Source organism: Entelurus aequoreus, linkage group LG13 (assembly GCF_033978785.1).
Source record: "Entelurus aequoreus isolate RoL-2023_Sb linkage group LG13, RoL_Eaeq_v1.1, whole genome shotgun sequence".
NCBI lineage: Eukaryota > Metazoa > Chordata > Actinopteri > Syngnathiformes > Syngnathidae > Entelurus > Entelurus aequoreus.
Genome location: NC_084743.1, coordinates 48,576,072 through 48,720,250, shown reverse-complemented (window position 1 = coordinate 48,720,250; position 144,179 = coordinate 48,576,072). Strand labels below are relative to the sequence as shown.

Genomic DNA, 144,179 nt, shown 5'->3' with positions numbered 1-144,179 from the left:
AGCATTTTTTAGTGTGTAATATAGGGATATCCATTTTTTATAACCATTTGTTGCAATGTCACAGTCAATTTTGATTATGGTATTTTTACTGTGAATATCCTGGTAATTGTTTACAGTGTAGCATTGGCCACTTGCCTATCAGCATGGTGGCCACTGATTGGTTCAGCCTCAGGCAGCATTACTATTGGATTAAAATAGTGAGTTATTTCATGTCTGAGGACTCTCCTAATGTTAAAAACAGTATTTGGAACAGTTTTTTTCTATATGAATTGTGAAATTAATTTCTCACGGTCAGGCTCGCAACCACTTAACAGCAATAAGCAAGGGATTCCTGTATACCATTTGCAAAAAAAAATGAAAAAAGGAGTTGAGATGATATCAGAGTGCATCATCGTGGGCGGTAAAAGTAGAATATGCATATCAGTCATGGTATAAATCCCAGCTTCAATCGGGCCGATACCATAAATCAGGGGTGTCAAACGTACGAGTTTGAGGGATGAGTTTACTAAGTATAAAAATTAACCTGGAATATTTGAATGAAATTTGTTCTAAATGTGTGCACTAGATGTCGCAATAGCAATTCTTTGTAGATGATGCTACATATACACACAATAAACCACATGATGTTCATACTACATCAGGTAAATGATCAAACTACATAAATAACATAGTGTAATTTGATTTTGACATAATTTTAGGTAACACTTTAGTATGGGGAACACATTCACTATTAATTAGTTGCTTATTAACATGCAAATTAGTAACATACTGGTTCTTAATTAGTCATTATTAAGTACTTATTAATGCCTTACTCTGCATGGCCTTATTATACAACCAGTAAGCCATTAACTAAGAGTCTTCTCTCGATAATCTCAGAATTATTGCTTATTAGTAACCCTAACCCTTATATGTTCTCCTATATAGTGTCCAAATAACTCTAAATTAAGTATTTGTTACTTAGAGCAGTGGTCCCCAACAAGACAAGAAATAAGAAATAAAAAAATTATATAATTTTTTTTTTTTAATTAAATCAACATGAAAAACACAAGATACACTTACAATTAGTGCACCGACCCAAAAAAACTCCCTCATTCGCAGAAAAGGGTTGTTTCTTTCTGTTATTAATATTTCTGGTTCCTACATTATATATCAGTATAGATCAATACAGTCTGCAGGGATACAGTCCGTAAGCACACACGTTTGTATTTTTTTTTATGACCGGTCCGCAGTTACAAAAAGGTTGGGGACCACTGACTTAAGAGTATGTTCCCCATACTAATGTTTGTATATTGATAGATTGAAAATTAACACCAATGGGTTGACTGATGAACATTATCACATAATTTATTCAGAAAATATAAATAACGACAAATAAAAAGAGAATACTACTAACCGCAACATGTAAGTGTGAAAAAGCCCCAACGACATTATGATTTTTTACAATTTCAGATTGAGCTTGTTCTATTTTTAAACAAAGAACCCAATCTGAAGTTGTCTTTATTTTTAAGTTATCGTGCCGTGATTTTACCAGTCCGGCCCACTTGGGAGTAGATTTTTCTCCATTTAAAATGAGTTTGACACCCCTGCTATAAGTTAAAGTATAATGATAGTCACACACACACTAATTTGACCCATCCCCTTGTTCCACCCTCTGGGAGGTGAGGGCAGCAGTGAGCAGCAGCGGTGGCCGCGCCCGGGAATCATTTTGGTGATTTAACCCCCCAATTCCGCCCCCTTGATGCTGAGTATAAGTGCATATTTTGCGGAGAAAATGAGAGAAAGGTTGACCTCAAAGGCCTTTGGGTGTTTGCTATCAGCTAAAGGCCATTTAGGATGATTTCATTATAGAAAAAAAGGGGACAAGTCCCAGCAGCTCAGGCGTTCCTCCGGGAGTTTCCGGTGGTGGACGAGCGGCCCGTCTCGTGGTCCGGGCGGTATTTGAGCCAGCAGATGAGCCAAGTGACCACCACCGAGAACATGGCCAGGATGCTGGCCACCGACAAGCAGATGGGTCCCGCCGGGGACGGAGGGATGCTGTGGCTGTGCACGAAGATCAGGCCCATGAAGAGCAACACCAGCATGGACAGGAAGGAGAAGATCACGCACACGCATCCGGTGGTCAGAGCCACCCGCTTGCAGCTCTGACAGCTGTCGTAGCGCGCCGAGTCCTGCGAGAGGGTGGTGGCCGTGGACACGGTGGTGGACGGCGTGGCTTGGCCGCCGCCGCCGCCGCCGCCGGACGCTCCCGACGCCTCCTCCCGGCGGAGCGCCACCAGAGCCGGGTGCAGCGGCGGAGGGTAGGGCGGCAAGGCGTCCTGCGGGAGCGGGTCGGAGTCGATGTAGAGCGGGAAGTCCTCCGTCACCTTGGTGTTGTTGGGCAGGTTCTGTATCCGGTAGTCCGGCACCGGCGTCCGGTGTCGACACACCGGGCAGCTGATGCGCCACGGCCGCTCTTCGCGGAGGTGCAGCGTGTTGAGGCACTCCTCGCAGAAGGTGTGCAAGCACTCCAGGATCTTCGGCGCCCGGCGGTCGAGGTCGAAGTAATTGTAGCAGATTTTGCATTCGTACTCCTCGTACGTCAACGCCGAGGGGGGGTCGGCGGCGGCGGCGGCGGCGGAACCCGCTCCGCCGCGCGGCGCCGCGTCTACTTCTGCCATGTCATCTTTCGCCATCCGCGTTGAACACAAAGGAAGCGGAGATGCTGACGTCTCTCGGCGCTCGCCCCCTCCTCCCAGCTCAGGGAGACGCCATCATCCTCCCCGCAGAACGACGACGACGACGATGATGATGATGATCCGCTCGTGAATATTCAAAAGCTCTCATTTCCGCCTCGCTGGTGAGGGAGCGGGTGACGTCACTCGCCAACAATCACATCCTGTTGACCGTCCTTATAAGGGCGGGCAATACGGCATGTTTTGGTATCGATCCGATACCACATAATTGTGACTAGGGGTGTGGGGAAAAAATCGATTGGAATTCAAATCGCGATTCTCACGTTGTACGATTGATTCAGTATCAATTCTCATGTTTCAAAAATCGATTTTTATTTTAATTTTTTTTATTATTTTTTAATCAATCCAACAAAATAATACACAGCAATACCATAACAATGCAACCCAATTCCAAAACCAAACCCGACCCAGCAACACTCAGAACAGCAATAACCGGAGCAATTGAGAGGAGACACAAACACGACACAGAACAAACCAAAAGTAGTGAAACAAAAATGATTATCAACAACAGTATCCATATTAGTAACAATTTCAACATAGCAGTGATTAAAAATCCCTCATTGACATTATCATTAGACATTTGTAAAAAAATCAAAAAAAAAAAAGAACAATAGTGTCACAGTGGCTAACACTTGCATCGCATCTCATAAGCTTGACAACACACTGTGTCCAATATTTTCACAAAGATAAAATAAGTCATATTTTTGGTTCATTCAATAGTTAAAACTAATTTACATTATTGCAATCAGTTGATAAAACATGGTCCTTTACAATTATAAAAGCTTTTTACAAATGTCTACTACTCTGCTTGCATGTCAGCAGACTGGGGTAGATCCTGCTGAAATCTTATGTATTGAATGAATAGAGAATTGTTTTGAATCGGAAAAATATCGTTTTTGAATCGAGAATCGTGTTGAATCGAAAAAAATCGATTTATAATCGAATCGTGACCCCAAGAATCGATATTGAATCGAAACGTAGGACACCCAAAGATTTGCAGCCCTAATCACATCCATCCTGTTGACGGTCCTTATTAAGGGCGGGCGATACGGCATATACCACATAATGGTGAACACGAGGCACGTGCACGGGGATTTTAGCTTGGGCAAAAAAAGGGGCACCCATCACAGCCGTAGTTAAAGTTAAAGTACCAATGATTGTCACACACACACTAGGTGTGGTGAGATTATCCTCTGCATTTGACCCATCCCCCTCACCCCCTGGGAGGTGAGGGGAGCAGTGAGCAGCAGCAGTGAGCAGCAGCAGTGGCTGCGCCCGGGAATCATTTTGGTGATTTAACCCCCATTAGTGTAGTAGTGTTGTCCCGATACCAATATTTTGGTACCGGTACCAAAAGTATTTCGGTACTTTTCTAAATAAAGGGCACCACCAAAAATGTCATTATTGGCTTTATTTTAACAAAAACAATCTTAAGGTACATTAAACATGTTTCTTATTACAAGTTTGTCCTTAAATAAAATAGTGAACATACAAGACAACTTGTCTTTTAGTAGTAAGTAAACAAACAAAGGCTCCTAATTAGTCTGCTGACTTATGTAGTAACATATTGTGTCATTTTCCATTCTATTATTTTGTCAACATTATTCAGGACAAGTGGTAGAAAATGAATTATTAATCTACTTGTTTATTTACTGTTAATATCAGCTTATTTTCTGTTTCGACATGTTCTATCTACACTTGTGTTAAAATTTAATAATCACTTATTATTCTGTTGTTTGGATGCTTTACATTAGTTTTGGATGATACCACAAATTTGGGTATCAATCCGATACCAAGTCGTTACAGTATCATACATTGGTCATATTCAAAGTCCTCATGTGTCCAGGGACATATTTCCTGAGTTTATAAACATAATATGAATTTGAAAAAAACGAAAGAAGATTTTGTGATGTTAAAAAATATAGATGTAATCATAGTAGTATCGACTAGATACGCTATTGTACGTGGTATCATTACAGTGGACGTTAGGTGTAGATCCACTAATGGCGTTTGTTTATATTGTAGCATCCCGGAAGAGTTGTTGCTGCAGGGAATTCTAGGGAATTTGTTCTGTAGTGTTTATGTTGTGTTGCGGTGCAAATATTCTTCCAAAATGTGTTTGTCGTTATTGTTTAGTGTGGTTTCACTATATGGCACATATTTATGACAGTGTTGGCATTGTTCATACTGCCACCCTTAGTGTGGCATGTATGGCTGTTGAGTAAGTATGCCCTCCATTCGTTCGTGGGCAGTGTTCAAAGCAAAAAAAACTAAGTCATTAATTCACATGGTAGAAGCATTGTGTACATTTGATATTTATAGACTCTTTGAATATCAACTCAAAGGTTCTGTGAAACGGACAACACACGCCACTTGGGTGCTCGACCCATAAGCACCCACGGTATCGGCGCCTATGATAACAGCAGAATATTTGGTTCCATGATAAAAACATATATACCTGCAACAGTGCAACTTAAGGGGGGATTACACTTTTTTGGAATTTTGCTCATCATTCACAATCCTTATGTGAGGAAAACACACATTTATTTTTTTTAATTTGTATGCACTCTAACTCATAAATAAACACAAGCCAAAGTCAGTTAACAATGGAGCCAATGTGATTTGTTTTATTCTGCCTATAAAATGCTCTAAAAAACAACCAAAAGCCTCCATTATCATTTTATATACATGTTGTAAGTATACAGTGGGTACGGAAAGTATTCAGACTCCTTTAAATTTTTCACTCTTTGTTTCATTGCAGCCATTTGCTGAAATCAAAAACGTTCATTTCATTTTTCAATAATGTACATTCAGCAGTCAGAATCCCATCTTGACTAAACAAAACAGAAAAGTAGACATTTTTGCAAATTTATTTAAAAAGAAAAACTGAAATATCACATGGTCATATAGGGATGTATGTCGTAAGAATTTCATCGGTACGATACACTTACCGATATTGGTACTCTTATCAGTTCTATATGGAATTGGTGTAAACAAAGATGTTAAAAAAATGCATTTTCATTACAATTACAATATTGAAAACAATATTTATATAGACACAGCACATACCTTTTACATGGTACTGTACATCACATCATAATTTGTATCATATCAAATATATAATATAGATCAATACAACCAGTTAGCATATTAGGTGGGTGTGCAGTTGAGCAAGGTGTATTTTGATGCCACGCAAACACAGCGACTGTCAGCAAATGCTATCTTGCCTTTGAGCAACTTTCTCAATGATTGTATTTCTTAAATTTTTCACTCTTTTGAGTGTATTAATATTGGCCTGTCGATTACTGGATCGCTTGACACTGGACTTTGAGGGTCTTTCGAGGCAGAAATATTGTTGTGCTACAAACCTTTGTGTGGTATTGCTTCCTTATTTGTGATTATTGCAAGCTGATTATCACATCTTTATGGGGCTGGGCAATATGGCAAACAAATTAAAAATTAAATCATTTGATTCCAAACATAATCACAATTTAAAAAAAAATGTTTTAACCTGACAGTTTTATAGAATCTGTACTAAAAAACAAATACACTAGGGATTAGTTGAATGTTTTATTAACATTCTAAGTAAACAAAAAAAGGAAATTAAATAAAGAAAAGCACAATAACATATTGATAAATTTGAGTTCACATGTTTTCAAGTGAAAGAAAGATGCATCAGTTATTATTTCATCACTAGTGTTCCAATTAATGTATTAGAAGCTGTCAAGTTAACATCAACTTACCAATGAAGATTGGTCACAGTTGTGACCACCAATTAAATTGCAGTAGTAGCAGGTGTTTTTCACACAGTTTTATGGCGACAAGTAGTCATCATATTTTCAAAAGAAACATATCACCTGACACGAAAAAGTCATTTGGGAAATGTTCGGCTCTGTATTTTAATGTTACTTTAGTAGCTCGTGTGTCCCGTAGGCAGGCACAGAAATGGCCCCAGAAGGGTGCACCGTGCAGGGCTGAGTGCTGGCCCCTGGCTGGCAAAGCTCAATGGAGGTAAGTGTTTCTCGAGTGCCCGGTGAAAATGATTTCCCCTTTTCTTCTCAATGACGGCATTAGTAGTAGTAGTACATTACACCAATTTCTGTGACTTTTCGCATTTAGATTCTGTTTTTAGCGAACATTGATTGCATCCGCGATTCCGATGACACGCAAATCTATGATTCTGTTTACTTCCGCGTACCCAGAAGTGGGGCAATTAAAGGTCGATTCCGATTGGCTGTTCTGCCATGCCTTTTTTTGTGCTTTAAAGCAGCGCCTGAATGAATGTGACAGCGCACGGGTGTCATAATTACAACAGTCACCTGAATAAAAAAATACAGATGGCAGTATCATTAGTCCAGAAGTTTCACGGTCTGCTTGGATCGACCCAATTAGGAACTGCTACCTAAATATACCAGTACTCGGTGTACATCCCTAGTCATATGTATTCAGACCCTCTGCTCAATATTGAGAAGAAGCAAATTTTTGAGTTAGTACAATCGTAAGTCTTCTTGGGAATGATACAAGTTTTTCACACCTGGATTTGGGGATCCTCTGCAATTGTTTCTTGGAGATCCTCTCCAGTTCAGGTTGGATGGTGAACGCTGGTGGACAGCCATTTTCAGGTCTCTAGAAATGTTTAATTGGGTTTAGGTCAGGACTCTGCTTGGGCCAGTCAAAAATGGTCACAGAGTTGTTCCGATGCCACTCCTTTGTTATTTTAGCTGTGTGCTTAGAGTCATTGTGTTGTTGGAAGGTGGACATGTGGCCCAGTCTGAGGTCCTGAGCATTCTTGAACATGTTTTCTTACAGGATATCTCTGTACTTGGCCGCATTCATCTTTCCTTCACTTGCAACCAGTCGTCCTGTCCTGTCCCTGCAGCTGAAAAACACCCCCATAGCATGATGCTGCCACCACCATGTTTCACTATTGGGATTGTATTGGGCAGGTGATGAGCAGTGCCTGGTTTTCTCCACACATACCGCTTAGAATTAACACCAAAACAGTTCGATCTTGGTCTCATCAGACCAGAGAATCATATTTCTCATAGTCTGGGAGGTCTTTGTTTTTTGGCAATCTATGCAGACTTTCATGTCTTGCACTGAGGAGAGGCTTCCGTTGGGACACTCTGTTACAAAGCCCCCACTGGTGGAGGGCTGCACTGATAGTTGACTTTGTGGAACTTTCTCCCATCTCCCTTCTGCATCTCTGCAGCTCAGCCATCGTGGTATTTGGTTTATTTTTTGCCTCTCTCACCAAGGCTCTTCTCCCACGATTGCTCAGTTTGGCTGGACGGCCAGGCCTAGGAAGAGTTGTGGTCATCCCAAACTTCTTCCATTTCAGGATTATGGAGGCCACTGTGCTCTTAGAAACCTTGAGTGCTGCAGAAATAGTTTTGCAACCTTGGCCAGATCTGTGCCTTGTCACAATTCTGTCTCTGAGCTCCTTGGGCAGTTCCTTTGACCTCATGATTCTAATTCACTCTGACATGCACTGTGAGCTGTAAGGTCTTATATTGACACATGTCTGCCTTTCCTAATCAAGCGCAATCAGTTTGATTAAACACAGCCAGACTCCAATGAAGGAGAAGGACCTTCTCAAAGAGGTACAGAAGAATTGGACATAATGTGACAGCAAATGATTGTAATACTTATGACCAAAGTGATATTTCAGTTTTTCTTTTAATACATTTGCAGAAATGTCTACATTTGTTTTCTTCTGTCAAGATGTGGTGTTAAGTTGGTATGTTTATCAATAAGATTTTATCAATAAGATACCCTTATCAATATTCCGTTATTTATCAGTACTATACTGAACAAAAATATAAATGCAACAACACCTGTGTTTTTGCTCCCATTTCTCACGAGTTAAACTCAAAGATCTAAAACTTTTGCTATGTACACAAAAGTCATATTCCTCTCAAATAGTGTTCATAAATCTGTCTAAATCTGTGTTAGTGAGCACTTCTTTGCCAAGATCATCCACCCACCCTCACAGGTGTGGCACATCAAGATGCTGATTAAACAGCATGATTATTGCAAAGGTGTGCCTTAGGCTGCCCACAATAAAAGGGCACTCTGAAATGTGCAGTTTTGCTTTATTAGGGGTCTGGGCATCCCAAACATGCTCAATGCCTGACATGTCCGGTGAATATGCTGGCTAAATAAGAACTGGGATGTTTTCAGCTTCCAGGAATTGTGTACACATCCTTGCAACATGGGGCCATGCATTGTCATGCTGCAACATGAGGTGGTGGTCTCTGGTGAATGGCACAACAATGGGCCTCATGTGCATTCAAAACGCCATCAATAAAATGCACTTACGTTCGTCACTAGAGAAAAGCGCTATATAAAACATAAATCACTTTATAAATGACTACAAATGTGCAAACTGCTTTACGGCATACGTCACTCGCCCTTTCCCCATTCGTTGCAAAGACGGAAGTCCATGCGAACGCCTTCGTGCAATTACTGCTATCATGGCAGAAGCTGCAAAACAAAAAAACAAAAAAAAGCTTCATAAGTTTTGTCTGAGGAAAAAAAAAAGGAGGACTACCCAGATAAAAGGACAGTGAAGGATCAACATTGGCCCGCTGGCGTGAGCTCAAAGACGAGGAGGGATTTCAGACCGATGCTGCCTTGGCTCTGTTCATGCTTCAGTAGTAAGTGACTTTCGATGCTCAGATCAAAATGATAATGTTAGCTATCGGAAATTAGTGTGGTAGCAATAAATAGCCCCCAGCTTGATATTTCACAGTTCCACACGGACACGACCAGCCACACAACACCGCAAAGCGCAAATATAAAGTTTGAGTAAAATATGTAGGTTTCTACTGTGGAAAGATCAGTCATACTGAATCACTGTGGGATTATCCATCTATCCATTTTCTATCGCTTATTCCCTTTGGGGTTGCGGGGGGGCGCTGGAGCCTATCTCAGCTACAATCGCGTGTCAGTTTGTATGTATGTGACGTATGTAGTTTCTGACGATTTTACGACGCTATGCGCTGGTCCTCATGGGAAATGTGGTCTTCCTTCAGGCAAAACACTACCGCTTTGGTCCACAGCCGTGGCTAAAATCAACCAAAACTGAAAGTTCTTCATAGGGAAACTGCATAATCATTATAAGAGACATGACGATAGATGTTTATTTTTTGCATTATAAATATTAAATAAACGTGATCAAAACTTTGCTTACGATGGAGCCAATGCGAGCCGCGCAATCCCATTTCTAAAGCTCTTAAAACAACATCCAAATACCTCCAATAAGGGTTTTATATACTTGATTTAAGTAAATATGTAACGTAACGGGCATATTTACAATAAAATCTAATATTTACCTTTTTTGATCATTTTAAGCATACGCGGCGCCTTGATTAAAAAAACGCATTGCTTTTCTTTTTCTTTAGCACTGATTAATACTCACTGCAGACTTCATGAAAGCCAACAAACATAATAAAACATCACTTACTGTTCAACGTCTGCTGTCATTAGGATGCAGACTGCGAGGGTGCTCATATATTCCCATTTAGATGAAGAATGACTCATAATCCTCAAAACGAAAAGGGGTGGAGGGCGGGGAAGGCATACTTGCCAACCTTGAGACCTCCGAATTCGGGAGATAGGGGATTGGGGGGGTTTGGCGGGTTTGAGGTGGTGGGGGGGCATGGTTCTGGGGTTAGCCGGGGTGTATATTGTAGCGTCCCGGAAGAGTTAGTGCTGCAAGGGGTTCTGGGTATTTGTTCTGTTGTATTTATGTTGTGTTACGGTGCGGATGTTCTCCCGAAATGTGTTTGTCATTCTTGTTTGGTGTGGGTTCACAGTGTGGCGCATATTGGTAACTAGGGTTGGGTATCGTTTGAATTCGAACGATTCCGATTCCGATTCTTTGTTTCGATTCCGATTCCTGACTATTCTCTATTCCGATTCTTTCAAGAGGCAGGGTCAAAAAAAAGTTTAGGATATTTTAAATGAGCTAGCTAACCTACAGTCTTCCTGAATGAAATAGTCTGACATTCTCCATCAATTTTAATTCTATTAACTTTTTATGAACTTTACTATAAATTCCTCACAGGGCTGTTTTCAACTAGAATATAAATATCAAATCTATGAACTTGAATATAAATATTATAAATTATGAATACATTTTCCCAGGGGTACACTTTCCTCAAGAGAGCTTTATTTTTGAAAACCTCATGAAAACACATTTACACACACAAGTGTATGATGCTGCAGGAAACCTCATGAAAACACATTTACACACACAAGTGTATGATGCTGCAGGTACTTAAAAATGTTACCGTGCTCCCACTGATGGGCTAACCTGGTGCAGAAAAGCAAATAAACAATAAGAAACAACTTGCAAAACCCAGTCCAGATTAGCAGCAGGTACAGTATAAAATCAGAGACAGTTCTTGTTTAGGAAAATGACCATATCCTCCTTCTCAGGCAGGATGCGTGAGCGTTCTGGACAGATAGTGTCTCCTGCTGTGGAAAATACACGTTCGCTGGGTGTGGAAGAAGTTTGAACGCATAAATAGGAGAAAGCGCGATCTGACAGCAAAGGATAAGTCTTTTGTTGGTTCCACCGGACCATCACCATGCAGCAGGGTCGTCAGACATAAGTATCGGTGGAACGTCCTGGTACATCTGCAGCTCTCTCTCCACTCGTTTCTTGATGGACATGGAGCTCTGTTATTTCGCGGTTATTTCATTTTTTTTTTGTAAAGTAAAGCCACACTTTCGACCGCCGACACCCGCTATCCATGCTTGAGCTTGACTGACTCGCTCGGCTATGCTAACACTTCCGGCGGTGGGCGCTTCTTCGTTGGTGCTCAGCGGCTTCTTCTTCTGACTTTTTTTTTTTTTTTTTCCGGTCGGCGGACTGGGTATCGAAAATAGGAATCGAAATTTAAACTTTTGAACGATACCGGGAGAATCGGAAAGTTAGTGCCGGTTCCAATCGATACTCGATACCCAACCCTATTGGTAACAGTGTTAAAGTTGTTTATACGCCACCCTCAGTGTGACCCGTATGGCTGTTGACCAAGTATGTCTTGCATTCACTGATGTGTGTGCTAAAGCTGCATTTATTATGTGAATGAGCCTGCTCGCTGTTTGCATGGGGTAAAAGCGGAGAATGGAGGATGCTAAAGGTAGTGCCTTTAAGGCACGCCCCCAATATTGTTGTCCGGGTGGAAATCGGGAAAAATTCAGGAGAAAGGTTGCCCTGGGAGATTTTCGGGAGGGGCACTGAAATTTGGGAGTCTCCCGGGAAAATCGGGAGGGTTGGCATGTATGGGGGAAGGACCTGTTGTCCTCGCCAGTTTCGGTTCCTATAAGGCTGTCAAAGTGTACCTACTCAGACGTCTTCTGTCCAGGTGAGATGCATGATTTATGATCTACAATAAACTCCCAGGCAGCAAGGAAGCTTGGAAGCAATGTTTACATTATCGAGTGGATAATGTGAACATAGAGACACACGGTAGTGATCACGGCACCGCTATAAATAGTAGGCCTGCGTTAGCGCTTATAATAACAATATCACAAATACTTGGTTAATATTCAAGTCACGAAACGTAAATGGAGTATTGCTGCCGCTTTTTGAATGGTTATTTATCGGATTTTACGGGCGAAATAGATGAGCTACCATCGGCTCCGCTGTAAGCAGAGTTTTATTTACTTTTATTCAGTATTTAGAATGCATTAAAAAAAATGTAATCCATCAGTCGTCATGTCTTTCATAATGATTGTGAACGATAGGCAAAAAAATAAAAAATGCAGTTCCCCTTTAAGTGGCGCTTTAAATAGTAAATTTAAAAATGAGATTTTATTCATAAACATGCATCCATCCATCCATTTTCAACGGTTTGTCTCTTTCTGGGTCGCAATTAACATTTATTAACACACACAAAACAGAGTATAGACTGAAGGCTAAGCTCGTGACTTCAATTCCATTTGTTCTATCAATCATCTTTCGTTATCATTCATTATGGGTGACCTACTGTACCATGTACATAGTGAATATGCTCTGTATAATGCTCTGTTTATTAAATTAAAAACATTAAAACTGCACGATCTTGTTGACCTCAACACTGCTCTTGTGACGTACAAAGCTCATAACCACATGCTGCCTCGGTGTCTACAGGAGAGGTTCAAACCTAGGGAGAGTCCCTATGACCTCAGAGGTTCAGCTGTCTTTCAGAAAGCAAACATAAGAACGAGCTTAAAAAGTAGATGTGTTTCTGTCAGAGGGGTTCAACTGTGGAACAGCTTGGATGATTCCTTAAAATGTTCCAGTTCCATTCACACATTTAAAAAAAACTTTAAGACCAATGTCTTGGAAAAATATATCACTCTTGAATTAACACAGTAGTTATTACTATGATCAATGTTAATTAAAAACTAAATGTGGGATATAAATATAATGGAAGTATAATTGTTTGTATATAGTATATAATTGGTGCAAAGGTTTAACATGTGTACAAGGATATTTCACATGCCTTTACTGTGTATATAATTGAACAGTATTTATGTTGTATACAATGTGTATTTATAATAGTTGTGAAAAGGAAATGTCATATTTTTTTTGGAAGCTCATCTCGTACTTGACTTTGTTTATAGGGTTATGCGCATTAAGTGTTCAACTTCAGCCTAAACTCTTTCGGTCTGCAACATTTTTTATTTTTTTTAATGAATGTACAACTGTTTGTTTATGTAAAACTGTTTGTTTATTTTGTTGACCATTGACCGAAGAAATAATAAACTAAACTAAACTAAACTATATACTCCCGCCCCATTTTTTGTGTATATTGTTTTTCAAATCACCTGACATGTATACTGTGTATATGTACATAATTTATCCATTTTTTTAACGTCATTTTTATATACATGTGACAGGTTATATATCTTTTATTATTGAATGCATCAAATGTGATGAATATAAGTTGTGGTGAAGAAGGAGCTGAGCCGGAAGGCAAAGCTCTCAATTTACCGGTCGATCTACATTCCCATCCTCACCTATGGTCATGAGCTTTGGGTTATGACCGAAAGGACAAGATCACGGGTACAAGCGGCCGAAATGAGTTTCCTCCGCCGGGTGGCGGGGCTCTCCCTTAGAGATAGGGTGAGAAGCTCTGCCATCTGGGTGGAGCTCAAAGTAAAGCCGCTGCTCCTCCACATCGAGAGGAGCCAGATGAGGTGGTTCGGGCATCTGGTCAGGATGCCACCCGAATGCCTCCCTAGGGATTTGTTTAGGGCACGTCCGACCGGTAGGAGGCCGCGGGGAAGACCCAGGACACGTTGGGAAGACTATGTCTCCCGGCTGGCCTGGGAACGCCTCGGGATCCCCCGGGAGGAGCTGGACGAAGTGGCTGGGGAGAGGGAAGTCTGGGTTTCCCTGCTTAGGCTGCTGCCCCCGCGACCCGACCTCGGATAAGCGGAAGAAGATGGATGGATGGGATGGATGGGTGATGAATATTTAATGGACCACAATGGAAACAAGCCTTTTGGCTTTTTGTGCCATCCATTTGCCTTTTTAAAGCATTACATGGATTCAATTCTTTAAGATGTCAATAAACTTTTCAATCAATCAATCAATGTTTAATAAGCGTATGAGGATTTTAAGTGTCAAAAAAAAGACCTTTTTACGGATGTCTCCATTAGTCGCGTTTTTCCACTGGAAACAGACCCACTCTGCTTTGCCCTAATACCTCGTCCTCATGGCGGTGCTATGTCTGTATGATTACCATAATCATTTGTAAAGCATAGAAAGCGCTGCGTCTCTATAGCTTCAGAAACCACTGGAATAATCTGGATAGTTTAAGGTTTACTATCATTTGAAAATAGCATTGCAAATCCTCTTACCAGCTACAGCTTCCATGTTAAAGGTTTAAGAAAATAATTTGGAAGCATTTAGCCGGCCGGATTAAAAAGCTTAACAGTATGTACAGTATGTACACTGTAGTCCACGGGCCGTACTTTGCCCATGTCTGCTGTAGACCCTATCATGTGCCTCTCAGTTATTCAATTCCGTTTTACACAATAAGAAACAAATACATACAGTATTGTACTTACAAAATGTAATCAGGTCATGTCTCAGCTTTTTTGCTGGACAACGTTGAGCGAATTGACTTGTTAGAAAGCATCCTCTGCTGGATTCATAGCTGCAGCACGCTGTATACAGTTCACATTCGGTTTATAGACTCGTGCGGCCAGTATATGTACAAAATAAAATGTGTCCAAAGATTAGGCTGGTGCGCCTCTTTAACCCGCATATTACAGTATATGTATGGAAGTCAAACATTTCTGCCTAGTATTTATTTGGGATGCACAATAATGGAAATTTGAACCAAGACCCATAACTGATCATTTCGTAAATAAAACCAGAAAACAATGATTTGCAAATCCTTTTCAACCTATATTCAATTGAATAGACCGCAAAGACAAGATATTTAAAGTTCGAACTGGTAAAATGTTATTTTTTGGAAATATTAGCTCATTTGGAATTTGATGCTTTGATGTTTCAAAAAAGATGGCACAAGTGGCAAAAAAGACTGAGAAAGTTGAGGACTGCTCATCAAACATTTTTTTGGAACATCCCACAGGTGAACAGGCTAATTGGGAACCGGTGGGTGCCATGATTGGGTATGCAAGCAGCTTCCATGAAATGCTCAGTCATTCACAAACAAGGATGGGGCGAGGGTCACCATTTTGTGAACAAATTGTCTAACAGTATTTCTCAATGAGCTATTGCAAGGAATTTAGGGATTTCACCATCTACGGTCTGTAATATCATCAAAAGGTTCAGAGAATCTGGAGAAATCACTGCACGTAAGCGGCAAGCCTGAAAACCAACATTGAATGCCCGTGACCTTTGATCCCTCAGGCGGTACGGCATCAAAAAGCGACATCGGTGTGTAAAGGATATCACCACATGGGCTCTGGAACACTTCAGAAAACCACTGTCAGTAACTACAGTTTGTCGCTACATCTGTAAGTGTGAGTTAAAACTCTACTATGCAAAGCCAAAGCCATTTATCAACAACACCCAGAACGCCGCCAGCTTTGCTGGGCCCGAGCTCATCTAAGATGGACTAATGCAAAGTGGAAAAGTGTTCTGTGGTCTGACGAGCCCACATTTCAAAATTGTTTTTTGAAACTGTGGACCAAAGAGGAAAAGAACCATACGGACTGTTATTGACGCAAAGTTGAAAAGTCAGCATCTGTGATGGTATGGGGGTGTATTAGTGCCCAAGGCATGGGTAACTTACACATCTGTGAGGGCACCATTAATGCTGAAAAGTACATACAGGTTTTGGAGCAACATATGTTGCCATCCAAGCAACATATTTTTCATGGACGCCCCTGCTTATTTCAGCAAGACAATGCCAAGCCACATTCTGCACGTGTTACAACAGCGTGGCTTCATAATAAAAGAGTGCGGGTGCTAGACTGGCCTGCCTGTAGTCCAGACCTGTCTCCCATTGAAAATGTGTGGCGCATTATGAAGCGTCAAATATGACAACGGAGACCCCGGACTGTTGAACAACTTAAGCTGTACATCAAGCAAGAATGGGAAATAATTCCACCTGAAAAGCTTCAAAAAATTGGTCTCCTCAGTTCCCAAACTTTTACTGAGTGTTGTTAAAAGGAAAGGCCATGTAACACAGTGGTAAAAATGCCCCTGTGCCAACTTTTTTGCAATGTGTTACTGCCAATAAATTCTAAGTTAACGATTATTTGCAACAAAAAAAAAAAAGTTTGTCAGTTCGAACATTACATATCTTGTCTTTGCAGTCTATTTAATTGGAATATAAGTTAAAAAAACATTTGCAAATCATTGTATTCTTTTTTTTATTTACTATTTACACAATGTGCCAACTTTACTGGTTTTGTACATTTACACAAGATTTGGTGGAAGAAATGTAATTTAACCATTTATAAATAGTTGATTTATATAGGCTAGTAAGGTAAAGTTTTGTACCTGACAAGTTTCGGCTATCTTGCTTCTGCAGCCTTCCTCAGAGGTGTCACGTGATGTTAGTGTGACGTCATCTGTGACGTGTTATATGGATTGTTCCATCCCACCTGAGGTGGTGGGATGGCGGTGTCCCCTGGTGTGCGTCGGGGGTAGGGCGGGGCGCCCCCTGTCGTCCGGATGTCCACCAAACGGCCGGGGGCGGCCCTGCAGGACTGTGTCCCAGGTGTGGGATAGTTGGTAGGCTCCCTCGTCCCTGTTGACAGTCTTTGGTCACACTAACATCACGTGACACCTCTGAGGAAGGCTGCAGAAGCAAGATAGCCGAAACTTGTCAGGTACAAAACTTTACCTTACTAGCCTATATAAATCAACTATTTATAAATACACATTAGTAGGCTAAATGAACCTCTTTAACATATGTAATTTAACCATTCACACTTTTGCCCAAATTGTAGACACAACAACGAATATGCACATATATTGAAGGTAAAGTGGTACCTCAACTTAAGAGTCCCCCAGCTAAAGAGTGTTTTGCTCGAATGATTGTTATGCTTTATGTTACAAGCAAACATTTGAGATACAAGCATCGCCGCAAATGCCACAGCGAACCCCGTAAGATCCGCCCAAAACATCTGGTCTTACTCGCCATCATTAGCGTCATTGAATGTAAAAAGGAATCATCAAAAACATGACATAGTGTGTAACTAGCTAACTATGAAAATACATTTGAGTATAGCACTGCTAGTCTGCACCATACTGAAGCAAAATGCCAGCCAAAAAATTTACAATAATATTTAAACAGTAAACATTGATCCATGAAAATATGGAACAGCTGCTAATGGTGTGTTTGACAGAGAAGCAGCTGGAAGGAGATACCGTGGAAGTCCACTCTCCAATGCTGTACCCTATTATTAACATACTTAATGAAACTACTGTAGTTATTAGCAGTGCATTCAATTGTATTGTTTTTGTACAATAGTCCTTATCTAAAAGTTATTTTTTTCTTCTTAAAAAGCAATTGTGCTGTTTTGGGTGGGAAAGCACCAATTTCAATTAATTAGATTTCAATTAATTTCAATGGGCGACGTTGATTTGAGATGCAAGTGTTATGAGTAAAGAGCTCTGTCACGGAACCAAGCTTCTAAGTTGAGGTACTACTGTCTAAGGATAACGTCAACTAAAATTTTTCTACCTAATTAACTATAATTTGAGTTCAAATATACTTTTCTACTATAATTCTGACCCACGCTAACGTCATTCCATAGTTCTTTAGCTATGTGGGACGGCGTGGCGAAGTTGGTAGAGTGGCTGTGCCAGCAATCGGAGTGTTGCTGGTTACTGGGTTTCAATTCCCACCTTCTACCTTCCTAGTCACGTCCGTTGTGTCCTTGGGCAAGACACTCTGATGGCTGCTGGTTAGCGCCTTGCATGGCAGCTCCCGCCATCAGTGTGTGAATGTGTGTGTGAATGGGTAAATGTGGAAATACTGTCAAAGCGCTTTGAGTACCTTGAAGGTAGAAAAGCGCTATACAAGTATAACCCATTTATCATTTATTTATTTATCTACGTCTAAATCACTAATGCTCGCCTCCATTGCGACAAATAAAATACATTTCTTACAAGTATCATCCCTCCAGGACGAAGAATAGCTAAACGTGCTTCACTATATGCAATAGCTAACAGCAAGCTAGCGCTTCTGAACACAAACAAAAGAATGGGCTTACACAGATATCGATTGTAACGATATCAAGTACAAGACACGTATCTAGTCAATACTACAATAATTACATTGAGATTTTTTTTTATCACCACAAAGTCTTTTTTCCATTTTTAATTTGTATTATGTTTATAAACTCAGGAAAAAAGTCACTGGACACATGAGGACTTTTTATATGACCTATGTATGACCCTGTAGCTACTTGGTATCGGATCGATACCCAAATTTGTGGTATCACCCAAAACTTATGTAAATCGAACAACAGAAGAAGTGCTTCTTACATTTGAACAGAAGAGAAGATGGATCATGTTAAAACAGAAAATAACCAGCTATTAGTGTTGTCCCGATACCAATATTTTGGTACCGGTACCAAATTTATTTAGATACTTTTTGCTACTTCGATACTTTTCTAAATAAAGTGGACCACAAAAAAATTGCGTTTTTGGCTTTATTTTAACAAAAAAATCTTACAATACATTAAACATATGTTTCTTATTGCAAGTTTGTCCTTAAATAAAATAGTGAACATACAAGACAACTTGTCTTTTAGTAGTAAGTAAACAAACAAAGGCTCCTAATTAGTCTGCTGATGTATGCAGTAACATATTGTGTAATTTATCATTCTACTATTTTGTCAACATTATCAAGGACAAGTGGTAGAAAATGAATTATTAATCTACTTGTTCATTTACTGTTAATATCTGTTTTGTTTTTTTTCCCCCAAGATGGCGGCGCGCACAGACGCAGCGGCTCACGGCTCTCCTTTTCAGTGCTCTTTCCTCCTTCTTTTCTTCTTGTTTTTTTTCCTTTTGTGCACCACCTGTACTGCAAACACCCGGTACACCCGCCAGTCACTCTTGGATATCGGGAACTCGCACCAGACATCTGCTTCAAGCGACTTTCACCACGAGCACAACATCCCAGACGACATAGCAAGAGCACCGGGCTCTCCGTGGTTTGTTGTCGGGTCTGGGAGACGGCGCAGACGGAGGATGGAGAGGAAGCAGAAGCGTGGCCGCAGGTCCGGCGTCTTGCTCAGGCTTAGGAAACAACCCCACAAGCCACCTCTACCGAGCCTGTTCCTCTCCAATGCCAGATCCTTCGTACAGAAGATGGACGACCTGGAGTTAGAACTCGCTGGAAACCGCTATGTTCGGGACTGTTGTGCTATGATTATCACCGAAACCTGGCTTCACCCGGAAATACCAGATGCTAGCATGGAGCTAGCCGGCCGCACTCTGCTCCGCCGGGACAGAACTAAGGACTCTGGTAAGAGCAGAGTAGGGGGGCTCTGTATTTACGTGCATGAGAACTGGTGCAACAACGGGACAATCATTGAACAGCACTGTTGCCCGGACGTGGAGTACATGTCTGTTAGATGTCGGCCTTTTTTTCTCCCGAGAGAGCTGTCTGTCGTTATCATCACGGCTGTGTATATTCCACCGGACGCCAAAGTAAACACAGCGCTCTCTCTTCTGCTGAACACCGTCAACGAACAGCAGCGGGCCCACCCCGACGGTGTTCATATCATAGCAGGGGATTTTAATAAGGCCAATCTAAAGACTGTACTCCCTAAGTTCTACCAGCACGTGAAGTGTTCTACAAGGGGCAAGAACACCCTTGACCACGTGTATACCAACGTGAAGCACGCGTACAGAGCTACACCCCTCCCCCAGCTTGGACAGTCAGACCATCTTTCCCTCCTGCACTCTCCTACCTACACCCCCATCAGACACCAGGCCAGGCCCATCACAAAGATTGTTATGACCTGGCCTGACGATGCACTCCCCAAACTTCAGGACTGCTTCCAACACACAAATTGGGAAATCTTCCAACAACAGGAGCTGGAGACAGCCACAGGAACGGTGCTGGACTACATACAGTTCTGCATCGGGAATGTGACTGTGGAAAAAAACATCCGGGTTTACCCCAACAAGAAACCCTGGATGACCAGCCAAGTCCGCACACTCCTCAGGGCCCGCGACGCAGCCTTCAGGTCAGGGGACAGGGCACTGTACAGTGCTGCTAGAGCCGACCTGAAGAGAGGGATTAAAAAAGCAAAGGCGGACCACAGGAGGTGCATAGAGTCCCATCTGTCCAGCAATAACTCACGGGAGGTGTGGCGGGGCATTCATGACATCACGAACTACAGAGGCTGCAATGTGACAACTGCGGATCAGAGTGCGACACTGGCAGAGGAGCTTAACTGTTTCTTTGCCCGTTTCGATACCCCCCAGCGACACTCATCTGCTCCAGCCCTGCCCCCGCCCCCACCGGGCTCCGGCACCACTCCACTCACTGTACAGGAGCACAGTGTCAGACGAGTGCTCCTGGCTGTGAACCCCAGGAAGGCTGCCGGACCAGACGGAGTACCTGGAAAGGTGCTCAGGGCGTGCGCCCACCAGCTCGCTCCCCCCCTCACCAGGATCTTCAACCTCTCCCTGGCTCAGGCAGTCATCCCATCCTGCCTGAAGTCATCTACAATAATCCCGGTGCCGAAGAAGTCTCCCATCACCAGCCTGAATGATTACCGACCAGTGGCCCTCACTCCGGTAATCATGAAGTGCTTCGAGAGACTGGTTCTCCAGCACATCAAGGACCATATCCCTCCAGACTTTAACCCCCACCAGTTCGCATACCGGGCGAACAGATCCACAGAGGACGCCATCGCTGTTGCTCTCCACTCTGCTCTGAACCACCTGGAGCAGCAGCAGAGCTACGTCCGGATTATAGTTCTGCCTTCAATACAATAATCCCGGACAGACTCTGCAATAAACTGGACACTCTTGGCCTCCCCCCTCTCACAAACGCCTGGATAAGGGACTTCCTAACGGACCGACCCCAGAATGTGAGACTTGGCCCCCACCTCTCATCCACCCACACGCTGAGCATCGGCTCCCCACAGGGCTGTGTGCTGAGCAACCTCCTCTACTGCCTCTACACCCATGACTGCAGTCCAGCCCACAGTGACAACCTTATCGTCAAGTTTGCTGACGATACCACAGTGGTCGGGCTCATCTCCAGGGGTGACGAGGCTGCCTACAGGGAGGAGGTCCTGAAGCTGACGGCCTAGTCTTCGGAGAACAACCTCGCTCTCAACACCAGCAAGACCAGAGAGATCATCGTCGACTTAAGGAGGAGCAGCACCGACCCTGCCCCCCTCTACATCAACGGCGAGCGTGTGGAGGGGGTCCACACCTTCAGGTACCTTGGAGTCCACATCTCTAACGACTTTTCCTGGACAGTCAACACCACAGCAATCATCAAGAAGGCTCAGCAGCGGCTACACTTCCTGAGAGTCCTCGGGAAGTACAACCTGAAGCCTGACCTGCTGCTGACCTTCTACCGCTCGCCCATCGAGAGCCTGCTGACCTACTGTATTACAGTATGGTACGGCAGCTGCACTGCAGCAGACAGGGAGAGGCTGCAAAGAGTGGTCAAGACGGCTCAAAAGATCATCGGCCGCCCTCTCCCCTCTCTGATGGACATCTACACCTCCCGCTGCCTCAACAGAGCCAGTGCCATCATCAAGGACAGCACCCACCCTGGCTCTGACCTGTTCCACCTGCTGCCCTCTGGGAAGCGCTACAGGTGCATTAAAACCAAGACGAACAGGCTAAAAAACAGCTTCTTCCCCAGGGCCATAACCACCCTGAACAGACTTCCCCATTGACCCTCATAACTGCCTTCTCTTCGGTGCAATAACCCATTCCACCAACCACCCTGTTTCATGTAGATATTCATGTACATATTCATTTCACCCTCTGTATAGAGTGTACACTTGTTTTATCGCACTGTATGGAATGGCCACAATCTCGATACCCTGCGTAATGACAATAAAGCTGATTCTGATTCTGATTCTGATTTTCTGTTTCAACATGTTCTATCTACACTTCTGTTTAAATGTAATAACCACTTATTTTTCTGTTGTTTGGATGCTTTACATTAGTTTTGGATGATACCACAAATGTGAGTATCAATCCGATACCAAGTCGTTACAGGATCATACATTGGTCATATTCAAAGTCCTCATGTGTCCAGGGACATACTGTACTTCCTAAATTTCTAAACACAATATACATTTCAAAAAATTTAAAGAAGATGTGATGCCAAAAAAAATGAGGTAATCATAGTAGTATCGACTCGATACGCTCCTGTACTTGGTATCATTACAGTGGATGTCAGGTGTAGATCCACCAATGGTGTTTGTTTACATTTTGATGCCGGTGAGCTACGGTGTGTAGTGAAGCATGTTTAGCTATTCCTCGTCCTGCAGGGATGATACTTGTAAGGAACTAACTTTATTTGTCACCATGGAGACGAGGATTAGTAATTTAGAAGTAGCTAAAACACTGCCGACTGTGGCTGGACTTTCGCCGCTAGCTAACTAGCCATGTCTTAAAGCACCTCTTCCTGTGGGTGTTTCAGTGTTATAACTTCACCTTTATCATTACTCTTTAAGCCAAAATGCGTTCGTTCTCCCTTTTCTGTCTACACACCGTGTCTGCTTGTAAGTACTCTGTGAATGTGCGCTGCCGAACATGCTCGTCTGCTCGTAAACCAGCAATGACACGACGTGACGACGACAGGGGTGCGGGGTGGTGGAGGGGGACCGGTACTTTTCAGAGGCGGTATAGTACAGAATATGATTCATTAGTATCGCGGTACTATACTAATACCGGTATACCGTACAACCCTACCAGCTATTAACAGTAATTAATAAATAGAATAATAACCCAATTTCTACTGCTTGACCCTCATCATTTTGACACAATAATAGAATGGGAAATGACTCAATATGTTACTGCATATGTCAGCAGCCAAATTAGGAGCCATTGTAGCCTAAGTAACCCGTTTGCTTACTTACTACTAAAAGTGAAGTTACCTAGTATGTTCACTATTTTATTTAATGCCAAAACTGTTCTTTGATCGAAAAAATTAATGTATCATAAGACATTTTTTTGTAAAATAAAGCCAATAATGCCATTTTTGTAGTTTCCTTTATTTCGAAAAGTATCAAAATACATTTTGGTACCGATATCGCCACCAAAATATTGGTATCGGAACAACCCTAACCAGGTGTCGGCTTAGCAGCACAGGCAGCTTCATAATCCTATAAATCTTCCTGATGGTGAATTTGAAGTAACTCATCAGATTTGTTGTGTTGACACTCGCCTTTTTCACTCACGGTTTAATTTCTGCAGAACACTGTTTACAAACTACTACGTGGTCTTCTGACATGCTAAAGACGGCAGTGTCATGGCATCGGTAGATGCGGAGACTGGAGATGATGTGCAGGTAAGAAAAGGATTTACTCCTTATGTACCTTATGTTGCGTTACATTGTGTGAACCGATCCCTTATTTTGGTTGTGTTAGTTAAAGTTGTGTTAACTTATATTGTATCATGGCGCAAATTCTTACCTTATAACACTGTGTCACAAATACTTGTGTTGCATTTCTGTACTATACCTTATGTTGCGTTACATTGTGTGAACCGATCCCTTATTTTGGTTGTGTTAGTTAATGTTGTGTTAACTTATGTTGTATCATGGCGCAAATTCTTACCTTATAACACTGTGTCACAAATACTTGTGTTGCATTTCTGTACTATACCTTATGTTGCGTTACATTGTGTGAAACGATCCCTTATTTTGGTTGTGTTAGTTAATGTTGTGTTAACTTATGTTGTATCATGGCGCAAATTCTTACCTTATAACACTGTGTCACAAATACTTGTGTTGCATTTCTGTACTATACCTTATGTTGCGTTACATTGTGTGAAACGATCCCTTATTTTGGTTGTGTTAGTTTATGTTGTGTTAACTTATGTTGTATCAAGGTGCAAAGCCTTACTTTATAACGCTGTTTCACAATTACTTGTGTTGCATTTCAGTACTATACCTTATGTTGCGTTACATTGTGTGAAATGATCCCTTATTTTGATTGTGTTAGTTGTTAACTTATGTTGTATCATGGTGCCAAGCCTAACCTTATAACACTGTGTCACAAATACTTGTGTTGCATTTCAGTACAATATCTTATGTTGCGTTACATTTGTACTGTAGGTTGTGTGAAATGATACCTTATTTTGGTTGTGTTAGTTAATGTTGTGTTAACTTATGTTGTATCATGGCGCAAAGCCTTACCTTATAACACTGTGTCACAAATGCTTGTGTTGCATTTCAGTACTATACCTTATCTTGTGTTACATTGTGAGAAACGATCCCTTTTTTGGTTGTGTTAGTTAATGTTGTGTTATCTTATGTTGTATCATCGCGCCAATCCTTACCTTATAACACTTTATTAAAATTACTTGTGTTGCATTTCTGTACCATACCTTATGTTGCATTACATTGTGTGAAACGATCCCTTATTTTGGTTGTGTTAGTTTATGTTGTGTTAACTTATGTTGTATCAAGGTGCAAAGCCTTACTTTATAACGCTGTTTCAGAATTACTTGTGTTGCATTTCAGTACTATACCTTATGTTGCGTTACATTGTGTGAAATGATCCCTTATTTTGATTGTGTTAGTTAATGTTGTGTTAACTTATGTTGTATCATGGTGCCAAGCCTAACCTTATAACACTGTGTCACAAATACTTGTGTTGCATTTCAGTACAATACCTTATGTTGCGTTACATTTGTACTGTAGGTTGTGTGAAATGATACCTTATTTTGGTTGTGTTAGTTAATGTTGTGTTAACTTATGTTGTATCATGGCGCAAAGCCTTACCTTATAACACTGTGTCACAAATGCTTGTGTTGCATTTCAGTACTATACCTTATGTTGTGTTACATTGTGAGAAACGATCCCTTTTTTGGTTGTGTTAGTTAATGTTGTGTTATCTTATGTTGTATCATCGCGCCAATCCTTACCTTATAGCACTTTATTAATATTACTTGTGTTGCATTTCTGTACCATACCTTATGTTGCATTATATTGTGTGAAACGATCCCTTTTTTTGGTTGTGTTAGTTTATGTTGTGTTAACTTATGTTGTATCAAGGTGCAAAGCCTTACTTTATAACGCTGTTTCACAATTACTTGTGTTGCATTTCAGTACTATACCTTATGTTGCGTTACATTGTGTGAAATGATCCCTTATTTTGATTGTGTTAGTTAATGTTGTGTTAACTTATGTTGTATCATGGTGCCAAGCCTAACCTTATAACACTGTGTCACAAATACTTGTGTTGCATTTCAGTACAATACCTTATGTTGCGTTACATTTGTACTGTAGGTTGTGTGAAATGATACCTTATTTTGGTTGTGTTAGTTAATGTTGTGTTAACTTATGTTGTATCATGGCGCAAAGCCTTACCTTATAACACTGTGTCACAAATGCTTGTGTTGCATTTCAGTACAATACCTTATGTTGTGTTACATTGTGAGAAACGATCCCTTTTTTGGTTGTGTTAGTTAATGTTGTGTTATCTTATGTTGTATCATCGCGCCAATCCTTACCTTATAACACTTTATTAAAATTACTTGTGTTGCATTTCTGTACCATACCTTATGTTGCATTACATTGTGTGAAACGATCCCTTTTTTTGGTTGTTAGTTTATGTTGTGTTAACTTATGTTGTATCAAGGTGCAAAGCCTTACTTTATAACGCTGTTTCACAATTACTTGTGTTGCATTTCAGTACTATACCTTATGTTGCGTTACATTGTGTGAAATGATCCCTTATTTTGATTGTGTTAGTTAATGTTGTGTTAACTTATGTTGTATCATGGTGCCAAGCCTAACCTTATAACACTGTGTCACAAATACTTGTGTTGCATTTCAGTACAATACCTTATGTTGCGTTACATTTGTACTGTAGGTTGTGTGAAATGATACCTTATTTTGGTTGTGTTAGTTAATGTTGTGTTAACTTATGTTGTATCATGGCGCAAAGCCTTACCTTATAACACTGTGTCACAAATGCTTGTGTTGCATTTCAGTACAATACCTTATGTTGTGTTACATTGTGAGAAACGATCCCTTTTTTGGTTGTGTTAGTTAATGTTGTGTTATCTTATGTTGTATCATCGCGCCAATCCTTACCTTGTAACACTTTATCAAAATTACTTGTGTTGCATTTCTGTACCATACCTTATGTTGCGTTACATTGTGTGAAACGATCCCTTATTTTGGTTGTGTTAGTTAATGTTGTGTTAAGTTATGTTGTATCATGGTGCAAAGCCTTACCTTATAACAGTGTCACAATTACTTGTTTTGCATTTCTGTACTATACCTTATGTTGCGTTACATTGTGTGAAACGATCCCTTATTTTGGTTGTGTTAGTTAATGTTGTGTTAACTTATGTTGTATCATGGCGCAAAGCCTTACCTTATAACACTGTGTCACAAATACTTTTGTTGCATTTCTGTACTATACCTTATGTTGCGTTACATTGTTACTGTGGGTTGTGTGAAATGATACCTTATTTTGGTTGTGTTAGTTAATGTTGTCAACAAGGCAAGGAGCTGTGCTACAGGGAAGCGCACATGAAGCATAAAGCAACAGTCTGCAAGTCACACAAAGAATATGCAATAATCCAGCACCCGCTAAGATGTGAGGCTTGCATATAAAGCCCTCTGATTAGCATAGGCAGCAGGTGAGAAACACTGAATCACAAATCACAAGCAGGTGGTGACAACAGTGCTTGGCAGCAGGGGTGACATCAGTGCAAGCCAACGCACACAGAACAGGAAGTAGGAACAAAATAAAAGTGCTAAACAGGAAAAAACACCCACAAAACCAAACAAGTGGTTACAGGCCATGACACCTTCATCATTATGGGCTAATTTTTCAATATCGGAATTATCAATGTGGTGTCAATATTGCCACTATTGTGGATCCTTTGTACTTACAGTATCTTTTTCAACAATGAAAGTATGATAAAGGGATTGTTTTGCACTCAAGATTGCAGAGTTTTAGGGGCGTGCCCCTTCATACATTTTGGGTTAAACAATCTAGTATAGTCAAGTATAAATATATAACACATTTACCGTATTTTTTTAAGTATAAGTCGCACCGGAGTATAAGTCGCACCTGCCGAAAATGCATAATAAAGAAGGAAAAAAACATATACTGTATAAGTCGCACTGGAGTATAAGTCGTATTTTTTGGGGTAATTTATTTGATAAAACCCAACACCAAGAATAGACATTTAAAAGGCAATTTAAAATAAATAAAGAATAGTGAACAACAGGCTGAATAAGTGTACGTTATATGACGCATAAATAACCAACTGAGAACGTGCCTGGTATGTTAACGTAACATATTATGGTAAGAGTCATTCAAATAACTATAACATATAGAACATGCTATATGTTTGCCAAACAATCAGTCACTCCTATTCGCTAAATCCGATGAAATCTTATACATCTAGTCTCTCACGTGAAGAGCTAAATAATATTATTTGATATTTTACGGTAATGTGTTAATAATTTCACACATAAGTCGCTCCTGAGTATAAGTCGCACCCCCGGCCAAACTATGAAAAAAAACTGCGACTTATAGTCCGAAAAATACGGTAGCTTCATTTTAGAGATCACATGGCAAATTAGAGTAATTTCCCATAATACATCGCACTGCCAATAAACACCCTTGTGTGGTGTTCGGGTCTGTGGGACCCGTTTTCATTTTTTATTAAAAGAAAAATGATACAATTAATACATTTTTCAAACTGAGACTCACTGGCTTCGGCTCATTTTCTGTGAAGAACATATATCAGAATACATATTTAATGACCACACACCATACACAACCCCCTGCACATTTCTATTACATATAAGATGTGCAGGTCCACTGGACCGGGGGCTAATAGAAGTGTGGAAATTGATGTTTTGTGTACCACACGCACGCATGCACGCACGCACGCACGCACGCACGCACGCACGCACACAGCAGGCCTAGACAGGAGGAGGACAGAGAACATGAGAGGGTCAAATGTGCGAGAAAATGAGAGCAGACAGTGTTGACAAACAATATTGCAACCTTGTGTGGGAACCGCAGGTGCAGAAACACAAAAGAAGAATCCCTGTGGGATGCAGAAACTGGCAGAGAAATTTCCATGCCACGTTCATATTGTTGTTACTCAGCCAGCGTTTGTGGGTCTGATGGACCCGTTGCATTTTCTGGCTTTTAATGCCTCACAATCAAACACTTGTATGTTAAAATACTGAACAGATGTTTATTGGGATAAGGTAAACATTTTGTGGCTTTTAATCCCTCACAATCAAACACTTGTATGTTAAAATACTGAACAGATGTTTATTGGGATAAGGTAAACATCTGTTTAGTATTTCAACATAAAAGTGTTTGATTGTGAGGCATTAAAAGCCACAAAATGCAACGGGTCCATCAGACCCACAAACACTGGCTGAGTAACAACAATATGAACATTACACAAGGGTTCATTTTCCTTCAAGAATAAAGTGAGTGCCAAAACACACACACACACACACACACACACACACACACACACACACACACACACACACACACACACACACACACACACACACACACACACACACACACACACACACTTTCGTGACGTCACTAAACAAGTGCAAGAGGACGCCGAGCCAACCTGTTCCACCTGTCAATCACACGACCACGCGGTCACAAGATTGTGGAGATAAAAACCTTCACTACTGCTCCTTGTCGTCGTTATCGTTACGTATTTTCTAATCTACGTTAAACACTTCAAACGTAGCGCTGGGAACATGTTGAAATCGATCACTTCCGTCCCTTTCGCGGCTTAGCACCGCCCTGCTGCGCGCACCTGTGACGCGCATCAGCCACACCCCTGTGCCGCACGGTGCTTTTTGCTCTACAGTCAGGTGTCATTTCGTCCGGAAGTCAGGTAAACGCGTACACCTGACATGCGGGAGGCCCTGGCTTACCTGCATGACTCGGAGCTGGTGGCGGGCTTCCAGCGGCGATGTGGACTCTTCTTGGTCGAGGTAACGCGTCACAGACGCGGGGGGGTTATTGACCAATCAGGTGGTCCGCACCAGAAGACTTGGGACCACCAGGACAGCAAATCAAACTACAAATATGGAGAAAATGTATGTATTGACATTGAAGACAAATATTTTCAAATATATCTAATTAGAACCAAATCTAGATATTATAAAAACGCAATCATTTTTAATAGTATCTTCATAGTTTTAAATACAAATAATTTAAAATTAAAGTATTACTAATTAACCTAAATTAAAAAAATATGTCAAGAACAACACCGGCTATGTTATTATTAGTGGTTAACATGAATTTTTTTTTCCTTCAAAATGTCATTATTTACAATATTGATTAAAAAAATTGCTTGTCATCAAAAATTGATAAGGGGTGCAAACAGCCCTTTTAAGAATAAATGCAACTAATAGTAACACTAATAATAGTTTTAAATAAAATATAACAAATTATTATAAAATCTACACTGGACTAAAAAGCAATAATTTTAAATAGCATGTTAATAATTTTGATTAATAAATAAATGCAATCAAATAATTTTATATGACACTATATATTTAATTTTAACACATTTTAAATAATGTCTTCAGAATAATTTTAAATATAAATATATTAAACTAAAACAAAAATACACAAGAAAAAATACATTTTAAATATTGTCTAAATAATAATTAAAATATATACTTAAATATATCAAATAAAAAAAATAAAAATTGAAGAACAACATCATCTATGTTATTATTAGTAGTTTAACATAACTTTTTTTTCTCCAAAGTGTCATTATTATTCACAATTACTAATTATATTGATTAAAAAATTGCTTGTCATCAAAAATTGCTAAGGGGTGCAAACAGCCCTTTAAGAATACATGCAACTAGGGATGTCCGATAATGGCTTTTTGCCGATATCCGATATTCTGATATTGTCCAACTCTTTAATTACCGATACCGATATCAACCGATACTGATATATCAGTCGTGGAATTAACACATTATTATGCCTAATTTGGACAGCCAGGTATGGTGAAGATAAGGTCCTTTTTTAAAAAATTAATAAAATAAAATAAGATAAATAAATTAAAAATATTTTCTTGAATAAAAAAGAAAGTAAAACAATATAAAAACAGTTACATAGAAACTAGTAATTAATGAAAATGAGTAAAATTAACTGTTAAAGGTTAGTACTATTAGTGGACCAGCAGCACGCATAATCATGTGTGCTTACGGACTGTATCCCTTGCAGACTGTATTGATATATATTGATATATAATGTAGGAACCAGAATACTAAAACAGAAAGAAACAACCCTTTTGTGTGAATGAGTGTGAATGAGTGTAAATGGGGGAGGGAGGTTTTTTGGGTTGGTGCACTAATTGTAAGTGTATCTTGTGTTTTTTATGTTGATTTAAAGGCCTACTGAAATGAAATTTTTTTATTTAAACGGGGATAGCAGATCCATTCTATGTGTCATACTTGATCCTTTCGCGATATTGCCATATTTTTGCTGAAAGGATTTAGTATAGAACAACGACGATAAAGTTTGCAACTTTTGGTCGCTGATAAAAAAAAGTCTTTCCTATACCGGAAGTAGCGTGACGTCACAGGAGGAAGGATTCCTCACAATTCCCCGTTGTTTACAATGGAGCGAGAGAGATTCAGACAGAGAAAGCGACGATTACCCCATTAATTTGAGCGAGGATGAAAGATTTGTGGATGAGGAACATTAGAGTGAAGGACTAGAGGCAGTGCAGGGTGTATCTTTTTTCTCTCTGACCGTAACTTAGGAACAAGGTCTCATTGGATTCCACACACTCTCCTTTTTCTATTGTGGATCACGGATTTGTATTTTAAACCACCTCTGATGCTATATCCTCTTGAAAATGAGAGTCGAAGAACGCAAAATGGACATTCACAGTGACTTTTATCTCCACGACAATACATCGTTGACGCACTTTAGCTACGGAGCTAACGTGATAGCATCGGGCTCAAATACAGATAGAAACAAAATGAAAAAAAAACCCTGACTGGAAGGATAGACAGAAGATCAACAATACTATTAAAACATGAACATGTAAATACACGGTTAATAATTTCCAGCTTGGCGAAGCTTAACAATTGAAGCTAACTAACTTAGCTACGTAGCTAACGTGATAGTATCAGGCTCAAATGCAGATAGAAACAAAATTAAAAAAAACCCTGACTGGAAGGATAGACAGAAGATCAACAATACTATTAAACCATGAACATGTAAATACACGGTTAATAATTTCCAGCTTAGCGAAGCTTAACAATTGAAGCTAACTAACTTAGCTACGTAGCTAACGTGATAGTATCAGGCTCAAATGCAGATAGAAACAAAATGAAAAAAAACCCTGACTGGAAGGATAGACAGAAGATCAACAATACTATTAAACCATGAACATGTAAATACACGGTTAATAATTTCCAGCTTAGCGAAGCTCAACAATTGAAGCTAACTAACTTAGCTACGTAGCTAACGTGATAGTATCAGGCTCAAATGCAGATAGAAACAAAATGAAAAAAAACCCTGACTGGAAGGATAGACAGAAGATCAACAATACTATTAAACCATGAACATGTAAATACACGGTTAATAATTTCCAGCTTGGCGAAGCTTAACAATTGAAGCTAACTACAAGGCGGCGGCGGGCGTTGTAGCTTTCGACGACACCCCGGCCGCCATCAGAGTCGGCAAGAAACATATATTTCCCCAAAGTTACGTACGTGACATGCACATAGCGACACGCACGTACGGGCAAGCGATCAAATGTTTGGAAGCCAAAGCTGTACTCACGGTAGTGCGTCTGCTATCCAGCTCAAACACAACACAACCTCCTGATTGTGTTGCTGTAGTCCGCTGCTAATACACCGATCGCACCTACAACTTTCTTATTTGCAGTCTCCATTGTCCATTAAACAAATTGCAAAAGATTCACCAACACAGATGTCCAGAATACTGTGGAATTTTGCGATGAAAACAGAGCTGTTTGTACGGTGACACATTGGGTACGAATACTTCCGTTGCCGTCGTGACATCACGCGCATACGTCATATCCAAAGAAGTTTTTCAACCGGAAGTTTAGCGGGACATTTAAAATTGCACTTTATAAGTTAACCCGGCCGTATTGGCATGTGTTGCAATGTTAAGATTTCATCATTGATATATAAACTATCAGACTGCGTGGTCGGTAGTAGTAGGTTTCAGTAGGCCTTTAATAAAAAAAAAACACAAAAAAAAACGATACCGATAATAAAAAAACTGATACCAATAATTTCCGATATTACATTTTAAAGCATTTATCGGACATCTCTACTGCAACTAATAGTAATAATAATAATAGTTTTAAATATAAATATAACACATTATAATAAAAATCTACACTGGACTAAAAAGCAAGAGTTTTAAATAGTGTGTTAATAATTTTGATTAATTAATAAATTAAATAATTTTATACTAGACTATATATTTGATTTTAACACATTTTAAATAATGTCTTCAGAATAATTTTGGATATAATTATAATAAACTAAAACAGAAATACATTTTAAATATTGTCCAAATAATAATTAAAATATATACTTAAATATATCAAATTAAAACTAAATATGCACTAGAAAAAACACTTGTATTAAATACAGTCTGATAATAATTTTAAATACATATGTATTAAATTAAGACTACATTTACACTAGAATAAAAACACATGTTCAATGTCATTTTAAGAATAATTCTAAATAAGAAACTAATTAAAATATTCTAAATAAAATAAAATCTACACTAGAAAAAAAAGCAATAATTTCAAATATTGATTTAATAATGATGATGAGGATGATGTAATAATGAGATCAAATATTTTAAATGAGAACATATATTACATTATAAACAAAGTCTACACGAGAAAAAACTAATTTTAGATAGTCTTGAGAATAATTTTAGATACAAATATATTAAATAAAAAATAATCATTAAAATCATTAAAAATATATACTCAAATATATCAATTTAGAACTAAATATACACAAGTAAAAATACTTGTATTAAGTATAGTCTGATAATTTTGAATACATAGGTATTAAATTAGAACAAAATGTACACTAAAAACACATGTTCAATGTTGTCTTACAAATAACCTTAAATATTAATTAATTTAAAAATATTAAATTAGAATAAAATCTACACTGGGATAAACTGTTTTAAGAAATAATTTTAAATTAAAATATATTTAAAGATATCAGATAAGAAACATCTACACTAGAAAAAACAAATTTTGGATATTATTGCCAGAATCATTTCAAATACAAACATATTAAAACAAATATATGACTAATATTTTTTAAATACAAAAATACTCAAATATATTGAATTGGAATTAAATCTTCACTTGAAAATATTGCTTATATTAAATACAGTCCGATAATAATTTTGATTGCAAATTAATTTCAATATACTAAATTAGAACAAAAACTTCACAAAAAAAATACAGACACTTTAAATGTTGTCCTTATAATTTCAAATACTAATATATTTATATATAATCTAGACTAGAAAACGAACAAAGTCAAAAGCAAACATTATCACGAATAGTCAATCAGGCTCTGACTGGCTTTTCTCGTTTGTCTTGCTGCCTGTGTTTGCAACCGTTCATACAGTGACAAGTTGAGTAGCATGTTTACATTTGTCCTTCTGCTTTTTTGTCGACGAGGGTCGGATTCAAAACATAAATTAGTGTTAAATCTAATTTTTTTTAAAAAAAGCTTATTTTTTAGTAGCTTTAGAAAGTGATGCACTTGGTGCAAAACAAATCCTACTATTCAAAAGTAATGTACTGTATACACATTATACTGCTGTCTATTCAGGATGGATGAAAAGTAACTCCCTGATTTATATTGTCAACAAACACTTTCAATATCCATGCATTAGTGAAAAAGTAAACACATTTTAATAGTATTTTTTTATGTAAGAGCTGGAGTTGTCCAGGAATTGTGTCCAATGATTTCAGCAGGATTTCTTGTGAGATGAAGAACATAACTTCCTGTATTTGCCATTCAAGTCTTTGTTTTGGTACAAGAGACTTCTTACTGTAACCAACTCCAATGAATACAGTCACAGGGTGTAAAAAAGTGATATTCAACTGGCGGCTTGCGGGCCAGATCCAACCCCGGAAGGACACCAAAGAGTGCTCCTGTTGTATAGAGGAACTTGGACCATTGTGAACAATCGGGTCCAAAGTTTACATCACTGATGCATAACTCAAGGCAACTCTTTAAGTCCTCTCCTTTTTTGGCAGTTATAATTTTTTTGGAATGTGATTTATGTAACTAAAGTGTTGCTGTAGCTTGTTTAGTTCAGATGCAGTCAGTAGTCGTTTGTTCAACTTCTTTAGGTATACTAGTGGTGTTCCTCAAGGTTCCATTTTAGGTCCCCTCCTTTTCATTATTTGGCCTATTCAACTGGAGGCCCGTGAGTTTAGTTTAAAACAACTTGTGACTCACATTTTTGCAGCAGATTCTTATACTGTATACATACTTGCAAACCCTTCCGGTTTTACCGGGAGACTCCCGGTATTCAGCGCCTCTCCCGATAACCTCCCGGCAGAAATTTTCTCCCGACAAACTCTCGGTATTCAGCCGGAGCTGGAGGCCACGCCCCCTCCAGCTCAATGCGGACCTGAGTGGGGACAGCCTGTTCTCACGTCCGCTTTCCCACAATATAAACAGCTTGCCTGCCCAATGACGTCATAACATCTACGGCTTTTAGAGAGTAGAGTGCACAACTGCGCACACAACAAGGAGACGAAGCAGAAGAACGAGGAAGTTACAGACATGGCGACGCCGTCGATGAGCAAGATGAAGAAATACGCTTGTAAGTTCCAAAACGTATGCAAACAAGAATTTCAGTTCATCCAGGACAGTTCAGAATCAGAATCAGAATCAGAATAGTTTTATTGCCATTGTTTGAGAACGGGTTCACAAACTAGGAATTTTTCTTGGTGCAATCGTGCAACATAAAACACATATAACACATATTTGGTATGTTGCCTGTACATTTTGTAGAACAGACTTCTGCTCTGAACACGGTGGCCGAAATAATATACTCATTCATTAATGGAGAAGTTAAACAGGACACTACTGCCATCTACTGGATAGCCTCCGGAACACTGAAATTCAAGTATTTATTTTATTTTTATGTATAATAAAATAAATATATATATATATATATAGCTATAATTCACTGAAAGTCAAGTATTTCATACATATATATATATATATATATATATATATATATATATATATATATATATATATATATATATATATATATATATATATATATATATATATATATATATACACTACCGTTCAAAAGTTTGGGATCACCCAAACAATTTTGTGGAATAGCCTTCATTTCTAAGAACAAGAATAGACTGTCGGGTTTCAGATGAAAGTTTTCTTTTTCTGGCCATTTTGAGCGTTTAATTGACCCCACAAATGTGATGCTCCAGAAACTCAATCTGCTCAAAGGATGGTCAGTTTTGTAGCTTCTGTAACGAGCTAAACTGTTTTCAGATGTGTGAACATGATTGCACAAGGGTTTTCTAATCATCAATTAGCCTTCTGAGCCAATGAGCAAACACATTGTACCATTAGAACACTGGAGTGATAGTTGCTGAAAATGGGCCTCTATACACCTATGTAGATATTGCACCAAAAACCAGACATTTGCAGCTAGAATAGTCATTTACCACATTAGCAATGTATAGAGTGTATTTCTTTAAAGTTAAGACTAGTTTAAAGTTATCTTCATTGAAAAGTACAGTGCTTTTCCTTTAAAAATAAGGACATTTCAATGTGACCCCAAACTTTTGAACGGTAGTGTATATATATATATATATATATATATATATATATATATACCGGTGTATATATATATATATATATATATATATATATATATATATATATATATATATATATATATATATATATATATATATATGAAATACTTGAGTTGGTGAATTCTAGCTGTAAATATACTCCCCTATTAACCATGCCCCCTGCCCCCAACCACGCACCCTGCCCCACCCACGACCACGCCCCCCACCCCCACCCCCACCCCCCACCTCCCGGTATCGGAGGTCTCAAGGTTGGCAAGTATGACTGTATATCCATCAATCCATTTTCTACCGCTTGTCCCTTCCGGGGTCGCGGGGGGTCGCTGGAGCCTATCCCAGCTGCATTCGGGCAGTAGGCGGGATACACCCTGGACAAGTCGCCACCTCATCACAGGGAATTCTTATATATATATATATATATATATATATATATATATATATATATATACACTACCGTTCAAAAGTTTGGGGTCCCATTGAAATGTCCTTATTTTTGAAGGAAAAGCACTGTACTTTTCAATGAAGATAACTTTAAACTAGTCTTAACTTTAAAGAAATACACTCTATACATTGCTAATGTGGTAAATGACTATTCTAGCTGCAGATGTCTGGTTTTTGGTGCAATATCTACATAGGTGTATAGAGGCCCATTTCCAGCAACTATCACTCCAGTGTTCGAATGGTACAATGTGTTTGCTCATTGGCTCCGAAGGCTAATTGATGATTAGAAAACCCTTGTGCAATCATGTTCACACATCTGAAAACAGTTTAGCTTGTTACAGAAGCTACAAAACTGACCTTCCTTTGAGCAGATTGAGTTTCTGGAGCATCACATTTTTGGGGTCAATTAAACGCTCAAAATGGCCAGAAAAAGAGAACTTTCATCTGAAACTTGACAGTCTATTCTTGTTCTTAGAAATGAAGGTTTTTCCACAAAATTGTTTGGGTGATCCCAAACTTTTGAACGGTAGTGTGTATATATATATATATATATATATATATATATATATATATATATATATATATATATATATATATATTAGGGGTGTAACGGTACGTGTATTTGTATTGAACCGTTTCGGTACGGGGTTTTCGGTTTGGTTCGGAGGTGTACCGAACGAGTTTCCACACGGACATATTAAGTAGCGTACCGCACGTTGTGTAAACAATGCACACCGAGGCACAACACACAGCATGCTAGCAGCGACCGGGCTATGACAACATGTAAAAGCCAGAGCTGGAAGACCCTCCTGCCTCGTTAAGATCTCCCGTTTGGGAACACTTTGGCTGCGCGATACAACAATGGAGGACGGAAGGTTTGCCGACATTGTTCAGCAGCTGTTTCTGACAACACGTCAAACATGCTAACCCATTTGAAGCGTCACCACCGCATTCAAGCAGCCTCTCCTCGGCAAGTCAGGCAGGGCTAAAGCAATAACAAATGTTTTTATAGCAGCAGATTTAAGACCATATTGCATTAGAAACTAGATTCTGACCCACTTCTATGGTGGAAGAACAATGAGCCCATATATCCTCTTACTGCCAAGTTAGCCAGGCTGGGGGGGGGAAAGAAAAGTTAATCTGAGGCTGAGTTGACTTGAAACTGTTTAATGTTGCACTTTTTATATGTAGAAGAAAAGTTTTGTCATTTTATTTAATCTGATTGATAGAGACTTTTATTAGTAGGTTGCACAGTGAAGTACATATTCCGTCTGAGTCTGAGCAGCAACTTGAGGCAATTTAATGTTGATTAACGTGTACCCCGACTTAAACAAGTTGAAAAACTTATTCGGGTGTTACCACTTAGTGGTCAATTGTACGGAATATGTACTGTACTGTGTAAACTACTAATAAAAGTCTCAATCAATCAATCAAAAAAAGCACTTTATATGTAGAAAGGTTTTGTTAAGAAACCATTCTGAGCCTAATCTTATTTAGTTTTTTATTTCATATTTGTTGACCACATTAACCCTGGCAATTGTTTACAAATTTGGTAAATAAATAACCAAAAAATGTGTATTTTGTTGTTTTCTTACTGTACCGAAAATGAACCGAACCGTGACCTCTAAACCGAGGTACGTACCGAACCGAAATTTTTGTGTACCGTTACACCCCTAATATATATATATATATATATATATATATATATATATATATATATATATATATATATATATATATATATATATATGATTAGCTTTATATCTATGTATGTATGTATGTATATATATATATACATATATATACATATATATACATATATATATATATATATACATAACACCCAACAGGTGCGCTCAAAACCGAAAAAAGGGCAATCATTGTATCTTGTGTCTGGGAATATGTTTTCAAACACTGGGAGTTTCTGAGCTATAAACGAGCAGTGGCTTCACATAGTCACCACTAGCGTTAGCACTAACTAGCAGTGTGAGGCAATCCTTCATCGGCTTGTGTCCAGGTAGTGCCTTTTCCTTTGCTGCAATAAAGGTCCGCTGTGGCATCTTTTTTGGTCTGATCAAAATAAAAAACTTGCTAAAGAACTACTCCTCTTTCGCTGATAACATCTAAGTGAAGGTGCCGCAAGCCAGAGACCAACTACTCAGCTAAAATGTTAACTTAGTGGTTGTTCTGCAACCCGAAGCTGTACGGCAAGACTGAGAGTTTGGACACATTTAAAGTGTTTCTGATCCAACAAATTGATCTCTAAGATCGGCTGACACAGCTTTGACCGGGGCTAAACGCATCAAAAGTGCCCTTAGCCTTGAAGCTCTTCAAAATGGCCGCGCCGGTGTGTACAGGATGTAAACGGGATGTCACGTGGGGACCCCGCCTCTTCAAAATGGCCGTGGCAGCCATACATGAAGTGATGTCATCAACATGGCAGCCCACAGAGCGCTTCCAGCCACACACAAAATTTATGAAAGAATGAAATGTAAATGAAATGTTTATATCAGCAACCCGCGGCTCTCAAGTCGCATGCGGCTCTTTAGTGCCGCCCTAGTGGCTCCCTGGAGCATTTTTAAAAAAAGGATTAAAAATGGAAAAAGATTGGGGGGGAATTACAAACAAACACAATAGTTTGTTTACATGTAAAATCTTACACTCCTTCTTTGTCTCATTTTGTCCACCAAAAGTTTTATACTGTGCGTGAATGCACAAAGGTGAGCTTTGTTGATGTTATTAAACTTGTTGGAGCGCTAATCAGGCATGACTGCAAGCTAATCAATGCTAACATGCTATTTAGGCTAGCTGTATGTACATATTGCATCATTATGCGTAATTTGTAGGTATATTTGAGCTCATTTCATTTCCTTTACTTATGTCCTCTATGTATATATTTAGTTTTGCATGTCTCATGACACATTACCTGTATGGAATATTGGCTGCATTTCAGATAGTTGTTTGTGTGCCATGTTGTTCCAGACCACAGCAAACAATTCCTAGCTTGCCAAAGATTGTAATAAATGTATTAGAAGACGAGAGCCTGCCGTTTCCTTTAACTTGAGCACACACATCTATACCTTTTACCATTATAAGCCAGTAATTTCCAGGAGTTATCTCACCTTCTGAGTAACCTCGGATTTACTAATGGTTTCTAATGTTGTAAAAATGTGTAGAATAAATATGACATTTCTACATTTCTGTCAACAAAGATTTGCTTCAGCCTGCGACACATAGTCATTTTGATAGTAGGCTATTATAGCTAATATAGACACTTACATCATGTGTTGCCTTCATTATAAGATTTATATACGACTTTTCATTTATTGCGGCTCCAGACAGATTAGTTTTTGGTCCAATATGGCTCTTTCAACATTTTGGGTTGCCGACCCCTTGTTTATACGCTGAGACATGGTCCCCACACAGCGGCATATTATGCGCCGTGTAAACGTTCGCAAACGGAAAATAACACAAATAGAGGCGTTCGTAAATTGATGTTCCACTGTACGTTGTGGCTTTTCATTAAAAAAAAAGTGAACATTAAGTTCCACCAATCACTCCACTACAGCCACAGACAACTTTTGAAGGATAGTGCATGGAGTCACTTTTAATGAGCTGCAGGTAACCGACTAAACAGTGACATGCGAGATCGATCCTGCTCCTGCTTGAGCTACCTTTCTGTGCCCGGCTGGCCCACTGTTGATTATTTGTGATGTCCTGACAGGGTTGCATCATCACCAAGCCAGGGTATGAAGTGAAGAACCGGCTGCTGCACATCCTCTTCCTGCTCTCGGCTGGCCTGGGGCACGAGGTCTTTTACATCACCTGCCTGCCGTGCATACACTGGAACCTGGACCCCTTCCTGTGTCGACGCCTCGTCAACATGTGGACTGTGAGTCCTCACTGTGCTCTTCTGTCCCCCCGTCTCGCTTTTACAAAGCATCCTCTCTTCTCTCTGCGGTCCATCTCTTCACCTTTCAACCTCCTTTCATCCTTCCCCTCCCATCCGTCCAGTGCCCTGTCTGTGGCATGTACATATATCCTCAGGCCGGGGGCCACCAAGGCCAGACTGCTTGGGCCCTGGACTGAGAGTTTACACATCAGGACATCAGAGAGGAAATTCTCTTTACCTTGTTTTATGTTTGTTCCTTCTAGAAGACAAAGGAGTCACACATGTCAGATTTGCTCCTCGAAAGAGAGATTGACATTTTAGACGGGCAGTGTGTTTTTGTGCCCTATGTGTCCCCTCCCCGCAGCACTTGCTGGGTGCCCTGTGTCTGAACCCCTTGTTGGGCCCCCTAAGGGCACACGATAGAATTCTTTTCTCATCCTGGCTACACCAGGCCCTTGAATGAACTCATCCTGCACACACACACACACACACACACACACACACACACACACACACACACACACACACACACACACACACACACACACACACACACACACACAAACTCTTGTATTTCTTACCTTCTTGAGACCTCTGAAAAATGCCTACCTCTTTAGGACCACCCTTTCTAGATATATAATGATTTGTATTTACAACATTAATAATACCTACATACTATGCAAATATAGAAAAGGTAAGCTTATAGTATTTTTTTCATTATTTACTTCAAGTTATTATAGTATGTCTCTATATACATATTTATTTTATTTTTTAAATTAAGTTTGGCCAAAGGGGACTTACTTCAATTTCTTAAACACACTTGTTATTACATATTTTGGCCAAAGGGGGAGCACTTCAAAATTTGTACACAAACTTGAGGGGGAGCACTTTTAAAACCGACACACAGTCAATTTGAGAAATCCCTCCTTTTGGGGACCACCCTAGTTTTGATAGATTTCACCACCAGGTGTGCAAAAGAGATCTCTATTTTTTGTTTTTCGTAATGTACTTTAGGCCGATGACAAACGAGTCACGAACCACAGATGGCCCTCGTGCCGCACTTTGGGCAACCCAGCTGTAGAAGCTAACTGTTAATGGCCACTTAGTACCGTAGTGTATTTGTTCATCCTATGGTCATATATGGGACGCGGGTTGTCTTACGTCAGCACCGGAAGTCATACAATCAGCTGTTCACATGGCGGGTTTTTTCAGGGATGAATAGGGAAGTCCTTCTTTAGCTGCCGTCTTGTTTTATCATATATTGCTGCCTTTGCACCTGTCAATGTTTACTTTTGTATGCACATTAAATCAACAAAAAGTCCTGACTTTGGAGCAATGTTCACAGACTCTAGTATTTGCAATGGTTTTCCGTATTGGGACCATGATTTCGGTCCTAACCTGTTCACCGGTCCTCATATGGAAGGTACTTTTTCTTGGTGAGGTCTCAAGAAGGGTAGCAATTAGAGATGTCCGATAATACTATATAACATTATTATCGGTATGTTTTTTTTTTTTTTTTTTTTTTTTTTTTTATTAAATCAACATTAAAAACACAAGATACACTTACAATTAGTACACCAACCCAAAAAACCTCCATCCCCCATTTACACTCATTCACACAAAAGGGTTGTATCTTTCTGTTTCTAATATTCTGGTTCCTACATTATATATCAATATATAGCAATACAGTCTGCAAGGGATACAGTCCGTAAGCACACATGATTGTGCGTGCTGCTGGTCCACTAATAGTACTAACCTTTAACAGTTAATTTTACTCATTTTCATTAATTACTAGTTTCTATGTAACTGTTTTTATATTGTTTTACTTTCTTTTTTATTCAAGAAAATGTTTTAAATTTATTTATCTTATTTTATTTTAATATTTTTTTTTAAAAAAGGACCTTATCTTCACCATACCCGGTTGTCCAAATTAGGCATAATAATGTGTTAATTCCACGACTGTATATATCGGTATCGGTTGATATTGGTATCGGTAATTAAGTGTTGGACAATATCGGAATATCGGATATCGGCAAAAAGCCATTATCGGACATCCCTAGTAGCAATACAAGACACACACACACACACACACACACACACACACACACACACACACACACACACACACACACACACACACACACACACACACACACACACACACACACACACACACACACACACGCTCACTTCAGCTTGCCAGCTAAACACACCAATTTCCCTCCCTCTAGTTAGCCATTACTAGCTCTGCTGTGTGTTCTCCTCCCACTGGTGTCTTTTATTGGCCTCATCAGTGCCCTGTGCTTTCTCTCTCTCTCTCTTTTTGGGTTCACCATTTGGATTGTCATCCCTGGGGGCGCATCACCATGTACTGCTGACTTCTAACAGCAAACCCATCATTGTTCCTACAGACCTAAGTAATGTTTATAGGAGTCCTCGCACTATGCTGTTTCTGTCCACCCACTCACACATACACAGAGGGGCGCCGCCGGGAATTCCAGGCCCCATAATAAAAAAAAAATCACAATATTAGCTATTGTCTATTTTTAGGTGCCCCTTTTAGTCAGGAGCCGTTGGAATGGCCCCAACTTTCCCGCTGGGGTATGGGTTAAAAATCAGGCCTAAATATACATAAGATTAATAATACATATAATGTTATGCATATTTTTCAAAATGGGCATTTAAAGGCCTACTGAAATGATTTTTTTTTATTTAAACGGGGATAGCAGATCCATTCTATGTGTCATACTTAAACATTTCGCGATATTGCCATATTTTTGCTCAAAGGATTTAGTAGAGAACATCGACGATAAAGTTCGCAACTTCTGGTCGCTGATAAAAAAAAGCCTTGCCTGTACCGGAAGTAGCGTGACGTCGCAGGTTGAAAGGCTCCTCACATTTCCCCATTGTTTACACCAGCAGCGAGAGCGATTCGGACCGAGAAAGCGACGATTACCCCATTAATTTGAGCCAGGATGAAAGATTCGTGGATGAGGAACGTGAGAGTGAAGGACTAGAGTGTTGTGCAGGACGCATCTTTTTTAGCTCTGACCGTAACTTAGGTACAAGGGGTCATTGAATTCCACACTCTCTCCTTTTTCTATTGCGGATCATGGATTTGTATTTCAAACCACCTCGGATACTATATCCTCTTGAAAATGAGAGTCGAGAACGCGAAATGGACATTCACAGTGACTTTTATCTCCACGACAATACATCGGCGAAGCACTTTAGCTACGGAGCTAACGTGATAGCATCGGGCTTAACTGCAGATAGAAACAAAAGAAATAAACCCCTGACTGGAAGGATAGACAGAAAATCAACAATACTATTAAACCATGGACCTGTAACTACACGGTTAATGCTTTCCAGCCTGGCGAAGCTTAACAATGCTGTTGCTAACGACGCCATTGAAGCTAACTTAGCAACGGGACCTCACAGAGCTATGCTAAAAACATTAACTATCCACCTACGCCAGCCAGCCCTCATCTGCTCATCAACACTCATGCTCACCTGCGTTCCAGCGATCGACGGAGCGACGAATGACTTCACCCATTCATCATTGCGGTTGGCAGCTAGCGCGTCTGCTATCCAAGTCAAAGTCCTCCTGGTTGTGTTGCTGCAGCCAGCCGCTAATACACCGATCCCACCTACAGCTTTCTTCTTTGCAGTCTTCATTGTTCATTAAACAAATTGCAAAAGATTCACCAACACAGATGTCCAGAATACTGTGGAATTTTGCGATGAAAACCGAGCTTTTTGTATTGTGATACAATGATTCCGAATACTTCCGTTTCAACGATTGACGTCACGCGCATACGTCATCATACATAGACGTTTTCAACCGTAAGTTTAGTGGGAAATTTAAAATTGCACTTTATAAGTTAACCCGGCCGTATTGGCATGTGTTGCAATGTTAAGATTTCATCATTGATATATAAACTATCAGACTGCGTGGTCGGTAGTAGTGGGTTTCAGTAGGCCTTTAAATGGTAAAAGTAAAACATGACATGTCTTTTTACATTTTACATAGGACTAAAATTTAATGAGAGATCTGAGCAAAAAAATAATAAATTAAACAAAATATGAATTAGGTTGATTGGCAACATTAAATTGGCCCTAGTGTGTAAATGTGAGTGTGAATGTTGTCTGTCTATCTGTGTTGGCCCTGCGATGAGGTGGCGACTTGTCCAGGGTGTACCCCGCCTTCCGCCTATGTGCAGCTGAGATAGGCTCCAGCACCCCCCTGCGACCCCGAAAGGCACAAGCGGTAGAAAATGGATGGATGGATGGATGGATGGATGAATACAAATGTTTTTATACACTCTTAAAGGGGAACTGCACTTTTTTTGTAATTTTGCCTATCATTCACAATCATTATGTGGCGACGGATGTATTTTTTTAACGCATTCTAACTTGTAAATAAAGGTAAATAAAAGTCAGCTTACAGCAGCGAAGCCAATAGAAGGTCCTCTATTCCGCCCATAAAACCCAATAAAAAAGCACCAACAATACTCCATTTACATTTCATGACTTGAATATTAACCAAGTATTAGTGATATTGTTATTATAAGTTATAAAGACAAACCTTTTATAGCGGCACCGTGATTACGAGCTTGTGTGCCAACTTTCCCTCATATACGTCACCCCTGCTCTCACACACACAACAAAGCAACGCAACATATGAAGTGCATGCATGAGCATGAGCAAGAATTTAAACTCTCTGGGGCATAATTGCGTGGCAATAGAGTAGCACCAGGAATAAAAACTCTTCATGATTGAAATGGGTTATATTCTGATTTCTACGTTTCAAACACTTCCTTGTGGTCTACATCAGTGATTTTTAACCATAACCAACCGACCTTAACCATAGGGCCCAATGTTGGGCCATTAGCACATAATAGAGGGCCGGGAAAATATATCTGTTTCTTAGCTGTGGTCCGTATGGGCCGCAGCGGTACTCGGTGGTAATACACTTTTCCACCACTTGTGGCAGTAATGACAATCTCCAACAAACAAAACAAGTGTGGAGTTAAAGTCACAGAGTTTCTTAAGCGCAAAAAATATGACTCAAGTAGTGAAGCTGTATTTTCATTTGCACTAACATTTTTTGACAGTTTAAGAAACATATATTATTAATTTATTAACTTTGTTAAAATGTATTTATTAACAGCATTGCATAATTGTATGTATATTTATTTTTCATCAGTTTTTCTGAGTTCCCTCTTTTGCAGTATATTTGATCAGTGTTTATTTTTCTAATTAGCCTGACCTAAGCCTGAAAATTAATAATATCTATGATTTACACATGCTTTCATATAATTTGACAAGCTTGTAAACGATAAGTAGGTTAGATATATTTATTGAATATGATTAAAACCAAGAGTAAGATCATTAATTCGGTGTTAATATATGAGTGGGCCCTTGGCCGCACTGTAGTGGATAAGTTGAGCCCCGAGGTCCAAAAGGTTAAGAACATCTGGTCTACATAACATGTAATGGTGGCGCTTTGGTCAAAATGTTAGATGATGTTTTACAGACCATCTTCAAGCCGCTTTTTGAGTGTCTCTTCAGAATACACCGTTTTGTAGGCTGTTTTATTTATGCCCGTAGGCTCCATTGTAAGCCATAAAACTTCCATTACTACAATCTTCTCTTAGATGCAAATAAAAGACTGTTTCACACAAACATTGTATTGTGATTGCTATTCTGTGAATTGTGAATTATATTTATATAGCGCTTTTCTCTAGTGACTCAAAGCGCTTTTACATAGTGAAACCCAATATCTAAGTTAACGTGACGTAACTGACAAGATGACAAGATGGCGCCGCATGGGAATGCTGCGGCTCACTAATGCTCTTGGGAGTGTAGAGCGATTTGGCAAAAAACACCCGTCATTTCTGTCAATTTCATGGCTGGCTCAAAGCGTGAACACTCTGTGATCACATACGACCGACAGACAATTCTGGATGTGGATGGATCGGGTCGTTATAGACTGAAAGATGCATGTACGGTGGACCTCCTCGCTAGCATGGGAATACTTCGCGGACTACATCGAGCGGCCTTTGTAGCAGCGGAGTCAAGTGCTAGCGGTGACCGTCAATGGAGACGACGTAAGCGGTGCGAGCGGAAGCAGAAGCGGGGATGCCGAGCGGGGCTAACAACAAAGAGAAAAGCTAACCAAAGAAGCGTGGAGTCTCCGGGTAAGAAGCCATTTAAACTAGAACTAGCCGGCGTCAGGCTGGATAATTCCTGCACACTTTGCAATTCTCTTAGAATAAAACACAACTCACATAATGTTTTTTCTTTTGTGACCGTATCAGAGGCAGACATGCATTGTACTGAGGTAGCTAACTATGATGCGTTCAGTTTATCGCAACATCAAGCAAACAATCTGAATATCCCCGTCGTATCAATTCCTAGATATGGTCGAAACTATTTAAAGTGCCATACGCATAATAAACGCAACATTATTAATATTGCTACTTCGGATAATTTCAATAAACAATCCTCAAAACAGCCCACTACCTATAATATGGGCTTTTTAAACATAAGATCATTATCTTCCAAAACGTTATTAGTGAATGAAGTCATTAGAGACAACAAACTTGACGTCGTTGGTCTCGCCGAGACCTGGCTCAAACCAGACGATTTTTTTGCGCTAAATGAGGCATCTCCTCCTAACTATACCAATACACATGTTGCCCGACCTCTTAAAAGGGGAGGGGGTGTCGCACTAATATACAATGAAAAATATAATCTTTCACCTAACCTAAATAATAAATATAACTCGTTTGAGGTGCTCACTTTGAGGTTTGTCACACCGCTGCCTCTCCACCTGGCTGTTATCTACCGCCCCCCTGGGCCCTATTCGGACTTCATCAGTGAATTCTCAGAGTTTGTTGCTGATCTAGTGACGCACGCCGACAATATAATCATAATGGGGGACTTTAATATCCATATGAATACCCCATCGGACCCTCCATGCGTGGCGCTCCAGACTATAATTGATAGCTGTGGTCTTACACAAATAATAAATGAACCCACGCATCGCAACGGTAATACGATAGATCTAGTGCTTGTCAGGGGTGTCACCACCTCTAAAGTTACGATACTCCCGTACACTAAAGTAATGTCCGATCATTACCTTATAAAATTCGAAGTTCTGACTCATTGTCAACAAACTAATAATAATAATAATAACTACTATAGCAGCCGCAACATTAATGCTGCCACAACGACGACTCTTACTGACCTACTGCCTTCGGTAATGGCACCATTCCCAAATTATGTGGGCTCTATTGATAACCTCACTAACAACTTTAATGACGCCCTGCGCGACACCATTGATAGTGTAGCACAGCTAAAGCTAAAAAGGGCCCCTAAAAGGCGTACCCCATGGTTTACAGAAGAAACTAAAGCCCAGAAATTATAATGTAGAAAGCTGGAACGCAAATGGCGTGCGACTAAACTTGAGGTTTTCCATCAAGCATGGTGGGATAGTTTAATAACTTATAAACGCATGCTTACCTCAGCTAAAGCTAAATATTACTCAAATATCATCCACCTCAACAAAAAGGATCCTAAATTTCTGTTTAGTACAGTAGCATCGCTAACCCAACAAGGGACTCCTCCCAGTAGCTCCACCCACTCAGCAGATGACTTTATGAATTTCTTTAATAAGAAAATTGAAGTCATAAGAAAAGAGATTAAAGACAATGCATCTCAGCTACAACTGGGTTCTATTAACACAAATACGACTGTATATACGACGGATACCGCCCTCCAAAATAGTTTCTCTCTCTTTGATGAAATAACATTGGAGGAATTGTCAAAATGTGTAAATGGGACAAAACAAACAACATGTTTACTTGACCCAATTCCTGGGAAACTTATCAAGGAGCTTTTTGTATTAATAGGTCCATCAGTGTTAAATATTATAAACTTATCACTTTCCTCTGGCACTGTTCCCCTAGCATTCAAAAAAGCGGTTATTCATCCTCTACTCAAAAGACCTAACCTAGATCCTGATCTCCTGGTAAACTACCGGCCGGTGTCCCACCTTCCGTTTATCTCGAAAATCCTCAAAAAAATTGTAGCACAGCAGCTAAATGAACACTTAGCGTCTAACAATCTCTGTGAACCTTTTCAGTCCGGTTTGAGGGCAAATCACTCTACGGAGACAGCCCTCGCAAAAATGACTAATGATCTATTGCTAACGATGGATTCTGATGCTTCATCTATGTTGCTGCTTCTTGATCTTAGCGCCGCTTTCGATACTGTTGATCATAATATTTTATTAGAGCGTATCAAAACGCGTATTGGGATGACAGACTTAGCCTTGTCTTGGTTTAACTCTTATCTTACTGACAGGATGCAGTGTGTCTCCCATAACAATGTGACCTTGGACTATGTTAAGGTAACGTGCGGAGTTCCCCAGGGTTCGGTTCTTGGCCCTGCACTCTTTAGTATTTACATGCTGCCGCTAGGTGACATCATACGCAAGTACGGTGTTAGCTTTCACTGTTATGCTGATGACACCCAACTCTACATGCCCCTAAAGCTGACCAACACGCCGGATTGTAGTCAGCTGGAGGCGTGTCTTAATGAAATTAAACAATGGATGTCCGCTAACTTTTTGCAACTCAACGCTAAGAAAACGGAAATGCTGATTATCGGTCCTGCTCAACGCCGACATCTATTTAATAATACCACCTTAACATTTGACAACCAAACAATTAAACAAGGCGACTCGGTAAAGAATCTGGGTATTATCTTCGACCCAACTCTCTCGTTTGAGTCACACATTAAGAGTGTTACTAAAACGGCCTTCTTTCATCTCCGTAATATCGCTAAAATTCCTTCCATCTTGTCCACTAGCGACGCTGAGATCATTATTCATGCGTTCGTTACGTCTCGTCTCGATTACTGTAACGTTTTATTTTCGGGCCTCCCCATGTCTAGCATTAAAAGATTACAGATAGTACAAAATGCGGCTGCTAGACTTTTGACAAAAACAAGAAAGTTTGATCATATTACGCCTATACTGGCTCAGTTGCACTGGCTTCCTGTGCACCTAAGATGCGACTTTAAGGTTTTACTACGTACGTATAAAATACTACACGGTCAAGCTCCGGCGTATCTTGACGATTGTATTGTACCATATGTCCCGGCAAGAAATATGCGTTCAAAGAACTCCGGCTTATTAGTGATTCCCAGAGCCCAAAAAAAGTCTGCGGGCTATAGAGCGTTTTCTATTCGGGCTCCAATACTATGGAATGCCCTCCCGGTAAAAGTTAGAGATGCTACCTCAGTAGAAGCATTTAAGTCTCATCTTAAAACTCATTTGTATACTCTAGCCTTTAAATAGACTCCCTTTTTAGACCAGTTGATCTGCCGTTTCTTTTCTTTTCTTTTCTACTCTGCTCCAAACCCGGGGTGGACCGCTAGCCTGTCCATCAGATGGGGACATCTCTACGCTGCTGACCCGTCTCCACTCGGGATGGTTCCTGCTGGCCCCACTATGGACTGGACTTTCGCTGATGTGTTGGACTTTCACAATATTATGTCAGACCCACTCGACATCCATTGCTTTCGGTCTCCCCTAGAGGGGGGGGGGGGGGGGGGGGGGGGGGGGGTTACCCACATATGCGGTCCTCTCCAAGGTTTCTCATAGTCATTCACATTGACGTTCCACTGGGGTGAGTTTTCCTTGCCCGTATGTGGGCTCTGTACCGAGGATGTCGTTGTGGCTTGTACAGCCCTTTGAGACACTTGTGATTTAGGGCTATATAAATAAACATTGATTGATTGATTGATTTAAACCAGTGTGGGTGGCACTGGGAGCAGGTGGGTAAAGTGTCTTGCCCAAGGACACAACGGCAGTGGCTAGGGTAGCGGAAGCGGGGATCGAACCTGGAACCCTCAAGTTGCTGGCACGGCCACTCTACCAACCGAGCTATACCGCCCCTATTAGTATTATTGGGATGCTCATTCACTTGCCTCAGCTCTGAACCCGTTTAAGTCGACATCCTCTTAGATTGGCTGACTCACATCAACATAAGCGGTTGTCAACATAAGCAAAACTAGCAACAGCTTGCACATTTACTCGCCCTTTCCGAAGGAGGACGTTGACATAACCGCAAATCTTTGCAATAAACCCGCGAGCAATGGTTATGAAGTAAATGCAACACATGTCGACAAAAACGTGGCCGTTTTCTACAGAATTTACATGTTTAATGTCGACAAAAGCGGTCGACCACACACCAGCTCATGTTCTTTATGACGTCTACCATATCATAAAGAGTTATACAGTACAGATTTACTTTTATGTTGCTATTCTAAACTTTGCCAAGAGGTAATGTAATTGTTGGGGTGTGTTAGTTTATATGTTAGCAGTTAAAAGTTATGGGCATATTTGAATGAAACTTTCAGGAAATGTCAGAAAGGGGAAAAAGAACAAGCGTTACGATTTTGAGGGTTATCCGACTTATTTATACAAGCGACCCTGCCTCCACCCACAGACACAAAGACAGTGGATAACTGACAAGAGGGTTCAAGAAGTTTCTTTCGCCATAGATAGCTCAAAAAGTTATGACCATATATTGATGAAACTTTTAGGAAATGTCAAAACTGGGAGTGTTACAATTTTAAAGAGCGAGCTAAATAATTTATACTAGAGTCTGCGCCGCCACCCACAGACACAAAAAGCCCCTTTCAACCAAAAGTTCAGAAACTTCTAGTTGCGGAAACTTTAGGTTCCTGTAGAAGTGTGTGGTTTGTGTTTCCACCGCATTTCACAGTTCAGGCTAGTTTATACAAATCTGGCTGATTATGTTTGCTATATTTCTACACTGACACCATGTAAATAAACAGACAATTTTAGGTAACAGTTTTTTTTTTTTACAAAAAAGTAAGTAAATGAAATACAAAGTAATAATATACAAAACGATATGATTTATAAAATAAAGTCTACCGAATTGTTTATAAAAAAGTCAGGCTTTTGTCTGCAATGTCCAACTGTCAGAAAGTTGTCCTCTCAGTAAATGATGAATTCATGAAGATCAGGCAATTCCTTTTGGTCCATTTAGCTGTACATAACATTTTATAAATAATAATAGTCAGTGTTTATCTCACGCCGACAACACGAACACATCGGCTTTAGAGTTAGCTTGTTAGCATTAGCATTCTGTTCACTCTGGTTAAGGCTAATAACTACACAAATGGAGTGTTACTGACTACTTTTTCAACATGTAATAAAGTAAATAGGTAATTTTTTGTGTTATTTACCTTCGTTCCACTCGTGTGTTGCCTCCATTTTTTTCCGAATTTTTCCAACAAAGTCGGAGTAGTAAGCAGCTGAGGTCGTTGCTTCGAGTCCGGCTTCATACTCCTCTGTAAATACGTTTAAAAGAGTCCGTCCACTTCTCGTAGCTTTAACGAAATTAGGTTTGTAAAAATAATACACAACATTAAACTGCACGGATAGAGTTTAAAGATGACGGTTGAGTAAAAACATTCCAAAATAGGTCCACTGATCAGCGTTCTTCAGGACAAAGATGCCCCACAAAAGTTCCTGCAAGTAGAAAGTTCCTTTCATTCTTATTTCTCGTCGTTGTCAAGTTTGTTGTAATAGAAATACTCAAGAAATAAGAAATAAACAAGTCGTTATAGCATACTCTGCAATGGCGGTCGTGTGTTTGGAAAAATAAGTTTTAGGAACGCCCCCAACGGTGTTCAACCAATCAGCGTACGAAACCTAAGCCCACCCCCGAAAAGGTTCAGGGTAACTTTGAAACGTCCCACCTAGCTAGGAGGAACTCCGAAAGGTTCCTGAAGAACTAAATCTACCCGAGTTGTTTTTGGTGGAAACACAGGGGGAACTTTATTTACCCGGGTAAATGGGGAAGTTCCTGAAAAAGTTTCTGCAGGGGAAAAGGGCCAATTGACAATGGATAACTGACAAGAGGGTTCACTCCGTTCATTTCCTTCCGCTATGGATAGCTCAACAAGTTATTGGCATATTTTGATTAGACTTTCAGGAAGTGTCAAAAATGGGATAAGGAACCAATTCTTAGATTTTGAGGGTGATCCATATATGCTAGCGGGAGTGCTTCCAGAGACACGAGACAGTGAATGACTGACAAGAGGGTTCACTGTTTATTTAATATTTACTATTGGGAGATAGGGCCTGGCGGAGGTCTGTGCTCTACGAGTGCTTTTCTACTTACTGAATTGCATGGAAATCTGACTCAGGCTCCTACACATTTGAAGAAAAGTGTCGGTTTTCACACCCATCGACCGATTTGAATACCTGACAAGTTGGGGTCAAAAGTCAAATTAATATGTTTTTCCCTACCACGTTTTAGTAGTCTTTCAGTCAATCATCTATTTTGTATGGTTCTGTGTTGTCTTATTGGGGTTGGGCAATACAGCATTTTGGTATGGATTTTATACGGAGTTAATACAAGACCCGTATTTGTGATACTGATACCAATATAGTGTTGTCCCGATACCAATATTTTGGTACAGGTACCAAAATTATTTTGGTACTTTTCGATACCTTTCTAAATAAAAGGGACCACAAAAAAATTGCATTATTTGCTTTATTTTAACAAACAATCTTAGGGTACGTTAAACATATGTTTCTTATTACAATTTAGTCCTTAAATAAAATAGTGAACATACAAGACAACTTGTCTTTTAGTAGTAAGTAAACAAACAAAGGTTCCTAATTTAGGCTGCTGACGTATGCAGTAACATATTGTGTCATTTATCATTCTATTATTTTGTCAAAATTATTAAGGACAAGTGGTAGGAAATGAATTATTAATCTTCTTGTTCATTTAATGTTAATATCTGCTTACTTTTTCTTTTAACATGTTCTATCTACACTTCTGGTAAAATGTAATAATCACTTATTCTTCTGTTGTTTGATACTTTACATTAGTTTTGGATGATACCACAAATTTGGGTATCAATCCGATACCAAGTAGTTACAGGATCATACATTGTTTATGTTCATCCATCCATCCATCCATCCATCCATCCATCCATCCATTTTAGACTTAGACTCTCAGCTGCATTCGGGCGGAAGGCGGGGTACACCCTGGACAAGTCGCCACCTCATCGCATGGCCAACACAGATAGACAGACAACATTCACACTCACAGTCACACACTAGGGCCAACTAGTGTTGCCAATAAACCTATCCCCAGGTGCATGTCTTTGGGGGTGGGAGGAAGTCGGAGTACCCGGAGGGAACCCACACAGTCACGGGGAGAACATGCAAACTCCACACAGAAAGATCCCGAGCCCAGGATCGAACCCAAGACCTTCGTATTGTGAGGCACACTCACTATCCCCTGTTCCACCGTGCTGCCCTTGGTCCTCATGTGTCCAGGGACATATTTCCTGAGTTTATAAACATAATATACATTAAAAAAAAACGAAAGAAGATGTTGTGATGCCAAAAAATATCATAATCATAGTAGTATCGACTAGATACACTATTGTACTTGGTATCATTACAGTGGATGTCAGGTGTAGATGGCGTTTGTTTACATTTTGATGCCGGTGAGCTACGGTGTGTAGTGAAGCATGTTTAGCTATTCCTCGTCCTGCAGGGATGATACTTGTAAGAAACATACTTTATTTGTCGCCATGGCAACAAGGATTAGTGATTTAGAAGTAGCTAAAACACTGCCGACTGGGGCAGGACGTTAGCCGCTAGCTAGCTAGCCATATCTTAAAGCACCTCTTTCTGAGGGCGTTTCAGTGTTATAACTTCACCTGTATTGTCAGTTTTTAAGCCAAAATGCGTCAGTTCTCCCTTTTCTGTCTACACACTGTGTCTGCTTGTAAGTACTTCGTAATTGTATGCTGCCAATCATGCTTGTCTGCTCGTAAACCAATAATGACACAACGTGACGACAACGAGGTCGCGGGGGGGATGGCGGGCTGGTACTTTTCAGAGGCGGTATAGTACCGATTATGATTAATTAGTATCGCGGTACTATACTAATACCGGTATACTGTACAACCCTATACCAATATTTTTTTTAAGTTCATTGAATAATGGTTTCTTTAATTTGTTGACCATGTTAATTGTTTTTTTAGTAAAGGCGTGAGGCTTGGATCAAGGGGGGACAATATTACATTTTGTCGCAGATCTACATTTAGGTGCACAAATAACTTCCGGAAAAAAATCTGTATCAAAGCTTGTAGAAAACCTGAGGTACCACTTTAGGACTTTATAACAAATTGTATTGGTGTGTGCGTTTGTGTTGTCTTTACTTGAACTGAACACACGCTCTTCCTCATGTTGACAGATCAAAGTCCAGCTTCTAAGATGGCCTCAATTAGAACGTGCACACACAAACACACATTCTTGTATGTGTTACCTTCTTGAGACCTCTGGAAAATGCCTACCTCTTTAGGACCACCCTTTCCAGATATATAAAGATTTGTATTTACAACATTAATAATATATACATACTATGCAAATATAAAAAAGCTTGTTGTGAAAAATTAGTTGGGATTTCACAAGAAAAAGGTCACAATTTCACAAGAAAAACTTTGAATTTTGGCAGTATTGATTGATTGAGACTTTTATTAGTAGATTGCACAGTACAGTACATATTCCGTACAATTGACCACTAAATGGTAAGACCCGAATACGTTTTTCAACTTGTTTAAGTCGGGGTCCACGTTAATCAATTCATGGTAAAATTATAATAAAAGTCATAATTTTACTGAACGCAAGTCGAAATTTTACAAGAAAAATTTTATATTTGTGTAATATTATGATAAAAGTTGGGATTTTACTCAATAACAGTCGCAATTTTACAAGAAAAGCTTAAAATGTTGGCAATTTCATGAAAAGAGTCGTAATTCTACTGGACAAAAGTCAGAATTTTATAAGAAAACTTAAATATGTTGGCAATATTACAATAATAATCGGAATTTTACTTTGCAAAATTATGACAAAAGTCATCATTTTACTCAAAAAATGTCACTGTTTTACAAGAACAACAAAAACATTGGCTATATTGTGATAGAAGTCAGAATTTTATACGACAAATGTCACCATTTTGCATTAAAAAGTAACCGTTTTACATAAGGTAATAATTTTAGGGGAAAATATTGCAATACTACAGAAACAGAGAGAATATGAGAAATTGTTCCCAATTTTATAAGTAAAAAGTCGACACATTGTGAGAGACTGCTTTTAGTTAATGTATTTTTATTTTTTTGTTTGTCATTGGTTTTTAATCTTCATTATTTACTTCGTTATTACAGTATGTTTATATATACACTACCGTTCAAAAGTTTGGGGTCACATTGAAATGTCCTTATTTTTGAAGGAAAAGCACTGTACTTTTCAATGAAGATAACTTTAAACTAGTCTTAACTTTAAAGAAATACACTCTATACCAGGGGTCACCAACCTTTTTGAAACCAAGAGCTACTTCTTGGGTACTGATTAATGCGAAGGGCTACCAGTTTGATACACACTTAAATAAATTGCCAGAAATAGCCAATTTGCTCAATTTACCTTTAACTCTATGTTATTATTAATAATTAATGATATTTATCTTTGTGGAAACACTGATCATCTTAATGATTTCTCACAATAAATATATATAGAAACAGATAAATATCAATATGCAACACTTTATTTTTATATTTTCTCTAAGTGCACATTTTTCACAGTCTTGTGAAATCACAATATCCCATTTTAACTAGCTAGCCACTAACATTTTTTAACAAATCATGAATTACTTTGCACCATGTTTGTACAAATAATAACTCATGTAAAATACAAAAGTCAACTCTCAAATTTTTAAATAAATCATGTCACACTTTGAACTGGACACCAAATCTGTTATCTGTTTCTTTATCAGTTAGTGAAGACCAAGTCTTTAAAATATTTTCTTGGATTTTCAAATTCCATTTGAGTTTTGTCTCTCTTAGAATTAAAAATATCGAGCAAAGCGAGACCAGCTTGCTAGTAAATAAATACAATTTAAAAAATAGAGGCAGCTCACTGGTAAGTGCTGCTATTTGAGCTATTTTTAGAACAGGCCAGCGGGCTACTCATCTGGTCCTAATGGGCTACCTGGTGCCCGCGGGCACCGCGTTGGTGACCCCTGCTCTATACATTGCTAATGTGGTAAATGACTATTCTAGCTGCAAATGTCTGGTTTTTGGTGCAATATCTACATAGGTGTATAGAGGCCCATTTCCAGCAACTATCACTCCAGTGTTCTAATGGTACAATGTGTTTGCTCATTGGCTCAGAAGGCTAATTGATGATTAGAAAACCCTTGTGCAATCATGTTCACACAGTTTAGCTTGTTACAGAAGCTACAAAACTGACCTTCCTTTGAGCAGATTGAGTTTCTGGAGCATCACATTTGTGGGGTCAATTAAACGCTCAAAATGGCCAGAAAAAGAGAACTTTCATCTGAAACTCGACAGTCTATTCTTGTTCTTAGAAATGAAGGCTATTCCACAAAATTGTTTGGGTGACCCCAAACTTTTGAACGGTAGTGTACATTTTATTTATATATATATATATATTTTTAAATTAATTTAGGCCAAAGGGGGCGCATTTCAATTTCTTACACACACTTGTTATTTCATATGTTGACCAGAGGGGGAGCACTTTTAAAACCGACACAGAGTCAATTTGAAAAATCCCTCCTTTTTGGGACCACCCTAATTTTGATAGATTTCACCATCAGGGGTGCAAATGAGACATTCTCTATTAGATGCAATGGTTTTCCGTATTGGTCCTCACATGGAAGGTACTTTTCCTTGTTGGTGTCTCAAGAAGGTTAGAAATACAAGAACACACCCGAACACACACACACACACACACACACACACACACACACACACACACACACACACACACACACACTTGTGGTGAACCCTCCGTGTGTCCAGACTGTCCCTATAGGTCAGGCTTTTAACATGACCGACACAAAGGCACTAGTGACAGGCTGGCGTGGTGGGCATTACCCGAGGCATGGGAGTGCGATGTATGTGTGTTGGTGTCGGCTGAAAAGGGGGCGGAGCCCGGCTATCATATCATGCACGCACTTGAGCTGCATTGTTTGAAGCCGCAGGACGTTTAGACGTAGTGGTTGACAATGCAGGCACACACAGTCTGCCTTGTTGTATGAATGCAGCCATGGTGAATAGATGAGGTCAGACATGCCTGACGGGCTCAGCATTGCCTCGGCCTCTGTTTATTGTCCATTTCATGCTCGCAGTTGTGTGTCTGTGAGTAGGTGTCGTGTAGGTACATGCAAGGATGGCACTGGAATAACGTTATTTTCAGGTTTGACCACACAAGACTGACAGATTTAATATCGCATAGTCTTTGTTTGCAACGTATTTAAAGGGGAACTGAACTTGTTTTTGGAATTGTGTCTATCATTCACAATCCTTATGTAAGACAAGAACACATGGTTTTCTTTTTTGTATGTACATTTTAACTTTTAATATACGGCAAATACAAAGCGGCTAACAATGCAGCTAAAGCCCTCTAAACAACCATCCAAAAAGCGCCAACAACACTTACATTTCAGGACCTTAATATTAACCACGTATGAGCGATATTGTTATTATAACTGCTAACGCTATTTTTAGCAGTGCTTTGATCACAGAGCGCTAAATTAGACTGACCATACGTCCTCTTTTCCCCGGACATGTCCTCTTTTGCAGGGCTGTCCGGGCGGGGTTTCTTAAATGCCTCAAATGTCCGACATTTTGAATTAGGGTTGCGTGTATTTTTAATGTACGTCCAGGGTTAAGAAGGGGTTAAAAACAAAACAAATTGTGAAGGACTGCGCATGCAGCAGCATTCGTGAGGGAGGGGCAGAGACAGAGAGAGCGAGGGAGTGGATTGATTGATTGATTGAAACTTTTATTAGTAGATTGCACAGTACAGTACATCCATCCATCCATTTTCTACCGCTTGTCCCTTTTGGGGTCGATGGTTTTTCAACTTGTTTAAGTCGGGGTCCACGTTAATCAATTCATGGTGCAAATATATACATAAAAAAACAACATAAAAAAACAAAAACATTTTGAAATGAGGGATAGATCTGAACTTGATGTAGACTCCAGAGATTTAAACGTTAAATATAAAATGTATGTATGCCCTGGCACACCATAATCATCATTTCATGACCCAAGCAAAACACTTTTTACACTTTTATACTGAAATAAATACACCTACAACTTATTAAATAAAAACATAGAAAAACCTACCAGCAGCGGTAAAGTTTAGATCCATGAAGGAAAGAAGAAAGTGAATGAATGTTTATAACTGAATAAATTTACATATGTGTACAAATTAGTTTTGTTTTTTGTATTATTTATTTTAATGAATTAAGTAACGTTTATGACAACCTTTTTCCAAAACACAATATAGAATGTGAGATATAACAGGATAATGCATACATTTATCTTTTGTTTTCAAAACGCTTGCAAAAAAGTGGGACCCCAAAAATGTACTGTAGGACCCCATTTTTATGACTTGATGGGGTCTCTGGGACCCCATTTTGAAAATTCCTAGCGCCAACACTGCTGTCAACAGAGGAGAAAAAATGCTTTATTTAAAGAAATATATTATTTATAAAGCAAGTTCGAGAATCATTGGCAAATTTTCACCTAGTCCCGGCCTTGGCACGCATATATGTGTCCTCTTTTTGGGATTTCAGAATATGGTCAGCCTCGCTAAATATCTTATGCTGCTATATTAAGTTAAAGTACCACTGATAGTCACACACACACTGGGTGTGGTGAAATTACCCTCTGCATTTGACCCATCCCCTTGTTCCACCCCTTGGGAGGTGAGGGGAGCAGTGAGCAGCAGCGGTGGCCGCGCTCGGGAATCATTTTTGGTGATTTAACCCCCAATTCCAACCCTTGATGCTGATTGACACACTGAGCCGGTGAGCTGCAACTGCTTCGAAGGCCTGTAAGTTGGCGAAAGTTATCATGCCTCTCACCTAGATAGTAGAAGGTTGTTGTCATAAACCGAGAAGTTAGTAATCTTTGACATTCAACTTAAACCCGGAGATGGCGAAAAAGACACGAAAAGAGGCTTGTTAGCGGCAACTTTTTTTTTTTAACCCTTCGCAAGGATTATGATTAATTTTTCATCAAATGGGAAGATATAAACATCCCATCAGTCGGCTTCCCACTGAGAATTTACATTGTACAGTGAGTTATTGTGTTCATAGTTTGTATTTCTTATTTAGCACTTAGCAATGCTGCTACATTATGCTTAATGTTTCACCAAAGCTGAATCTGTTTAGCACACAGCTTTTAAAACTTGTAGCTCATCCTCCTTATATTCAGGCTCAAAAATATAAGGCTCTGGATCATCATTTGTCCCAAAGTAGTCTTTTTTGTCTCTCACAAAGTCTGCCGTGAGTAGTAGGTTTGTTGTTGTTGAAGAGAAAAGGGAATGTTGTGATGCGTCGTGTGCTTAAAATGACCAAAATACGTAAATTATACTTATTATTATTGTGCCTGTTACTACATTACACATAATTTACAAAACCCAAAACCAGTGAAGTTGGCACGTTGTGTAAATCGTAAATAAAAACAGAATACAATGATTTACAAATCCTTTTCAACCAATATTCAATTGAATAGACTGCAAAGACAAGATTCTTAACATTCGAACTGGAAAACATTATTTTTTGCAAATATCAGCTCATTTGGAATTTGATGCCTGCAACATGTTTCAAAAAAGCTGGCACAGGTGGCAAAAAAGACAGAGAAAGTTGAGGAATGCTCATCAAACACTTATTTGGAACACACCACAGGTGAACAGGCTAATTGGGAACAGGTGGGTGCCATGATTGGGTATAAAAGCAGCTTCCATGAAATGCTCAGTCATTCACAAACAAGGATGGGGCGAGGGTCACCACTTTGTCAACAAATGCGTGAGCAAATTGTTTAAGAACAACATTTCTCAAGGAGCTATTGCAAGGAATTTAGGGATTTCACCATCTACGGTCCGTAATATCATCAAAAGGTACTGCATCAAAAACCGACATCAGTGTGTAAAGGATATCACCACATGGACTCAGGAATACTTCAGAAAACCACTGTCAGATGTGGCGGGTCACTTTAATGACGTGGCGGGTCACTTTAATGATGTGGCAGGCAATTGATTGATTGATTGATTGAGAAGTTTATTGACATCTTAAAGAATTGAATCCATGTAATGCTTTAAAAAGGCAAATGGATGGCACAAAAAGCCAAAAGGCTTGTTTCCATTGTGGTACATGAAATATTCATCACATTTGATGTGTTCAATAATAAAAGATATATAACCTGTAACATGTACACTACCGTTCAAAAGTTTGGGGTCACATTGAAATGTCCTTATTTTTGAAGGAAAAGCACTGTACTTTTCAATGAAGATAACTTTAAACTAGTCTTAACTTTAAAGAAATACACTCTATACATTGCTAATGTGGTAAATGACTATTCTAGCTGCAAATGTCTGCTTTTTGGTGCAATATCTACATACAGTAGGTGTATAGAGGCCCATTTCCAGCAACTATCACTCCAGTGTTCTAATGGTACAATGTGTTTGCTCATTGGCTCAGAAGGCTAATTGATGATTAGAAAACCCTTGTGCAATCATGTTCACACATCTGAAAACAGTTTAGCTCGCTACAGAAGCTACAAAAATGACCTTCCTTTGAGCAGATTGAGTTTCTGGAGCATCACATTTGTGGGGTCAATTAAACGCTCAAAATGGCCAGAAAAAGAGAACTTTCATCTGAAACACGACAGTCTATTCTTGTTCTTAGAAATGAAGGCTATTCCACAAAATTGTTTGGGTGACCCCAAACTTTTGAACGGTAGTGTATATAAAAAATTACGTTAAAAAAATGGATAAATGATGTACATATACACAGTGTACATGTCAGGTGAGCAACATTACATGAAGTGGGGATAACATTTTGGTCAATGAACTGTCAGGTTTTTTTTTAACTGTAAAATCTACAGTTTGTTATTTTACAGTGTATGTAAAAATATATATAATAATTGTGTATGGAGGCAATTTATATTTATATCTTATTCACTGTTACAAGCGGCCCTCAATGAAAACGAGTTTGACACCCCTGATTTAGCTCCTACTAAATATAACTATACGATGTTATTTTGATTTCATTTTCACATTTGGGCGTTAAAAAAATCACATACCTGCCTTTTCTTTAGTTCTTCCTCCTATTGCATCAATCACTTCAGATTAGATTTGTATTTCTGGTAATAACATTTCTATTTCCTCCCTTAAACACATGAAACATTGGCCTCTGTGTGCACTGACACTGACTATGGCAGCCATTCATTAAATATACAAGGAAGAGCTTTAAATAAACCTGAGCTGAGTGGGCTGCTCCACTAAAAGGTACCCGGGGACAACAAACCAAAAAGCCAATGGGCAGCACTTTTGGAGTATATTTCTAATGATCTATACACAGTACATAGCAAATATATGTTTAAAGAGGTTCTGTTGGCCATCCAGCAATCTTATAGAAGACGGCATCATTTGATTTGATGTAATCTCTTCACTCAAGTGTGATCACTTATTCATGAGTGTGTGCTTAGTTTTAGAGGCTGGCCTCACTGTTATGTCATCTTAAATTTTACAGCTTCCTTTTCCATTACTGTTACATAATGATGAAATGAGGTGAATACCGCAGGAAATCAACCGTACCCAACTATTAGAGACACAATACTTTAGAATTGTGTTTGTGCATGTGTACATAAAGAGTCTAGTTGTTGTATACTGTTGTTGTGTCAAAGGTGCGGCCCAGCGGTTATTTTCAACCTGTGGTTTGTTTTTTCTTTTAGTCGCACATTCTAAAAATTACTACAATTAATAAGATATTACAAAACCCAAAACCAGTGAAGTTGGCACGTTGTGTAATTCGTAAATAAAAAAAGAATACAATGATTTGTAAATCCTTTTCAACTTATATTCAATTGAAAAGACTGCAAAGACAAGATATTTAATGTTCGAACTGAGAAACGTAATTTTTTATTTTTTTTGCAAATAATCATTAACTTGGAATTTAATGGCAGAAACACATTGCAAAAATGTTGGCAAAGGGACATTTTTACCACTGTGTTACATGGCCTTTCCTTTTAACAACACTCAGTAAACGTTTGGGAACTGAGGAGACCAATTTTTGAAACATTTCAGGTGGAATTCTTTCCCATTCTTGCTTGATGTACAGCTTAAGTTGTTCAACAGTCCGGGGTCTCCATTGTGGTATTTTATGCTTCATAATGCGCCACACAGGGGCGTCCATGATAACATTGCTTGGATGGCAACATATGTTGCCGCAAAACCTGTACACTACCGTTCAAAAGTTTGGGGTCGCCCAAACAATTTTGTGGAATAGCCTTCATTTCTAAGAACAAGAATAGACTGTCGAGTTTCAGATTAAAGTTCTCTTTTTCTAGCCATTTTGAGCGTTTAATTGACCCCACAAATGTGATGCTCCAGAAACTCAATCTGCTCAAAGGAAGGTCAGTTTTGTAGCTTCTGTAACGAGCTAAACTGTTTTCAGATGTGTGAACATGATTGCACAAGGGTTTTCTAATCATCAATTAGCCTTCTGAGCCAATGAGCAAACACATTGTACCATTAGAACACTGGAGTGATAGTTGCTGGAAATGGGCCTCTATACACCTACTGTATGTAGATATTGCACCAAAAAGCAGACATTTGCAGCTAGAATAGTCATTTACCACATTAGCAATGTATAGAGTGTATTTCTTTAAAGTTAAGACTAGTTTAAAGTTATCTTCATTGAAAAGTACAGTGCTTTTCCTTCAAAAATAAGGACATTTCAATGTGACCCCAAACTTTTGAATGGTAGTGTATGTACCTTTCAGTGGCGTGCGATGAGGTTAATGTCTGGTGAGGCACTGACTTCATCACAGTCAGATTTACAAACTTATGAACCCCAAAGAGTATCTTATTCACAATTTGATTGGCAGCAGTTAACGGGTTATGTTTAAAAGCTCATACCAGCATTCTTCCCTGCTTGGCACTCAGCATCAAGGGTTGGAATTGGGGGTTAAATCACCAACAATTATTCCCAGGCACGGCGCCGCTGCTGCCCACTGCTCCCCTCACCTCCCAGGGGGTGAACAAGGGGATGGTCAAATGCAGAGGACAAATTTCACCACATCTAGTGTGTGTGTGACAATCATTGGTATACTTAACTTTAACTTTAATGTTACACTTACAAACTGTAGCACACAAAAAAGCACATTTGATTAAAAAAAAACCCCGTTATTATGGTCTTACCTTTACTTATAAGTGCGGGAACAGTGGTGTTCGTGTTGGAAGAGTTGTGAATGATCCGTGATGCAGTCTGCAGGTGTACCTAATGTTGTGTCCCTGCGGTCGTTCGCGGCTTCTCCAGCGCGAGCATTGTTGTTTTTGCACTTTTTGGCTTCTTGTTAAGTGACTTTTTTTGGGTGGACTCGGTCTTGCACGTGGAGGGTTTGGGTGTGGACTTTGGTTGGTGTGGCCGCGGCGCTCCCGTCGGGCGGTGCATTCTGCGGCGGAGGAGCTTGGCACCAGGAGGCGGGGTTATGAGACGAGCCTCCAGTTTTATGATCGCTCAGCACAAGAAATACGTTACACACATACAGTTGTTGACAAAATACACTGTACATTATATACCTCAGCTAACTAAACTATGGAAATGTATAATACAATTCATCTAGCAATACGGTCTCACTGCACAGCAGGCCAGCAGTTAGCCGAGTCATTGCGCACAATCCATGTTGAGGCACAAATCAGTGACGTGCCTCAACTGGCTGCTGAGCACCGTCTCTTCTCAGTATTTGAACGGCAAATGTGAAAATAAAAATAAAAATAATCTAAAACTGGTGAAGTTAAATGTAAAATAACTTTAGTATAATCACTGGATACATATAACAATTTAATTATTATTTTTTTCTTTTTACTTTTTTTTTTCTTTCCATGATGGCAGGTGAGGCCGTACCTCCCCTGCCTCTAGTGACTGCACGCGACTGGTACCTTTCAGCATTAATGGTGCTTTGACAGATGTGTAAGTTACCCATGTCTTGGGCACTAATACACCCCCATACCATCACAGATGCTGGCTTTTCAACTTTGTGCCTATAACAATCAGAATTTTTCTTTTCCTCTTTGGTCCGAAGGACACGACGTCCACAGTTTCCAAAAACTATTTAAAATGTGGACTCGTCAGATCACAGAATACTTTTCCACTTTGCATCAGTCCATCTTAGATGAGATGTTTCTGGGTGTTGTTGATAAATGGCTTTGGCTTTGCATAGTAGAGTTTTAACTTGCACTTACAGATGTAGCGACAAACTGTAGTTACTGACAGTGGTTTTTTGAAGTGTTCCTGAGCCCATGTGGTGATATCCTTTACACACTAATGTCGCTTTTTGATGCCTGAGGTCACAGGCATTCAATGTTACGTGCAGTGATTTCTCCAGATTCTATGAACTTTTTGATAATATTACGGACCGTACATGATGAAATCCCTAAATACCTTGCAATAGCTCGTTGAGAAATGTTGTTCTTAAACTGTTGGACAATTTGCTCACAAAGTGGTGACCGTCGCCCCATCCTTGTTTGTGAATGACTGAGCATTTCATGGAAGCTGCTTTTTTACCCAATCATGGCACCCACCTGTTCCCAATGAGCCTGTTCACCTGTGGGATGTTCCAAATAAGTGTTTGATGAGCATTTCTCAACTTTCTCAGTCTTTTTTGCCACTTGCGCCACCTTTTTTGAAACATGTTGCAGGCATCAAATTCCAAATGAGCTAATATTTGCAAAAAACAACGTTTCTCAGTTCGAACGTTAAGTATCTTGTCTTTACAGTCTATTCAATTGAATATAGGTTGAAAAGGATTTGCAAATTATTGTATGGTGTTTTTATTTACGAATTACACAATGTACCAACTTCACTGGTTTTGGGGTTTGTATAAGATGTTATTTGTTACCTGCAACCCAAAGCTAAAATGCTTTATTCGGATAGCTTAGCATATACTGACATTCATTGGATGGATTTCAGCCTTTTTGATGTGCAAACTGTATTACAATTACAACACGTGTACTTTAAGCATTTACAGTAATACCTCAGTTTACGAGCTTATAAGATTCCAAACTAAAAACACTTGTATGTCAAATAAATGTCCAGGAACACCACAATTTGAACATGCAACATGCCTTTCAAAAAGAAAACAATGTAGATAAGAAATATTGTATGAAAAAAAATACAAAATAATGTAGTACAAACAACTACAGCAGTTTTAGCAAGTATTGTTATAATAATACAAAAACATTTACATTGTAGAATGGACCTGTATGGTGTCACCTTCCGTCAAACACACCATCAGCAGCTTTTCCATAATTTCATGGATAAATGTCCGCTGTTTTGAAATTATCTTAACAACCCCGATTGAAAAGTAATTCAAAGGTAGATCATTAGAGAGCCTTTTGTCATCTTTGGTGTAATGCTGCACCGTGTTTGGGACATTTAGGAGTGCAGTTATCTGTGACTTCATGTCAATATTTGCCTGTACCTATTTGAATGATGCATGTTATTTTTTCTACTTCATTTTTTTTAACATATTTTATTTTATACATAATTGTTGTGGGTTCTATATATATATATATATATATATATATATATATATATATATATATATATATATATATATATATATATATATATATATATATATATGTATATGTATATATATATATATATATGTATATATATATATATATATATATATATGTATATACATATATATATATATATATATATATGTATATACATATATATATATATATATATATATATATATATATATATATATGTCATACTGGTACACATTTGCGCATATACTGTACGTCATGGTGCAGACGAGCAGTGCTACGCTCAAATCTATCATGTTTTTGATGATTTCTTTCTCTAATTTAGTGAATATCATCCGATGTTTCTTTTCAGCACTGTCCTTCATGCTCACTTTCTCCTGTCCTATGGTTGGAAAGCAAAGTTATGTTGGTCTTTAGCTATAAGCTAATGCTAGCGAGTAAGACTGGTGATAGTAATTATTATATTAGATATAGAAAAGTTGACCTGTGTTTACATACTTCTTAGAAGTTGTGCTTTCGTTTTTGTGTTGTTTTGTGTTAAATCTCTAAATCACAGTTGGACTTTTTAGCAATGTATTCTTTTATTGATACAGCCTTACTAATGGAAACACTCTAAGACAGGGGTGTCAAACATACAGCCTGCAGGCCGGATCAGGGCCGCGAACAGGTTTAATCCGGCCCGCGGGATGAGTTTGCTAAGTAAAAAAATGAGCCGAAATTTTTGACTGAAACAAACAGCTGTTTTAAATGTGTCCACTAGATGTCGCAATAGCAATTATTTGTATCTTTGTAGATTATGCTACATATGTAAAAAAAAATGGACCACATTATATTAAAGTTAAAGTCCCAATGATCGTCACCAACGTTCCCTCTAACGTGCGCGCCTGTGCAATTGCACACTGCTCGAGCGTCCTCTGCGCACGGCAAATCTATGCCACGCACAAAATCAAATAAAAAAATAAGCGCATAACAATTTTCGACACGACACGGACACGACAGAGAAAACAGTTTTCGTCATCATTGTTCAAATATTGTAACGTCTGTCGAGACGCTTTGAGGACATGAATTCCATCCATCACTTTACTGAGCAAAACTCTTTATTGTCGGCCATAAACACATCACCAAAACATTATTTAAAAAAAATTATATCTAGCAGAACTGGTCATTTTCTGCAGTACAAACCAGACCAAAAGCAACTTTGTTATATCAACAGCAGCCGCTCGCTCTTTCTCACTTGCGCCAACACATGCACATATGGCACTTAGCCAGTGATGCGTTCACAGCCACACAAAAAGTCGGACAACTCCAACACCACACATAAAGTGTCATTCCAGGTCGTTACACTATGATTTACCAATCAAATGTGTGCTTATTCTAGTGTCATTTATTAGGAATCTTAATTTATAAATATTAATCATGAAATGCTGTTAGTATATTAAATAAATACTAATAAAAATATATTTTTTACAAACAGGAAGTTGCAGGAATGTACACATGATCCCCTGCTTACATCTCATTGTGCAACATGTGAATGTTTTAATGGGAACTAAATGCAATATCTGAAAGGGGTACACATTATTTCCAAAGCAGGACCTCCACCCAGACAAACAATACAAGTACACAGTTCATGAAAAACAATATTTTTTGTTATTATCATTGTAAGTGGGCCTAAACACTTATATTAGAAAATAACCTCAATGAAATGACTGCTGTCATTTGATTATAATAATAAGAGAATGTCTATCTGTGTTGGTCCTGCGATGAGGTGGGGACTTGTCCAGGGTGTACCCCGCCTTCCGCCTGAATGCAGCTGAGATAGGCTCCAGCACCCCCCCCGACCACAAAAGGGACAAGCGGTAGAAAATGGATGGATGGATGGAGATTGAACTTGTTATTTAGTCAGGTTTGGGACAGGTGTGCTGCTGGTGTAGCCACAGTGTGCACGTCTGATGTTGCTCACATGGGCTCCACTGAATGCTCAGGGAGTTTTAGCGTTTGCTCACACACATGAAAAATTAGAGGGAACATTGATCGTCACACACACACTGGGTGTGGCGAAATTTGTCCTCTGCATTTGACCCATGTTCACCCCCTGGGAGGTGAGGGGAGCAGTGAGCATCAGCGTGTGCCGCGCTCGGGAATCGTTTTGGTGATTTAACCCCCAATTCCAACCCTGGCAATGGGTCCCATTTTTTAATAGTCTTTGATATGACTCGGTATTGAACTCACAACCTTCCAGTCTCAGGGCGGACACTCTAACCACAAGGCCACTGACCTGGTCCTGGTGGTGATGTTAGTGCACCAGCCGAGGAAAATAAACAAAGTACATAAATAACATCCTGTAATTAGATTTTGATATTTGTTTTATCTTGATAGATTGAAGATTAACACCAATGAGTTGACTGATGATCATTATCACATAATTTATTCAGAAAGTGTAAATCACGACAAATAAAGATAGAATACTATTAACCGCAACATGTAAGTTTGAAAAAACAACAACATTATGATTTGTACATTTTCAGAATGTGCTTGTTCTATTTTTAAACAAAGAAAACAACCTGAAGTTGTCTTTATTTTTAAGTTATCGTGCCGTGATTTTACCACTCTGGCCCACCTGGGAGTAGATTTTTCTTTGTGGCCCCCGATCTAGAATGAGTTTGACACCCCTGCCCTAAGAGCTGTAAAGAAAAACAATATACATGTAAATAAGTATCCAAGAATAGATCTTACTGTAGGTTATTTGTCCATATATTACATAGTCAAACCTTTATTTCAATCTGTATTCAATTGTGCAAATATATACAATGAAATATAACCACTTTACTATTACCGGGTAACAACAATCTAATTTGAGGGTGCAATATAATTATATTAAGATATTAATTTCCCTATAAATAAAACACACATAGCCTTTACATTTATCACAAATATAAACACTATACATGCCTTAAAGGAAGCCATTTAGTTTGCTTTATTTTGAAGGCTAATTTAGTATAGTATGACAAGTGTGTGGTCATTCACTAATGTCATGAAGCCACAATCCACACGTTTAACACCAGAGGTTCCAGGTATTTCTTAACCTCATAAACAATAAAGAAGGTCGTTAACACTGATGTTATGTAAGCCTTGACCTATAAATAATTGTTTTAGGAGTACCCACCGACGTCGCATCATCGATGTGTTTCCTCCCTTGCAGTTGGTGATGTACATCGGCCAGGTGATGAAGGACGTGTTGAAGTTGCCCCGTCCTTGCTCCCCGCCGGTGGTCAAGCTGGAGATGCGTGTGGATGCAGAGTACGGCCTGCCCTCCACGCACGCCATGGCCGCCACCGCCATCTCCTTCACGTTGTTGCTCAGCGCCCCCTCTAGGATCCAGGTGAGCATCACCGACACCTGCCAGGAAACGTGCGGTAAAGCAGCGTCCTGTAAGAAATATGAATTGAATAATGAAATAATATTTTCATTCGATCATCATACAGTGAAACCCACTTATTTTGAATTTGTATTTCCCCAAACCTCCACACAGTCATTTAAATACGGTGACACCAGTGGACAGTGTGATTTGTGATTTATTTACTACTATTATGCTAAATTGTGACACTTTGGGCGTAATTTACTTAAGGTTTGCGTGTACTAAAACACGTGCAGTCTGAATAACACAGGCTACCCAGCAGGCAGAAGACATTGATACAACGTTGATTATACATACCGTATTTTACGTATTTTATATTTTTCGGACCATATAGTGCCCTGCCGATGAATGGGCTACTTTCTATCTTTTTTCATACAAAAGGCGCACCGGATTATATTGCGCATTAAAGGAGTCAAATTATTATTATTTTTTTCTAAACTGAAAACACTTCCTTGTAGTCTACATAACATGTAATGGTGGTTCTTTGGTCAAAAAGTTGCATAGATTATGTTTTACAGATCATCTTCAAGCCGCTTTCTGACAGTCGCTTCCGGATGCGCCGTTTTGTGGGCGGTCTTATTTACGTGGCTCACCTTCGGCAGCATCTTCTCCCCGTCATCTTTGTAGTAGCGGTGTAGGGTGCAAGGACGGGTGTGGAAGAAGTGTCAAAAGATGGAGCTAACTGTTTTAATGACATTCAGACTTTACTTAAATCAATAACGGAGCAGCATCTTCTCAGCCGGAAACAACAACAGCACCGTAAATGTGTCCCGTGAAAAAACGTCCGACCGGAACTCTTTAATAACTAAAGTTCCTTGGGTGAATAAGGTAAACTCACTACACCGGTATGTTTTAGCGCTTTCATGGCGAGTTTACTGACAGATGTAAGTAAGAACTTTACACTACTTTATGTTAGAAATGGCAACAGCGGGGGATGACTGTCCCGTAACAAGAAGATGGAGAAAAAGAAGAAGTTTATTGACCACGGCCTCACTGCGGACTACAAAGGCGGATACGCGCAATTTTTCAGGATTTATGCAGATCCCAAATACAGATCAGCAGAAGGTAAGAAAAGTTTATTTTGCATAATATTGCGAAACAAAACGCCAGATAATGTCTTACCTTGTACACACACCATAATAATACTCGTATGTTGAAGCACATCAAGCGGTGCGGCTTCATAGCTTACCAAAGTTGTACTAAAATATTTTCATAGATTTTTGAGCGCCGTGTCTAATTTTCTATATTTTCAATGGAGCATGTAAAATGTTGGTGTTTACTTAAGTTATAGTGCAGTCTACACGTATCTCTTATGTGTGACTGCCATCTACTGGTCACAATTATCATTTCACCATATACCAAATAAAATAGCTTCGAGGTTGGTAAGCACAACCAAAATTATTCCGTGCATTAGGTGCACCGGGTTATAAGGCGCACTGTCGAGTTTTGAGAAAATTAAAGGATTTTAAGTGCGCCTTGTAGTCCGGAAACACAGGTCATAAGAATATAAAAAGTTTCAATTTTTACAGTATTTGGAATTAATTCATTAGCTTACGGTCTTTAGTGGATCAGATCAATTCTCCTTCCTGGGTGGTGAGCCTGCTGAAATCAGATGTGTAAGTGGGACAAGTATTGACAGTCAAAGGTTCATAGAAGATTCCATCGGAACTGCTTGGGGTCATTTTTGACCCCACTTGTGGAAGAGTGGATCGTGATGCAAAAACTGCAATTCCTTCATATAATGAAAAAAATAAATGAAAATGCAGATGGCCTCAGGTCACAAACATGTTTTATATAAAATGTTGTCGTTGTTTACTTGAGCCATATCGCCATCATATTGCAGTCTACATGTATCGCTTATGTTTGACTGCCATCTACTGGTCCCACTTATCATTACACCACGTACCAAAAAAAATTGCTTCGAGGTCGGTAAGCAAAACCAGAATTATTCCGTACATTAGGCGCACCGGTCTAGTTTTGAGGGAAAAAAAGGATTTTAAGTGCGCCTTATAGTCCGGAAAATACGGTACATGTATTTTTAAACTGACTTTGAAACAAAGTTGCAAAATAGTTGTATTTGTAAATTGAGACAACATTGATGTCTAACATTGGATCAACGTTGGTTGGGATTTCACCAAATGTCAATGGTCAAATCAACATATGCAGCTGAAATAGGCTCCAGCACCCCCCGCGACCTTAACAGGGACAAGCGGTAGAAAATGGATGGATGGAACTCAACGTCACAACCTGACATTGAATAAATGTTATTAAAAAATATGTTGTTTCAACGTATTTGTGCTGTGGAATATTGGTTGGAAAATGACCAAAATTCAATGGTCAAATCAACGTCAGTACCCAACATTGAATAAACGTCGTCAAAAAGCAAAAAGTTAGGTTTGAGTTGCTCAACGTCAGGACCTTTCATCACATTCGGAATGTACGTGCAAACTGGCACAGTTACGCACAAATGGCTGCGACGCGGTCAAAAGAAGGTGATCAGTTGGAGAAAGACAATCTTCCGTGTCAGTGTCAGCTCTCACCAAATGAAAATATTAGACGTATCATCTGCCAAGCAATTCAATCTTTGAGTTAATGAATAATTTAGGGATGATTTGGAGACAAAATTCATAGTTTTGGTGTTGACTGGCATTTTATGGCATTATTTTTGTCATATAGGAGATGTTTTACTAACAACTTTTTGCGACATGCATTTTCTTCTGTTTGCATCATTCCAACGCGCTATTGCAGTCATTGCCAGTGTTGTGGCAAAAACATCGGTCGTTTTGTTGTCTAGATCAGTGTTTTCCAACCTTTTTTGAGCCAAGGCACATTTTTTGCGTTGAAAAAATTCAGAGGCACACCACCTGCAGAAATCATTAAAAAACGAAACTCAGTTGACAGTAAAAAGTCGTTGTCGCAATTGTTGGATATGAATTTAAACCATAACCAACCATGCATCACTATAGCTCTTGTCTCAAAGTAGGTGTACTGTCACGACCTGTCACGTCACGCCATGACTTATTTTGAGTTTTTTGCTGTTTTCCTGTGTGTAGTGTTTTAGTTCTTGTCTTGCGCTCCTATTTTGGTGGCTTTTTCTCTTTTTTTGGTATTTTCCTGTAGCAGTTTCATGTCTTCCTTTGAGCGATATTTCCCGTATCTACTTTGTTTTAGCAATCAAGAATATTTCAGTTGTTTTTATCCTTCTTTTTGGGGGCATTGTTGATTTTCATGTCATGTTCGGATGTACATTGTGGACGCCGTCTTTGCTCCACAGTAAGTCTTTGCTGTCGTCCAGCATTCTGTTTTTGTTTACTTTGTAGCCAGTTCAGTTTTACTTTCGTTCTGCATAGCCATCCCTAAGCTTCAATGCCCTTTCTTAGGGGCACTTACCTTTTGTTTATTTTTGGTTAAAGCAATAGACACCTTTTTACCTGCACACTGCCTCCCCCTGTTCCCGACATCTACAAAGCAATTAGCTACCTGCTGCCACCTACTGATATGGAAGAGTATTACACGGTTATTCTGCCAAGCTCTAGACAGCACCGACACTCAACAACAACACATAATTTGCAGACTATAATTACTGGTTTGCAAAAAATATTTTTACCCCAAATAGGTGAAACTAGATAATCTCCCATGGCACACCAGACTGTATCTCACGGCACACTAGTGTGGTTGAAAAACACTGGTCTAGATTGCGTTTCTATATTGCAGAAAAGGATTATAGTTGTGTGCCGCATGTTCAACAACATGGCAGAAAACCACAGGTTAAAGCATGATGCCAGATTCGCATTAAATGTCTTCATGGTGACGGCCGGTAGTACACGCTAAAACCTCATTTAAATAAGGCGGTCTGCACCACTTTTGCACTTGTTATCAATTTTACACGCGATGTTAGTAGATCACACACAACACGTCCATTAGTAGCACATGCAATTTTATAATTTCTACACGCTGTCTAGCACTTGTTATTTGGGAACTTAGTAAATTGTCATGCAATGTTAAAATTGTGTGTGCTATTAGTGGGCGTGTTGCTGGTGATCTACTGAGTGTAAGACAATTCCACAATGTGTTCTTTTATTGTTTTAGGCCATACTGTCCATCAACAGCCCTAACTGAGCTGTTGGACAATGGCCGAGGAGGGGCGGGGCCAGCAATCATCGTCAGTCTCCATCAGCAACACCCGTCGAGCTGCTTTATGGTTCCACTGACGGACTCGACGGAGTCCATGACTGTCAGTCCCGCCTCTTTCTCTCCCTGTCGCTAAGTCAATAAAACAATCTACGTCACAATTTGAAAGGAGAGCATTTTAAATGATTTGCGGATCACATTCTGGTGTGATGGCTTTTCTCTTCAAAGACTAACATATACTGTAGCACAGGTAACTTTGGCATAGATTCCTGCAGGGCATGCAATGTTGCCAAGGGTTCTGAATGGTTAAAAGGCCTCAGGGCAACCTTCAAGGTTCCCCGAGTTGGTCAGAGGTCACGGCAGTCAATCACAAAGCGACCCCCTCCTGTTCCCGTCATCCTTTGTGGCTATTCAAGAAAAAAAAAAAAGCTACTCTTTATGAACTACCAGTGAATAGACTTCCAGCTGCCAAGAACAGGAAAAGACCCAGGAAAAAACAAGGCAGAGAAGTGAAAGAGGAGTTGAATAAAGCTTCTATTCTGACTGGTATTGTAATGGACGAGGAACAAAACCATGTAAGGAGGGGGAAAGATCATCTTTCTGCTTAAGACAGGACTCGTACATCACCTCTTAAAAGGGCAGATGAAGGAAGGCTTTGGAAAAGAAAATAATGGCAGGATGAGACACCTGCCACTAGGGATGAGTACCACATTTGGTACTTTGGTTTGGAACAGACCGTCAGTACTACATATTTCAATACATTTGTTGCGTGTGGCGTCACATCCGTTTGAAGACTCTGCACCGACTCAAGCACTTTGCCGGGAAACAAGCAGTCAGGCCCAACTCGGTCAGCCTGCCTCTTCGAGGTAATGTCACAATTTTCCAATTCTATCAAAGCAAGAAGGTGGCACTCAAAAGTACAGTAAGGCTCCGTTTTTTCTAAATGCGCTCGTTTGATGCTAATTTACACTGGATTTGCCATTGACATGCTAAAGATTACCATTAGCAATTTTACATGCCGATTCCAACACCTCCAGGCTTGGTAATGAAAACTACAAAACGGAAACTCTGATCATTTCTCCCGATATAAAGATCCCCCTGATTAAGAACTCCCTTGGTTCTCTGGGTGCATCTGTTAAAAGCAGCCTCAGAAACCTTGCGGTTGTGTTCGATCAGTCCATGTCTTTGGAGGGTCACTGCCATCAACTGACCAAAAACGGTGTTTATCATCTCAAAAATATTTCTTAATGGCCTACTGAAACCCACTACTACCGACAACGCAGTCTGATAGTTTATACATCAATGATGAAATCTTAACATTGCAACACATGCCAATACGGCCGGGTTAACTTATAAAGTGCAATTTTAAATTTCCCGGGAAATATCCAGCTGAAAACATCTCAAAATGATGACGATTGCGCGTGACGTCACGGATTGAGCGGAAGTATTGGGACACCATTGTGTCCCAATACAAACAGCTCTGTTTTCATCGCAAAATTCCACAGTATTCTGGACATCTGTGTTGGTGAATCTTTTGCAATTTGTTTAATGGACAATGAAGACTGCAAAGAAGAAAGCTGTAGGTGGGATCGGTGTATTGGCGGCTGGCTAGAGCAACACAACCAGGAGGACTTTGAGTTGGATAGCAGACGCGCTACCGTGAGTACGCAGCTTTGGCTTCCAAACATTTGATCGCTTGCCCGTACGTGCGTGCCGCTATGTGCATGTCACGTACGTAACTTTGGGGAAATATATGTGCTGTATGAACTTTGCGGAAGTGAACGGTACTTTGGGCTGTGGGATTGAGTGTGTTGTGCGGGTGTTTGATTTGTATTGGTGGGTTATATGGACGGGAGGGGGGAGGTGTTTGTTATGCACGATTAATTTGTGGCATATTAAATATGAGCCTGGTTGTGTTGTGGCTAATAGAGTATAAATATGTCTTGTGTTTATTTACTGTTTTAGTCATTCCCAGCTGAATATCAGGTCCCACCCGCCTCTCACAGCATCTTCCCTATCTGAATCGCTTCCACTGCCCTCTAATCCTTCACTTTCACTTTCCTCATCCACAAATATTTCATTCTCGCTCAAATTAATGGGGTAATCGTCGCTTTCTCGGTCCGAATCGCTCCCGCTGCTGGCGTCCATGATTGAAAACATTGTGCAGATGTGAGGAGATCTTCAACCTGTGACGTCACGCTACTTCCGGTACAGGCAAGGCTTTTTTTATCAGCGACCAAAAGTTGCGAACTTTATCGTCGATGTTCTCTACTAAATCCTTTCAGCAAAAATATGGCAATATCGCAAAATGATCTAATTTCAGTAGGCCTTTAAGTGAGAAATTTTTTGTCAAAATTGGATCTTGAAATGATCATTCACGCGTTTCATCTCGTATTGACTATTGCAATTCTCTTTTCACTCTTTTCAACAAGTCAACGCTAAAGAGACTTCAGACTGTACAAAATGCGGCTGCCAGACTTTTGACTGGTGCACCCAGAACAGCCCATATTACCCCCATATTATCCAATCTTCATTGGCTTATACTTACAGTATAAACACATTGTAGGGCCCAACAAAAAAAAAGATTGGCACATTGAAATCAACCCTTGGATGCACAACCTACCAAGACTTACACTCTTTCAATTACCACCCCGATTAAAATCAATGCGTTTTGCAATAAGCTGGATAGTTATTCTTCAAAATCTTTCAAACAAAGAGTTGTAATATTTTCATATTGAAGGTATTCCTCATAAAACATGTTTGTGACCTGAGGCCATTTGCATACCTGCTGATCTATATTTGAGATCTGCATAAGTCCTGAAAATTTGCGCGTGTCCGCCTTTGTAGTCCGTGCCGACACCGTAGTCGATAAGCTTCTTCTTTTTCTTTATCTTGTTATGTGACATTCATCCTCCGCTGTTGCCATTCCTAGTATAAAGTAGTGTAAAGTTCTTACTTACCGTATTTTTCGGAGTATAAGTCGCTCCGGAGTATAAGTCGCACCGGCCGAAAATGCATAATAAAGAAGGACAAAAACATATATAAGTAGCACTGGAGTATAAGTCGCATTTTTGGGGGAAATTTATTTGATAAAACCCAACACCAAGAATAGACATTTGAAAGGCAATTTAAAATAAAGAAAGAATAGTGAACAACAGGCTGAATAAGTGTACGTTATATGACGCATAAATAACCAACTGAGAACGTGCCTCGTATGTTAACGTAACACATCATGGCAAGAGTCATTCAAATAACTATAACATATACAACATGCCATACGTTTACCAAACAATCTGTCAATGCTAATCGCTAAATCCGATGAAATCTTATACGTCTAGTCTCTTACGTGAATGAGCTAAATAATATTATTTGATATTATACGGTAATGTGTTAATTTCACACATAAGTCGCTCCTGAGTATAAGTCGCACCCCCGGCCAAACTATGAAAAAAAACTGCGACTTATAGTATAGTAAGGAACTTTAGTATTAGAGAGTTCCGGTCGGACGGTTTTTCACAGGACACGCCTTGTTGTTGTTTCCGGATGAGGAGATGCTGCTCCGTTATTGATTTAAGTAAAGTCTGAATGTTATTAAAACAGTTAGCTCCATCCGTCCTTGCACGCTACACCGCTACAACAAAGATGACGGGGAGAAGACGCTGCCGAAGGTGAGCCACGTAAATAAGACCGCCCACAAAACAGCGCATTCTGAAGCAACTGTCAGAAAGCAGCTTGAAGATGATCTGTAAAACATAATCTATGCGACATTTTGACCAAAGAACCACCATTACATGTTATGTAGACCACAGGAAGTGTTTTCAATTTAGAAAAAAAATATATATATATGACTCCTTTAATGCGTCCTATAATCGGTGCGCCTTTGGTATGAAAATAGACCTGACTAGACCCACTCATTGGCAGTGCGCCTTATAATCCGGAAAATACAGTAATTATAGTTGTAAAAACCACGGCAGGTGCATTATACAGGTTGTAGTCAACTGCACCTTCTACCAACATGGCCACCAAACACAACTAGTCATGTGACTCTCCTGTATTCTCAGGATATTCAATCGATCGCAACTGGACTGTTTGGTTTGTCTTAGAAGACTTTTCACCTCTCATCCAAGTAGGCTTTATCAGTTCATGCTCATAGACTTAGATCGGTCAGATCTAGTCTAGCGGTTGGTGCCAAAACCCTAAATATTTATACTCCAACGCCAGGAGAGTGTGCCTCGGCAAGTATGGTTCCTCCTTATCGTAGTGAAAAAAAACAACTGAAAACAAGAAATCCTAGCGTCAATTCCAAGGACAGTCAATGAAGTGGAAATTCCCCTCGTTTTCATTGAGGTATTGAGTGGCAACGTGGCCAGCAAACACAACTGCTCACGTTTCTCTCCTGCCAGTTGGATGGGCAGTTGCATGAGAGATGACGTCATATGTGTAAGTGTAGACAGTCAGAGTTGCTAAGAATTAAAGGTTTGTACAACATTCTGTAGGAACTGCTTGGAGTCATTTTTGACCCAACTTGTTTGGAAGACAATTTCTTAAAATTAATGAAAAATTGCAAATGGCCTCTTGTCACAACAATGTTTTATGAGGAATGCCTGGAATATGAATATAATATTATATATTTATTTTTAAAGATTTAGAAAAATAACAAAATGACCCCTCACGTGCATCTAAGGAATAATGGCAAAGACTACTTCCTATTTAAGGCAACACACTGTAGTCTATACAGTACTGCCTTCTATCCATCCATTTTCTACCGCTTGTCCCTTTCGGGGTCGCGGGGGGTGCTGGAGCCTTTCTCAGCTTCATTCGGACAAGTCGCCACCTCATCACAGGGCCAACACAGATGGACAGACAACATTCACACTCACATTCACACACTAGGGCCAATTTAGGGTTGCCAATCAACCTATCCCCAGGTGCATGTTTTTGAAGGTGGGAGGAAGCCGGAGTACCCGGAGGGAACCCGCGCAGTCGCGGGGAGAACATGCCAACTCCACACAGAAAGACCCCGAGCCCGGGGATCGAACCCTACCGTGCTGCCCTACTTCCTGTTTAAGGCAACATACTGTAGTCTCCACAGTACTGGCATCTATTGTTTTAGAATTGCAACTGCATGCAAAGTCCACTATATAGTACAGTGCTGTACAGTACTTGCAAATGATACACAGAAGTGTAAGAAAACAAGATAAAAACTGGGCTGTGCAGCTCAGTGGTAATACATGTTAATTGTTTATAAAATAACATATAACACATAAAAGTACAGAAAATTGGTATTGTTGAGTGCCGATATCAATTCCCAGGTACCGTATCAGTTCAAATGTGAAAGGTACCCATCCCTAGCTTCACCCGAACATTAACTGACAGATTGAATCATTTCATCGTAAATTGATCGCTTTTTTTGTGCATTTTTGTGTGTCAGTTCCAGTTTGAGTTGGGTCTGCTGATGGCGGTGACGCTGTCGACAATGGTGTGTCTGAGCCGTCTCTACACTGGCATGCACTCTGTTTTGGTGAGCTCGTTCAACACGCACGCGCGCACACACACGTTCTTGTATTTGTTACCTTCGTGAGACCTCCGAAAAATGCCTACTTCTTTAGGACCACCCTTTCTAGATATATAAAGATTTGTATTTACAACATTAATAATATATAAATACTATGCAAATATAAAAAAGGTAAGCTTTTAGTTATTTTAATTTTTTGTTTGTAATTGTTTTTTAATCTTCATTATTTACTTCAAGTTATTACAGTATGTCTCTCTATAAATATATATATATATTTTCTTTAATGAATTTTGGCCTATGGGGGTGCATTTCAATTTCTTACACACACTTGTTATTACATATGTTGGCCAGAGGGGGAGTACTTCAAATTTGTACACACACTTGTTATTTCATATGTTGACCAGAGGGGGAGCACTTTTAAAACCGACACACAGTCAATTCGAAAAATCCGTCCTTTTTGGGACCACCCTAATTTTGATAGATTTCACCACCAGGGGTGCAAATGATATTCTCTATATTTTTGTTTTTTGTAATGTGCTTCAGGCCGATGACAAACGAGTCACGGACCACAGACGGCCCCTGTGCCACTCTTTGGGCAACACAGCTGTAGAATCTAACCGTTAATGGCCACTATAGTATTAGTTCCGTAGTGTATTTGTTCATCCTATGGTCACATATGGGACGCGGGTTGTCTTACGTAGGGATGATGTTTGATAAGAAATTATCGAGTTCGAGCCTATTATCGAATCCTCTTATCGAACCGATTCCTTATCGATTCTCTTATCGAGTCCAGATAGGTTGTTGTATATGGAAAAAAACACACAATATTTGGTTTAACAAAAGCTCACTTTTATTATATAAGAAAAAAATAAAATATAATAAATAAATAAATATTGACTGTTACCCCCCTAAAAAAATAAAAAAATAAAAATAAATATTGACTGTTGTTACCCAAAGTATATTAAGTGGGATTTTTCAGAAAAACAAATATATGCAGTAACACAAAAACAACCTGTCTCTGTGATCACTATAGGCAGAGGTGTGGACTCGAGTCACATGACTTGGACTCGAGTCAGACTCGAGTCATGAATTTGATGACTTTAGACTCGACTTGATAAAATGTAAAGAGACTTGCAACTCGACTTAGACTTTAACATCAATGACTTGTGACTTCACTTGGACTTGAGCCTTTTGACTTGACATGACTTGCTACTTTCCCCAAAACCTAAAGTTTAAAAAGTTATTTGGGAGCGCTCCGTAGCTTTCATCTTGTACGTGTCTGTCTATCAGCGTGTGTGCTGCGTGTCAGCGTGTGTGCTCTCAGTACAACAGCCAATCAAATTAGATCTACATTGTTTTCATCACACAGCATTCAGCCAATCAAATTGCAGGACAACCAATGAACAAGAGTTGTCAAACAACGCGCCAGTGAGAAAGATTTATACCAAAGTTGGTTTCGTTCGGGTATAAAAACTACGACTTGGTCAACAAAAAACGAATTGCCGTATGCAAATCACGCAGTTCGAATATTACAGACAGAGACGCAACAACTTCCAACTTCGTTCGACATTTGAAGTTGCACAAAGAAGGGTAAGTTTTGAATGTAAGCTAACGTTTATTGGCTAAGTAACATGACTTTTATTTGCTGTGTAGTTAAATCAGTGAGGCTGTAAACTCACTGCTAACGTCATAACCATAGACATCTTATAAGTAGACGCAGCATCGAGCGCTACTGCTTACTGGCGCAGACGAGACGCGGGGCCGCCATCTTGGAGTGGTGATCCGCTCCACTCAGTGCAATTCATTTGGCAGGAGCAATGAACTGTCAGCGCATTTAATTCATTTTACCTCACTGAATACCACTCGTTTTCACACGCTTTTTTGTCATACGTGTAGCTATGATAACGGACACATGTTTTATTATTCATAGTTTGCTTAACATTAATAGAATATTCTTATATGCTATAAGTGACCAGACGTCCAAGATCAAAACTGGGAATATAAGCCCAGAGAAGGGGGGAAAAAACGGTCAGCTATTTTTAAGTTGAAGAAACAATATAATTACATTATATATACATGCGTATATCCTACATAAACAATGTATGAATACATTAGATATCTATATATCTTATAGACCGTATCTCTGTTGCTGCAGCAGCAGCAGAGAGTTTATTCTGTCTTGACACTTTGTATTGATATTTTGTATTACATTCTTCCCTTAAATGATAATGTTTACAGTGATTGTTATATATGTATTTTTTATGTATGTCGCTTTGGATAAAAGCGTCTGCCAAATACTTAAACATATATAAACACCTGAAAGTCTTTATATCAGCTAAAACCACCAATCTGTTTCACTGGATTCAGAATAAAACCAAATGCTGTCTTACCCAACAATGTTAGTATTTGAATATTGTTACTTGAAGACTTATTCCTGGTTACAATTATACTGTTAAGAAAGTATTGTCTTATATTTTGCCTAAAATGAGAATGCATCATAATCAGTGGCGGCTGGTGAATTTTGTTTTAGGTGGGGCTGAAAGTTTGTAAACCAAACCCCTGTAGGGGCGTCATCCTCCCCCAGAAGATTTGTTTGTGATTTTCACATACAAATATTGAAGATCTTTGCTCCTTCTTAACTCTGTGGTAATGTTATTTTCATAAAATACAACCAAAAGTACATTAATGTTAAATCTTACTTGTGAAAAGTAATCCCCCGATTCCTATTTTCAACAGTCCGCTCATTTGAGCAGGAAAACGCTGAACACCAGCCCGGCATCTTTGTTTTCTACCTGTCAACTGTCAGTTTAGGCTGCTCGCCGGCTCCTCATCACCACTTCAAGATGCAAATTGCTCGCGTCACAGCAACCAATACTGCGTCTACTTATAAGATGTCTATGGTTATAACATCATTTCAAACACAGCAATATGTTGCGTCCACTGCAGTTTGCTACCTTATTCATACTTTTTGTCAAGTGATTTTTTTAAGCAGGGTTGCATGAGGTACCTACACTTAACGTTACGTTAGTCAATGTATCACACATAGTAACATAACGTTAGACGGCGGTCAGCAGCACCGCATATTTTAGCCACCTACAAAAAGACAAACATAGTCAAATAAAGGTCAGTTAAAATGTATACTATATTAAGAATATGTGTACATATTGCATAGGGCCCTGACATCTTGAAAAGTACAACTCTGTTCATTGTTATGTTCATGTATTTGTTATGTTTTTCATGTGTACGCACACATCAACACACATACAGTATTAGATGAGATCAATGAGATAAGGTAAGAACAGAATAGAAACTGCTGTGGAACTAGTTACAATGCAATATGCCATGGAAATACAATGTTAACACTTTTGTACAAATAAGTACAGTTGCACTTGTTTTTGCAAATGTGTTTATTCTGTAAAGGAATGAGTTAAATGTTTAAAATTGTTTAAACTATTAAAATGACTGGTTAATAGTGCTATTATGAATTGCAATGTCAGTACTATTTTTTTCCCTGCTATTTCAAATGCACTTGTTTTAATAAATAAATACAGCGGTTTAAAAGCATACACAATCTGTGTAAAAATATTAGTCTGTGGTTAAAAGGACTTGAAAGGACTCGAAACTCAAAATGCAGGACTTGTGACTTGACTTGAGACTTTCCAGTCTTGACTTTGGACTTGACTCGGGACTTGCCTGTCTTGACTCGGGACTTGACTCGAGACTTGAGGGCAAAGACTTGAGACTTACTTGTGACTTGCAAAGCAATGACTTGGTCCCACCTCTGGACTATAGGTGTATAAATAATAATATAGTGTTAAATAAAATCAGTCCCTTGGGCACAAAACTTAAAATACAGCTCTCCAAAAAGTGCACTTCTTCTGCTATTTGATATAACTGTTTGTTATGATGCTTTGACATTTTTGCACTTTATTTCTTTATTGAAAGAAAATTCTATGAAGAGAAAAGTTGTTTGCAAAGCTGGTTACAATGCTAAAAAATTAAAAGTTAAAGCTAAAAAAGAAATACACTTTATTGAGTTAACATTATTTCTTTATAGGGTAGATAGATAGATAGATGTGATGTTATGTTATGAGCTAGGGAATATAACAACTACACTACCCAGCATGCAACGGGAGTGACGAGCATGCGCGGTAGCCCCGAAAAGTGTTGTTGCATATCGTCACCCGGCAGCTAAGAATGAGGTTATGAGCACGCTGTGAAAGTAAACGTCAAGAACTCAGCCAACACGCCTCGTCTGCATTATTTATAATTAGACAGACAACACATATACAGTGTGATTTTGTTTTGTTTACAAGGAAAGAAAAACAAAAGTTAAAAAAGAGAGATGTCATATATGTATGTGCTGCGGTTGTTTTAAGAACGTTGCGACAGCTGCCGTAAAGGAGGTGCGTTGCTAGCCTGGTTGCTATGTTTCCGGTTGGTGGTAAAAGTGTTCGTCATGTGTTTGTACCCTGCTCAAATCTCTCAGTAAAGTTATTCATTGGATTATACCTTTTGTTTTGAACTTTATTACACCTTGGAGCGCTTTCTGCTTTCCCTATCTGCGCCTAATGACTGAGCTACGTGACGTAATTTCTTGTGATGTCTCAAGGGGCATTTCTGATTGGGACGGGATTCGTTCCCAGCGATTCGAATAAAGAACCAACTCTTTTTCTTTACTATAGTGGTCTCGATAACGGGTACCGGTTCTCAAAAAGGGATTCGAGTCCGAGGACTCGGTTCTTTTCTTATCGAACAACCGGGAAAACCGGTTTCGAGTATCATCCCTAACGATAAGAATATTTAATAACAATACGAGGATTTTGTTCCAAAAGGAAGTAGTAAAGTTGGAAAGTCAGCTGGTGTCATCGCTCTGACGTCACTGGCAGCACTTTTTGCTCAAATGAAAACAATGTTTATTTTTGCTTTAATAAATGAGGTCAGTGTCCCACAAACTACCAGGAAGGATTTCTCTTTTGTATCAAGTGTGCCACTTTAGTTTTGAACTGCCTTTGCTTTCACTTTCGGCTCGTTTTGCCCCTGCATGGACGCTCGTCTTTGTTTCATCATTGTTTTGTTGCAAAACCACTAAAAACTGGGACTTCATTGGCTGTCAACATGTAACATGCGGCGTTTTCATAGGAACTTCCCCAATCTGCTTTCACTTTCTGTTTGAAATCCTTGCAACTAGAGATGTCAGATAATATCGGACTGCTGATATTATCGTCTGATAAATGCTTTATCGGAAATTATCTGTTTCAAAACTTAAAATGTATGACTTTTTAAAACGCCGCTGTACGGAGTAGTACACGGACGTAGGGAGAAGTACAGAGCGCCAATAAACCTTAAAGGCACTGCCTTTGCGTGCCGGCCCAATCACATAATGTCTACGGCTTTTCACACACAAGTGAATGCAAGTCATACTTGGTCAACAGCCATACAGGTCACACTGAGGGTAGCCGTATAAACAACTTTAACACTGTTACAAATATGCGCCACACTGTGAACCCACACCAAACAAGAATGACAAACACATTTCGGGAAAACATCCGCACCGTAGCACAACATCAACCTCCTCATGCTCTCTCAGGGAGAGCATGTCCCAAATTCCAAGCTGCTGTTTTGAGGCATGTTAAAAAAAATAATGCACTTTGTGACTTCAATAATAAATATGGCAGTGCCATGTTGGCATTTTTTTTCCATAACTTGAGTTGATTTATTATGGAAAACCTTGTTACATTGTTTAATGCATCCAGCGGGGCATCACAACAAAATTAGGCATAATAATGTGTTAATTCCATGACTGTATATATCGGTATCGGTTGGTATCGGAATCTGTAATTAAGAGTTGGACAATATTGTTCACAATTTATTCACAATAAACTCCATAAGTAATCACAATAAAAAATAAATAATAGTAATAATTTAATAATAATAATTGTGCGTTAACACACAGGGACGGCGTGGCGAAGTTGGTAGAGTGGCCGTGCCAGCAATCGGAGGGTTGCTGGTTACTGGGGTTCAATCCCCACCTTCTACCATCCTAGTCATGTCCGTTGTGTCCTTGGGCAAGACACTTCACCCTTGCTCCTGATGGCTGCTGGTAGCGCCTTGCATGGCAGCTCCCGCCATCAGTGTGTGAATGTGTGTGTGAATGGGTGAATGTGGAAATACTGTCAAAGCGCTTTGAGTACCTTGAAGGTAGAAAAGCGCTATACAAGTATAACCCATTTATCATTATTTATCATTTATCATTTGATTAAAATAGCATAATTACAATGAATATTTGACTTCCTTTCCAGGATGTTATCTGTGGTGTTTTGATCTCAGCACTCGTGATGGTTCTGACTTACCCGTACTGGGAATCATTCGACCAGTTCCAGCTCACCAGCAGCGTCTCTCCCATGGCGGCGTTGGCGTTACCCTTCTTCCTCTGCTACACGTACCCAGAACTGGAACACTACAGCACCACGCGGGGGGACACCACCACCATCCTTGCAGCCGGGGCCGGATGCTCTGTTGGGTATTGGCTCAACGAGCAGTTAGGGGAGACTTTTGAGCCCAGGGGGGTGCTGCCTGTACCCTTACCCGCACTGACCGCACACACACTGGCGCTGGGCATTGCCCGCTTCCTTGTTGGAGTGGTGGCGGTGGTCGGAACCCGGCAGGTGATGAAAGCGGTCAGCTTACGTTTGCTGTATTGGTGGTACGACATTCCAAAAGACGACCAGAGTGCCAGGACCAGGAAAGAGATCGAAGTACCGAGCAAGTTTGCCACGTACACGAGTGTTGGACTTGTTCATTCTTTGCTGGTCAGTAGAGTCTTTCTTTTACTGGGACTACTATGTTGAATAAACGTGTGTGTAATCTGCATTTGCAATGACAAATGTGATTAAATGTAATAAATATGTACTTTATATAATAAAGAGAAGACTGTTGGTGAGATTCTCATAAGTAATGCAGCAACGGCAGCTTTTGGGTCAACTGCCATTAAACTTCTTACACACTCCCGTCATAAAAGAGCCCCTCTTAAAGGCCTACTGAAACCCACTACTACCGACCACGCAGTCTGATAGTTTATACATCAATGATGAAATCTTAACATTGCAACACATGCCAATACGGCCGGGTTAACTTACAAAGTGCAATTTTAAATTTCCCGGGAAATATCCGGCTGAAAACGTCTCGGTATGATGACGTTTGCGCGGGACGTCACGGGTTGAACGGAAGTATTAGGACACCATTGCAGTATTCTGGACATCCGTGTTGGTGAATCCTTTGCAATTTGTTTAATGAACAATGAAGACAGCAAAGAAGAAAGCTGTAGGTGGGATCGGTGTATTAGCGGCTGGCTACAGCAACACAACCAGGAGGACTTTGAGTTGGATAGCAGACGCGCTATCCGACGTTAGCCGCCGACCGCACCGATGATCGGGTGAAGTCCTTCGTCGCGCCGTCGATCGCTGGAACGCAGGTGAGCACGGGTCGTGATGAGCAGATGAGGGCTGGCGTAGGTGGAGAGCTAATGTTTTTAGCATAGCTCTGTAGAGGTCCCGTAGCTAAGTTAGCTTCAATGGCGTCGTTAGCAACAGCATTGCTAGGATTCGCCAGGCTGGACAGCATTAACCGTGTGGTTACAGGTCCAGGGTTTGGTTCGGTGTCTCCTGATAGTAGAAGTAATAGTAGTATTGTTTATCTTCTGTCTATCCTTCCAGTCAGGGGTTTATTTCTTTTGTTTCTATCCGCAGTTAAGCACGATGCTATCACGTTAGCTCCGAAGCTAAAGTGCTTCACCAATGTATTGTCGTGGAGATAAAAGTCACTGTGAATGTCCATTTCACGTGCTCGACTCTCATTTTCTTTCTTTTCTTTCTTTCTTTTAGTTTATTTCGAACATGAACACATTTACATCATAATACATCACACAATTTCATATCATTTCATTTACATCATGCCTGAAGAGGAGTAGGAAAAAGCAAAGCTTATTTAATCCTACCCCTTTCCCACTTCAAAGCATTTACAATTATATAAAATCATTTACTGACCTTTTTATATAATAAAATAACATCTATGAATTAGTATATACAACAGTTTGTAATATGTAATTAATTAATTCAGTCATTATTAACATACTGAGATGAAGAATATTTTCAATAAGGTTGGAAGTTTTTCTCATAATTCTTCTTCTTTGTACTTTGTAAGCACTATTAATTTAAACAACCTCTTAAACTGGATCATGTCAGTACAATTTTTAACTTCTTTACTTAATCCATTCCATAATTTAATTCCACATACTGTTATGCTAAAAGTTTTAAGTGTTGTACATGCATATAAATGTTTTAAATTATTTTTTCCTCTAAGGTTATATTTCTCCTCTTTAGTTGAGAAGAAATGTTGTACATTCTTTGGTAGCAGGTTAGAGATTGCTTTGTACATCATTTTAGCTGTTTGCAATTTTACCAAATCACCAAAACTTTAATATTTTTGACTTAATAAATAAAGGGTTTGTATGTTCTCTATATCCAACATTATGTATTATTCTAACTGATCTTTTTTGTAACATGGTTAACGAATGTAGCGCACATTTGTAGTTATTTCCCCATATTTCTACACAATAAGTCAGATATGGTAACACTAGTGAGCAGTAGAGAATATGAAGTGATTTTTGGCCCAGGACGTGTTTTGTTTTATTCATTATTGAAATGTTTTTTGCTACCTTATGTTGTATGTTTTGTATATGAGATTTCCAGTTCATTTTATCATCTATTAATACTCCCAAAAATCTGGTTTCTTTTACCCTTTCGATGTCTACTCCGTCTATTTGTATTTGCGTATGATGCTCTTTCCTACTATTACCAAATAGCATTATTTTAGTTTTACTGAGATTCAAAGAAAGTCTGTTTTTGTCAAACCATCTTTTTAATTTGTTCATTTCTTCTGTTATTATTTGTATTATCTTCTGTTTTGTCAAACCATCTTTTTAATTTGTTAATTTCTTCTGTTATTATTTGTATTATCTTCTGTGTGTTCTCTCCTGAACAGAAAGCAGTTGTATCATCTGCAAATAAAACTAACTTTAAGTCCTTTGTAACTTTACAAATGTCGTTTATATAAAGATTAAACAATTTTGGTCCCAGTATTGATCCCTGCGGCACACCACAGGATATATCTAGCCGTGTTGACATATTTTCACCCATCTTCACATATTGCTTCCTGTTGGTTAAATAGCTTCTTACCCAGTTCAATACCAAACCTCTGATGCCATATCGTTCTAATTTTTGTATTAAAATATCGTGATTAATTGTATCAAATGCTTTTGTTAAGTCCATGAATACTGCTGCCGCACATTCTTTACCATCTATTGCATTGGTAATTTCCTCTGTTATTTTAATTAATGGTATTGATGTTGAGATATTTGCTCGAAATCCATACTGGTTCTCCACGAGCGTCCCACTTTTGTTAATAAATAAATCTAATCGACTATTGAATAATTTTTCCATGATTTTGGAGAATTGTGGAAGTAATGAAACTGGTCTGTAGTTAGTAAACTGGTGTACGTCTCCATTCTTATAGATTGGTACGACTTTTGCAATTTTCATTTTGTCTGGGAATTTTCCGGTTAAAAATGATACATTGGTGATATATGTCAGAGGTTCTGAAATGTCTTCTATAACCTTTTTTATCGTTACCATATCTATTCCATGACAGTCAGTTGAAGTCTTGTATTTACAATTTTGATTATTTCTTCTTTTGTTACACTTTTAAGAAACATGGAATTGGGATTTCTGTCTATGAGCTCACTCAAGTCCTCAACTGACCCATCATCTGCATTTGGAATTCTTTGATCCAGATTTGTTCCGATATTAACAAAATAATCATTGAAACGTTCAGCTATTTGGTTCATATTGTCATTTTTTGTATGTCCATCTAGAAAGTACTGGGGGTAATCTTTCTTAGCACCATTTTTAATGATGCTATTTAGGATGCCCCATGTTGCTCTCATGTTGTTTTTGTTCTTGTTTAATAATTGACTGTAGTATTCCTTCTTACATGTTCGTAGTGTACCAATTAGCTTGTTTTTATATTTCTTATACTTGTTTTCTGCCTCTATAGATCTTTGTGTTATAAATATTCGATACAATGTGTTTTTTTTGTGACAAGCATTTTTCAGTCCTTTTGTCATCCACGGTTGGTTGTTTTTCTTTTGCTTCTTACTATGTTCTTTCCATTTTCAAGAGGATATAGTATCCGAGGTGGTTTGAAATACAAATCTGTGATCCACAATAGAAAAAGGAGAAAGTGTGGAATCCAATGAGCCCTTGTACCTAAGTTACGGTCAGAGTGAAAAAAGATACACCCTGGCATCCTGCACTGCACTCTAATCCTTCACTCTCACTTTCCTCATCCACGAATCTTTCATCCTCGCTGAAATTAATGGGGTAATCGTCGCTTTCTCGGTCCGAATCGCTCTCGCTGCTGGTGTAAACAATGTGCAGATGTGAGGAGCTCTTCAACCTGTGACATCACGCTACTTCGGGTACAGGCAAGGCTTTTTTATCAGCGACCAAAAGTTGCGAACTTTATCGTCGATGTTCTCTACTAAATCCTTTCAGCAAAAATATGGCAATATCGCGAAATGATCAAGTATGACACATAGAATGGATCTGCTATCCCCGTTTAAATAAGAAAATTTCATTTCAGTAGGCCTTTAAGCCCCGTTTACACTAAGCCGGCCGGATAAAGTTATCCAGGGTAAATCCCACCTAACCTTATCCGTGTCCACACACAACAATGCCACCGTTTAAGACCCCCTAACCCCCTCCGTCCGCCGGCGCAACGCGACCTAGTACGCATGCGCGGAAAATGCACACGTCCTAGTCACCTCCGGTGTTGCTTTGTGTGCAAGTTCTTAAACGTAACTTATCTGAACAATATCCAGTGTTGTGGTATTTCAAATAACTGGAATCCAGTGTGCTGTGGGGCCCTATTGTAGTGAATCACACCTGAGCCATCATAAATTAATCAAATATTTATCAGACACGTAAACAATGTGATAAAGAACATTTTACATCAATCAAACTAGGGATTTAGATATCTGGTCAGGACACTCCTCACTCTTTTGCCTTCACCTTCATTGTCCATTCGTTTTTGGTGACTTTATGTACTCTGGACCTAGATGTTGAGTCCGCGACATACATGGCGGACAATAACTAATATCGTCTGCTTTTCCAGTCCAAAAGTATTCGCCGTTTTCCGTAGTTTTTCCTCGACGGCCAGGTAATACAAAACACTGCTACCTTTTTTTAATCACATCCACAGGAGCTCGCATTCTCGTTTAATTTCCTTTGACAAATGGACAAAGTTTTTCGGTAAGTAGAATCACAGCTGACCTGGATATTGGAAAGTTCTCTTGCCGTCTGAGAAGTGTTGTATCCCAAATAGCTGCAATCGCTTTCTTTTAAGGTATTTATGTGTGATTTCCACAAGCGTCTGTACATGTAGAAGAAGGAGAAACACGGGCACGTCTGGATGACTCGCCTTCATATTGCTAGTAGGTAGCGCCGAGTTACGAAACCGCTTTATTATGAAGCTGGCTGTGGCCATTCTTTCTGACGTCACTTCCTGTGTGGGGCGCGGTCTTTCTGACGTCACTTCCTCTTCGAACTCTGTAAACGATCAATGAGTCCATACAAAGCTAAGTGCCGGAGATTCAAGAAATACACGGTGCACTTACCCGTGTAAAAATTTGTCCGAGGGGGGGGGACCTTAAACGCTGGTTTAGTGTGGCTGAAACGGCGCTTAGGCTAAATAATTATTCGTTTAAGGGGTTAAACGACTTAGTGTAGACATGGCCTATTGCTAACAACATTGGCACTTATTGTATAGCTGTGGACCTAAAAATGACGTACACAGGTAACATTTTCTCCAAAATAGACAGTTGGGATTTTTTTCACCAATTTGGAACTCCCAACTTTTAGCTACAAAATGTGGGTAAGGCTGCATCAGCCTGCTGACATCACCAACACAATTTTATATTGCATGGAATGTGTTTTGGTAGCATCTTGAGCGTACCGCCTTTCTGCTCGCGTGGGGTGTGCATGGTCTCTCGCTGGCTGTCCCTTACTTCGTTGAGAAAATTGGTCAGGGTGATCAAGAGTCAACCGAGAACCACCAAAAAGTAGGTCTGCAATGAATTGGAAGCTGCTGGAACACAGGTGTCAGTGTCCCAAATCTCATTATTACCACGCATAACTGGCTGATTGTTTGAGGTTTATTTTCAAATATGATAAATCACATTTTTTAATTTCTCTTTACACCGAAAAGGAGTAAGAAGAAGCAAAAGCGTGGCTTGGCTGGTAGAGCGGTAGTGCTAGCAACTTGAGGGTTCCAAGTTCGATCCCCGCTTCCGCCATCCTATAGTCACTGCCGCTGTGTTCTTGGGCAAGATTCTTTACCCACCGGCTCCCGGAGCCACCCACACTGGCTTAAATGTAACTTAACTCTGATTCTGAAAACTTAGATAGTGGGGCTAACTTTGTTAAGCGCTTTGAGTCACTTGAGAAAAGTGCTATATAAATATAATTCACTTCAAAGCTCATTTAATCCTACTCCTTTTACAATTCATAGCAATTACTACCACAAGATCCATCCCACCTCACAGGTGTGGCATATCAAGATGCTGATTAAACAGCATTAAAAGGCCTCTCTGAAATGTTTAGTTTTGTTTTATAGGGGGTCAGAAAAGCAGTCAGTATCGGATGGGACCAGCATTTTGCATAGAGTTGATCAGGTTGTTGATTGTGGCCTGTGGAATGTTGGCCCGCTCTTCAATTGCTGTGCCAAGTTGTTGGATATTAGCCGGAACTGGAACACGCGGTCGTATACGCCGATCCACATCATACCAGACGTGCTTCATGGGTGAAATGTCCGGTGAGTACACTGGCCTTGCAAGAACTGGGATGTTTTCAGCTTCCAGGAATTGTGTGCAGATCCTTGCAACATGGGGCCGTGCATTGTCCTACTGCAACATGAGGTGACGGTCCCGTCGCCTGCCCATATCATAACCTCACCCCCACCATGGGCAACTCCATTCACTACGTTGACATCAGCAAACTGCTCTCCCACACGATGCCATCAGCCCTGAACAGTGAAACCCGAGATTCATCCGTGAAGAGAACTCCTCTCCAACATGCCAGACGCCATTGAATGTGAGCATCTGCCCACTTAAGTCGGTTACAACGACAAAGTGCAGTCAGGTCGAGCCCCCGATGAGGGTGATGAGCATGCAGATGAGCTTCTCTGAGACGGTTTGTGCAGAAATTCTTTATGAAAAAACAATTGTTGCAGCAGCTGTCCGGGTGGCTGGTTTCAGGAGGTGCACCTGCTGGATGTGAAGGTCCTGGGCCGGTTGTGAAGCCGGTTGGGTGTACTGTCAAATTCTCTGAAACGCCTTTGGAGATGGCTTATGGTAGAGAAATGAACATTCAATTCACAGGCAACAGCTCTGGTGGATATTCCTGCGGTCAGCATGCCAACTGCGCTCCCCTCAAAACTTGAGAAATCTGTGGCATTGTGCTGTGTGATAAAACTGCACATTTTAGAGTGGTCTGTGAAATAATCATGCAGTTTATTCGGCATCTGTGAGGTGATTATCTTGGCAAAGAAAAAATGCTCACAAAAAGATTTAGACACATTTGTGAACATTTGAAATGAATAGGTATTTTTGTGTTTCTAGTAGAAGTTTTACATCTTTGAGGTCAACTCATTAAAAATGGGAGTAAAAACAAGTGTTGCGTTTGTTCGGTGTATTTTTATATTATTGTTCTTTCCTGAACAAAACGCAGTTGTGTCATCTGAACGTAATGCTAATTTTAAGTCCTGTCTGAAAGTAATGCTAACTTTAAGTCATTTGTAACATTACAAATATTGTTTATATAAAGATTGAACAATTGTGGTACCAGTAATGATACTTGGGGTATGCTGCAAAATATCTCTAGTGGTGTAAACATTCTTCACCTATCTTCACGTATTGCTTCCTGTTGTTTAAATAGCTTCTTACCCTGTTCAAGACCAATCCTCTGATGCCATACCTTTGTAATTTGTGAATTAGAATAGTGTCAAATGCTTTTGTTGGATCCATAATCACTCTGCATCTGCACACTCATTATATCTATTGAATTAGTAATCTCTTCCGTTATTTTGATTAATGCTCATGCTATGATTAAATATTAGCTATGTATCTGTATTGCTTCTCAGGGAGTATCAATCAATCAAAGTTTATTTATATAGCCCTAAATCACGAGTGTCTCAAAGGGCTGCACAAGCCACAACGACATCCTCGGCTCAGATCCCACATCAGGGCAAGGAAAAACTCAACCCAATCGGATACAATGAGAAACCTTGGAGGGGACCGCAGATGTAGGGACCCCCCTGGGCGACCGGTGCAATGGACGTAGAGTGGATCCAGTTAATAGTGTGAGAGTCCAGTCCATAGTGGGGCCAGCAGGAGATCATCTTGAGTGGAGACAAGTCAGCAGCGCAGAGACGTCCCCAACTGATGCACAGAGGAGTGGTCCACCCCGCCTCCCGACTTTGAACAGCTAGCGCTCCCCATCTGTGGTCACCTAATCTGTGCCCCCCCCTCTCCACGAAATAGAGGGGGGCAGAGCAGAAAAGAGAAGGCAGATCAACTGGTCTAAAAGGGGGGTCTATTTAAAGGCTAGAGTACACAAATGAGTTTTAAGATGGGACTTAAATGCTATGTGGTAGCATTTAAGTCCCAGACTTAAATTCTACTGAGGTAGCATCTCTGTTACCTGGAGGGCATTCCAGAGTCTTGGAGCCCGAATAGAAAACGCTCTATAGCCCGCAGACTTTTTTTGGGCTCTGGGAATCACTAATAAGCTGGAGTTCTTAGAACGCAGATTTCTTGCCGGGACATATGGTACAATACAATCAGCAAGATAGGATGGAGCTAGACCGTTAAGTATTTTATATGTAAGTAGTAAAACCTTAAAGTCACATCTTAAGTGCACAGGAAGCCAGTGCAGGTGAGCCAGTATAGGCGGAATATGATCAAACTTTCTTGTATCCCTCTTTTGTTTATGCATTTGTCCAATCTGTTGAATAATTGTTGAATGATTTTAGAAAATTGTGGAAAAAGTAGGACTTTAAATTGTAAAAAAAAATAATAATGAAGGAATTTTAAAATATGTCCGCCAGATGCATTGTTGCAGGTTGTAGCAACACAACTAAGGAGTCAGCCTGCATACATTTACAAATGATGGGAATATGAAGAAAGTATAGACCTTTCCAGTCAAATTGACTTGCAAAAAATGGGATAGACCAAACGTGAGTGTAATCTGCAGAGGTCATTTTTAATGATTCTGACTTCAAAGAAGGGTTTTGGTCGAAGTTTGAATGGAAAAAAAATAAGACTCAAGCCAAATGTGATACCGAAAATCAGGAACACCCTCAAGGGGAGAAAGATAGAGTGGGAACAACAGAGAAAGAAGAGCAGACCCAGCGCTCAAACCCCAGAAAAAGAAGGTAAGCTGCTGGTATTCTATTTTGCGTCCTATTCTGGTGTTTTCTCTAAGATGCTTGAGAAAATGCATCCACATTCTGCGGATGCATGTTCCTTAGGAACTCATGAAGTAAGATGTGGGGTTCCCCAAGGCTCAATTTTAGGTCCCATTCTTTTTTTATTCATCATATGCTGCCTCTTGGGGGACCATTAGGAGACACAAAATCAGTTTTCACAGTTACGCTGAGGACACACAGTAGCTGTAACTCTTTTTAACTGCAGTGGAGACATCAAGTCATGCATGGCAGTGAACTTTCTACAGCTCAACCACGACACAACAGAGGTTTCAGTTATAGGCCCTGAGAGAAACTTTTACCAGAATTACAAGCTTTTAAACCCTATAAAAAATATGGGAGAGATTTTTTACCCCGAGCTGACTTTTAACTCACATATTAAAAATATTACACAAATAGGTTATCATCCTCAGAACATAGCCAGAGTCCGCCCGTTTCTCTCTCATGCTATTACCGAGGTGTTAATGCATGCTTTTATTTCCTTCTGTTTAGACCATAGTAATGCCTTGCTCTGTTGCCTTCCCAAAAAAGAATATCAGAACTCTACAATTATTACAAAAGTCAGCTGCATGCGGGTTGACGAGGACTAGAGGGCGGGAGCACATTACACTAGTTTTAAAGTCGCTGCATTGGCTCCCCATAGTCGATTTTAGAGTTCTATTGTTAGTTTTCACATGTCTTAATGGCCTTTCACTTCATCTATCTGACCTGCTTTTACCGTTTAGACCCTCACAGATCCTGAGATCCTCTGGCACCGGCCTTTTGGTCTGGACCAAAGAACATGGACCCACGGTGAGACGGCACTTAGCCACTATGGCCCCCACTTGTGGAACAGCTTGTGAGAGAGCCTCAAGACTGCATAGACCGATTACATTTCAAAAAGACGGAAGACACACCTTTCCATTCACGCTTTTTACTGATCAAGATAAATGCTTTAGTTTTTCTTAATTTTTTATTGGGTTGTTTTCTATTTTAATTAACATTTAGAGGATAGAAGTAAAATGTTTTTATTATGATAAATGATAAATGGGTTATACTTGTATAGCGCTTTTCTACCTTCAAGGTACTCAAAGCCCTTTGACAGTATTTCCACATTCACCCATTCACACACACATTCACACACTGATGGCGGGAGCTGCCATGCAAGGCGCTAACCAGCACCCATCAGGAGCAAGGGTGAAGTGTCTTGCCCAAGGACACAACGGACGTGACTAGGATGGTAGAAGGTGGGGATTGCACCCCAGTAACCAGCAACCCTCCGATTGCTGACACGGCCACTCTACCAACTTCGCCACGCATGATTTAAATTTACATATATTTTATCATATGTTTCATACTATATTTTAGATGGCGTTAAGAGTTATTTTCCAGTGTGGACGCCTCATAGTTGGCATTTTTCCTCAAATCCTCAGTGCCATGCCATGTTTTGTTATTGCTTTGTCAATAGTGCAGTGTGTGTGTTTGTTTACTTCTTGTCTTCTTTTCTTGTACAGCACTTTGTGTTTGCCACTTGCCTGAGTATGAAAAGTGCTATATAAAGTTTGATTTGATTTAATATTGAAGAAGAGTTGGAAGAGCAGAGAAGTCCAGAAATGGCAATTCTTTTTTTTTTTTAAATCAGTTTTGGAGTAAACACGAACCATGGTGACACAAACATGCAATTAAATGATCTAAATAATAGTTGTACATGCCTTTACCATACTGTCTATGCAAGGAAATGAACTTCAGTTTTGTAGATGACGTCACATGTCAAGTCTGGCGACGGAAAGGTAGCGTTCAAAGTAGTTAGTTATCTACAGATTACTCAACTAATTTACGTTATGGAAAATGACTACCAGATTAATTTTCAGAACAATACAGAGAACTGGTTTGTGATTATTTTTTTTTTGTCATCTGGTTGTGATGGGTCCTTTTTAGTCTTTTGAGGGCATAAGCGCAGTGCACTCACCATTTTGAGAACAGAAACTGGGTTTACCGTATACTCTGTGAATGCACAATAAATAATTATATAGTACAATATGGAAATTTTGACTATGTTGCGGAAGGGGAGGGACTACCTTGAAATAATGGCGGCAGAGGAGCAACCCCAAGTAGTAAATAAAAGATGTGGTTAAATAGTGTTTTTAACTTCCATTAATAGTGATAGATTTGCTAGTCTCAGGAACTCTATTTCCAGAAAGGCATGCATGCACACTATTTTAATCAAATGTGTTTTCGCAGAACTGCTACAGAATTTGCACGAGGGCAGTAGTGTTTTTGTCTATGAAAATATTATATCTCACGTTTAATTCCTGTGAGGATACGCTGTCGATGGCATTGTCTGTGCAGCGCTTTGACGTTTAGAAGTCAGTTTACTGTGCTTCAAACAAGACACCACCCAAGATCAGCAAAGCCGATCCCATGAGACAAAACCAGTTTAGCAGAAAGCTCCTGACAGGACTTTTACCATATTACTGTATATTGCCAAGTTTCAACAAATCTAATCCGTTCAGCTAAAATTCCAATATTTAGAACATCGCAGACAAGAAGTGAATAGTAAAGCTTTGAAGAATGCTGTAACACTCGTCAGACTATTAGCGAGACTAATTTATCTGCACATCGTCTGCAAAGTTCTCTTTGGAAGGCCGGAGACAGATGGTAGATTCAGATCAGAGGGGAAACATGTCTGATGAATAGAGTATAAAAAAAGATTTAAAGCGCTCTTCAGGAAGAGAGCTTTATTGGACTGTGTGCAGAGAGGAATATTTGACAAGTGAGGGTGTGTTCACACTTGTAGCGCTGTACTCTGGTCCTGAGTGTGGTCAGGTAACTGTTCACACTGAACCAAATAAGGCTGAGTAACTCGATTTAAAAGTGCCCAACCAAAATTGAGAAAATCCGCACCTCACGGAGTGCCTGGAACTTTAGAAATGCGGACAGTTTCTGCGCAACTGCTGCAATAGAGCGGTAGTTTGTGGGTGCCGAGATTGGTCAGTGATTTAATTGTATTTCTTTATTAAACCACACGTGTTAAAACTGCAATTATAATGTTAATGATGCACATTTGTTAGGAACAAAGACAAACAATTATGGTAAGCTAGAAAAATAGTTTAGATGTTTTTCCCCTAAAACACGCGTTGAGGCTGTGAAGTCTTATCCGATTACTCAATTAATCGAACAAACCAATTGATAGATTACACAACCACTGAATAATTCGATACTTGCAGCCCTAAAAAAATTTGGAATAATTACATTAATGAAATCATTAAATATTGAAATAATTAAATGTACTTTTACAATTAATTAGATTTCAGCATTTAAATGCAATTATAAATAATGGCACATTTAAGTGATTAGATGTATTTTTTAATAATGTCCTAATTTGACTCTCCGTAACATTTAACTTTTATTCCACATTTGGTGATATACAGTATTTCATGTTTCGGTTTGGTTAGCGTTCACACTTGCTTTACTCAGCACTCGAGTCTGAGACCCAACTCAAACGGTGAGCGTAGGAGTTTGGTGGTCTGTGTTCACACTCCAACAACAAACTGTACCAGCGGAGCAAGCAGTCTAAATCAAAAATGACAAATGTAGGGTGGAAAATGATACATTAGGTCATGATTTACTTTGTGAAATGTCATAAGCAGCTTTAAAGATGGATTTAAAAAAGTGGCGGGAACATGCAGAAAGATAAGGGATATGTTGAATTGATTAGAATTTCCTATTGGATAAGAGATTGGGTAATGAATCCTAAACGAGAGAACCTTTGATTGATTCACTTTACATTTTTAATACTTGGGAAACCTTTGCTTAGAATTAACTATTTCTTTATAAACACACTAAACATGTACAGGAACAATCAAGTGAACTATCATTTTTTTTAAATCATTCTTAGCATTTCTGATGGGCCATTGACATCTCTGTGCTAATTGTGCTGTTCCTATATCATGATCAAGATTTTGAATGCTAATATTGACTATTGATCAGTGTTATTGTGCTATTGCTCTCATTGTGACTTATTGAAGACAAGCATCCTTAGTTGAAGACATTTTCTGGGACATGTATACCAAATATCCTGGACTTTGTAGGTGGTGAGATATTCATCTGAGTGATGTTGTGGGAGGGTTATTTTGTGGGTTTGGAGGATACTGTATATTTTGTAAATCGATAAGACCTCTGAAAGAAAAATTGACCAGATGTTGGATCAAGATACACATTTAAAGTGGTCAATTGTGCACCAATATTGAAATGATGCATTTACACTTGCCAAAGAAATTGTACTATAATCTGGTTAATGGGGGAAAACCTGACAAGTGTGAAGACACCCTAAGAAGCTGCTTCCTTTACGTGGTTGGTCCCATCCAGTTAGATCTTGTTAAAGGCAGCCACATCCACTGACTGAACAAAATCCTCAAAAGCGATGATGGCTTCCTCCAACATATCTGTGCCCACTTTCTCATCTTCGACCACACATCCTATCTGGAGTTTCTTGATGCCGTAGCCCACTGGGACCAGCTTGGACTGCCCCCACAACAGACCGTCCATGCTGACGCAGCGGACATACTCCTCCATCTTGGCCATGTCGGTCTCGTCGTCCCAGGGCTTGACGTCAAGAACGATGGAGGACTTGGCAATGACAGCTGGCTTCTTGGACTTCTTGGCAGCGTACTCGGCAAGTCGCTGTTCCTTGATTCTGTTGGCCTCTGCTCTGTCAGCCTCGTCGTCCGAGCCAAAAAGATCTATGTCTTCATCGCTGTTGGAGGAGGTGGGAGGAGTATCTGGGAGCACAAATTGCTTGTTAACGACAGGAAGGTTTGCTCTTTCCTTGTGGAAGGACTTGATGTGGTTGTACCAGCGCAGGAGGTGGCACAAAGTTAGTGACGGAGGAGAGGAAATGGCATCAAAGATGGCAGCGTCAGCCTGAGATGCGACAAAGCCTTCGACGTAACTTTTGTCCGCCAGGAAATCATTTAAAGCTTTGAGAGCCACAAGCGTTGTCAAGTCTCCAAACACAGTTTTTGTGGAGGCTGTAGCCTGTTGGGATTTGACTTGAGTGGGGAACTTGTGCTGGATGACTTCCTGCATGGGAACCTCGTGTGAGAGGTGCGTTTCAGCCGTCTGGCCACTGGAAGAACCAAAAGCGACAGAGCACATATTAGAGGCACACAACCAGATATTGAGCAAGCATGCAAGTTAGTTCACAGACACAAACACACAAGAGTGAATAAAAGGGACAGTTAGCAAGCTAAGTGATAGAGTTGATAAAACAAAAAAAGTAACTGGACACTCTGCTACTGCCTCTTTTATTGTTCTTGTTTACTGACCAACTGATGACAAACTAATTCAAGTGCAAGAAGGTTAATTCACAGGAAAGGCTCGATGTCCATCTCTAGGGCGGAGCAGGGAAGCGTCAGCTCAAAACTGTTGACGACATGTGGGTGGAGGACCCCGAGATGTCCTATGCTCTTCCCGTGGACAAAGATCTCTGCGCAGCGCCCGGGGAAAAAAGTGGAATCTGGAAAAAACATAGGAAAACCTTAAGTAGGGGAGGGCAGAACAATGAAATTATTAATGGTATCAATGCCAAGGGTTTTCAGTGGCGATTGCGCCAATTCAAACAAATTCAACAAATCCCTGCAAATTATGCGCTGCCTCGCAACTTTGTCTAAAGCTCGCAACTCAACCGCACACGTCAACAGTCTAGTCAAAACTTGTTTGTTTCTTGTGTAGACAAAGCAAGAAAAATATTGTTTAACAATATAGCAACCCGTTATTGGTAGAGATGTCCGATAATAATTACTGATTCCGATATCAACCGATACCGATATATACAGTCGTGGAATTAACACATTATTATGCCTAATTTTGTTGTGATGCCCCGCTGGATGCATTAAACAATGTAACTTTACCATGAATTGATTAACGTGGACCCCGACTTAAACAAGTTGGAAAACTTATTCGGGTGTTACCATTCAGTGGTCAATTGTACGGAATATGTACTGTACTGTGCAATCTACTAATACAAGTTTCAATCAATCAATCAAAAACAAGGTTTTCCAAAATAAGAGAACAACTTCAACTCCAGTTATGGAAAAAAGTGCCAACATGGCACTGCCATATTTATTATTGAAGTCACAAAGTGCTTTTTTTTTCCTTTTTTTTTTAAACATGCCTCAAAACAACAGCTATTCGGGAGATGGGGGGCTGGGGGGGGTGTATATTGTAGCGTCCTGGAAGAGTTAGTGCTGCAAGGGGTTCTGGGTATTTGTTCTGTTGTGTTTATGTTGTGTTACGGTGCGCATGTTCTCCCGAAATGTGTTTGTCATTCTTGTTTGGTGTGGGTTCACAGTGTGGTGCATATTTGTAACAGTGTAAAAGTTTATACGGTCACCCTCAGTGTGACCTGTATGGCTGTTAATCAAGTATGCTTGCATTCACTTGTGTGTGTGTAAAAGCAGCAATTATGTGACTGGGCCGGCACGCTGTTTGTATGGAGGAAAAGCGGACGTGACGACAGGTTGTAGAGGACACTAAAGGCAGTGCCTTTAAGGCACTCCCCCAATATTGTTGTGCGGGTGGAACTCGGGAGAAATTCAGGAGAATGGTTGCTCCGGGAGATTTTCGGGAGGGGCACTGAAATTCGTGAGTCTCCCGGGAAAATCGGGAGGGTTGGCAAGTATGCCGCACACGTCAACAGTCTAATCAAAACTTGCTTGTTTCTTGTGTAGACAAAGCAAGAACAATATTGTTTAACAATATAGCAACCCGTTATTGGCACTATTGTTGTCCTCCCGCATAGCTCAGACCTACTCTTCTAGTTCCTGTCTACAGAGCTAAGCCTTCTGGGTAATATAATAAACAAACATTGACTTCGTAGTTGACATGCATTTACATGACAGGTATGTGTGATGACAATCTCTCATTTACATAAAAAAAACAGATTACAAATTCATAAAAATGTTAAAAAAAAAAGTAGATTAAATTATACTGACAAAAAAATAAGCTTCGAAACATTGCAACTTTTGCTGCAACTTCCAGACAACACTCCCGTAAATTCAGCCTTTTTAGGCCGCAACAATCACAAAAAAAAGCCTAAGAAGTCCTGGAGTAATAGTATTAGAGCAATACCACATTATGAGATAAATATTTCTCAGTTATTTTCCAAAAACCTAAATTATTTAAAAGACAACCAATAACAGTTTTGAATTCTGTTTAGTTCATTTGCACAATTTACTTTATTTTTGCCAAAATAACTCTGTGATAAAAGTGAATATGGGAGTAATTGTATTTAGTTGGTATTACGTGTTTTTATACTTTACTATACTGTTCACATAAGTTTGTTGATAATTTGATTGCCTAAAGTTAGTGAATGGTAAATGAGTGTGTGGCACACTTACTAGCTGAATTGACACCAACCTGATACAATGTTGGTGTTTCATGATGGTTATTCGCTGGATTAGAAAAAGTCACTACATTTGACCTGCAAATAAAATTTTTAAGTTGGCACATATATATATATTTTTTAAATGAATAGATGCGTAGAAAGGAATATAAAGAAGCCAAATATTAAACAGGAAAAGAAGAAAATGTACCTTAGTTGCTGATATGAGATAAAAATTATTGCACACTTCAGAATTTTTAGTTTTTACTAGTTCCTTTTACATCGATGATGGCGACAAAAATAGTCAAAAGTGTCACGCCAGTATTCCAATTTAATTTAGTACAAGCTGTTACTTGTGTGACAAAAAAAAGCTTCCTGATAACACAGTTTGGTGCTTCACAGTCAAACGATCGGTAGCCTTTGGCAAATCCAATGTAAATTAGCATCGAGCTAGCGCATTTTGAAAAGGGAAGACGCTTATGGCGCCCCATAAAAAGGTGGGAAAAAGGTAGATGCGCCGTAAAATGGTGAGAAAAATGTAGATGCGGTGGGAGGATGAATTAAAAAAAAAGCGGATCTCAGACTGGGCTTTTATTGGGGGGTCCCAGTCAGGCATTTCACCTCCTGTTATGCACCCTCTACTCCCGAGCTGAGAGAGAGAATAATATAAAATGTAATTAAAAAAATCTTATATTTCTGAGGTCTACCTCATATTATTTAAGAAAACGAGAAATCAGTTGCAGCCAGGGTAGTGCTCTACTGTCACTCATTCTATCTTTGTTTACCCATGTAAGTCAATCATTTTCCCACATTAGCTTTCACCGCTCAGCTCTCCATCGACCTATTTTAACACTAACCTAAACCCTTGGGCCTGATCTCAGGAGGACTATTTTCCAGGCATTTGGTGATTAGAGCTGCAGAGCTTGGCAAGCATGTTAGAACAGTAGATGTCGTCTAGTTCAACATCACTGAGCGGCAAGCAATAAAAGAGGTGGCAGATAATTACTCCTGAGAATACTTCGGAGGTGGTGGAACTTTAATTAGATTTTGTGCCTTGTCACTTGAACAAAAATGTATTTTGGGGAATAAAATCTGACGAACCAATTTGTAACTGTGACTATGTCTGAACTCCGGTAATAGAGAGACAAAGGATTTTGCTCAACATGATCAAAAATACTGACAAGCCAGCACACTGAATTGTGAGAAATTTCACAAGAAAAAAAAGTTGCTATGACAACATCCCCACGCACAGAGACAGCCATAATGCTCTGATTCATTAATGGATTTCCAAAGCACACTGATTCAATTAGTTATTGTAATGCTTTTGCTACGACCCCCCCAACAGAAGAAAATAGTTCACTCTCTGCTGCAACTATTGTATAGTATAATTTTTTTTTTTAAATGTTATAAGTATATCTGTGCATACCATTGTATCCTAATTAACATGAAATAAATCAAAAAAAGAAATACATCTACAACAAATAACTTAATACTGTGTTTTTAGTCTGTAAGAGAAAATATTTAAAGTCCATCATTTCGCCTGAAATAAAAACAATTAAATCCTTACTTGAACTATAAACATTTTTTGACTGACTTGAACCATTTCGTACTGAAAAATAGAATTAAATAAACTAACATAAATAATAATAAATTCAAATTGATCCGTAACATTAACTTGGGAGCGCAATATATAAAACTTTGTGCAGATTTTTTTTTTCCAACAAAAAGGGATTTATGATTAATGGTTACAATGAGCAAAGCTCAAAGACCTTTATGAAAAGTACAACTCGAGGACCTAGATTTCCCTCGCCTGGACGCGGGTCACCGGGGCTCCCCTCTGGAGCCAGGCCCGGAGGTGGGGCACGATGGCGAGCACCTGGTGGCCGGGTCTGTCCACATGGGGCCCGGCCGGGCTCAGCCCGAAGAGGCAACATGGGCTCACCACTCATGGGAGGGGTCATAGAGGTCGGGTGCATTGTGAGCTGGGAGGAAGCCGAAGGCAGGGCACTTGGCGGTCCGATCCTCGGCTACATAAGCTAGCTCTTGGGACATGGAACATCAGCTCGCTGGGAGGGAAGGAGCCTGAGCTGGTGCGCAAGGTGGAGAAGTTCCAGCGAGATATAGTCGGACTCACTTCGACGCACAGCAAGGGCTCTGGAACCAGCTCTCTTGAGAGGGGCTGGACTCTTTTCCACTCTGGCATTGCAAGCAATGACAGGCGACAGGCTGGGGTGGCAATTCCTGTTGCCCCCCGGCTCAAAGCCTGCACGCTGGACTTTTACCCAGTAGACGAGAGGGTAGCTTCCCTCCGCCTTCGGGTGGGGTGGGCGGGTCCTGACTGTTGTTTGTGCTTACGCACCAAACAGCAGCTCAGAGTACCCACTCTTTTTGGATTCCCTTGAGGGAGTACTGGAGAGTGCTCCCTCGGGTGATTCCCTTGTTCTACTGGGGGACTTCAACGCTCATGTTGGCAACGACAGTGAAACCTGGAGAGGCGTGATTGGGAAGAATGGCCACCCGGACCTGAACCCAAGCGGTGCTTTGTTATTGGACTTATGTGCTCGTCACGGATTGTCCATAACAAACACAATGTTCAAACATAAGGGTGTCCATATGTGCACTTGGCACCAGGACACCCTCCGCCGCAGTTCCATGATCGACTTTGTAGTTGTGTCATCGGATTTGCGGCCTCATGTTTTGGACACTCGGGTGAGGAGAGGGGCAGAGCTTTCTACCGATCACCACTTGGTGGTGAGCTGGCTCCAATTTTGGGGGAGGATGCCGGACAGACCTGGCAGGCCCAAACGCATTGTGAGGGTCTGCTGGGAACGTCTAGCAGAGTCTCCTGTCAGAGAGAGTTTCAATTCTCACCTCCGGAAGAACTTTGAACATGTCACGAGGGAGGCACTGGATATTGAGTCCGAGTGGACCATGTTCCGTGCCTCTATTCTCGAGGCGGCTGATTGGAGCTGTGGCCGCAAGGTGGTTGGTGCCTGTCGTGGCGGTAATCCTAAAACCCGCTGGTGGACACCAGCAGTGAGGGATGCCGTCAAGCTGAAGAAAGAGTCCTATCGGGTCCTTTTGTTTCATGGGACTCCAGAGGCAGCGGACAGGTACCGACAGGCCAAGCGAAGTGCGGCTTCAGCGGTCGCGGAGGCCAAAACTCGGACATGGGAGGAGTTTGGGGAAGCCATGGAAAACGACTTCCAGACGGCTTCGAAGCGATTCTGGTCCACCATCCGCCGCCTCAGGGGGAGGAAGCAGTGCACTGTCAACACTGTGTATGGTGAGGATGGTGTGCTGCTGACCTCTACTGCGGATGTTGTGGATCGGTGGAGGGAATACTTCGAAGACCTCCTCAATCCCACCAACACATCTTCCTATGAGGAAGCAGTGGCTGGGGAATATGTGGTGGGCTCTCCTATTTCTGGGGCTGAGGTTGCCGAGGTAGTTAAAAAGCTCCTCGGTGGCAAGGCCCCGGGGGTGAATGAGATCTGGATGCTGTGGGGATGTCTTGGTTGACAAGACTCTGCAACATCGCGTGGACATCGGGGTCAGTACCTCTGGATTGGCAGACCGGGGTGGTGGTTCATCTCTTTAAGAAGGGGAACCAGAGGGTGTGTTCCAACTATCGTGGGATCACACTCCTCAGCCTTCCCGGTAAGGTCTATTCAGGTGTACTGTAGAGGAGGCTACGCCGGATAGTCAAACCTCGGATCCAGGAGGAACAGTGTGGTTTTCTTCCTGGTCGTGGAACGGTAGACCAGCTCTATACTCTCGGCAGGGTCTTTGAGGGTGCATGGGAATTTGCCCAACAAGTCTACATGTGCTTTGTGGACTTGGAGAAGGCATTCGACCGTGTCCCCCGGGAAGTCCTGTGGGGAGTGCTCAGAGAGTATGGGGTATCGGACTGTCTGATTGTGGCGGTCCGCTCCCTGTACGATCAGTGTCAGAGCTTGGTCCGCATTGCCGGCAGTAAGTCGGACCCGTTTCCAGTGAGGGTTGGACTCCGCCAAGGCTGCCCTTTGTCACAGATTCTGTTCATAACTTATGGACAGAATTTCTAGGCGCAGTCAGGGCGTTGAGGGAATCCGGTTTGGTGGCTGCAGGATTAGGTCTCTGCTTTTTGCAGATGACGTGGTCTTGATGCCTTCAACTGGCCATGATCTTCAGCTCTCACTGGATCGGTTTGCAGCAGAGTGTGAAGCGACTGGGATGAGAATCAGCACCTCCAAGTCCGAGTCCATGGTTCTCGCCCGGGAAAGGGTGGAGTGCCATCTCCAAGTTGGGGAGGAGATCTTGCCCCAAGTGGAGGAGTTCAAGTACCTAGGAGTCTTGCTCACGAGTGGGGGAAGAGTGGATCGTGAGATCGACAGGCGGATTAGTGCGGCGTCTTCAGTAATGCGGACACTGTATCGATCCGTTGTGGTGAAGAAGGAGCTGAGCCGGAAGGCAAAGCTCTCAATTTACCGGTCAATCTACGTTCCCATCCTCACCTATGGTCATGAGCTTTGGGTTATGACCGAAAGGACAAGATCACGGGTACAAGCCGCCTAAATGAGTTTCCTCCGCCGGGTGGCGGGGCTCTCCCTTAGAGATAGGGTGAGAAGCTCTGCCATACGGGGGGAGCTCAAAGTAAAGCCGCTGCTCCTCCACATCGAGAAGAGCCAGATGAGGTGGTTCGGGCATCTGCTCAGGATGCCACCCGAACACTTCACTAGGGAGGTGTTAGGGGCACGTCCGACCGGCAGGAGGCCAAGAGGAAGACCCAGGACACGTTGGGAAGACTATGTCTCCCGGCTGGCCTGGGAACGCCTTGTGATCCCCCGGGAGGAGCAGGACGAAGTGGCTGGGGAGAGGGAAGTCTGGGCTACGTTGGGAAGACTATGTCTCCCGGCTGGCCTGGGAACGCCTCGTGATCCCCCGGTAAGAGCTGGACGAAGTGGCTGGGGAGAGGGAAATCTGGGCTACTCTGCTTAGGCTGCTGCCCCCGTGATCCGACCTCGGATAAGCGGAGGAAAATGGACGGATGGGTTACAATGAGCACGTTTTGTAGTACACAGCTTTTCGAAGCAGGGGTTGAAGCATGATACAGCATGATACTGATAAAGCATGTTTCCCAGGGTTGCATGCGCCTCCTCTGAACTGCTTTAACCCCATGTACAGCGTGGGACTTTAAAATATGAGATTATGTTCCAGTATCGAAATGGACAAATATGTCGGTGTTGGCTACCTACGTGTACCAGGATGCCCGCAATAGAAATAGTGCCGGAACATTTTCAATAATCGTCAATAAACCAGGATACTGTCTACACCAGACCTGGGCATTGTACGGCCCGCGGGCCGCATCCGGCCCTTTGCGCATCCCTGTCCGGCCCGCGTGAGGCCAATCATAAATTAAAAAATAAATTTCAAAAAGTATCTATGTCGAGTGTGCAATACAACGGTGCTGCTTTTGTTTTGAAAAGCGTTATTTGTATTACTTCCGTGTGGACGTATGTGCGTGTGCGATTGTGAGTGAATTGAACGGCGCAATCACAAATTACAAAATAAAGTTTGAAAAACATCTATGTCGTGCGCGCAATACAACTGTGCTGCTTTTATTTTGAAATGTGTTATTTATGCCGTATGTCCGGGGGGAACCTGTGAGTGAAGGTGCATAGAGACAATGGATGAGACGCTAAAAAGAGAAAAGTTGATGAGGAATGGCGTGTTTCCAACAAGACATGGACTGCCAAGTATTTCTTTACATAAATTAATGGTAAAGCCGTGTGCTTAATTTGTGGTACACAGCTTGCTGTGTTTAAAGAATATCATTTTAATCGCCACTACACGAAGAAACACGAGGGAATATACCGGAATGTGTCTGATGAAGCGCGTGCAAGGGAGGCTGATGCGTTGATGGTAAAACTGCAAACCCAACAAGGACTTTTTGCCATATTTCAAACCCCCAGAGATGCAGCCGTCAGGACAAGTTTCGTCATTTCTCACAAAAGCGCCAGAAAAAGTAAGGCGTTTTCTGACGGAGAGTTTATTAAGGAGTGCTTATTGGACTCTGTTGCGCTGATATGCCCGGAGACATGGACTGTTTTTCGCTAACTTTGGATGAGAGCTGAGATGTACGTGACACCGCCCAGCTGCTCTTCTTCTTACGTGGGATAACTGCAGACTTTCAAATCACGGAGTAGCTGGCAGCCATGCAGTCAATTAAAGAGACAACCACAGGTAATGACTTGTTCACATAGGTAAATGCGTGTTTGGACATGTTAGGACTGAAATGGGACAAGCTGGCAGGTGTGACAATCCAATCCACTTTATTTATATAGCACATTTAAACAACAAAATGTTTCCAAAGTGCTGCACAACAATATTAAAAACAATATTCAAATATTATCCTTAGCTCCACCAATGACTGAATAAAAAGAAAAAACAATTACATATAAAACCAATATAAAAAACAATATAAAATAAATATGATTAAAAACTATTTTTAACAACAGATGGTTGTTCAAATCTGATGGGGAAAAACGTTGGATAATGCAGGATAAAGTGACCATCAAAAGCGTTCTGCTTTTGTATAAAGTTAAGTTAGGTTAAATTAAATTATTATTATTATTATTATTATTATCATCATTATTATTTATCTTACGGTATATCAAAAATAATATTGAGCAAAATTTAATTGAAATATTGTCGTGTGGCCCTCCAGCAGTGCTCGGGTTGCTTATGCGGCCCCCGGTGAAAATTAATTGCCCACCCCTGGTCTACACATATCTATAGTTCAGTTTTTCTTGTTTTCATATTGTCACATTGTTGATTTTGTTATATTTTGTACGGTTTACAAACTAAGGGAGTACATTTATTAAGACAGCAGGACTTTAGGGGTAAAAAGCTATGAAGATTTGAATGAGCCATTTAGTGTCTAGTGTTTTGGCAATTGGTGACTTAATTTTGCTTAAACATGTTTACTATAATAATTTGATGACTGTTTTATTTTCTTACAATGTAGTAATTATATATTAAAATTTCATAAATAAGTTGGACGTGACATTTTTTTTTTTTTGCCAAAAATTGTTATTCTGATTATTACCTCCGCCAGGTGATTATGTATTTGCCGGGGTCTGCCTGTCAGTTAGTTAGCAACATACATCAAAAAGCTATTGGCGGAGTTTGATGAAACTTTCAGGAAATGTCCAAAAAGCAAACACAAAAAGGCTAAGGAAGTGATACGATTTTGGGGGTGATCCGGATTATTTCTACTGTGTTACCTTACGAGGCTCAACTTTTCTGTGTGTGTCTGCTAGAATCTCCGCCTCCACCCATAGAGAAAGAGTGGATGACTGAAAAGGAGGGTTCACTCCGTTTATTTCATTCCGAACTACAACAAGCAATCTTATGAGCGAATTTCAGGAAATGTCAGAAGTGGGATAAAGAACAAGTAGCTCTATTTTTGCTGGATTCCGGATTTCTCAAAAGGAGTCCATACCTTTTGAAGATAAAGTGTGGCGGAGGTCTTTTCTAGTTGAAATTACAATCATGATCACCAATTGAAAGGAACAGTCACAATCATTCAATGATCTTGAAAAATATTTAAGTAAAACGTACCGACAGCAGTAATAATGGCTGTGTATATTAGGGTTGGGTGATATGGCTGAAAACTGTATTACGATACATTTTTATATTGATCAATGTTGATATTTTTTTATGACTTATTTAAGCCTGCCAATAAATACAGTAATGCAATTTCACACTTACCTAGGGTGCTATTTATCAGTGGAGAAGGTGTGTGGTAGCCAAGTAGATTAAGTGTTGCTAAGATGGTAAAGTAAGTGCAGTCAATTTGAAGTTAGTTTTAGTTCTGAGACACTAGATGGTAGTAGTGTATAATTTATTGAACACTACACAGAGTAGTTTAGGAAGTAACTAATTAAACCGACACATTGGAAGTGTCAGGATGCTGCCGCACCGTCTGCATTAAAACCAACAAAACTAAAGACGAGTTTCTGTTGAAATATCAAGATATCAGTCTCTCACTCCATGCAGAGAATCCACACTGCCAAAGCCAGACAGAAAGATGGCACACCTAATCTTCGTAGTTTACATAATTGACTGTAAGCGTGTCATTCCCATTGTTTAGTGACACTTCCTGTATCCTGGGTTTCCAGAGCGCAAGTGACTTCCTGTAACAAATCTTGCTTCATAATTTTTGTTTTCTTCCGACCAAAAAATTAAAATATTTTGAATATTTAATCAAACTAATTTCATATTGATATCAATTATGTGTCTCTCTCGATATATATTGATTTTTTTTTTATCGGCCCAGCCCCAGCGTGTACACACTTGCTATTGAATTGATCCCCAAATTTGTAGGATCAACCACTTTTTTTTTTTTTTATGTCCTGCCCAGCTTCTCAGGCAAATCATATAGTTGATGTAGATGCTCATATCGGCTTCAGATTTACTTTACAAAAGAGAAGTGTAGGATACTTCTCTTGTTGCCTTATTTGAATTTTGACTTTATTAAATGTATTTATATTATCATTTTGTGCAGGAGGGGATAGAAAGAGAAAAAAAGGAAGACAGAGGGGGGAATTGTGGGGACAAGAGGGGGATTAGACAAAGAGACAAAAACAACAACAGCAAACACAACAACAACAACAACAACAGAGCAACATCAGCAAATACGACATGTAAAAATATGATGGTAAAAGTAATAGCAAATAAGCAGTTAGTGAAAATAAAAAATAATACAGAAATGATAATGAGCATTATTACACTAAAAATGGAGCAATATGAATACCAATAGAAATAGCGCTATTGATAATAAACAATACCAACACTTTACCTTTATTATCAACAATACAATTGTTCAAATGCAACAATACAAATACGTAATGATAACTTGAGATACGAAAGAATGCAGAAAAATGGAGGGGAAGAAAGAGAAGCAACCTACATTAACCTTGTAGATTGTTATAGTAACAATAGGTTAAGCTTTGTCAGTGTGCCATGTGTTGTACCCAGTTTACCCTAGGGCAACAACGTTAATATATGTTTGATGAAACGTGATTATTTGCATGAGCGTATGTGTGCATATGTACTTGTATATGTACAGTATGTGTATATGTGTGCTTGTACAGTGAATGAATGTGTATATGTGTGTTTGTACAGTGAATGTATATGTATAGAATGTGTATGTGTGTGTTTGTACAGTGAATGTATATGTACAGTATGTGTATACAGTATGTGTGTTTGTACAGTGAATGTATATGTACAGTAAGTGTATATGTGTGTTTGTACAGTGAATGTATATGTACAGTATATGTATGTGTGTGTTTGTACAGTGAATGTATATGTACAGTATGTGTATGTGTGTGTTTGGACAGTGAGTGTATATGTACAGTATGTGTATATGTATGTTTTTACAGTGAATGTATATGTACAGTATGTGTATACAGTATGTTTGTATAATGAGGGTGCGTGTGGATGTACAAACTTTGAGTGTGTAAATATGTACTGTATTTGTATATGTATGTGGGAGCGTAGGTACCTATGTATGTCTGTATGTATGTATGTGAGTATATGTGAATTTGCATGTACAATACATTTGACTCCCAGTGTGTGCGGGAGCCAGAGTACGCCCCCAGCCTCCCCGAGAGCCCATCACATAAACAGTAGGTGTGGTGCCCAGGGAACCAGGGACCACCGCCCCCACGCAGCCAAGCCGGACAGCGACAGGAACCCCAGAGCCTGGCCCACCGCGCCGCCCACAAGGGCCAGCAGCAGGCCGCAGGCAGACGCACCCGGCAGAGGACAAGGCACGAGAAAAGCAGGGGACAGCCAAACCCCAAGCCAGCGAGAGACCACACCCCACACGGACAGAAAGGCGGGACGCCCCGCCCGAGGGGCCCGGAGACCCCCCGCAACCGGACGGGAAGACCGCCCCCGCCCCACCGGCAACCGGGCCCCCATGAGCCCCCCCCCCCCACCCCCGGAGAGCCCGGCGAGGCCAGCCCACGGCCACCCCACCCAAGCCGGCCGCCACAGGACCACCCAGCACGGGGCCACGGGAACCACCCACCCCACCCGCAGGGACCCCAACGATGGAGATGGAACAACCAGCAACCGCCCCGCCGAGTCCCCCCCTGAGGTAGGGGAAAATAAAATAAATAAATGAATAATAATAATAATAATAATATTAATAAAATACATTAAAAAATAAGAATAAATAAATAACTAAATCTATTTAATAAAAGAATTAAGAGAAGATCACAGACATGCTGACACACAAGGTCGCTACCCCAACAACTGGCCGACTCGCAGCACCTCGGAATACCCTGCAGCACCAAACTACCACAGTACATGCAGGGACCAGACCCAGCAGGCCCCAACCAAGACGGGCACCCGGAAGGGATGGACTGTGGGACCCAGGAGCTCCAGACACGCAGTCCGGATGCAGTAGCCTGAGGCGCCGACCCCCACCCGACAGGCAGGCCCAGAACGTATCCCCAGAAATATACATACATATCTATATACATAAACATAAACATACACATACACATGTACACATACACACAATATACATACGTACCTACATATACACGGTTTGTCAGCCCCGACAACCACCATGCGCGCGCGCTGCCACCAGTCACAACATCAGCCACCCGCTTGCACCAGACCCAGCAGCCACGGGCGCCCACACCACAAACAAACGGCAGCAGAAACAGCAGCCACAACACCCCCAGACAGCCAGCACCACCCAATTAAATTAAAGCGATCAAAAAAAACCGCGACCGGCAATCACACGCCAACAGGATCACGGAGACCAGCCAGCGCCAGCCCGCCAGCAAGCCCAAACACCAACACGCAAACAAGAGACCCCCCCACCAAAAGACCCCACAACCCCAACCCAAACCCAAACCCGCACAAACACACCACCGCCCAAACAACCGAGACACAGCATCCAGACCAGACACGGGCGCCGCGCCGCCACCACATCAAGTCGCCAACAGAGACCCCACAGCGCAAGGTCGGGCCACACGGGCACGGACCCCACCCAACAGGAAGCGAGATCCGCGTGACGCCACACACAAATAAATAATAAGATTAAACAAAAATAATAATAATAATTAAAAAAATAACAAAAAAAACAAATTAAATTAAATTAAATTAAAAATAACAAATAAAAATAAATAAATAAAATTAAAATAAAATAAAGTAAGTAAATAATACAAATTATTAAAAAAAATAAAATAATGAAAAAAAAAAAAAAATAATAATAATAATAATAATAATAATAATAATAAATTAATAAAAGCCTGGCAGGCCACCAGAACGCAGTCCCCGGAATTACCCACTCTAACTGTTCACCCACTCTTTTACAGGCAGAGGTCTGACTTGACGGGTTGAATAATGAAAGAGGAAGTCTTGAAAAGAAGGTAACACTACCATCAGTAAAAAAAAACAAAAAAACAAATGTATGTATGCCATCAAGATATCGTATTTTTCAGACTATAAGTCGCAGTTTTTTTCATAGTTTGGCCGGGGGTGCGACTTATACTCAGGAGCGACTTATGCGTGAAATTATTAACACATTACCGTAAAATATAAAATAATATTATTTAGCTCATTCACGTAAGAGACTAGACGTATAAGATTTCATCGGATTTAGCGATTAGGAGTGACAGATTGTTTGGTAAACCTATAGCATGTTCTATATGTTATAGTTATTTGAATGACTCTTACCATAATATGTTATGTTAACATACCAGGCACGTTCTCAGTTGGTTATTTATGCATCATATAACGTACACTTATTCAGCCTGTTGTTCACTAGTCTTTATTTATTTTAAATTGCGTTTCAAATGTCTATTCTTGGTGTTGGGATTTATCAAATACATTTCCCCAAAAAATGTGACTTATACTCCAGTGCGACTTATATACTGTAATTTCCGGACTATAAGCCGCTACTTTTTCCCCTCGTTCTGGTCCCTGCGGCTTATACAACGGTGCGGCTTATTTACGGCCTGTTCTTCTCCGACATCGACGAAGAGGATTTCGGTGGTTTTAGTACGCAGGAGGAAGACGATGACACAATGATTAAAGACTGACTTTTCATATACCGGTAGGCTGGTTATTTTGATAACGTACAGGCGAGCACTTTATATTACTTTGCACCGTTGTATTATTTGTACTCTGCACGAATGCTGTTCGCCATGTCAAAGATGTGAAAGTTTGATTGAATGATTGAAAGATTTATTGTTAATAAATGGGACGCTTTACGTTCCCAAAGAGTCATCTCTGTCCCAACAATCCCCTCCGTGGTAGCAGGAACCCCTATATACTACGGTAATTACACATCAAAACCCTGCGGCTTATAGTCGGTGCGGCTTATATATGGAGCAATCTGTATTTTCCCCTAAATTTAGCTGGTGCGGCTTATAGTCAAGTGCGGCTTATAGTCTGGAAATTACGGTATGTTTTTTTCCTTCTTTATTGTGCATTTTCGGCCGGTGCGACTTATACTCCGGAGCGACTTATACTCTGAAAAATACGGTAGTCCATGTCACAATTATGACACTGCCACACTTTGCTAAGTCCAGAGGTGGGTAGAGGAGCCAAAAATTGTACTCAGTAAAAGTACCGTTACTTTAGAGTAAAATGACTCAATAAAAGTAAAAAGTAGTCATACAAATAATTACTTGAGTAAAAATAAGTATTCACTTTTAACATCCTGACTTGCATTTTATCCATGTTTCATATGGATTCTATTTATTAACAGCAATTCAACATCCTTGCACCAGAAATGATGGTGAGGGAACCGCAGTGCTGTCCCCTACTGCTGATGCAGACATCCTGAGAGGAGGTGTTAGTGTCAGGTGAGCTCCCGCATAGGGCATGACTTTTCAAAAGGGGTTAAAGATATCCTGACAACTGCACTAAGGGAATAACTATTGATGCACAGAGTGAAGAAGATGGATGAACTTAGGTACAGTGCAGATGGGCAGTTGATGCATACAGTATGAGGGTGGGTTGTGTCTGTGTTGCTGCCTGCCACTGCAGTAAGGAGACGTGACTCCCATATTTTCTCCCACAGTGCAGGATTTACACGCTCTCACCCCTAGCTACACCAGCAGCACCCCTTTACTGCTTTTCCTCATTCAACCCACACATCCCTTCTGCGGCTTCCGCCTGCTTTTTCCTTACATTTTTATGCGATGACACCTGAGCCTAATTGATTTTGCTATGTGGATATCCTGCGGTATGACCTCGCAGGATTGCTGTTCAAGGGGAATAGCAAAAAGGCGACTGGTGGGTGATAGAGGGAATGCATAGAAAGGAAAAGGACAAGGAGAGGAGACCTAAAATTAAATTAAGTATATAGGGTTCTGAAGAAATTGAAACCAAAACACATTCAGATGAGTTTTACAAGTTTTCAGACCTTGAGAGTGGAACATTTCTAAATACAACCTAAGTCCACCACTGTTATTCTAAAAGGGCCCTATTCTCCCGTTTGCACTCAAGTGTTTCTTTTTACACGTTTCATGATACGCTACAAGACGCTACTTTTTCCTACATTTTGATTCCTGCGGCTTATAAAACAGTGCAGCAAAGTTATTGTTGTTTTTTTGTTGACTGTCATAATGCAAGACTTAAAAAAAAAACAAGCAAACACACTAATAAGGTGTGGTATTGTTTGTGCTTTGGTGCCATCTTTTGGACAGATTTGCTTACTGCAGGTGCTGCAGTGTCCTTCCTTTTAGTCCTTTCAACCGGAAATAGAAGTGCTGTTCAGTCTTCTAGCCGTCCATAGCGTTTCTACTTGTATGGAATCTCCATTCATCACTCCAAGCAACATTTATTAGTTAAACAATATAACTTAAATTGTTCATACTCACTAAATCGTCCCATGTTTGATGTCAGTAGGAGTGTTTTCATGCATATTTGTACGTGCTATCGTAATGTAACAAAGCTAGTGTTTTTAACATTCGCTAATATGCTAACATGTTTAAGAGTGACAGTATTAGTATTACTTACTGACAATGGCATTCTTTTTGTAATGTTTCAGTTTCACAAATTTCTCAGTAAACTCACCAAGACGTCACGTCACCAAGGTGTTATTGAGTCTGTTTAGCTGACTGGAGAGCAAGCTTCCGCAGCTAGTGGATCCATGACGATAACTTCGGTTTTGTTTGATAAGCCATTTTACTGCCGTGTTACAGGCATCGTTTGGAAACAATTAAGGTATGTAAATAAACATTTACAAAAAATAACTAATTTCGCAACGTATACATCTGCGACTTATAGCCCAGTGCTGCAAATATATATTTTCCCTAACATTTACTGGGTGCGGCTTACATACCGGTGCGCTCTACAGTCCGGAACATAAAGCACTATAGCTGTATTCAAATGACGTCACATCCGGCTCATCATTGAACACGTGTGGTGGTCAAGCCAGCATCTGTTCTCAATGAGTACTAGGTGCTATTTAGCCTTTCTTGAACAAAAATGCCCTTAGCTTATGTTGTTTTTGGCTTTACAAACCGTTGAAATTGCAAAAAGAATAAACATTTCTTTAGAGTTCCCCGAGAGGTGATGGTGGAAGAATGCAAGATTTTATGAAAAAAAAAGGCGATAAAAGTACCACGCACTCCAGTACAAGGGAGCAGAGCCAAAGAATATGTGAGTTTGCAGTAACCACTCTGTTAAAGGTTTGTTTGACATACTTTTAACGTTTAGTGTCTCCCATTTAAACATTATCTTTTTATCATTTGCATTTCTTAGGACACATTTTTGCTACGAATGTTCCATAAAGCACCAACTCGGCAAGTCTAAAATAAATAAAATGTGCGCAAAAACCTAAAAGAGTTAAAGGGGAACTGCATTTTTTTGGAATTTTGCCTATCGTTCACAATCATTATGAAAGACATGACAGATGGATTTTTTTAATGCATTCTAAAACGGGTTAAAGACAACTAAGCTCCTCGATTTTGCCCATAAAATCCAATACTTTTTTTTTTAACCAAATATAACAAAAAATATTATTTATATAATATTTCTATAACATTAACATTTTGTGATTTGAATATTAACCAAGTATTAGTGATATTATTATAAGCGCTAACGCAGACAAACTATTTATAGCAGCGCCGTAATCACTTCCGTGTCTCCCTATGTTTACATCATCGAGTGGTCTGCTGCTTCAACGCTTCCTTGCTCCCTGTTTATTGTAGATCATAAATCATGCATCTCACTTGGATATGAGACGTTTGAGTAGCAGTGTTGGTCATCTTACCTTACAAAAGTAATTAGTTATAGTTACAAATTACTTTTCCCAAAAAGTAAGTAAAGTTAGTAACTCAGTTATCTTATTGTAAGAGTAACTAGTTACTCAGCAAAGTAACAGACGTTATTTTTAATTTTGTTATTTTATACGCTATTACGTTTGATAACATCTTTAACGTAAAATATGTTTATAGTAATTGATTGAAGACTGAAAACACTGTATATAGTATTTGAGAACATTTGCCATTTATCTGAACTCAATAGATTGCAGTGTGCTAAGTAACATTTAATATTAAATGTAAACTTGGATAAAAAGACACAAAAGAGCATTTGGCCTTTAATTATTACAAAAAAAAAATACAAGTACAATAAAGTATCCTTCATCCACATTGTATCAACATCACAACGTTTATCTCAACTAGATGGCCTAATCCTTAAAAGTAAATTTAAACTTGAGTAGAACTAGACACACAACAGTCAATATTTACAAAACTGAAAAGCAGTAGTGTTATGAATAATACAAAAACATTCTTTCAAACCAGTTTATCATCAGAGTCAGCTGCATCATGTCTCAAAGTTTATGTATTGTCCACTTATTCACACAGCGAAAATTAAAAAAAATGTTTTTATGCTATGCCTCTGGCTAAGCAGGATTGTATGTGTGTTGTGAAACGGAGTTACGATGCATGCCTTTATCATAATTTGTTTACGAGTGCGGTAAAAGCAGTAAACACACATAGCTAATTTACTGTCTGTAGATGTCACAATGACTTGCACGCTGATGGCGTCAAAAATAATCTTTACTGTTCACATATTATGGCGTGGAACAAATCCACACATTTTTGTTTTGGTCTTGCTGGAGAGAATTTCAACTTTTCTTAACAAGGAAGGGAAAGTATCTGATTGGCTCTACGTCGTTGACAACCCCCAGTCCCCACCTTCACTCATACTTGACAATTCTAAAGAACTGTGATTGGATATATCCTGAATTTGTCCCACCCATCGACAAGATTAAATTAAATATGATTGGATTTCATTTAAGTCAACATTTTCGTCGACACTGGTTTACTGAGGTCTGAGGTTGTGTGCACATGGCCTCACAGAGCCTAAGGCTGATACTGACCCCGGAGGGATGATGAGGGAATTTGATACTAATGTATGATTGGCAACACTAAATTGGCCCTAGTGTGTGAATGTGAGTGTGAATGTTGTCTGTCTATCTGTGTTGGCCCTGCGATGAGTTGGCGACTTGTCCAGGGTGTACCCTGCCTTCCGCCTGATTGTAGCTGAGATAGGCTCCAGCGCCCCCCGTGACCCCAAAGGGAATAAGCGGTAGAAAATGGATGGATGGATGGATGGATGTATCGTGTCCTTTTTTCAGCGGATTTCTCCGCTACTGCCGATGATTTTCTCCTCCTCACCCTTGCTCTCTGTACGGAGAGAATGTGTGCCAAAACCTGACATTTTGCACTTCATTCAACCAAACTGTTGTAACGCACAACTTCCCATTGTCAGTGACGGCAACCGCGTTGCAACGATGGCAACATTATTTAGATTACTCGTTACTGAAAAAAATAACGCCGTTATACTCTGCCGTTATTACTAACACTGTTGAGGAGGTATTCCGACAAGTTGGAACACTTTGACAGCCACTTAGGACCCAAAACTGGCAAGGACGACACGAAAAGACGTGAGTTCCTCCAATCTCCCCTACCCTGTTTCTTCGGGAGGATTATGAGTAATTCTTCATCTAAATGGGAATTTATGAACAACCCAGCAGTCGGCATCCAATGACAGCAGATGTTTAATTATGTTTGTTGGCTCTAATGAAGTCTGCAGTGAGTAATAATCAGTGATAAAGAAAGAAAAAAAAGCAAACGTGATGCGTTTTGGAATTTAATGCACCGCATATAAAATTAATATAACCATAATTATAACCACCGTAATGGTATTTGTGACATAGAAATTCTGATTAAGCAGTGGCCTAGTGGTTAGAGTGTCCGCCCACGATTCATACCAAAGACTATAAAAATGGGACCCATTACCTCCCTACTTGGCACTCAGCATCAAGGGTTGGAATTGGGGGTTAAATCACCAGAAACGATTCCCGGGCGCGGCCACCGCTGCTGCTCACTGCTCCCCTCACCTCCCAGGGGGTGATCAAGGGTGATGGGTCAAATGCAGAGAATAATTTCACCACACCAAGTGTGTGTGTGTGAAAATCATTGGTACTTTAACTTTAACTCAAAAGTTTGTGAAGTCGTGACATGTCAGAACGGGCTTCGACAGCAGTTTGTGTGCTCGTGTGCGTGTTTTGTGTGTGTGTGCATTTGACGGGGAGCCTGATAGCTGACAGTCACTTTCAAAAAATCTATTGTATTAATTGATAGACACTACATGTATATTCTATCATAGTTCAATGATCATAATCAAATGGAAATCGTATGCATTTTCTGGCAAAGGATGTTTCCAGGCGTCTCAATTGAAGCAATCAGAATAGATACGATAGCTTTCTGGATGTTTCTTTTAACATTTTAGTACATGTGGTTTAAAGCTGCATTGACACTTCAGGTGCAATATAATGTTTCATCTTCTTGGTGCGCTGGACTTATTTCACTCTAAGGGACGCGTAAGAGAAAACACTTAAGTCGATGGGAGAATACACGGAAGCCCAGATTTGAAAGGAACGCCCACATTTAAGGGTTGAGCCACCCAAAGCACGCATCTTGGATGAAGGCGCACAGTGACAGATTTAAATTGAGGGGGAGACTGCAGCGCAGCCAAAATCCTCACTCTTGCGCACCTTTTTTAATTAAGCAAATGGGAAAATAGAGCTTTAAGTGCATTATATGTTTCAGAGTTGGAATTTTTCAAATTAAAGCCTCAATGTCCATGCATCAATTTTATATACAGCTTAGCAATGTTACCCCTTTCTTAAGTTTGCCTCACGATGATTTAGATTGTTTTAGAATGATATTGTTCGAGATATCCTGCATCAGTCCCTCCAGGGTTTTGCTGCCTGTATTCGCGGCAGCATTTTCAGAAATTTGCAATGTTTTGAGGCTTTTTCTCTACAACAAAAGTGAATCAACTTGTACTTTTATGGATGTTTAACAATATTTAAAGTGTTACTTGTAACCTTAACCTAAAACAACATGATTTTAACAAATATTGGAACCATATTGTATTGGATGTTTTACTTGTGAGGAAAGGGGCATGGTCTAGTTATATAAAGCTGTGCTGCGCTTTCAAAATGAAAGCTCCTCAGTTCAAATCACATATTTTTCTCATCCACAATATAATTTTTGGGAGGGACATATTCATCTGTATTCAATATTGGGGGAGACACATCCCGCCCCCAGTTCCTATGTCTATGGGTGAAGTCAAACAACTGTCATGGAAACTTTAGCCCCTCAACAATGCAGTCGCTGTATGTAATCTCCATCAAACGTGCAATACCTTCCTGTGACCCAGATTTATCTGCACACGGGCTTGGCGAGTAAATAAATGAGCTTTATGGCATAGTGGCAAAAATGTGTCCCTGGGATTTTCTCAACATAAATCCAGTCTTTACTACCCAAAGCTGGACACTGGCACATTGCATTAGACCTGATTATGCAAGCGCCTTACCTTCAGCAGCCTGGATGTGGTAGCCATTTTCCCGGCTTGGCCTCACCCCCAGTAGTTGCATGGTTCGGTCGAGCAGGCCGTGGATCACCTCAAAGCCTGGACTCTTGTTGTAGTTAACAGCACAGAAACGCCGGCTGTTCCTCGCCCCGACATCTGGATGTTAGGATGATAGCCAGTAAGTCTGAATCGGGCTTAACCAATGACATAATGACTAGGGAATAAATTATTGCAAAAATGTTTCCAATTCATTCATCTTTACACAGCAAGTACGATCATGACTACTGGTATTTTAGTTGTAACATTTTAATTAAATTTAAGTTGCATAAATGAGGCGTGTGGGTGAGCAAGCAAAAGATCACGCGGAATAGTTTAAAATGCATGTTCATTTTCCTTCTTGACGCCACATTCACACGCCTACCTTTAGTGTCATCTTTCAGCACTACATCAGATATCTCAAACAGCTTGAGAGGAAGAGGCATTTTCCTGTTGGCTGCAATTGTCTTCAACAAACCTGGCAGCAGAGTGGTGCGCGCCACCTGGTGGAGAAACAGAACTGTGTCTAATGAAATGCGCTACAATCTTTGGAAAGAGCGCCCTTTGGTGGAGGTACAAGAGACACCACATTACAGGCATCATTATTTTGTATTGGACTGTTCAAAGAAATGAACACCAAATTGTTTCAATGCATTATATCTATTTTAATAATTGTACCTGGAACTCGGCAGTCTTTGGGTTGGAAATGTGAATTGCCTTGGTTTCAGAGATCTTCTTTCCAAGCCTGTCTGCTATATCTTCTTGAGAGCACTACAACAGGAGTAATGTCGCATTATTCTTAAAGTTAAGAAGAGAAACAAAAAAAACAGTTTTACCAGGGCAAAGTTGAGGGCCTCTGTGAATCCGGCCGCTGCAAGGTCCTGTCTTAGCAGCTCTGTCAGTTTATTCAGTGGAAACTATAAATGTATAAAAGGACAAAATTATTTGACCTGGCTTTTAGTTATATACACTAGGCTTTATCAGGATTTTGGAGGCTGATCGTGGATTAGTTAGTTTGAATAAATAACCAATACCATAATGCGTTGCACTCTAAATATATCAATCTCAAATTAATCAGTAATGTCGAAGATTCTTGAGTCTCTTGTTAGTGAAAAATTAAAAGACATTCTCACAAAATATCAGTCAGGTTTAAAAAACAAACAAAAACAGTACAATCACAGCTGCCGCACAGGTAATACAGGATATTACTGTTGCACTTGACAAAAGAATGTTGTGCTTCTCTGTTTATTGACCTATCAAAGGCTTTTGATACTGTTGACTAAGCTTTTTTTTTTTTTAAGTCTTATTTGTTCGGGGTTGTCTGAGACGGCAATTATTTGGTTGTCTAAATATTTGTGTAATAGGTTTTAGTGACCTGGGGCTTAATGTGACAAATGCTAATATGCATTTTTATGCCAATGATAAAGTTCTTTATTGTTTTGGACCCACTCTTGTCCAGACCATTAAATGCTTGCAAAAAGCTTTTGTTGCTCTCCAATATTCACTTATTCAGCTCAAACTAGTCCTCAATTCTGATCAAACCAAACAAATGGTGTTTTACAACTTAAAAAATGTGCCTCAATCTATCCCGCCATTGTCCACTCATAGAGGTGTTTTGATTGAGCATTCCCTCACTTTCAAACTACATGTTGAAAATCTTCTGAAAATTATCAACTGAAATTCGGGTTTTACTCATTTACTTGCACTTGTTTTTCATTGTTTTATTGATATTATGTATTGATTTTTCTTGTTATTTTTGTGTAAGATGTAACTTTGCGTTTTACTCACAGCTGCCACTTGAACAGGACTTCCTTGAAAAAGAGCTTTTTAATTTCAATGATTTTTCCCAAGTTAAATAAGGGTTCAAAACAATAAATTAAACATTGCAACGTCAGTACATCATGAATTTTAAAAAAGCTTTTAGCATATTCTACATGTTTTAAGTTTAAGTTCTATTTATCTATTATATGTATTACATGCAGTGTTTGTCCTATTTTCTATTACTATGTTGTGGCGATCTATAAAGTGTGCTTGTTGGGATTGGTTCTATTTCATCAGGGATTTTAAGAATCAGTCCATCAAGCAATCACCAAGCAAGACTTCCGTTTCCGGATTAAGAATGAACCGCTTACAACAACAGACATCTAATCTTTGCGCTCTCTTCACTGCAACAATTTCAAGTTGATCGACTTTTTAATGAACTCCATCAACTCCTGCCTCATCAATAAAACATCTCCACAGTAGTGATATTTTGAGTTGAGTGATGTCAAAAAACAACAGCAGGATGGCATCTGAGACGGCGCAGCACTTCAGGCTAAAAAGACTGCTATAGACTATCAGCATCTGTCCAGTCAAAGTTGAGATGAACTCTTCTGATGTACTTTGTCTTTGACGTCAATACTACAAGTTTGGCTTGAACTATGTGGAATGATAATGCAGACATGCGATGCTAACCAGGAATGCTAACATAATAGCTAATGATTGTAGCTGCGACTGTCACGTTGACCAAGTTTTTGCAGGACACTTACATCTGTGGTTTCAGCACATGAAAACCCAGTTCTAACTTAGAGGAATTACCCAGGATGTGACAAAGTATTTCCACGGCGTGGTGGCTTTGTAGTGGCCTGGCGACGGCCAAAGTAATGACGCTTCCATGTTCCTGCGTGATACTGTTAATACTCTAGTTAGTAGAACACACTCAAGGCAACAGTGTTGGGTAAAAAAAAGTGTAAATAAAGGTCACTATAAAAGGGTTTTATTTTATGTTCGGGAGTTCTAATAATGTCTAGAACAGTTTTTTGATGTTCCAACTATGAACATTTTTGACAACAATAATCCTGCTTTGCTGAAAAAATCATTTACCACGGTCATGTCCGGTACCAAATAACCTTTATAAAAGGACAACTGTAACCAATCCAATTAAATCAAGGCTAAAAGTCTATTTTATTGAGGGAAATATGGATCATAACATAAACAGGTGTATTGGTGCAGCGTCTGCAGTAATGCAGTTGCTCCTAATTTAGTCAGTCCATCTAGGTTTCTACCCTTAACTATGGTCACGACCCAAACGGATATAAGCGGTCAAAATGAGCTTTCCTTACAGGATGGCTGGTCTAGCTCTTAGAGGTCGAGGTTAAGATCTTGGTCATTCAGGAGGCTCTCAGAGTAAAGGGGGGGGGGGGGGGGGGGGTCTACTGTGCATGCCTCCTGTGACGTATTCAGGGACATGCTGGAAAGACTATGTCTCGGTTGTTTGGGACCGGGCTCTTTGTGGAGTAAGTGGTAGGATAGAGAGAAATCAGGGCTTCCCTACTGAGATTGTTGGTACCAGGACCAAATGTGGATATGTAGCAGAAAATGGAATGGATGGATAAATGTGTTAGGGCTGCATCAAACGATTATTTATTCAATCAATAATTTTTTTCGATTAATCTGTAAATTTAAATTAAATTGTATCTGTTTTTTAGTGAAGTGGTAGAACAAATTTTAAAATACACCTAAAATTTTCTTTTAGGCAGAAACTTCAAATGCATGTTTGGTCAGGGATGCAAAAAAATGCAATTTCAATAGGGTCCTTGCGGTGCTCTGCATTGCACCTGCAGTGCTTGCTCATTACTTATAGAACTGTATTACTTATTTTTTAAGTGTTCATGCATTACAGAGTAGTCTTATGAAAAGTAACTTCTAATTTGGAGTTTACAGCATCATGAAGTTGTTTTAGAGGGCTTTGACAGCAACATAGGTTTTTGTTTTTTTTAATCTTTAGAATACCAAAAAAAGACATGTCCTTTTATCTCATAATTATTGTGAATGATAAGCAATATTCCGAAAAATGTGCAGTTCCACTTTAAAGGGGCCACTCTGTATGGACATCCACTAACAGTAAGCAGTAGCCTCATCTGTCGACAAGTACCAAGCTGCAAGGTAAGATCCACAAGTGATGTTTTTTTTGTGGTCATCTCCGACTTTTCCACAGAAATGGACTAATAATGATCGGTGGCCGGTTGTTTGGAACACCACAAGTGTCATCTCTTTCTCCATGCGCGGCCATCTTTACTCAACGCAAGGTACGCGATATTGACGTATTGATGTTATCGATGACGTCGACTAAGCCCTAATATTTATGCTAATTATTGTATGATCCAAACAGTGCCAATCAGATATGTACAGTGAAATCTCCACATCAGTTGTAGTACACAAGGTACATTCAGTTACCTGGTTGGCTATGGTGTAGGTGCGTGGCGTGGTGCGGGTAATGTTGTTGAAACCAAAGGCCATGGCTGCATCCTCCATGATGTCACAGGCATGGATGACATCCGAGCGGGTGGGCGGGATCTCAACCTCTATTTCATCACCAATACCTGTAGCCTGAGAGCGTAGGCACATGCGAGTCAGCAGCTGGGCGATCTTCTCAGTCGACTCGCTGTCAGATAAAAGCGAAACAAAAAACTTTAAAAAAGGTTGCACTTTCAAAAGATTATTTGGTATTTTACTACAGTATTGAATCTGTCCAAAATATCTTACTTGATGCCAACTTTGCGATTGATAAACTCGCTGGTCACTTTCTCCTTTCTATAGGCCAGTTCCTAAACCACACAATAGAGAGTTGAGAAGTTGCAGAGGGAAATGTGGTTAAAATGTATGGAAGGTAAGAATAATGGGTGCAGTACTGGATATTTGCAAGTCGTGCCGTCAGGATTCACCACTTCAGCCTCTTCTACACTGATCGAGAATGAGAGAGGAAACTAAATCAGAATCAATACGGGAACACAAGACCTGTCTGCTATTCAATACAATTACCAAAATTGACACAAGTATTTATAATGAAAGGGCCAAAAGACAGCTGATGAACAGAATAATGGCTCAACATATTCTTAAAATATTATCATTTTACCACCGTTAAATGTGAAAATTACATTTGAATTGCAAACATTGTGTGTGACTTACGTGAAAGGCTGTGAACAATACTCGCAGAACATTGTCACCATCATGTCCAACACAATCTTTGCCTGGAGCAGAAAATACATTTTAGTTGAATTTTTGTGAGAAGGCTGATTGAACAAAATTAATGAATTTGTCTGTGCACTCTCTACTCAGCTGTACCTTGGTCAGATCTGTGGCCGTGCACTCAATGAAGACATTCTTGGTGTTGAGAGTGATTTTTGAGTGATCTCCTGTATAATCAAATTGACAAATAATGTAGTTGAATTTGCATTTAATTTTATTAGTTGCAACCTGATATACTGGGGATGTAAGTGTCTGCGTTTTGTAAAAAGCCTGTAAGGCCACCCAGCGCTAGTGTGCCTAATCAATAATCACTAAAATCAACAAAAAATAAGGTTATATGATCTCCACATTAACGTAACCACAGATGGAATCACATAAATGGCCAATAGAACAGAATCCGCTGTTAAACACAGAGTATCACGGAAATTGACATAAATGTCAATGAGCTTCAAGAGGTAGTCACCTGAAATGGGTTTGACTTCACAGGTGTGCTTGAAGCTCATCGAGAGAATGCCAAAAGTGTGCAAAGCAGTAATCAGAGCAAAGGGTGGCTATTTTCAAGAAATTAGAATATAAAACATGTTTTCAGTTATCTCACCTTTTTTTGTTCAGTACATAACTCCACATGTGTTCATTCATAGTTTTGATGCCTTAACTGACAATCGACAATGTAAATAGTCATGAAAATAAAGAAACCACATTGAATGCCAGCAACTTAAGGGTTTCAGGTTTGATCCCTGCTTCCGCCATCCTAGTCACTGCTGTTGTGTCCTTGGGCAAGACACTTTACCCACCTGCTCCCAGTGCCACCCACAATGGTTTAAATGTAACTTAGATAATGGCTTCCACTATGTAAAGCGCTTTGAGTCACTAAAGAAAAGCGCTATATAAAATATAATTCACTTCCTGAAATTTTTTATGGTGGGTCTGGGTGTTGTGTGGTACGGAACTGCATAACTGGTGTTGAAAAATTATAACTTTCATAACTTCCGTCAACATGCCCCAATCTTCCCGAAATTGTTTATGGTGGGTCGGGGTGTTGGGTTGGACCTAACGGCTTGAATACTGCAGCATCTGTATTGCCCCCTTGTGATGATAAATTGATAAATAAATGCAACTGCATAACTTCTACGGTGCGTTTATCGCCCCTTAGAGGAGAACAATTACATCACGTCAGCAATAACTTTAAATGTGAAATTATGTGATAAACTTCTTACATGAAAGCCTTTGTTATAATCTTTTGAAACCTTAAATTTTTTGAGATTTTCAACTCAAATTTTCCATGTAAGCCATAATCATCAAAATTATAACCAATAAAGGCTTGACATATATCACTTTGCATGTAATAAGTTAATATAAGATGTTACAAAATGTTACATTATTGTGCAATTTGCACATGATTAAATCCTACAGAAGAATATTAATTTCTTATATTTATTTTCAAAAAAGTTATTTGTTTTCCAACTAAGTGCCTCTTAAGACCTCACTGTTGGCTTTTTAAGGTCATGTTACCTCTAAACTTAACAAGATTGATGCTAATCCACCCTTTTTTCCCCCCAAATAAGAATTGATAAGAGCACCGTAAGGAACCGAATCGTTAAGCAGAATCGAAAGTGGAATCAGAACTGGAAAAATCTTATAAATTCTCATCCATAGCCATCTCTGACTAGAGATGATGTTCGAAAACCGGTTCTCCCAATTGTTCGGTAAGAAAAGAACCGATTCCATGGATTCAAATCCCTTTTTGAGAAACAGTTCCCGTTATCGAAGCCACTATAGTAAAGAAAAATATTTGGTTCTTTATTCGAATCCCTGGGAATGAATCCCGTGTCACAGGAAATGTCCTGTGGTACGTCACAGGAAATGACGTAGCTCAGTCGTTCGGCGGCAGATACAGAAGCAGCAACAACGATGGACCGGAAATAGCGCTCCAGGCATGGCTTCACTTTACTAAGAAATACGACGAGAAAACGGCTATCTGCAATTATTGCCAGGCTTCGCTTTCCTGTAAGGGGAGCAGTACAACAAACATGTTGAAACATGTTCAGGCCGTACATAACCTGAAGGTTAGAGAAACGTGTTGTGTCTTCGACACGTGGAGAAGCAGCGACAGAGATGACGAAGCACGTCCCTCTGCTTCAACCTGCAGTCCCAGTGATAGTGCCGCTGAGTAACTAACGTTAACTGTTGCCGGTTAATTTCCATATCTGCTCACTTGTAGCCTTTAGGCTAAAATAATGTTACCTCTTATGTGAACCAGGACTGCAGTAATGTTAGCTAGACTAACGTTACCTAAGCATAGTCAGTGGCTAACGGTAACGGTAACGTTAGCCTTCTTGTATGTGTCTGATAAAGTTAACGGTATCTTGTAGCCTACACCACTCCACAGTTTGCAGGTCTGTCTAATAAACTAGTGCTTGCAAGATGTGAATTAAGATAATGTTAACGTTATCCTATTTCAGATGATGACAGCCAGAGTGACCAGGGCAGTGTTTGCTCTGTAGCACGGAGCGTTAACCCATTTACCATGGCGAGGTATAACGCAGAGCGCAGCAAGATAAGTGAGGAGGAGAGTAACATTACTCGCAAGCTAACGAGAATGATGGTGAAAAATCTCCTCCCCTTCAACTTGGTGAACACAGATGAATACAAGTACCGGTAGGTTAATAATTGTATTTTGCTGACATGTAATGGAGCAAAAAGTAAACACCATTACGCTGAGATTTGTTTCAAATGTAAAGTGCTGTACAATACAAATGAATGCAGGATTTTCCCTGCATGTATTTTTCTTAGGTGGCCCACTTAAAGGGGCACTAACAGTCAATATTTATTTATTTTATTAATTTTTTTGGGGGGGTAACAACAGTCAATATTAATTTTTTATTTTTTTTTAAATAAAAGTGAGCTTCTGTCAAACCAAGTATTGTGTTTTTTTTCATATACAACAACCCATCTGGATTCGATAAGAGAATCGATAAGGAATCGGTTCGATAAGAGAATTTAACAATGGCATCGAAATCGATATCAATAATTTTTTAACAAACATCATCCCTATCTGACTGTAGCTAAAGTAGTTGATCAGCCATAGCACTGCTGCTAACTTTTTTCTGAAACAAATTCAGGGAAACATGGCAATTATTTGATGTACCTTGCAACACGAACATCGAATAGATGAATTAGACTTTTGCGACTGGCTAACACCAGTACTGTAATGCAGGTGATTAACAGCAGCAGCAGAGGTGACCGCTTCCCGAAAGCTTTAAGGAATGACTAATTGGTGTGAGCGAGCAGTGTTAGTAGCACTTTTTTAGTCTGAATACTACCATTTATGTCTGAATTTTGGTACCTGTCCGTGGAGGAAAGTGACATCTCCAATTTGATTAGGCTTGCAACTTAAAAAAAACAAAAACTAAACAGAACAGCGGCCTACTCACCATTGATAATAGGAGGCATAGATAAGACAATGCCATTGCTGTCATAAATAACGGGATACACAGGCTTGTCTTCAATGATATGAAGATAATGTCGCAGGCGGCTGTCGGTCTGAAAAAAACAGATGAAAAAAGCAGGTAAACAAAACAAGACAAACATGGTAAGTAAGGACCAAGCATAAATTAAATGTACACCTTGTAGAGGCTCATGAGTTGGGTGGCAGTGTATTCTTTGGTCTGGTTCAGTGGTTTGAAACCAATGTCTGCAGGTGGCTTGGCTGTGTAAGTAAAAGGACCTGAGATAGTATCCAGGTCATGAGTCCCAATTGCCACCAGGGACCTTTTCCTTCACAAAGATAGTTTAAAAATAATTTCAATTAGTTGTATGACAAACTTTTAAGAGAACATTCACTACAGTATGTGAGAAAGACAAGAATCAAAGCATTGTTTTGTTTTGGTTCAACATAAGAATGTTTTGAGTGACACTGAATTCACAGTACCAATGTAATTGTGTTTATTGTTTTATGTTTTATCATTGCAGATTGGAAAAATCTACCAGTATAATGTAAAGCGTGAGTGGCTTCATAAGACGAATCTTGCGTATAATTACTGGTTTCTCCCGACCAAAAAATATAAATATATATCGAGCGCATTTTATATTATATCGATTGCTGGCACGGCCGCTCTACCAACCAAGCCACGCTGGTTGGCAGAAAATTAATAATATCCATCCCTCCATCCATTTTCTACCGCTTGTCCCTTTTGGGATCGCGGGGGGTGCTGGAGCCTATCTCAGCTGCATTCGGGCTGAAGGCGGGTTACACCCAGGACAAGTCGCCACCTAATTGCAGGGCCAACACAGATAGACAGACAACATTCACACTCACATTCACACACTAGGGCCAATTTAGTGTTGCCAATCAACCTATCCCCAGGTGCATGTTTTTGGCAGTGGGAGGAAGCCGGAGCACCCGTAGGGAACTCATGCAGTCACGGGGAGGACATGCAAACTCCACACAGAAAGATCCCGAGCCCGGGATTGAACTCACGACCTTCGTATTGTGAGGCACATGCACTAACCCCTGCTCCACCGTGCTGCCCAAAATTAATAATATATATTCAAATAATTATGTAAAAAAAAAAAAAAAAAATCTTATGTGGTATGCATTTTTGCAGTTTGAGCGGAATAAGTGCAGCGCCTCCCTCCCATGCACCTTCAGCACTGACAAAGAAAAGAAAAAAAAAAGTGTTGTCAATGTAGATGCACTGTACGACTACTTCTAAAATGCCCATAAAAAGTTGTAGATGTCTCCTTCATGTTTGAAAACAGAGCAACATGCCACAGGTAGGAGGAGCATAACATAAATGTGCAGTAAATGAGTGTCTCCGTGGTAATGCCCCTTAAAGTACACGCAAAATCCTCATTCAAATAAAGCGGTCTGCACCACTTTTCAATTGCAAATGCAACACTCTCACATACATGCTATTTTATAGATTGCGCACGCTGATTACAGCGTGTTGTTGAGATCTTAGTAAATCAGGTCCTTTATGTAACAATGGCTTCACGTAACAATCCAGTTTAGTGAACAGCTTTTAGAAAACTGTCAAAGCTTTTGATGACCAGAAAACTAAACCACGTTTTCATTGAAATTAATAGAAAAATATGATGTATGGGTAAGAGCTGGCACAGCAACTTCATATGCCAAAAAGTATTAATGTTGCGTGGCGAAGTTGGTAGAATGGCTGTGCTAGCAATCGGAGTGTTGCTGGTTACTGGGGTTCAATCCCCACCTTCTACCTTCCTAGTCACGTCCGTTGTGTCCTTGGGCAAGACACTTCACCCTTTGCCTCTGATGGCTGCTGGTTAGCGCCTTGCATGGCAGCTCCCGCCATCAGTGTGTGAATGTGTGTGTGACTGGGTAAATGTGGAAATACTGTCAAAGCGCTTTGTGTACCTTGAAGGTAGAAAAGCGCTATACAAGTATAACCAATTTATTCATTTATTTATGCCTATTCAATGTTTCATTGCACCAGTAATTGAAAGCAATAAGAGAATAATCAATGACAAAAATGTTATTCATCAGTTCAAACACCAAACAAGTGTCAAACACATCTATAACAATCATAGATTTCCTACTTGTGTACTTAATGCCAATGATTATACACCACTTCACTTTTACATCTAATATCATTTACCGTAATTTTCGGACTATAAGGCGCACTAAAAATCCTTTTATTTTCTCAAAAATCGACAGTGCGTCGTATAACCCAGTGCACCTAAAGTACGGATTAATTGCGGTTGTGCATACCGAACATGAAGCAATTTTATTTAGTACATGATGTAATGATAAGTGTGACCAGTAGATGGCAGGCACACAAGGAATATGTGAGGACTGTAGGCTAAAGCTTGTTCAATAAATGACACTAGCAAGCAAGACCAACATTTGTGATGTTTCATTGAAAATATAGAACAATACACACAGCGCTCAAAAATCTGTCAACATGTTTAAGTATGACTTTGATAAGCTACTAAGCCGCACCGCTTGGTGGACTGGCAGCGTATTACGGCTACTGTAATCAGACGCGCTGTTTTTCAACATCCATCCATCCATTTTCTACCGCTTCTCCCTTTTGGGGTCGCGGGGGGTGCTGGAGCCTATAAGGGTATTATTATGGTGTGTGTATAAGGACCCCAAAATGGCACCTATTAGGAAACATTGGCGTTTTGTTTCGACCTATTATGCAAAACCAACTTTTGTTACCTATTGCTTCCTGCTTTTGTGTAATTGGGATCTGCGTAAGTCCCAATAATTCGCTCACATCCACCATTGTAGTCCAGGCCGTAGTCAAAAAGCTTCTTTTTCTCTATCTTCTTGTTGTGGGGCATTCATCCTCCACTGTTGGCATTTCTAATATAAAGTAGCATACATTACTAACTTATATCTGTCAGTAGACGCACTATGGAAACGCTAAAAACTACCAGTACAACAATGATGACAGGGAGAAGACGCTGTCGAATTGGACCAACGTAAATAACACCGCCCACAAAACAGCACATCCTGAAGAGACAGTCAGAAAGCGGCTTGAAGATGGTCTGTAAAACATAATCTATGTAACATTTTGACCAAAGAACCACCATTACATTGTATGTAGACCACAAAGAAATGTTTTAAATGTAGAAAAAAAGTTTCAATATGACCCCTTCAAAGCGCCTTGTAAAATACGTGCCTTTTGTATGAAAATAGACTTGAATGGACCTGCTCATCGGCAGTGTGTTTTATAATCCGGTGCACCCTATGATCCGAAAAATATGGTATATAATGTATTATCTACTTCGCACAACCCTAATTTGTAGTCATCTTACCTGCAAATGTTCTGATGGAGTTTCTCCTGCAGCTCAATGAAGCTATCATAGCGCTCCTGTGAGAATGTGATGTTCCTCAAAACTGCTGCCACAGCAAAGGGGCGCACAGCAGCTGTCTGCACACAACAATAGCAGCTCCAACTTAGGACGGGTTTGTTTGATTTAAACTGTTTTTGCCGAATGCATTTTGATACTTTCTCCATATTCTTGAAAAACTATGAAAATCTGACTCACCTCCTTGGTGATAATGAGTTTCTGAGGTTCGCCGCTGCTGGGGCTTACACGCCTGTACCGAGGTGCCTCCAACCTGCACAACAAATATCAGTCGATATCAGTTATGTATACACTGAAAAATAAACTCTTAACTGACAATTCTACAAGTCTTACTTATTCTTGAAGACCTGAAGCCCGCGAACCAAACCTTCTAAACAAAGAAGGTCATAGCGATTTGCCGGTACGTCGATCTTGTAAATGATGACATCAGATGCTCCTGCTGCCTTCACGTCGCCCTGTTCGCGACTTATTATCTCTTTCTCTGAGGTCTGCATTAGGACAGATACATGATACGATTTTAATTAAAACTGTTAAAGTCAATTTTCAGGAATTCCAGAAACCTGCAAAGTTGTTATACATGTCACTTACAAAGAGTAACAATTTGTCTTCAATTATTTTTAAACACAATATTTTATTTTGTTAAAAGGAGGAGAAAAGTAAAGAAAACATGTTTAATGTCCAGGTGCATACAATACATCAGTCAGTAATATACTGAGACTTGGTACAGAGGAGGCCCTCAGATATGACATAACTTGTTAAGAGTTACGATACACCCAACAAATTCATTAAAAACTTTGCTTTGGCTAAAGCAGTTTGTGTAGTAAACTCGCTCCAGAACTTGTTGGGGGTGTGCGGCAAAGAAATATGTTGTCAAGTGTACCTACAGTGACGCAAGACACCGCCCTCACTCTACCTCAAGTCCTTCATTATGATGGCAGTGCATCAAAGAAAGGGGGCTTTCACCATTTAAGATAAACCCGTCATCACAAAAATGCTCAAAAAGGGAAATATCGCTCAATATTGGCTGCTTGACCACCGCAATGATCATGGAAAAAGAGCTGTTCCTATAATATTTTTTGTAGACTTGAAGGAAGTGTTGAGGATAATAGAGGTTGAGTTGATTCAACTAAAAAAATGGTTTGATATTAATAAGTTATCATTAAATGATAAGAAAACTAAGTTTATGGTGTTTAGTGGTGCTAGGACTAACTGTGAAGCAACATTAAAATTAAATCAAGTGGAAATTGATAGAGTATATGAAACTAAATTCTTGGGAATAATAATTGATCATAAATTATGTTGGAAACCGCATATTGAATATATAAAGGGAAAAATATCCAAATCTATTGCTATTCTTTATAAAGTAAAACACATGCTGAATAAGAAATGTTTGCATATGTTATATTATTCTTTTATTTTTCCATATTTAACATATTGTGTTGAAGTTTGGGGAAATGTTTATAAAACAAACGTAGACCCAATAATTAAACTTCAAAAAAGGGTCATTAGAATAATACACAAAGCGTGCGACTATGAACATACCAATCCATTATTTATAAGTTCTAATGTGTTAAAATTTTCAGATATTGTGTTTTTAAAAACAATGGAAATTATGTTTCGAGTAAAGAACAACAGCCTTCCAGCTTGTATTCTTAGGTTATTTCAATTAAGAGGAGAAAACTATAATTTACGGGGGATATTGTTTTTTGAAATATGTAAAGCAAGAACGAATACAAAATACAAATGTATTTCAGTTTTAGGAGTTAAATGGTGGAACAAGCTCAGTGATGAGTTGAAGACATGTACTTCTTTGTTAAGGTTTAAGAAAACATTGAAAGGTGAAATAATTGAAAATTATAAAATATAGCAACAATTACTTTCATCCCATTGATTTTTCTTTTTCTTTTTAATGTTGATGTTCCAGGTAATCTTATTTTCAGTGAAGGTATAGGATAGGCAAATATAAGCCTTGGCTTCAGCCTATTCCTTTTTCGGTCATGCTTTTTCTTTTCTTTTCTTTTTGTGTGTAAATGTGTATGATTGTTATATATGTATAATTTGTACTGTACTGTCACACAAAATGGTTAATGGTTGATTATATGACCAAAATAAACTTATTTCATTTCATTTCATATTACTGCTTCATTAAGCTATTGTATGTAATGTTTGTATTACTGTTTTTCATGTCATTTATGTGTGGTGTGTATAGGTCAAGGCCAATAACACATTTTGCTGGACGATATACTGTCCCATAAATTTTTGCAGAAACGATATTGTCAGCATTATTTTTAAGCACTAATGTTAGTCATAATATATAATAGTAATGACAATAATAATGCAAGTATTTCTTTCAAACGCAATAATCTTTTTTATCATTCCAATTGGAAAGTCAAGAACTTTTAATTATCCTAAATAAGTAAGTAAAACAATAAAAAAAAAACAGACTCTTAATCTCTTTTTGTAAAAATGGCAGTTCAATAAAGGGACATTTTGAAGTGTAGTTCTTTCCCAAGTTTGAAAAATTGGGTTGGGGGTTTGTCTTTTTTTTTGGCATCACTTTCCAACTATTTAGGCATACTGGCTTGTTTGTCTGTGTTGATGGTCTTATGTTGCTTACCTGTATTTTAGTTTTCCTACACCGGATATTACACTTTGCATTTATCTTTTTTCCTCTTAATTTGGGTTACCTTGCAATGCTTCTCACTCGTGAGGCTCTATCCGTGCTTAATGTGTGCATAAGCCCAGCTGTCGCGCCTCCAATTCCTGATAGAAATTGTGGACTACTAACAATTTCATTCTGCTTTGAATAAACACGCTGAGAGATCGATGCACATAGTGAACCCTCTTTCACCTTTTTGAAAGCAAGACACAAAGAAAACAAAACAGACACAGACATGACAATTTATCGATGACACTAAAGATATCAAGTTAATGTTCATTCACCGTTCAATTATGGTAAATGATTTACTGACTTGTAGTCTAACTGAGTAATTTACAGGGATGTGAGCACCCTTTGAGAAAAATATACCTTCTCACTGGCTACGAATAAATACTCTAGAACTACAACTGCTTCAGAACTAACAGTGTTCCGATTGTAATCATCCAAATATGATTAGCAGCAAAGTGGACAGTCGTCAACGGAGGCAACAACAAGTACGCTAAAAGGATGGTTACCTAATGAGCAAGTTTGTTTTTGGTGCTCCTGATCCTTTTTCTCTCCTGCAACTCACAGTGGTGTTTGGCAAGAGGAACAGAAAGTATCTGCGGCTGAGGCAAACGTTCAACAAATTTTGTTTAGATTGTATTTTTAAATTTCATTAAAAAAACTGCAAAAAATTAATGTTTAAAAACATAGATTTCCACGTTTTCCAGGAAATTTCACATACCTGGATTTAACTGTAGGTAGGGATGGCGCTACACCTGGGCTAGGAGGGGCTATAGCCCGGTCAGAAATCTGTTATCACTATTAATAATTTCTTAAGTTTTTATGCTGTGATCCAAAACAATATTGCCAATGCATAAATGTCTGTTTTCATTAATGTTGCATATGGTTAAGGACACTTTTTTGGATGTATTATTTAGTTATTAGCAGGTGCATGGGCACTGTACCTGTCACCTTTACCTTTTGCCATCGTTGCTTGTGTCAGGCTTAACTATGTTTAATATTCTTTGGTCAAATTCTGTTAAAACTACTTTTATATCAAACATGCTTGTGCTGTGTATCATAACTGAATTTATTGCTTGTATTCCGTCACGTGACTTCTTTCCGGATGTGAAAAACAGAGGTTGTCAAACTAGCCAAAATGGCTGTTGTACAGCAACCAGCGCACAAACTCTGAGTACGCAAGGGGCCTAGATCTTCCTGCAAAAAAGCAATTATAAGCAAAATATCAAACTACGCAACAGAATAGATCCCTATGCTTTATCAAAAAAAGATTTGTCGAGTGATATCAAGAATGACCTGTCTGTGAAGTTCCCAGACATGTCGAACTATCTTGTGATCCAAACATCATTCCACACGACAAAATAGATAACTTAAAAAAGCATGGAGGTGTACAACTTTTTTGTGTGTGGCTAGGTCAAGGAAATTGGTGCCAAGATTGTCCCAGATGAATCTTGCATCATTTTTGCTCGGGGAAGGTTGCATTTCCTGATTTAACTTGGCGTCTACAGCTATGTTTGTGGCCTTGTTGTCGATGCATGCGCCGTTTACGAGTATGCATGTGTTTCCCCGTCTTTTTCAAAATATAACTATAGATCTCAATGTTGTGTGTGTGCTGTAAGCTTCATTCATGACTGATGCCTTTTAGGTTTTTGCTCACATTTGATTTCTTTTCATTTACACTCGCCGAGTTGGATGTTTACAAAACACTCGTAGCAACCCTGTGTTTTAAGAACTTCGAAACAAGATAAAATAAAAATATATCAACATAATTTCTAAATGGGAAATACTAAACTTTAAAAGTATATCAAACAAACCTTTAACAAAGGGATCACTGCAAACATGCGCATTCTTCAACTCTGCTCCCCTGGACTGGAGTCTGTACCACTTTTATTGTCATCTTTCGTAAAATCTTGCACTCTTTCGCCCTTCTTGATTGCTTCTTGAGGAACTCTGAAGAAATGTTTATCGTTTTTGCAATTCGAACGTTTCGTACAGTTAAGAAATATGCAAACATAGGGCATTTTGCTACGAGAAAAGCTAAACGGTTCTTAGTACCCACTGAGAACAAATGCTACCTTGACCACCACGCATTATTAAGCCGGACGTGAACCGGTGTGAGGTCGTGTAAATCCAAGCAATACAAAAAACGAAAACTGAAGCCATAAAAATCTATTATTTTCTTAGCTCCCCAATAAACGGGTCAAGCCCCCCTTGACCTGGGAGAGAAAGAATCCTGGAGTCGTTCTTCTGTCAAATTTGGCTGCTTCTACCAGTAGCTTACTAACGCTGTAATTGTCTCCATGCTTACTGTCCAATAATATACGATGTAAACTTTCCCACACTGTGTTGTCTACATGCTTTTTAGTGCATTCTAAATAGTAAATAAATGGCATCAAAAACATCCGCTTACAATGGAGCCTACGGGAGTCGCTCAGTACTGACTATAAAAGCCCTTAAAAGAACATCCAAACACCTCCATTAAGGTTTTATTTACATGCTATAAGTATATATGTAATGTAGTACCAGGCACATTTATAATAACATTTAATATTTATGTATTTTGTTCATTTAAAACATACGCAGTGCATTAATTTAAAAAATGTATCACAACGTTGGCTTTTTCCCAACAACATAACTGATTACTCACTGCAGACTTCATTAGGGCCAACAAACATAATAACACGTCACTTACTGTACAATGTATGCTGTCACTAAAATGCTGACTGTTAGAATCTTGATGTATTCCCATTTGGATTAGGAATGACTCATAATCCTAGGGGGTTTTTGTGTCGTTCTCGCTATTTTGCGGTCTAAATTGGCTGTCAAAGTGTATCAACTTTCTGGAATACGTCCTCATTCTTCTACTATTAAGGTGAGAGGCATGATTTATGATCTACAATAAACTTCCAAAAGCAAGGAAGCAGTTTACCACTCTAAAATACCTAAATTAGGCACGAGCGTGTGATTACGGCGCCTTTATAAATAGCATTGCCGCTTATAATAACGATTTAAGTTATGAAATGTAAATGGAGTATTGTTGGCGGTTTTTGGATGGTTAATTATTGGGTTTAATGGGTGGAATTGAGGAGCTCCCATTGACTGTTGTAAGCAGACATTCATTTACGAGTTAGAATGCATTAAACATTTTTTACAACTGTCATCAAGTCTTTCATAATGATTGTGAACGATATTTATTGCACAACTACTTTTAAACCAAATCCATCCATCCATTTCTACCGCTTGTCCCTCTCGGGATCGAGGGGGTGCTGGAGCCTATCCCAGTTGCATTTGGGCGGAAGGCAGGGTACACCCTGGACAAGTCGCCATCTCATCACAGGGCCAACACAGACAGACAGACAACTCACTCACATTCACACACTAGGGCCAATTTTTAGTGTTGCCAATCAACTGATTCTTAAACTCATAACACGGAACTTCCATCCATCCATCCATTTTCTACCGCTTATCCCCTTCGGGATCACGGAGGGTGCTGGACCCTATCCCAGCTGCATTCGAGCGGAAGGCAGGGTACACCCTGGACAAGTCGCCACCTCATCGCAGGGCCAACACAGATAGACAGACAACATTCACACTCACATCCACACATTAAGGCCAATTTTTTGTGTTGTCAATCAACTGATTCTTAAACTCCTAACACAGAACTTAATTTACAAATGTCAACCCATGAGCATCTGAAAGGGATTCCAATTACATCATATCAAAATGCCACATAAAAGTAAAGTCAAACTTACAATTTCATCCAGCTCCAGTCCGAATTCAAAACACAGCTCGTCAAACTCTTCATCAGCTGAAATAAAAAAGGGGGACATCAAAACGATTTGTACAGTTTTCCTCTTTCCTAATTTTAATTGGCTTGACAGGATTCCTCCTTCAAAACCGCACTAAAAGAACACCTCCAGGCAACTTCAACCCTAGACCAGAGGTTCTTAACCTGGGTTCGATCGAACCCTAGGGGTTCGGTGAGTCGGCCTCAGGGGTTCGGCGGAGCCTCCGCCACAGAGTTAAAGCCACATCCGACTTATCGTGTAAATAAAAACTTCTCCCTATCAGCGTATTATGGATACCCCCAAACAATGTTACCTCTAATTTTCCATCTGATTTGCAGGTTGTTTGATTGATCGATTGAAACTTTTACTAGCAGATTGCAAAGGAAGAGAATACATTATATGAAACAGTACAGTTTACACCAGGGGTGGGCAATTAATTTTTACCGGGGGCCGCATGAGCAACCCGAGCACTGCTGGAGGGCCACACTGACAATATTTCAATTAAATTTTGCTTAAATTATTTTTGATATACCGTAAGATAAAAAATAATAATATTTTCATTTAACCTAACTTATCTTTATACAAAAGCAGATGGATTTTGATGGTTTTATTTTTAACACTTTCTTACACAACACTTCCTGATGTATAATACCATGCAAAAATTCAATTTCTGTCACTTTATCCTGCATCCTCTTTGTTGTGAACATAGCACGCCTGTAAGGTGATTGGCGAAGAAGGAGGAAGCGTTGCTGTTGCGGAAATGAGGAGTGAGGATAGCTGTGCGTGTGGAAAGAACGAGATAAGTTGAGCTGTGTTAGTATAGCTTGCTCAATAAAAGTTTAAAAAGAGCGTCAGACTTGGTGTGCACTTCTTCTGGACTCTACAATTGATGTCAGAAGTGGGATGAAATGCCTCCCAGTTCGCCTTGCCATCAAACCTGGGAGTCTTCATTGAGGGCGGAATTCCCCCATGCCGAGCAGCGTGCGCTGCACCTGTAGACACTGCCTCTCTCCTTCCTTCTCTCTCTCTCTCTCTCTCTCTCTCTCTCTCTCTCTCTCTCTGTAGACAATGCCTCTCTCCTTCATTTCTCTCTCTCTCTCTCTCTCTCTCTCTCTCTCTGCGGCGAGCTCCTCACGTGGCACGTACCTCTCGATGACGTAGCAGGCTGCGCACACAATTAAGCAGTGCAGTATGCGCAAAGTTTTACTTATGCCACCAATTGTAGCATCCAGAAGAAGTGCACAACAAGTCTGACGCTCTTTTTAAACTTTTATTGAGCAACCTATAGTAACACAGCTCAACTTATCTCGTTCCTTCCACACGCACATATCCTCACTCCTCATTTACGCAACTCAAGAAGACAACAACTTCAGCAGGTCGTTACACTATATTCTTTAAACACAGCAACATCCATCCATCCACACGGCTTTACCTTTACTTGGCAGTCCATGTCTTGATGAAAACACGCCATTCGTCATCACCTTTTCTTTTTTTAGCGTCTCGGGGATAACCGGGCGGACCGCCCATAATTAACACTTTTCAAAATAAAAGCAGCACAGTTGTATTGCACGCACGACATAGATGTTTTTTTAAATGTATTTTGTAACTTGTGATTGCCGCTGCGCGCACAAGCATACGTCCACACGGAAGTCATACAAATAACGCTTTTCAAAACAAAAGCAGCACCGTTGTATTGCACACTCGAGATAGATACTTTTTTAAATGTATTTTGTAATTTATGATTGGCCTCACGCGGGCCGGACAGGGACGTACAAAGGGCCGGATGCGGCCCGCGGGCCGCAGAATGCCCAGGTCTGGTTTACACAGTACAGTACATATTCCGTACAATTGACCACTAAATGGCAACACCTGAATAAGTTTTTCTACTTGTTTAAAGTCGGGGTCCACGTTAATCAATTCATGGTAAAGTGTGTAAGGTGTGTAATTTGTTGTGAGTTCATGCACTGTGTTGGTTTTGTTCTTCGAACAAGGTGATGTTCATGCACGGTTCATTTTGTGCACCATTAAAAAAACATATTACTTTTTCTTGAATTTGAAAAAAAAACAATCAGTTTATTTTTCACTATAGAAGGGTTTGGTGAATGCGCATATGAAACTGGTGGGGTTCGGTACCTCCAACAAGGTTAAGAACCGCTGCCCTAGACTAACACCCTCCCCCTTCCACATCCCACCTCCCCGGATTGTAAATAATCAAATGTAAATAATCAAATGTATATACTAGTTCTTATGCTTTCTGAAGTCACTATGTTCACTGCTCGCTGTACATATCCTACCAAGTCAGACCTACACTGTTTCAATGTCCATTTCTCAGATGATGCAATTGTTGATGACTGAAGTGCTGATATCAACCAAACATGCCACCCCCCGGATTGTAAATAATTCAATTTATATACTCTGATGAATAACTTGTGTGATTACTGTATTATGCTGATAGTATATATTTGTACCATGAATTGATTTACGTGGACCCCGACTTAAACAAGTTGAAAAACTTATTCGGGTGTTACCATTTAGTGGTCAATTGTACGGAATATGTACTGTACTGTACAATCTACTAATAAAAATGTCAATCAATCAATCAATTCTGCACACTTTGTATGACAACGAAGATGACGCAATCACGTTGACGTCCAGTGTAACGTGTCACAAACTACTTAAAATAAGTTTGTTTCTGCCTGAAAAGCGTCAACGTTGGTGGTTATTTAATAACTACAAAATAACACTGGAACGTCCAATGGTGGATTAAAGACAAATTGAAGTAAACTAAATATAAATTTATGAAGCTAGCTAGCAAATGTTGCATCTGCTGCTACCGGCGGAGTTTATTAATTTTCCGTGCCATGCTTTGAAGACTTTGAAAACGTGTGATACGACACACTGGTGTCCTTTGTATTACTCAAAAATAAAAACCTTACTTACTGTAAGTTCTACCCAACGCTTTGAAGAGAAGATCCTTTTTAACTCCGACTGTCGGCATGTTTGTTTGCTATTAAGCGTCTTCAGTCTCGTGGAAAAGGACCCCTTCCAGAAGACTTTAGCTGTCGGTAAATGTGCCTGACTAGAAAGAAAAACAATCGCTGTTCAAGTATTTCCTGCCCGACAAGTCTAGTTTGAAAAGAAAATTATACAATTCAGTTTGTGGTTTAGGACTGCGTAACATATATACATTGCAACAAAATATACGTGTCCGTGGTGATATGAACAAATTCACAGGAATGTTACAACAAATAATTGAGAAATATACCCAAGTATAAACTTTAAAAAACAACGCCTTTAATGATTGACACAACAGAGATGAACAAAATGATCTAAATATTACATTTAATTATACACAAGTGTTTAAGGAAAATGAAATACATACTCTAATCCGAATATTCTTTTATTTTTTTATTTTTTTTTTGGAAGACAGGAAAATTGAGGATCGACTTATTCTCTGGTGTGAGAAATGCAGATATTGTGAAAAAAAAAATCGATTTTATTATGCTAATATGGATCCAATACTGATACAATCCTTTAATCACACTATTGATATTTGGGTAGATCCATATCCAAAAGTCACATTAAATTATGATCTCAGTCAAGCAGCTTATTTTCATGTGTATTGAGAAATAGGTGGACTATTTTGTACTGACTTATGACTTAATTAAAAACCGGGTCGGTATTTGAAACATGAATTAATTTATATAGACGGTTCATATTTGACTTTTTGAAAGAACCTGGTGACCTCAAGTAACCTTTGCATTTCCCAGCCCTCCTTCCTTCCATCCAGGCCAGCCCTCGCCCGGCACGCGCCACTCCAACAAGTCCAATCATCGCACGACTAAAAGGCGCTCTCTCTCCCCATCATTACAACCTATTCGACCAGACAAAGCGTGTTAAACTACTTCGCCCGTCTCGCTGCTGACGGCCGGGGACAGAAAGAAAGACTCCGTCACCTGACACAGTCAAAGGTGAGTTTTGGGGCTGTTTGCCTGCATTGTTTCGATATTGGCAGGTGTGTCAATTTACCGTCAAGTTGCCTAGAAAACATGTTTCTTTCGCTCTATTTCATGCTATGGACTCGGACTTACCACCAAACAAACAGATTTTTACCTGATCCTGTGATTTTTACATTATAGATATTAGAAATAAGATCCAAAAAGCATTTATTTTCGAATACAACCAGAATTGCTTTAAATTAGGTGTTCTACTTTGAAAATCCAAACCGGAAATTAGGTTTGACGGATGCCGGCGGGCTTTATTTTGGTCAGACTTCAGTTCACCCCTTTTAATTATTACTTTGCACAGTCCTGCATATGTACAGTATTGTGTATTTCTTTCATATGTGCTTTATAAGTTACGTCAAGCAGTGGTCCCCAACCACCGGTACCGGTCTGTGGCGCATTTGCTACCGTTAAATTAAAAAACATTAAATAATTTATAAATAACTGCATTTTCTCCGACTTAACTTTCGCCTGTCCCACTAGACACACCAATAAGCTTATTTATACTGTAGATGTA

At 39.8% G+C, this 144,179-nt stretch overlaps 4 protein-coding genes across 7 annotated transcripts in view; 2 read left to right on the top strand and 2 right to left on the bottom strand.

Moving 5' to 3' along the window:
• Positions 1 to 1,009: 1,009 nt before the first annotated feature.
• LOC133663882 (E3 ubiquitin-protein ligase RNF186-like) lies at positions 1,010 to 2,782 on the bottom strand. Its single transcript, XM_062068603.1, has one exon. The coding sequence runs from the start codon at positions 2,670 to 2,672 to the stop codon at positions 1,875 to 1,877; it is 798 nt and encodes a 265-aa protein (XP_061924587.1). The 5' UTR covers positions 2,673 to 2,782; the 3' UTR covers positions 1,010 to 1,874.
• A 26,422-nt stretch (positions 2,783 to 29,204) lies between these two features.
• On the top strand, positions 29,205 to 86,397 carry LOC133663881 (sphingosine-1-phosphate phosphatase 2-like). Of its 3 annotated transcripts, none has more exons than XM_062068602.1 (5): positions 29,205 to 29,392; positions 40,481 to 40,648; positions 69,577 to 69,756; positions 79,355 to 79,444; positions 85,741 to 86,396. In XM_062068602.1, the coding sequence occupies exons 1-5, from the start codon at positions 29,312 to 29,314 to the stop codon at positions 86,287 to 86,289; spliced, it is 1,068 nt and encodes a 355-aa protein (XP_061924586.1). In that variant the 5' UTR covers positions 29,205 to 29,311; the 3' UTR covers positions 86,290 to 86,396. The 3 variants fall into 3 exon arrangements, with proteins under 3 accessions (XP_061924586.1, XP_061924585.1, XP_061924584.1); XM_062068600.1 differs by having other exon boundaries at positions 29,212 to 29,497; positions 85,741 to 86,395; XM_062068601.1 differs by lacking the exon at positions 79,355 to 79,444 and having other exon boundaries at positions 29,208 to 29,497; positions 85,741 to 86,397.
• Positions 86,398 to 94,335: 7,938 nt separating this feature from the next.
• Positions 94,336 to 142,728, bottom strand: farsb (phenylalanyl-tRNA synthetase subunit beta). Of its 2 annotated transcripts, XM_062067951.1 has the most exons (19): positions 142,599 to 142,728; positions 139,623 to 139,678; positions 133,539 to 133,693; positions 133,386 to 133,458; positions 133,152 to 133,267; positions 129,983 to 130,133; positions 129,791 to 129,899; positions 126,453 to 126,523; positions 126,297 to 126,358; positions 126,020 to 126,071; positions 125,874 to 125,935; positions 125,565 to 125,772; positions 122,186 to 122,266; positions 122,028 to 122,120; positions 121,735 to 121,852; positions 121,317 to 121,469; positions 100,388 to 100,535; positions 99,873 to 100,145; positions 99,660 to 99,798 (listed from the first exon to the last, which is right to left on the bottom strand). In XM_062067951.1, coding segments are annotated over exons 1-19 (2,040 nt in total). In that variant the 5' UTR covers positions 142,657 to 142,728; the 3' UTR covers positions 99,660 to 99,797. The 2 variants fall into 2 exon arrangements, with proteins under 2 accessions (XP_061923934.1, XP_061923935.1); XM_062067950.1 differs by having other exon boundaries at positions 94,336 to 100,145.
• Positions 142,729 to 143,473: 745 nt separating this feature from the next.
• acsl3a (acyl-CoA synthetase long chain family member 3a) overlaps positions 143,474 to 144,179 on the top strand; it is a 114,274-nt gene continuing 113,568 nt past the window's right edge. The window contains exon 1 of the mRNA XM_062067947.1: positions 143,474 to 143,629. The gene's annotated coding sequence lies outside the window, so the exon portion shown is untranslated. The remainder of the gene's footprint in view (positions 143,630 to 144,179) is intronic.

Bases quoted from the DNA above. Each gene is read 5' to 3' on its own strand.
- LOC133663881 (XM_062068600.1), top strand. From the start codon at position 29,312: ATGCGGGAGGCCCTGGCTTACCTGCATGACTCGGAGCTGGTGGCGGGC. The intron at 40,649-69,576 runs GTGAGTCCTCAC...CCTCCCTTGCAG, and splicing joins GCCTCGTCAACATGTGGACT to TTGGTGATGTACATCGGCCA. The intron at 79,445-85,740 runs GTGAGCTCGTTC...CTTCCTTTCCAG, and splicing joins CTGGCATGCACTCTGTTTTG to GATGTTATCTGTGGTGTTTT.
- LOC133663882 (XM_062068603.1), bottom strand. From the start codon at position 2,672: ATGGCGAAAGATGACATGGCAGAAGTAGACGCGGCGCCGCGCGGCGGA.
- farsb (XM_062067950.1), bottom strand. From the start codon at position 142,656: ATGCCGACAGTCGGAGTTAAAAAGGATCTTCTCTTCAAAGCGTTGGGT. The intron at 139,679-142,598 runs GTAAGTAAGGTT...TTTTTATTTCAG, and splicing joins AGCGTTGGGTAGAACTTACA to CTGATGAAGAGTTTGACGAG. The intron at 126,359-126,452 runs GTACAGCTGAGT...TTTCTGCTCCAG, and splicing joins CGGCCACAGATCTGACCAAG to GCAAAGATTGTGTTGGACAT.